The 113280-nt window shown below is 51.2% G+C and overlaps 3 protein-coding genes and 1 pseudogene across 7 annotated transcripts; all 4 read left to right on the forward strand.

The window, feature by feature from the left end:
- Window positions 1-4493: 4493 nt before the first annotated feature.
- On the forward strand, window positions 4494-17826 carry LOC141977483 (T-lymphocyte surface antigen Ly-9-like; annotated as a pseudogene).
- Window positions 17827-23399: 5573 nt separating this feature from the next.
- LOC141977601 (SLAM family member 8-like) lies at window positions 23400-41823 on the forward strand. Of its 3 annotated transcripts, none has more exons than XM_074939125.1 (7): window positions 23400-23727; window positions 32568-32909; window positions 34070-34363; window positions 35114-35176; window positions 35708-35796; window positions 37953-38077; window positions 39517-41823. In XM_074939125.1, the coding sequence occupies exons 1-6, from the start codon at window positions 23661-23663 to the stop codon at window positions 38067-38069; spliced, it is 972 nt and encodes a 323-aa protein (XP_074795226.1). In that variant the 5' UTR covers window positions 23400-23660; the 3' UTR covers window positions 38070-38077; window positions 39517-41823. The 3 variants fall into 3 exon arrangements, 2 of the variants coding, with proteins under 2 accessions (XP_074795226.1, XP_074795225.1); XR_012636242.1 differs by having other exon boundaries at window positions 23404-23727; window positions 35057-35176; window positions 35708-35785; XM_074939124.1 differs by having other exon boundaries at window positions 23579-23727; window positions 35057-35176.
- Window positions 41824-42783: 960 nt separating this feature from the next.
- Window positions 42784-61901, forward strand: LOC141977041 (CD48 antigen-like). Of its 3 annotated transcripts, none has more exons than XM_074938252.1 (8): window positions 42784-43206; window positions 46680-46760; window positions 52475-52813; window positions 55300-55596; window positions 56484-56603; window positions 58025-58116; window positions 59255-59352; window positions 61376-61901. In XM_074938252.1, exons 1-7 carry the CDS (start codon window positions 43092-43094, stop codon window positions 59345-59347), a joined length of 1137 nt encoding a protein of 378 aa, XP_074794353.1. In that variant the 5' UTR covers window positions 42784-43091; the 3' UTR covers window positions 59348-59352; window positions 61376-61901. The 3 variants fall into 3 exon arrangements, with proteins under 3 accessions (XP_074794353.1, XP_074794354.1, XP_074794355.1); XM_074938253.1 differs by having other exon boundaries at window positions 46686-46760; XM_074938254.1 differs by lacking the exon at window positions 46680-46760 and having other exon boundaries at window positions 42785-43206; window positions 61376-61899.
- Window positions 61902-75436: 13535 nt separating this feature from the next.
- On the forward strand, window positions 75437-89619 carry ETV3 (ETS variant transcription factor 3). Its single transcript, XM_074938689.1, has 5 exons — window positions 75437-75581; window positions 77889-77951; window positions 79042-79279; window positions 81795-81910; window positions 84768-89619. The coding sequence occupies exons 2-5, from the start codon at window positions 77906-77908 to the stop codon at window positions 85967-85969; spliced, it is 1602 nt and encodes a 533-aa protein (XP_074794790.1). The 5' UTR covers window positions 75437-75581; window positions 77889-77905; the 3' UTR covers window positions 85970-89619.
- The last annotated feature ends 23661 nt before the right edge of the window (window positions 89620-113280 follow it).

Consider the following 113280-nt stretch of genomic DNA (forward strand, 5'->3'; position numbering starts at 1 on the left):
TCCACTGAGTATTGATTCCTCGCTGTAGTGAAACGTTTGACAAAGCTCCCTGATCCCCAACATCCCCTTTAGGGTACAGCATTGCAGACAGTGAAAAGGCGACAGTACTAAGGAGCAATCATCATTAAAGCATGCTAAAAGCCAGCCACATGCGGTCTTGGCTGGGCCAGGGGTCACCACTAGACATAGAGAAAAGTGGTAGAAATACCATAAACTGTCCCTCATCCTTAGCTCTTGACAACAGGACACCTCAAAGCACATTGCAAAGGAAGCCCGGTATCCGTATCCCCCAGTAAAGATGGGGAAACTGAGGCACATAGAGGGAAAGTGACTTACTCAATGTCACGCAGCATGTTAATGGCAGAGCTGGGAACAGAAATCAGCAACCCTGACCCCTGCCTCTCCCCCAACACACTTAAATTCTCTATCCACTAGACCATGCTACCTCAGTGTATAGAAAATATGTTCCTAAGGCTGGGCAGTGAGCGAGGGGTTTATTGTCTAAATAACCCTATTTTTTTCCTCCTCTCTCATGGCATGGTGGGATGGTTCTTGTGATCTTATTTGAATCCAACCAAGCCCTAGGACTCAACATCATGTGGCCACGAATTTCACAAACTAATCGCGTCACATACTGTGACGAAGCGGGACTGTTCTTAATGTTTTCTCTGAATAGTGTGGGGGTGCCTCAGTTTCCCCTATGCAGTTCTTAAGTATCTAGGTGGTGGGATAAGGGTATATGATCGTTGCAGAGCCCTAGAGGGCAGGTGTGTGCAGGGGTCTGGACACAGAGGATGGCCAACACCCTGTTTCCTGGCAACTGATGGCTTGGGCCCTTCTCCCCTGCAAGGTGAGAGCTAAAGGGTTGGAGAACAAAGGAATCAGGTGACCTCCTGGCCCGGGAAAGGGACAAAGCCCAGAGGAGGAGGGGCTGGAGGGGGAGGCAGTTTGGGGCTGGCTGGGGACATGGAGTGAAGTGCAGACGTGGTTGTCAGGCTCACTGCCCCCCAAAATGGACCCAGCTGAGGGGTCCTGTTCTCTATACCTACAAGCTCTGTTTTAGACCATGTTCCTGTCGTCTAATAAACCTTCTGTTTTACTGGCTGGCTGAGAGTCACGTCTGACTGTGGAGTTGGGGTGCAGGACCCTCTGGCTTCCCCAGGACCCCACCTGGGCGACTCGCTGGGGGAAGCGCATGGAGGGGCAGAGGATGCTGAATGCTCCGAGGTCAGACCCAGGAAGGCAGAAGCTGTGTGAACTTTTTGCCCTGCAGACAGTCTGCTCCCAAGGAGGAGACTTCCCCAGAGTCCTGACTGGCTTCGTAGGGAGCAGTTCCAGAGCATTGCCCAGGGACTCCGTGACACATACATAAAAGAAACAGCCAACACAGCAGCATTGTTACACAGGAAGATTTGGTGACACAAGGGCCTGGTAACAGGCTCTGGTATCTTTCACATCGGGGATACAATCCTTGAGCCAGGATCTTTCTCTCTGCTCCACACAGAGCTGTTTACGCTGATTGTGCTATGTAATAGTGACCAAAATGTATTATCCGATGGCTGTTTGGTGGAATGCATAAAAGGAGTCAGTGTTTGTGCTTTAGGTCCTAGTGGGTCTGGTGTCCATATTCCACAGCAAGCTGTGTCTGTGGAAACCCTGTTGATAGGCCCAGGATTGAGGAGTCAGCGTCATGAACCCCCTGCTGAGAACCCATGGGTTATGCAGACTGGATTCCCTTCAGGGCAGGAGGGAGATGCACAGGTGCAGGGGTAAACAGGGGAGGTCTGCTGTGCTGAACCTGTTCAGAGCCTGTCAGATGCCTGAGTTGGTACCTTTCCCCTGCACTGATATCACCTAAAACGCTGCAGGGCAACAAGAAATTGAGCAGCACTAAAGGTGGAATGAGAGATGCGCTGATATTAGGAGACCCTTGGGACGGGGATGGGGATTCTGCCAGTTCCTACATCAATGGGCTGTGTCCTAAAGGGGCAACACAAGTGTTAGCAACATGAATGGCATTCCCCGCCCCCAGCCCAGAACAGCCTCCTGCCCTCCCACCTCATGGAAACCCCACTGACCACCCTATGTCCCTTGAGGTCCAGCCCCCGCCCCCAACACCTCATAGGGAAATCCCATCCTGTCCTTCCCACCTCATGGGGAACCCCACTCACCCTGCCTTGGGGAAATTCTCTGCTTCTCACATCATGGAGACCCCCCTTGGACTCCAGTCCCTGCCCCCTATCCCCACCCCCCCATGGGGGAATCCCAACACCCCCTGCCCTACTCAGAGCCTAGCCTAGCCCTCCCCCACTCCAACTCCCTGTGGGAGGCCCACACAGCTTCTGCCTCCCCCTATGGAACACCCCCACCCCCGTCTCCCAGCCTATTAGGACCCCCCCCTTGAAGAACAGCCCCTCCCCCAGCCTATAGGGTCCCCCCCTTGAAGAACAGCCCCTACCCCAGCCTATGCGGACTCCCCTTGGAGCACAGCCCCTCCCCACAGCCTATGCCCCCCCCCATGGAGCACAGCCCCTCCCCACAGCCTATGCGGACTCCCCTTGGAGCACAGCCCCTCCCCACAGCCTATGCCCCCCCCCCATGGAGCACAGCCCCTCCCCACAGCCTATGCAGACTCCCCTTGGAGCACAGCCCTCCCCACAGCCTATCGGGCCCCCCCATGGAGCACAGCCCCTCCCCCAGCCTATGGGCCCCCCCATGGAGCACAGCCCCTCCCCACAGTCTATGCCCCCCCCCCATGGAGCACAGCCCCTCCCCCAGCCTATGGGGCCCCCCCATGGAGCACAGCCCCTCCCTACAGACTTTCCCCCAGGAAGGTCCCAGCCCAGCTCCCCATAGGCTAGTGGCCCACGACACCCTGCCAAGAAAACAAACCACCGGCCCCCCCGCCCCACTTTGCCATCCCGCGAGATTTGGAGGCTACTTCCCAGGCAGTCCTCGCGAGATCAGCCTCGAGAGGGGCGGGGGGGCGTCTTGACTAGAGTAACAGGGCGGGGCCACGGCCAGGTCCCGCCCCTTCGTGGCCTGGGCGGGGACTCAGCCCCGCCCACAACGTCATCGGTGGGTGCCCAGGGGAGCGAAGCCCCGCGCGGGGCCTCCCCGGACGCGTCGCGCCTTGTTCTTAGGCGGCTTCACCGAGCGCCTGCGCAGCGCGTCACCGGCGGGGACCTTCGGCCTTCCCTGCAGCTCCGGGGACAGGCCCGTGGGAGCCTCCCCCCGGCTCGGGGTTCGCCCCGCTCAGTCTCGCCCCGGGGCCTCGGACCCGCCTCCACCTCCCCCCCCATGGGGCCTCCCCCCCCCCCCCCAGCTGCTCCCCCTGGGGCCTCGGACCTGCCCCCAGACTCCCACTTTCTCCCCCTGTGGGACCTGGGATCCCCCTTCCCCCTGTGGGACCTTTGGACACCTCTCCTACTCCCCTCCCCCCAATGGGGACGTGGACCCACCCCTGTCCCCACACAAGGGGCTGGATGTCTTTCCCCTGCCACCACTCAAAGGCCTCAAGGAAATCCCTTGGACCCGAATGAGGCGGAGGGCGGGCTCTGCCCAGCAGCGGGGAGGTTGGAGGCAGGCATCAGCCAGGGGCAGAGTTAAGGGTATGTGGGAGCCTTCGCTGTAGCGTTGTCAACCCCAAGTGTTCAGAACTTGGGGAAACCCACCAAAATTATGAAACGGGCTTAAACATCAGGAGATTTTAATCATAACGGATGTTGGGTTCTTTTGATTTGCCTGCTGGCTTCTCAGGCTTTAGGCTGCACTTGGGTCATGGTTTCAAGCTTTTCTGTGTAACCGTGAGGGCTAGAAACTTTAATTTAAAAAATCTAAATAAAAGCTGAGACTCTTGCGTGACTCCTGGAGTTGGGGCTGTAAGAAAAGCATGAAATATTGTGAGACAAGACTTGAGATAAAATTGCAAGTGGTTGCAACTTTTGGCTGTGTTCTGGGGCATAGCAGGAGCCAGCCTAGTTTCCTGGCTAAGGCTGCTCTGCTTCCTATGGCCCCTGTTGGGTCTGGGAAGTAGAGCCTAGCCACAGTGCATGGCACTACAGCCATACTCCTGATTTCTGCCGACATTGGGGGCTGGGAGTACACCTGTTGTGGAGTCCTTGTGGCAACTCTGTACTGGCTTGTGCGGTCCCCTGGGTAGGGCATATTCCCCAGGGTCATTTTTCTCTGCTTATTGCGTGAGCCCTGGTGTGCAGTTTTCACACTCATCTGCATTTGCGTGCACAGATGTGAGGTTTGGTGCATGTCATCCAGTGTTGTTAATTTTACAGGTGCTGTTCAGCAGACCCTTGGAAAACTGGCACCTAAGGTGCTGGGAACCTGCCTGGCACAGATCCCTCTGAGTGCCCATTGGGAGCTGAAGTCATTCAGTGTCTCACAAGATCAAGAATGATGCAGTAAAGCAGCCTAGAAGACATTGCCCTCCGTATGGGAAGAGCTGTCGTTGGACGATCCCACAGGCCACTTTGTGAAATCCATCCCGGTCAGCCAATCTAGTCTCTTTTTCTTTCTGCTGCGGTGATGGAAGCGAAGGGGTGAGAGAGATTAATTAGGGCTTGTAAAGTGCTCTGGGACCCTCCCAAGGAAGATGCTGCTTGTAAAGTGCTAAGTATTGTTTCTGTCAGCCCAGCCTCAGAAGGGAATATTTTATAAAAGTAAATCTTGATCACTATCTGTTAGTAATAAATTATAAAACACTGCGTTTCTCTCCTGCATGCATTCTCTCTCTCTCTCTCTCAGCTCCCCACAGCAGGCTGATCCTGTTGCATGCTGGTAGGAGCGGCCTATTTCTCAACATGTGCCTTTGTGAAGGGGGGGGGGAGCTTTTTTTTTTTGGTCTTTGCCAGAATGATGCACAATAACAGCTCTTTGTACTTTAACGCTGTAGCATCTTTTATCTGAGAAGCTCAAAGCGTCTTACAAACAGTAATGAATTAAGCCCCCTGTGGAGCATTTTCATCCCCTGAAAAACAGGAAATTGTAGCATTACCTGGAAATGTAATTTGAAGTGTCTAATATTTGGGAGCCTGTGCACCAGGGCTTGACTCTCCATTGCTTTGCACCTTGTGTGATCATTCACAGCCATGCAAAGTGCTTGTAGAAGGCTACCAAATCTGAGATGGGTTTTACATCTACCTTGCAATGGTGTAAACGACTACATAAGATATAGCGTACCAGGGGATCTGGCCCAGTATAGTCCCCTGGCCCCCATTGTTGTAGGATTTGAGTGCCTGACAAACACTAATGGATTAATCCTCACAGTGGTGATGTAGAGAAGTAGGGTTATTATTCCCCTTTGAACAGATGGGAAATTGAGATCCAGAGGGATTAGGGCCTTAGCCCTGGAAACACTGAAGCTCCTGGGCATAGGACCTGGTGGGGAGTGAGACAGGAAGGGGGGTGCCAGAAAGGAGGAATGTGACGCTCATTGTATTACCCCTTGCAGCCAAAAGCAACACCCTGAGGCAAAGAGGAAGCCAGAGCAGCTGTTGAAGAACTGGGGTGATTTTAACCTAATGCAGACTACTAACCAGCAGGCACTTTCTGCAGCCACTGTAGCTTTGTACAGCGCTATGCAGTGATCCACTCTGATGAGGTCTGGATCCAAAGGAAACTGTCACCAATGCTTCCTTGGATGTCATGGAAAAATCTGATGCCACCTTGGATTCTAGATTTGGGAATCCCAGGGGAAGCCCTCACATTGAGAACCAACAGACGGGCAGATTAGAACCAGAAACCAAACCCTGTACTGCCCTTAAGATCCTTCCCCCAACCCGCCAGCACCACCTTTGTCCTGTCCATGTTGAGCTTCTGCTGTTGTCTTCTTTAAGGGGGAATAAACAAAGCCTAGTGTGCCTGAACTCACTGAAACTGCAAACTGTCAACCAGGAGGAAGAGCAGTGAGTGGCCTGCAGCTCGGGGAGGGTGAATGGAGTGCACTGCTCGCAGCAGAGCAAGGGCCGGTGCCACTTCAGTGAGTATCGATTCCTCTCTGCTCTCCACCATCCATGTGAGAAATACGGCTCCGGTTAGGCTGGATGTGTACGGTAAAGATCTGATTTACAAAGCTCCGCTGGCCCTTAGCTGAGAGTCTCAGGCTGCAGGCAGTTAAAGAGCAATCCCAGTTATAAGTGCGCATCGTTAAGCATCATCAAATGCAGAAGAGGATAGGGAATTGCCACAGTGACCTAGTTCCAACTGCTTTTACGGTGTAGTGGTTACTGTGTTTGCATTATGTACAGTAGGTCCTGGGTTCAAGTCCCAGTGAATCTAGCACAGTCACCTTAGAAGGCAGTGTGGCTTAGAGTATGTGACTAACAGGAGAGCTGTGTTCTGTTCCTGGTCTTGTGACTTCGGGCTAGTCACATTTCCTCTGTTAGCTGCCTACTGAGGCAGGATAGTCTAGTGGTTAGGGTGTGCGCCTGGGCTATGGGAGACCTGGTTTAATACCCTGCTCTGCCACAAACTTCCTGTGTGACCTTGGGAAGTCACTTAGCCACCCTGTGCCTCAGTTTCCCTTCTGTACAATGAAGATAATAGCAATACCCTGCATCCAAAGGGTGTTGAGCGGCCATATATTGTGAGGTGCTCAAATGCTGCTGAGGTGGGAGTTAGATAAGTACCATAGCTAGATACTGTGGGGTTTTGTGCACCTTCTTCTGAGGCTTCTGGCCCACAATGGGGCATGGGTCTAACCTGATCCAATGTTCTCATCCCTGGGCCATTACATCAAATACAGGATTTAAAATTAATCATTTTAAAATGAGCACGGTGCCACCACCAGATTACAGTAGGTGGTACAGCTCAGAAGCTTTGGTGTTTCATACCTTAGGGCCTGGGCCTGCTGTGAGTTGGTGTCTCCCGCCATCAACTTCAAGGAGAGCTCTTAGTACCACTCAGCACTGTTCAGCAGTGTCTGAAGTCAATGGATTGGGGTAAAGCGGGAAACCCCATAATGAGCTCACATAGTGCGAGAAGGGATTCATCCTCATGCTTCAGGGCATGAAGTGATCACCCCTGGAGGGATCAGGAAGGAACAACTCCTCTGTAGGCAGCATTGTACAAGTGACCAGGTGCATTATAGGTGGAATTTCCCCCCACTCACAGGGCTATTACAAGAAGCGGGACTTAACTGATGTATGTGCCTTTGTTGTGGCCCTCTGCCCAGCAGATGAATTTCACCCCACGAGCACTATTTGCACCTTCAGAGGCATCGTTCTAGACTGTAGGCAGGGTTCCAGGCTCCAGTCAATGCAGCCGTTGCCTGAGCTAGAGTGGTAAATCTTTGCAAAGCGACTCCTTTTGTGTCACAAACAGATGATAAATGGCCACGACTCTCACTTTGATACCTTTCTGCGATGAAGGAAGCCAGTCTGTGTTTCATACAGACGAGACAGCTCTTTTCCTGGGGACACACTTCCCTCTGGTGGCTGACAATAAAGATGCAGCCGTGTTAGTCTGTATTCAACTAGAAAAAGAAAAGGAGGACTTGTGGCACCTTAGAGACTAACCAATTTATTTGAGCATAAGCTTTCGTGAGCTACAGCTCACTTCATCGGATGCATGTGAAGTGAGCTGTAGCTCACGAAAGCTTATGCTCAAATAAATTGGTTAGTCTCTAAGGTGCCACAAGTCATCCTTTTCTTTTTGCAAATAAAGATGCAGTTTCTTTGAGGCTCATTCCCTCCTGTTAGAGTCACCTAAGCGGAGGGAGTCACAGAATGGGGGTGGGGAACAGGGAGAGTATTTTTCAGTTCTCAGATTTTAACACGAGAAAGAGACGACCATGATAAAAATGTAATGAGGTGACGTGATTATGGTGCATAAATGCAGAGCAAGAACCAGTGACTTGAAGTTAAAGCCAGACAAATTCCAATTAGAAACAAGGCACACATTTTTAACAATGAGGGTGATTAACCACTGGAACAAACTGCCAAGGGAAGTGGTGGATTCTTCATCTCTGGGGTTTTTAGATCAAGACTGGAGGCCTTTCTGCAAGGTCTGTCTTAGCCCAAGCCAAGGTTTGGGGCTCAATACAGGGATAAGTGGGTGAAATTTTCTGGCCCATGTTATACGGGAAGCCAGACTAGATCTAATGATCCATCTGGCCTTTAAATCTGTTAATCATGGTGGATGTTTACTAGCTCTGGGATCACCTTCTTCTTTTATACATTTTCTTACAGTAATTTAGTGCTCAGATTCCATTCCTGTTTAACCCCAGGACAGCTTAACCCTGTCACGGGTGTCTTGGAGAAAAATGGACCAGAGTTGGAAATTCCTGCTCCAAACTGCCCCAGATTTCCTGGCATTTAGCTCCAGGGTTGTGGTTGGACCCATCTTGGAGAGCCTGTTTTCTTCTGTGGAGGGTCCTCTCCAGGCTCTGCTGGTGGCTAGAAGGGGAAAGTTGAAGCTGTCTGTGAGAGAAGATTATGGGCAGATGGATAAACAGGGAAAGGGAACTTGTAATGACCTGATCAGGAGCCGCTCTGGCAGCTGGTCCTCAAAGGGCTGTTACTCTGATGTGACAGGCTGCTCAGACACTCACTCAGATCCATCCTTGGTTGTTTTCACCACCGAGCGAGTAAAAAAGCTCCAAAATCTCCTGTTCCCCTGTCACGTTTCTCATTGTGCTACTCCCAAGGCCATGGGGCTGTGCTTCTCTCGGCTCAGCCTGCTCGCTCTCTTGTCTCTGCTTCTCTCATCTGCAGATGAGCGTGAGCAAGTTGGTTAAATCTTCACAGGGAGTTTGGGAAGGACACACTGGATCCAACGCACCAGAGAGAAGTTGCAAAGGTTGAGGGGGTATGTGGCTAATATTTGAACCTTGCCATTCATAATGGATACATTTTAACATGAGCCGAGTGACTGGCAAGAGTCCACCCCACGAGGGGTCAAAGAGAACATTAGCAGTTCCCTGGACAAGGATGGTACCACTGGGATTAGGTGCATTCTCCATGGTGACCAGTGTCTCTAGGACTGCCCTGTGGTGACATACAGCACATACGAATGCCTGGCTCAAGACTGACCTGATTGTCAAACCTGGGCTGGGGAACTTCCACCTTGGTCCAGACCTGCCCAGATCTGTTGTTCTCAGGCCACGCTGCAATGTACATCTACATTCCCAGATCCCATCACTCCTGTGCTTACTCAGTGATAGGATAGATGTACTTGTAGTTACAGGGTTCAGCCAGTAGGGGTCTCCATGTGCTGTGTAAAGTTCCAGGTAGGCTGTAATCCCTGGTAAACAAGAGAGACAAAGCTGGGATCGAGCCCTTGGCACAGCTGAAAAACTCAGCCCTGGGACAGTTCCAGCTGGCTTCTCAAAAACTGAGGCAACCAGAAATCAGTGGCCACCTTTGAAAATATGGCTGTTAGGTTTTGGGAAGCTGGAAACGCAGCAGGGCTGATACAGCAGCAAGAGGGAGGCACTGATTGTCTTGGAATCTGTTACACATGGAGGAGGAAGCCCATGTGAGAGAGGCCCGGCACAATACATTGTATCCCTGGAAGGGGCCCAGATGCCACAAGTGATGGACACAGGATAAAAACCTGTATAGAATTGAACCCAACTGGTTAATTACTTCCTGAATTTGGGCTGATGGCTCCATATAGTCACATGGCTGTATTTTTAACTGATGACAGACACATTATCGGGCCAGCTCCTCAGTGGGTGTAAATCAGTGGTGCGTCACTGATGTCAGTAGAGTGACATTGATTTACACCAGCTGAGGATCTGGTCCCCGGAGCTTTGGATAGGTGATTTTTTGCATTCATTATAAATTCAAATAAATAGCTGTATCTCCAGGCATTTTCTAAATCAATCCTCATGTAGCACATCCCTGCTCCGCTAAAAAAGGAGCTGTTTATAGTGTTTATTTTTATTTCTACTTTGCTCTAAGTCCAAGATATCACAGACCTGTCACAGATACATATTTCCCTCACTCTCTGTCCTTCTCCCCCCCCAGGTCACAGGAGCGGCTTTCGGTCCTTGTGGCTTAGAGGCGATTAGTGTGGCTGTGTCACTGGCACTCTGAATTGCTGCGATTGTCTTGGCGACGGGTTGGATAGAAAGCCCCAGAACAGCTGAACTGCTGGAGCTCTCCGAGTCACAGCAAAACCACATTGCAGATGTTGAAGGAGGTGAAAGGAAAAGGCTAGGGAAATCTGTTTTGTTCTTAGCTCTGAAAGTCTCTCCTTCCTCATCCTCCTTTGTAATCTTGCAAGCTAAATGTTGCTGGGACCATTACTGCCACAGACTCCCTGTGTGAGCTCGAAGAAGTCACTTCCCCCACCTCTGTGCCTCAGTTTCCCTGTGTGTAAAATGGGAATAAAAATGCTCACCAAAGTATTCAGGGCAGGCGGGCTGCAGCAAATTAAGTAATTCTGGCAAAAGCATTTTGGAGTCCTTCAGTCGAAGGGACTGGGACTCAGGACTCCTGGGTCCCATTCGTAGCTCTGGCACTGACTTGCTGTGTGATGTAAAGCAAATCACATCCCTACGTGCAAAATGGGAATGTTTCCTTTCCCGCCGGACTTGTGTGAAGATCGTTAATTAATATCCATAAAGAGCTTTGAAGTCCTCTGCTGGATGCAAATTATAATGATTTCAGCTGTTATTGTAGCTGAATGCAGCACAAGGACACTATTGATTGCTTCTTACTTACTTTTGACTCATGTAGGTTTCAACATAAGAGCTTCACAAGGACAGCCATTAATCATTTGTGAAATTCACAAGCCCACAAAGCTCAAACATAATGACAGTGTCCATTGCACTGAGGTGTTTTGCTCACCTGCCTTCTCTTGGTGCAGTGTCATGATGAACCCTTGAATAATAAAGACAATTAACACCAAACCTCAGTGGTTTAAATGTCCCAGCTAGTTCCTCAACTACCTACCCCTTAGCGACAGTGCCTGCTGGTGGATGGGAGATTGGAAAAGATGCTTCTAAAATTGAAGGGTTTTTTTTAATTGTAGATACTTTATATTTTAAAAAATTAACTAACTTTAGTGTAATTGTTTTAGAATACACGTAATGCAGGGGGGTTAGCTGGCCCATATTGGTAAAGGGATTTTAAGCTTTAATTGTATTGGTTACTGGTTGAAATTCAGGTTAGGCAAGTAAAGGTCAAAAGGGGTTCCCCATTTGATGGTTTTTGGGTGGCTTAGTGATAGATCTAAGCCAGCAAGAGTTGTGGAATAGATGCTCACAGGTCCCGGCTAAGTACCATTAGTGCAGAGGTTCCTGCATAAGTGAGACAAGATGTTGATATCCTCTCTGATCATTGACAGGATTCTCTATCCTGCCAAAACTTCTCATGACCAAAACATTCTTCTACCGTGGTGGCACTAGGTGGCAGAGCTAACCCTCTGATGATGGAGGACTCTGCTGCATTTAACCTAGGCCAGGAAGGCTTGCGGGTTTCAGTGCCTGCATAGTATGGTGATGGGGGCTTTAGAAAGGGCAAGAGGAGGTTGCAAAATAGCAGAGTTTAAACACTAAGGTGTACAGGTGTGTGAGAGAGAAGCGGATGGGGGTGGGAGAATAGATAGAGACCCTGGATGGATGGATGGTACATGGACGTGTTCTCTGTAAAAGGAAATGTTTCTCCTTTCAGTTTCGTTCAGTGAATTTAGAGCTGCTTTGTGTTCCTCTCCTGTCTTGCACTGATCAGTTTGCGCCATGTGGGTGGCTATTTCACATAACATGTCAGCGCCCCTCCACCTGCTGGCGTGAGGGATGCCTGTGATGATCGGGGATCACGTGGCTGCTTAGACTCAAATAGGTCCCTAGCTGGCCTTCAGGGACCTTGGACCTGGGGCTGGATCTGTGAGTGCAGAGAGATGGGAAGGAGCAGCGTGGGTGAGAAAGCCCAGCACAGTGTGATGAGTGGGAGAGGCACAGCCCTGGGATGCGACAAAGCGAAAGGAGAATTCAACAGAAGTGAGGAAGGGAGCAGGGAGGGAGAGCAGAGAGAGACCAGCTGGACACCGCCTCCTGGGAGGTGCTATGCTGGCGAGATGGAGGGGGAGGCTCTCAAGTTGTTGCTAAATAGACCATCCATTCTGAGCTACTGAAACTTACCCAGCGCAGAGGGGCCAGCACAACCCTTTGCAGTCTGCTGTGGGGCTCGAAGAGCTGTGTTGAATCAGGGTATCCATGGAGCTCAATCCGTGGGGAGGGTGGAGCAGCCTCATGCCACCTGTAGAGTCAGCAGAGCACGGGTGACATGGTCCAGGGAGGGGAGAGACAAGGAGGGTGGTGGTGAGGGAGATCCAGGAAGCTGAACACAAGGGAACAGATGGGCTTCACATGTAGGCTATTGAATGAAGTGGGCATTCTGGGCTTGAGCCCTGTTGATGCTCAGGCCCCTTGAAACAGCTGCAGCGTGGGTGTGACTGTAACTGACGCTGTCTTCAAGGCCCCTTCATGCTGCCGGAGGGGTATGAAGGGGCCTCGGTTTCCCTGGGCTGGGAATCAGGCTGATCGGACCCTGCAGGCCAGTAGTCGAGTGTCTCAGCAAGACCACAGCTCTTGGCAACAAGAGACATGTTGCTGTTGTCAGGTAGATGTGGTTTTGACCTTGGTCCGGGCCAGCCTGTTCGTGCACAGAATACCCAGAGCTGTCACACAAGCATGATTGCAATGTACAGCCAAATGGGAGTTGGCTTTGATAACAAGGAATAGCTGCCTGTCTATCCGGCTACCCCCATACACACCCGCCTATCCATCCCCATACACAGCGGCCTATCATCACCTTTCTAAAACACTCATCACTTAGGCACCGCGTTTACCAGCCCTCAGCTCCATCCATGGCTTTCAAATTTCTCTCACTTGAACCCAGATGGAGGTGGCGTTCCGGAGCCACTGATCTCCCTAAGACTCTGGAGACAGACGTGTCCATGTGGGACCGTTTTCATTTTCACCTCCTCTCTGACCAGCTCGATTGCGGCCGTCGTGCTCGTAGGTGCTGTGATCGCTTCAGCTCCCCCAAGCCCTGCCAAGTCAGGGCTGGCGAGTCCGTGGAGTTCCACCATCCCCACGGGAATCCTGGGCAGAGCTGCTCCATCCGGGCAGACCCTGCCATGGAGGGTGCCCCCTTGTCTCACGCTGCCCCGTGGGGTTGGGGAAAACGAGGGCTTCCCCGTGGAGGGAGTGCTCTGTCCGGGAGACCATCCAGGCAGAAAGGGCGCTAGGGCCTGTCGAGCACATGGATTTCTGAGCAGGGGCCCTTGTCCCTGCAGTGGGCGGCTGTCTGGGTTTGTGGTTAAGGCACATGCTGGGGAACGGTTTTGCGCTGGGCACCGCTAGGGCCAGTCACAAATCAGGCCTGTATGCTTCAGATCTGACGGCCAGGAGGGACCCGAGGCGGAGCTGCTGCCTAGCACAGTCCAGAGAATTCCACCCCGTCACCCTGCACGGAGCCCATGGCTTGTGTCTGGCTAAAGCGTCACTTCCAGAAAGGCTGGAGAGCTACTGGCCCGGGTCAGGGTGGGGGCTGCAGTTGCACTGACCCAGTGGGAATTCTGTGCAGGACCTTGAATTCCAGGTGCTCCCCGCTGCAGGGGCGGCATAACAACATGGCTAGCCCCCATTGGAGGAAGCAGCATGGTCCAGGCAGCCCTCGCCTTCCTCCTCCCCAGGGTAGCTGTTCTTGTGCTCGGGCCAGGGGAAGGGCAGCGACCGAGACCAGGGGTGAGTGGTTGAAGGGATGGGAGGCTCATTACGCTCCCCTTTCCGCTACAGTACCTGGTCAGGAGCCAGACCCCACCGGGCTCTCTGTGCCTCAGTTTCCCCACAGGTTGGCCATTTTGCAGATGGGGCTAAAGCTGCTGCTGTTTGTAAAGCGCTGCGGTGGGAGGGAGGCAAGGTAGACTGTTGCAAAGAGAGAATGACGTGTGGAGGAAGTAACACTGAGAGCTTGTGGTCCAAGGGAGCTGCAGCTATGTAGAGGTGACTGTCGTCTCAGTGCCTTCTTCAGCGGCGACGGGGGAAGCAAAGCTCCCAGGAGGCAAATCCCCCCTGCTGTGAGAGCATGGGCTGGGGCCGTGCTCAGCTCCCCCTGCTTGCTCTCCTGGCTCTAGCCCTCCAAGCCCCAGGTGAGTGATGGGGCGTTACAGCTGTGAGACGTGGCAACCTCGTGCCAAGGGGAACCTTGGAAACCACAGCCCCTGGGCCCAGACTAACGCTGGTGCAAATCCAGAACCGCTCCACTGAGCTCAGCGACTCTGGCTTTACACCAGTGTAACTGAAAGCAGAATCTGGCCAAGCGTGTGTTGGGCTCCTTCCTTGCTCTGATAGCTGGTTCCCTGCCAGGAACAATTGCTGGACCTAGCCCCCCATCCCCAAGCTCTGTGCCAGAGGTAGGTGAGATGTTTCTCTCCCCTGAGACTGGGGGTGGAGGGAGGGGTCACCAGGAGGCCGTTCTGGTCCCCAGAGCTTGATGGGAACAGAAATGGATATGTAAGTGTAACAAGGCGAGACTCACTCCTGCAGCGCCTCCCGCTGGTCATCCAGGGAATTAGCTCACCAGCCTCTGCAGCGCCCCTTGCCAGCCAGTGTCCCACCTCTTGCTGGCCCCTGTGTCCCTCCTGGACCCCAATGCCCCTTTATCTGGAGGTTTCTGCCATGGCAGTATCCCCTCAGTTTTTGGGTCTCCTCTCCCCAGGGAACCCCCTAATCCCACCTTGCCTCAGCCTATGGGCTACTGCCTTTCACTGGGGCCAACTGCAGTCTGTATAAGCCAGTCATCATAGGCAAGGCGGGGTGAGGGGTAGGACCTACTGTCTCTACCCAGCCCCGGGCTGCCCCTTTGCAGCCCCGCACAAGGCCCTGCAGCCCGGGGAGTTTCCAGGCAGGAGCTCCCCAGCACTACCCCCACCTCAAGTTCCTGTTTAGCCTTCAGGCAGCTAGGTCCTTCCCTCTCTGCAGTTAGAGAGGGACTAGCTGAGTGCCTGGCTCACAGCCTTTTATAGGGCCCAGCTGCACCCTGATTAGGGCGTGGCTCAGCTGTGGCTGCTTCCCCAATCAGCCTGGGCTTTTCTCCCCGCCCCACCCCTCTCCCAGGGCTGGCTTTAACCCTGTCAGGGCTGGAGCGGGTGACCACCCCTCTACAGTAGGGTATTGGGATTCTTGGGGGGGTGGAAAAGAGTAGCAGAAAGGGAGGATTGCCTAGTGGTTAGAGCACTAGCCTAGGAGTTGGAAGTTCTGGGTGCAATTCCCTGCTCTGCCACACACTTGGGTGAGTCACTTAGGCGCTCAGTGCCTCAGTTTCCCCAGCTGTACAATGGGCATAATGGCACTGTCCTGCCTCACGGGGGGGTTGGGAAGGTAAAAACATGAATAATTGTGAGGTGTCCAAATGCTACGGTGATGGCTGCCCTAGAAACACCGAGGGTAAGTCTCTAGTGTCAGCTCTGAGGCCAAAACCAGACCCGGCAGCTGGGGATAGGGATGGACTCCCGTCAGTTTGTTCTCTCTGGCTTGTGCTGCAGCAAGTGGGGAAATCAGTGGCCACCCCCACCCTTGCCCCCCGCAACTTTGATCTCCTAGGCTCTGTTTCTCAGATCCTGGATTAACCCAAGCACTGACTTCCCGCCGCCAGGTGAATGCGATTCTGGGAGGATCGGTCGTGCTGTCTGTGGATCTATCCCCTGGGAAAAAGGCGAAAGAAATCGAATGGAGTTTCAGTGCTGGGACAGGTGTGACGATCCAGCTGGCTGAGTTCAATGGAGGGAAGTTTGAGCGACCCGATCCCAGCGACAGATTTCAGCAGAGGCTAGAGATGTACGAGACCTCACTGAGGATCAAGGCTCTGGAGCTGGGCGATAGCGGAGTTTATGAGGCCCGGGTTAAGATCGTACCAGCAACTGTGGAAGATCAGGCCTTTCTCCTCGCGGTCTGTGGTAAGTGACTGTTTAAAACCGGGTTGAACTGAAGTTTGAACAAGTGAAATCATCTTTCAGGGCTGTTAATAAAAGCGTGTTCCTTCGCTTTTATTAACAGGGCCCCGTGGATAATAACTCCTGGCTTGTGTCCTGCGGAGGAAATACGTGCATTGGGGTTGGGTTTTCCCAGCCTGCACGAGGCAGGGAGGAGGAGGTGCGGGAGGAAGGCTGTCACCCAGCCCTCAGTTCTGCATAACTGAGAACCTCCCTCCAGCCCTTGTGTGGGGCTGCTGGGTTCGTGCTGTGATGGCCCGGTTACGTGCACAGCTGCACATTGTATGCTGGGTTCGTGCCGTGATGGCCCTGCTACCTGCATAGCGGTTCCCTGGCTCTCCTGTGCACAGTTATCCCCTCTGTTGCAGATGCCATCCAAGCTAGCACAGTGGTGCTCACTGCTTGTGAACGAGTTGCAGCAAAGCACACCTCCAGGCAGCTGTCAGAGGGAGCCCCTGCTGTGCGTTTGCTGGAGGATGGAGCTCTCCAGGGGATTCAGATCTGATTCCCGTGAGGTGTCCCTGTATCTCTTAGCTGTGCCCCAAGAGTCACATCCCCTATTCACCCAGCTCTGCCCAGCCCCCTGCAAACCATTCGTAGCCTTAGACTGTCTTGCATTGGCCCATCATTAGTGGCAGCCTCCCTGAGGCTCTGCTCATTTACATCAATACCCCTTTACCCCACCCTGGCAGTGCAAAGGGGCCTTCAAGGGGTGTAAAGTGGGCCCATTGTAAGGCCCTTTTGTGCTGCCAGAGACATGGAAAGAGCCCTTATGATACATCTACACTGCAAAAAAAGGAAAAGGCCCGGGCAGCCAGTCCCAGCGCTCGGGTCACCTGACTCAGAGCCCAGGTCATCTCACTCGGGCTCTTGAGGCTTGAGCTAGTGGCTAAAAATAGCAGTGTAGAAGTTCCTGCTCGGGCCTGGAGCCCAGGCTCTAACGTCTGGTGATGGGAGCCCGAACTCCAGCTCATGCAGGAATGTCTCCACTGCTCCTTTGAGCACTCTAGCAGGCCCCCGGGTCGGCTGACCTGGGCTCTGAGCTGCCAGGTGGTTGTTTTTTTCCCAGTGTAGACGCCTTCTGTGTCAATGAGAGTCAGGCCCCCAGAGTCTTTCATTCTCATTTTATTTCTTCTGAATGCAGAGCCCGTTCCAATGCCAAAGATATGGATTCACTCGCTCTCCAGCACGGCTGATGGGTGCAATGTCACTCTGCAGTGTCAGGCGTCTGGCAGGGAAGAGGTTAATGTCTCCTGGACGAGAGGGAACCCGCCCCGAGGCCTGGGCGATTCTGAGCGGTACCAGCTGGCCCCTGATGGCAGGACCCTCCACCTGTCTCTGCAGCCCAACCCGCCAAACTCTACCTTCACCTGCACGGCCAACAACCCTGGGGACCAGAAGAGCATCTCTCCTGACCTGCAGAGCATCTGCCAAAGCGGAGGTGAGTTATCAGCCGGGCGTGTCTGTCTGCTCATTTACACCGGCTTTATGCTAGCCTAGCTTCTCTGGTCTCAGTGCTGCCACTCCTGATTTACAGCAGTGTAACTGAGCGGAGAACCAGGTCCCCGGACAGAGGAATAAATACACTGCCCGCAGCCCTGATTTTCGTTCATGTACGCCGCCAAAGCAGTGAGCAACGCTGGAATTTGCTCCCACTTCCAGGCCCCTTTACTCTGCCAGCGCAAAGTAAAGGGGTCTTAGCGCAAATGTGGATTCAGGCTTGTCAGTCCAATCCCCCTGACTCTGTCTTTTCCCCATTGCAGGAGCGGCTCCCAGTCCTTGCCATGGGAGAGCCATTACTGTGGCTCTGTTCCTGGGATCAATGCCATTGTCCTTGTGACCCTGCTGCACAGAAAAACGCCCTAACGCTGGTGGTTGGGCTCGAACCTCGTATCGCAGACGCCTGATGAGAAGGTGTACGGGCCGACGGGGACTGACGGGCAGGCGGGGGGAGCAGGCTATCGGGTGAAATCCTGGACCTAGTGAAGTTTTGCCAATGACTTCTGTGGAGTCCGGATTTCACCCCCGGGTGTAGCTTGGTCCCCAGAATCTCCTGCTCATCGGAGAATATTCTGAGCAAGCTTTGTCTAAAGGAGATGTTTCTCCACGGTAAAGAGAAATAAAAGTACCGGATATTTGAGAGTACTTTAATACTCAAGTATTGTGCTGAGTTGGGATTAGCAATGCAGTTACTGACCCACGCGTCTAGTGATACATATTCAAAGCCCTGCTCACTGATTGGCTGAAGTGGTTGGATTTCCATAATGACTCTAAGGTTCTCTCTCTAATGCAGCAGGTTTCAACCTGTGGTCTCTGCGGAGCTGTTCCAGGCATGGTGCAGGGAAGGCAAGGCGGACTCTGCATGCAGACCACGGAAAGGGGCAGCTGACAGTCTGTCGAGCTAGGTACTTGAATGACCTCCACCGCTGAAGTACCTGCCAGGACTTGGAAACAGCCAGTACCATGGTCGGCATTACAGCGCTGCAGCAGGATGGCCTCACCACTGCAGTGTAGACATACCCTGAGGGCCTTTTGCATCATTCTGGCCGCACCTAGTGGGTAGAATGAAAAGGGGTAGAAATTACAGTTACATTCACTTTAAGGCTGCTCTAGGTTTCCAGGGCCATGGTAAGGGGCCTCATTGTCGATGTTTTTGTGTAACCAAGGAAGTCGTTTACACCAGAATACAGTAATTTCTCTTCCAGCATAGAGTCTCCGCATGGGGTGTTATAACAGCGCAGACACAGTTCTGGTGTCAATTCCCCATGTAGACAAGCCCTTATCGCACAGCCGGTAGTTCCACTCTCGTCCTATATGCCGGAGATCCGTTGACTTGCACAGAACAGTGTTGTCTCCAATACAGTCTCTCCGTTGTGTTCTCCTCGGTAGCCCTCTGCGGAAGCCAGTGACTAACGTCTGTCACATGGGAACTCATGTGCCTCCTTCCAGCCCATCAAGGGTGGAGACTGGGTCATGAGCGGCTCTCACATGGAGTGACGGGACACGGCAGCTGCCGAATTTCCCCAGCCCCGTGCTGTCTTGTGCCAGTCACACTGGCAGCCCCCGGAACGGAAACATGCTTGTTGTTTGGAACATGTTTTTCATTTCCTCTGAGCCGAATCCTGCTCCGCTGGCAGCTGATGGGATCGAGATCTGCTCCTCCACTTGCAGATGCAGAGTGGGGGGCACAGTGGCTGCCCCTCGGCCTCGAGAGGCTGGCAGAGGCAAAACCACTGAGACTGGAGCAAGGTGGGAAGAGCACATTCCCGCACAAGGGCAGGGTTCGCACTGGATCTCATTCCCCCGCCCCACCTCTCCACTGTTTGGGGCCCTCTAGGCCCTATTCACGCCTTACCCATTCGGTTTTGTTTTAACCCATTGTGTGCTGCAGCTGTGGGTGAAATCCGGGCCCCAGGCATATCAACGGTGAAACTCCCACAGGCTTGCTAGGGGTGGGATTTCACCCAGGGAGGGCTCAGGTCCTGTAGGACAAGCTGCCTTCTGCATGAGACTCACTGGTGGCTATTGCAGCCGGTGGAGGAGCTGGAGAGCTCGGGGGGCTGGCAACGGGCCGCAGAGCTTTTCACGGGTAGGTTGCTGGTTCCAGACCAGGCAGCAGAGCCTCCCAACTGTTAGCATCTGAGGCACTCATGCCCAGATTGTAAAAGGTATTTCGGTGTCTCTCATTGAAATCAATGGAAGTTAAGAACCTAAACACCCGAGACTTAACCGCTGATTCCTACTAGATACACGTCTTTACGAGGGTAACTGACCCTTGGAACAATTTACTTAGGGATGTGGTGCTGTGTTTGAAGTCATTAAATTGAGACTGGCTGCATTTGTCCAAGACCCACTCTAGCTCACTCACAAGTTGGTCTCAGTGCAGGAACTCCTGGGTGAAACCCTCTGGTTTTGCTACGCCGGAGGTCAGATTAGATGGCCACAGTCGTCCCTTTTGGCTGTACTGTCTAGGGTTCTGGATAGCTAGGCAATGATGGACACCCATATTATTGGTGCTGTGTTTGTTTGTTTGTCTGTAAATTATGTATCACTATGAACTACCCCAGCTGCCCTCCTCCTGGGTCCAGCTTACTTGTTGGCATCACTGTAGCGGCAGGTGTTAGGGAGTGACTGCGCTGACATGGGAATAGAAGCCCCGTGGACCAGGTCAGGATGGGCGGTTTGGTCCAAACATGCACACGCCGAGATCTAACGACCCCAAAGAGAATTGTACCCGCGTCAGCTGCCAGAAGGATGCCAGCCCTCCCTTGATTGGTTTCACTTCCTTCTAGAACAGTGCATTGCCTTTCTGAAGAATCAGGGGACATTTACTACATGCCATCCAGCCTCTCTATAAACTGCATTCCCCAGCTGTTTTGGAAGATGGTGGTTTCCACCCATTGGCTTCTAGTTTCATATCAGAAGCTTTCAGTTCCTCCTTCTCGCAAGTGGGTAAGGGCAAACTCTGCACAATTTAGTCCCCAGATGTTCCATCCAGGAACCAGCCCCCGACAAATCAGAGTTTCTGTGAATTTGCTCAAGGTTCACGGCGGCCTCATGCGAAGCCACTGGGTTGTCCTGGATTCTTTGCTGTGAATATTTGGGCAGCTGCACAAGTTTATTTGGTGCCTAGATTTTATGCCAGCCCTCTGCTCCTGGGTGAATTTCACCCTAGGATTTGTAAGGTGCTTTGAGATTCTCCAGTGGAAGGTGCTCCAGCTGGGGAAGGGCTTAATTAGTCTTTTGGGAACAGGTGAATCATTTTCCTTGAATTTCCAGAACCGCTGAGAGCAGAACAGGAAACACCTGACATTTCCCCTCCCCCCACTTTGTCCTTGTGAAACAAAACAGCCTATTATGTCAACGCTCTTCCTTTGTTTTTTTGCCTTGAGCGATTTTTTTAAATCAAAAAATAATCTTTCCTTCTTGTTAGCAACACTTCCCTTCTTTCAGCCAGCTCTTTGCAACCGAGGGCCAGGATTATTATTAGCTGGTTTCTCCCCTCCTGGAAAATGTCATTGGAAAGGGGGCGGGAATCCTTTTCAGCAGAAAACGGAGACATTTTTTGTTGGAGCCTGAAATACGTGTGGTCCTGGACTGGGAAAATATTTGTTCTTTGAGTTTCTCGGGGCTCTGATGAAAAACGTTTCTAGGACGGCAGATGCTTTCTGCCAAAATTTACATGGAGTCGAAAACCCAAATTCCAGCAAAAAAAGAAGAGTAGAAGGAAAACTTTCAACCAGCCCTGTTTAGTGTCCCCCTTTCATAGAGAGGGAAAATGAGGCAGAGCAACTGGCTCACAAATCATTGGCAGAATCAGGATTCGAACCCAGGAGCCCTGATTCAGGGTCAGATCCTCCAACGTACGTAGGCACCTAACTCCTGTTGATTTTAAGGATCTGGGTCTCATTGGCTACTGCCTTATCCATTGGACACCCTTCCCCCCCAACCTCTTGTTAATACTGATGGTTCTATCTAGTCCAGTGTTTGGTCGTGCTGTGACCCTCTCCTTTTCATTATTGTCCTATTTACTGGCAGTGTTGCTGGATCACATCAGACCAGTGGGCCCGTTCATCCAGTATTGTTCCATAGGTCTGAATATCATCTGGGTGATGCCCGCATGTGGCCATCCTGTTTTTGGTGCTTGCCTCCCTCCATGGCTTCAGCAGCCAGCAACCTCCTTTGGTAAAAGCTGGGCCCGATGCCTTGTCTAAGCAGGAGAGTTTGGGCAGAGTGCTCCTTGCAGATACAAATTTGCAACACTCCTAAGAGTTAATGGGAATGGCATCCTCCGTGTAGAGAAGACACAGGGCTAGTCTGTGATGAATATAAAGGAGATTCTGACCCAGACAGAACCTGTGGTTCCCTCTGGCCCCCCAGCTCACAGTGTGTCCTGCCGATTGTGGCCCCACTGAGTCTTGGCCTGGACTGCACAGGGTTGCTGGCTGGACTACATGTCTGTAGGCAGAATTTGGCTCCCTGAACAAGTCTATAATAAAAGCGCGGGTTGCAAATACTTCTCTGTTCTCAAAGTAGCTCGTCTGCCCTCTACTTCCCCACAGACGCGGTTGGAAACCTAGCGTTTCAGTTCCAGTCCGGTGCAGGCATCTCGAGCACATCCCACCGACCATAGCTTGGGAGAGGCGTTGGGCCGGATCCACAGCTCATGTAAATTGGCCTGGGTGCACGGAGGTCACTGGAGACGCTGATCGTTCACATGAGACACCCGGCTCTCAGAGACGGCAGCTCCCAAGCACATCAGGGAACGGCGGTTTGGGGCCTGGCCACAGGTGCATGCATACCGTGGGATCGCTAGGTGCTGAAAACTGGCTAAGTTAAGTGCCTCAGCCCATGGAAAGACTCCCATTGATTGAAGGGAGCCGACTCTCAGGGAAAGTCCCTCTATTGACTTCCCTGGGAGTCGAATAAGCCAGCCCAGATTGCCAGCCAGATGGCAAAGCAGCCAGATGGCTTCAGTTGAAGGGGCTGATCCAAACCCCAGTGACTCTTGCACTTGTCGTGGGGAGCATTTCCATCGGCTGCCCTGGGCCAGGCCCTACTTCAATTGTCTGTGGCTCAAGATCCCTTTTTGTTGCTGATGATGATACTTGGTAACAGGCCTCCCAGCCACCCAGCCACCTCCCTCCCGAGGATTTCGGATGTCCCCATTCTGTGCCTCAGAACAGCAAGCCAGGTACATAGACGAGCCCAACAGGGGGATATTTCCCTTCTCTGGCACGTGATTCTCTTCTCAGGACCACCCTGTTCTCTCCCGCAGCTGCCCAGAGGGCTTTTTCAGCCCCCAGTGGAATTGATTTAGTCAGTCACACTCAATCAGCGTGGAGATCTCTTGGCTCCCCTCAGGCTTGGAGGCTGCGGGGCCAAGGTGGGCCCAGTTCTCTGCCGCCCTGTGTCTTGTGCCCTTCTTTACACCTCTGTAAAGTGGGTGTAAAGCGCCACCAGCTCAGAAGGGTGGTGAGACCATTGCGCTGCGGTAAATGACTTCACAGCGACAACAGCCCTGGATCTTTGGCCTTTGTCTTCAGTCATCCCAGGATCCTGCAGGATTCTCAGTTCTTCCTACAAAGTCCTTTCGTCCAGCTCCTCCCAGGTCCCATGGGAGATCGGGGGCGAGACCCCTTTCAGGATCAGAGTCTTTCGCTCCCATTGACGTCAATGTGAGTTGAAGGTTCTCAGCACTGCCCAGGATCGAGCCCTGGGTTCCTTCATTCTTGGTGTTTCCCTGTGGATCCTTGTTTAGAGCTGATCGACACACAGACATAGTTAAACCAGTGCACAGGCCAGACCTTAGATTTGGAGACAATGTCCTAGGAATGCCCCTAGCCCAAGGGGGATTTGAATCTGGGGAGGTGACGATTTAATTGTCCTGATGTAAGATTCCGTAATGAGCCAGGACATCAATACTTGGGTATAAGCAAGCACTCAACAGCCTGGCAGAAGGGCCATGTTGCAAATCCAGCCGTCAGAGAAGCAGTTATGATTTTTTGTACACACTGACCTGTGCCCTGCATACTCTCTCGTGTACCAATGGATAATCAGTTAATTAATAATGGTGCTAAGCTCCTGGATGCACAGACCCCTAGAGGGTGTGCCATGATGCAGTGTTGCTCCTCCCCGTCTCTCAGCATCTGCTTCTGCTATCAGGATCAGCGCAGAGACACACAGAGAGCTGTGAAGACATGGAGGTGTCAAGCAAAAAACCCTCTCTCCCTTTATTGCTAGTGACGCTGATCAGCCTCTCTCCAGGTAGGTGAACCAGAACTGGTTTAAATTCTACGCACACAGGGCAGAGTCTGGCACGAGGACAAAGGAATACTATAATGTCAGAATGTATAGCAAAGAGCTGGAGACTGAAGGGAGAACCAGCTGGTATATTTTTCCCTATAGTAAATTGTTTTCAATGCATTTATGGCAGCTCTCTATGCATTTTTTCAGATTGGATAGTTATTGCATGTTAAATTAATGCGAGTGGAATATCAAAGATATATTAATAGAGGTGTAACAGTTCTCTAGACCAGTTTATTTTCACCCGCTGCAGATTTGTTGCTAGATATTTTCCAGAGTGTTATCTAATCCAGTTGATTGTGTGGTGTTGGTTTTTTTAAAGAATTTATAACTGTATCACCGAAGAAATAAAGGATGCTGACAATCGGGATTTCTTCCTTAGGTTGTTGATTTTCAGGGGTCTGAAGAAAGGAGACTAGTCTCTGCAAATTTATCATCTGATTTTTATCAACAGCTCATGAATGTTACGGGCCAGATGCCCAGCTGGTGTAAACTGCTGTAGACCCACTGAACCCAGTGCAGCTTTGCCATTTTATACCAGCTGAGAGCTTGGGCTCTTATGTAGAACAAGACAGAAGAACCTCCGTTAATTCTCACTTTGCTAATCCACAGATCTAATAATTCTCACCAAAGCTGCAGTTCTAGAGGAACCATTTAATAGCAGAGACAGAGCAGCAGAGAGATCTTGTTCCTAAAACTTGCTGTTTTTACAAAATATGCTGCTGCAAAACATAATGTCACCATTTTTTTAAAGAAAGGACGCTTGTCTCAACCCCCAGGTTCATGATTCTGCCGTGCAGATGAGAAAGATGAAAGGACATTTCTGATGATGTAGCACTTCCCGATTGCTCTCTTTGTTCTCCTCTGTCTGCACAATTGTGTAGGACATAGGTCTGGTGTAACAATGAGCCACCACCAAAAATGGGTTAGCACTGAACAAATGCAGATCCAAAAAATCTCTCAACAACTGCACGTCCCTGCTGTGATTTCATTAGACCGAAATTGGACTGATCCACGTACAAAATACACCATGATCACTTGGTTCAAATCAGTGATAATTCTTAACTACATCTGTCATAAATATAAAGGGAAGGGTAAATACCTTTAAAATCCCTCCTGGCCAGAGGAAAAACCCTTTCACCTGTAAAGGGTTAAGAAGCTAGGATAACCTCGCTGGCACCTGACCAAAATGACCAATGAGGAGACAAGATACTTTCAAAGCTGTGGGGGGGAGAAACAATGATTCTTTCTGTCTGTGTGATGTTTTGCGGGGAACAGAACAGGAATAGAGTCTTAGAATTTAGTAAGTAATCTAGCAAGATATGGGTTAGATTCTGTTTTGTTTAAATGGCTGTTTTGTTAAAATAAGCTGTGCTGAATGGAACGTAGATTCCTGTTTTTGTGTCTTTTTGTAACTTAAGGTTTTGCCTAGAGGGATTCTCTATGTTTTGAATCTAATTACCCTGTAAGGTATTTACCATCCTGATTTTACAGAGGTGATTCTTTTTACTTCTATTAAAATTCTTCTTTTAAGAAACTGAATGCTTTTTCATTGTTCTTAAGATCCAAGGGTTTGGGTCTGTGTTCACCTATGCAAATTGGTGAGGATTTTTATCAAGCCTTCCCCAGGAAAGGGGGTGTAGGGTTTGGGGAGGATTTTGTGGGGAAAGACGTCTCCAAGCGGGCTCTTTCCCGGTTATATATTTGTTAGATGCTTGGTGGTGGCAGCAATAAAGTCCAAGGGCAAAAGGTAAAATAGTTTGTACCTTGGGGAAGTTTTAACCTAAACTGGGAAAAATAAGCTTAGGGGGTTTTTCATGCAGGTCCCCACATCTAGAGTTCAGAGTGGGGAAGGAACCTTGACAACATCCTACATCTATCTCTATCTCTCATCATTACTCAATGGTCTTTCCCATCTATTTATCTATCCTGCCATCTGATCTATCTATCTATCTTAAAGTTTCCTGTGGCACCATAGCATTTATGCTTCTCCCCTTCAACTCGTAGACCTTTCTGTTATGATCCACTCTTCCCCCATGAGCAGCCAGCTTTTCCCAGTTTGAGACCAGGGATTTACCAAGATTGACCTGTTCCAAACAACTTCTGGGTAAACAGGATAAAAATCGCACCACGCTGACAAACTCAGGAAATTATTTCATTGTAGCAAAGTCACCCAGCCACGGTGGCTTTCCAACCCATCATTTCCTTAAACTACCCTGAACAATGGTGCAGAAGCAGCAAACGGAAACAGAGCAGCTGAGACCAAATATGTGGCTATGGAATGGTTGCCTTTTCTAAAGCACAAGTCAGGATCATGGCAAGCCCCACGCATCAGCCGAGCTACTGGCCTCTGGTAAACAGGCCTGACAACGGATGAGGACAATGGGAAGAATTTTGGGTGGTTCTGCACCAAGCCGCTGATGTATGTGGCTGTACTGGTTGCTAGTATGTGCAGTGTTTTGCAGAGATCTTGATGAACATCCCTAAAATTAAATACAGTTGGAAGCATTAATAAAGCCAAGTATTCCAGAGGTGAGGAAGAATGGTCCAGTGGTTTGCACCCTAGCCTGAAACTTTCATTCATATATTTTAAGGCCAAAAAGGTGCATTTTGATCATCTAGTCTGGCCTCCTGTGTAACACAAGACAGAGGATTTCACCCAATTTTCCCCAGTCAAATTGTGTTTGACCTCGGAGAGCCAATTCCTTGCTCGGCCACAACCTTCCTGTGTGAGGCTTAGTCTATCCGTGCCTCAGTTTCCCCATATGTAAAACAGGGGTACCAACCTTCCCCTACCTCAGAGGGATGTTGTGAGAATAAATAAATTAAAAATTTGAGGCACTCAGGTGCTACCGTCGCAGGGGCTGCTGCATCCAGGAATAGAGTAGTATCCTATTACATAGTTTGCAAGCCTTCGAGTAAAGCCACCAAGAAAAGCATGGTGTTTACTGAGCTCTGCGTTGTAGAAGCCAGCCAGAGAAGTAGCATGCATGTAGCTAGGCCTGGTGCGTTCATGTGTGTTGGGTAAACACGGTTAGTTGAGCCCCAGCTGGGCCTAGGTGGTTAATACATGTTTTTTTTTGTTTGTTTGTTGTGGAAACATCAAAGGAAACACACCTGGGGCCACAGAAGTACCTGATACAGGCAGGTGCAGGTCGGCTGTCAGAGCTTTCAAGTTGTGGAACTGTCCCAAGAGTCTGGAAATACTGATGAGGCAAATTAACTTGATGTAGGATTTTGGGGCCTCGTCTACCTTCCTGGGTGGGGGTTCATGGCAAATGGCCCCCAGCCAAAGCCAACTCGCTTTGTGCTGCCTGTTGACCGCTGACAAAGGCCCCCGTTCCAGGAAGTGCCGTGGGTGAAACCCCGGTCCCCGTTCAAGTCAATGGGAGCTGTGTGTGGGACTTGGATTTTATCCAGAGACCAGGATTTTCAAAAGGGCTCAGCACCCACAAATCAAGCTAGATGGTCAGTTATGTACCTTGGCTCTCCAGGGCGCGCTGTGCCCTCCGGAGAGTCCAGCCCCAGTTGTAAGTGCTGAGTGCTGGGACATCTGGCCCTGAGCTCTGGAGAAAATCTGACCCTTTAGCACGTGCTTAGCGACTTTCCTGAGTCAGGACCAGACATTACAGGTTAGCACCCTAACCACCAGGTGCTGTACAATTACTGTAAACCTGCTAGCTTGACACAGGTGACATGCAAGAGGAGCTAAATCACAGGAAAGCCACAAGAGTTTTAAAGCACAGATTTAAAAAAAAGAAAATCAAAGGACGCCTCAGACAAATAGGATCAGCATAACAAAAGCCCCACGGATGCTGAGCTCTTCTTATGCAGAGCTGTGTACAAAGCAATGCAAAGAGGCAGCTTGTAATGTGGGCTGCGGGAAGGTTTATACGAAGTAAACTCTCTGATGTTGGTATTTAATCTTCTTTAATACACAGGCACAGCTGTTTCTTCTCCACATCCACTCTGGCGACGGGAGAAGGGAAATCATGGCTTGTGGGACTAGGTTTAAATTCAATAACATGGCACCTTTCATCCCAAAGATTTAACACGTTAAAGCCAGAGAGAATTTCGCCCACCTCTGGGGTGGGGTAGGGCAGCTGTTTAACAGCACCCAGCAACATTATACAAGAGGATGTGAAACAAGACTGTAGCCAAGCTGGAATTTAGTCAGGGCACCAGGGTTAAAACTGTAAATCATAGGTACTTTCCTGGCCCCCCATCACCTTAATATCTGGGCACCTCAAAATCATTAATGGATTTATCCTCACCAAACCCCTGTGAAGCAGGGCAGTGCTACTATCCTCATTTTACAGATGGGAAAACTGAGGCACAGAGCAATGAAGGCCCATGTTGTCAAAAAGAAAAGGAGTACTTGTGGCACCTTAGAGACTAACCAATTTATTTGAGCATAAGCTTTCGTGAGCTATAGCTCACTTCATCGCATGCATACTGTGGAAACTGCAGAAGACATTATACACACAGAGACCATGAAACAATACCTCCTCCCACCCAACTCTCCTGCTGGTAATAGCTTATCTAAAGTGATCATCAAGTTGGGCCATTTCCAGAGGAGGTATTGTTTCATGGTCTCTGGGTATATAATGTCTTCTGCAGTTTCCACAGTATGCATCCGATGAAGTGAGCTGTAGCTCACGAAAGCTTATGCTCAAATAAATTGGTTAGTCTCTAAGGTGCCACAAGTCCTCCTTTTCTTTCTGCGAATACAGACTAACACGGCTGTTACTCTGAAACATGTTGTCAAAGGTATTTAGACACCTGTGATTTCAGTGAGAGTTAGGCACCTAAATACCTCTGAAGATCTGAGCCTAAATGTGAGCTGTAGCTCACGAAAGCTTATGCTCAAATAAATTGGTTAGTCTCTAAGGTGCCACAAGTCCTCCTTTTCTTTCTGCGAATACAGACTAACACGGCTGCTACTCCGAAACAGGAAGCCTGGCATCCCGTGTCATAGCTGCGTCCCTAACCACTGGGGCGACCCTTGCAATGAATGCCACATCCCATTGCACCCCCCTTCCCCTTGGTCTTCCTCCCTCCCTGTTTCCCCTTCCCCTTTTCCCTCGATTCTTGGTAACAGGCGTTGGGCCTGGGGGTCGGCATGATCGCCCCCAGCTGGGAAGGGGCCAGGTGACTACCTGATGTGCACCTGATGCCTATAAAGGCTGAAAGAGCAGAGGGCTCTGGTTCTGGTGGGAGCCTTTTCTGAGCTGGGGCGATAGGCCAACAGCCTACAGCACCTTCCCTTCCAGCCAGGACTGGATGAGAACAGACCTGGTCAGCTTTTAAAATCAGATTGGAGGTGTGGTATTAAACAGCTGCCCTCTTCTACCCCAGAGGTGGCTGCATTTTGGTGGTGGGTGAAATGATCCCTTTCTATAGATGGTTTTTGTTAACCCCATAAGGGACCATTCTGACATGGAGTCTGACCTGCAGAGCACAGCCTGGGAACCTCACCCAGTGCCTTCTGCCTCCATCTTATAACTCCTGGCTGAGCTAGAGTATAGCTTGGAGGAGCTAATCAATCCAGTTTGCAAACCCCTTTGGGATCCTAAAGGGTGAAAGGTGTCAGCTATTGTTTACCCAGGGCCAAATTCGCTGCTGTGGTAAATCAGACTATTCCCATAGCAATCAATGGAGCAATGCTGATGGATATCCGCTGGGTATTGGGGGCTCCTATTCACTTCAATAAAGTGAAGCTAATCTACACCATGTGGACATATGCCCCAGCTGAGTCCAAGGAAGGCTTTGCCTCCGCAAAGACATCTGAGCTGGCCCGCTATCATTCTTCACCCAGGGCGAAACTCCCCTGCACTGCACACACGTGCCTGCGTCAACACAGTTTGCAAATGCACCAGATGGTGTGCGGGGGGGGATCCCATGGCCTAATCCCAAAGAAATATCAGATTTCTCAGCAGGCTTTAGTTGGCTTTTAATGAGGCTGGCATTTGTTGTTATAGAAACAAAATATAGAACATTCATTTCCCCTCCCTCCAAGGTGCTTTCAGGGCTAGGCTTTCGCAGAGGATCACGCAACCAGACCAGCATGAACTAAAATGTATCTGAATGGTGCATGATGGCCGTGTAGACACACTCCCTGAGCTATTATTCAGCAGGGGGTCTCAGCTTACCAGCTGCTTCGCTGCTGTCAATCTACTGGGAAAAGGAAGAAAGCGAGGTGACGTGGCCATGTTTATGGGGAACCCTTCCCAAAATCTCAGGGGCTGTTGTTCTGATGAGATTCCTGCTTCAATTCTTCTCGACCAAAGTGGTTCCGATGAACGTGGGCTAAAGAGAAACAGCTGAGCTCAGAATCTTCGCTGGTTTCCTTGTCAACAGGAATGTCTTCCTGCAAACGGGAGGCTGGATCTGGGGAAATGCATTACCCTGACCAAATGGTCTCCACTTGCGGCTCTAGCCCTGCAAGCCCTTGACCTCAATGGGGCTGTAATTATTATCTGGCAGCTCCACTCCTGGACCAGGATTCTGCTGTGTTAGGGGCCGGACAAATGCAGAACGAAGACAGTCCGTGCCCCAAGGAGCTCACAGTCTAAGTTCTACGGTCTAGATCATGGAAGTCTAAATGCCATCAAACTTCTATAGGGCAGTCAGGAGCTTAAATATCTTTGTGGCCTATGTGACTATTCACCTGAGTAACGATTTGCAGGCTCAGGCAAAACTCGTGAAGGGTGAATGTACCCCATGCAAAGGGCCACTATAGAAGGCATAAGCGCCACTTAGCACGCTCTGAAACCCTATGCTGAGAACTCAAGTGGTGCAGCATGCCTTGTGCAAGCCCTCTGCACAGGGAGGCATTTCCCTTCCTTCTCAGCGTGTGTCTACGCTGCCCTTAGGGTGTGTGATTGTGACAGGGGTCCTGGGGGGGGCCAGCTGTGGTCCCTCAATTAGGGTGAACTGCAAAGAATGGGGCAGACAACCCCCCTAAAGCTGGTGGATAATCCAATACTTAGATTCACCAAGCCAGCATAAAACAGCTTCTTTATTACCTCACTGGTTACTCAGAAGTCCAAACAACACAGTTCCCTTCAAGTGATCCGGCCTCAGGCTGCCATCCAGGTACCCACATCAAATATGATGAAAAATTCTGTCAATCTTATTTCATCATTTAAAAGAAAAGGTTCTCCCAATCCCAAAAGATCGGACACGTCACCTCCCAGGTTAACGAATGTTCCAGATCTTACCCAAATACACACTACAGCCAGTTCTTATTAACGAGACTAAAATTTATTAAAAAAAAGAGAGAGGATATGGTTAAAAGATCAATATTTACAAAGACATGAGTTCGGTTCACTGAGGTTTAGATTCAGAGCAGAGCTGGTGAGCTTTGTAGTTGCAAAGAGTTCCTTCAGAAATAGGTCATAGGTCATAGTTCAATGTCCAAATCTCATATTCCGGGTGTACCAGCATAACTGGGACCTCACTCTTGCAACTCAGACTTTCCCTGATGAGACGCCTAAGCAGATCTGAGATGACAGAATCAGGACCCAAAGATCTTTTATACAATTTCATGTCTTTTGACAAGTTGGAATTCCTCAGGGAACAAAAGGGAATTAGGATGACTTTGAAGGAGGTCTATCACCGGTACTTAGCTATAGAATTAACATAAGGCCATTTGCTTATTCCTCCACCATTCACAGTACATTTCAAAGAGAGATGAATACTGAGATATCCCTTGTTTACAATTCATTTACATGACAGGATGATCTTTTGATCTCTGAATTATCAGAATACAGTGTAGACAGGGACTGCTGATTAAACCCCCCCCCCCTTCAGACGTTCTTGTTAAACCCTGGATTTGTGCTGGAAATGGCCCACCTTGATTATCATACACATTGTAAGGAGAGTGGTCACTTTAGATAAGCTATTACCAGCAGGAGAGTGGGTTTGTGGGGGGTGTGTGTGTGAGAAAACCTGGATTTGTGCTGGAAATGGCCCAACTTGATTATCATACACATTGTAAGGAGAGTGATCACTTTAGATAAGCTATTAGCAGCAGGAGAGTGGGGTGGGAGGAGGTATTTTTTCATGCTTTGTGTGTATATAAAAAGATCTTCTACACTTTCCACAGTATGCATCCGATGAAGTGAGCTGTAGCTCACGAAAGCTCATGCTCAAATAAATTGGTTAGTCTCTAAGGTGCCACAAGTCCTCCTTTTCTTTTTGCGAATACAGACTAACACGGCTGTTACTCTGAAACCTGATTAACATTGTCCACCCTACTCATACATATGTAAATACACAAAACCACAAACATTATCTCCCCACATATCTTATGACGGTTATTTATTTGGCCGGATGTTTAACCCTTTCTAGCCATGTGTCACAGAGGCGTTTCCCTTCCCTCTCAGCTTGTGTCTATGCTGCCCTCAGGGTGTGTGATTGTGGCAAGTGTAGACGGACTCGCTTTAATCTCGCTCGCTCACACACCAATAGCAGGGAAGCCGCAGCACCGTAGGCTGTGCAAGCCCCCCTGGGACACTGAGTACGCAGGTAGCTAGCCAGTACCTGAGCTAGCTAGATTAGAGCCAGGGTGGGCATGTCTGTCTGCTGCAAACGCGCCCCTGAGCTGCAGCCTAGACATAACCTGATGAGCTACTGAGAGCACACAGAGCGGGAGTATTTTTAAAAGAGATGCAGCCTGGAAGGGAAATTTAGCAAACTAAAAACCCTGCTTCGATTTGCCTCCTTTCTGCTGCTTTTCTGTTTATCTTGTGACACGCTAGAAGGCTGTAACGTTTCTGCCTTGCCCTCTTTCTTAGATATCCTGGTTGCCCAAGCACCGACTCCCCGCCACCTGGTGAATGGGGCTCTGGGAGGATCGGTCGTGCTGTCTGTGGATCTATCCCCTGAGAAAAAGATGAAAAAAATCGAATGGAGCTTTAAGGCTGGGACAGGTGCGACGATCCAGCTGGCTGAGTTCAATGGGGAGAAGTTTGAGCGACCGGATCCCAGCGACAGATTTCAGCAGAGGCTAGAAATGTACAACGAGACCTCGCTGAGGATCAAGGCTCTGGAGCTGGGCGATAGCGGAGTTTATGAGGCCCGGGTTAAGATCGTACCAGCAACTGTGGAGGATCAGGCCTTTCTCCTCGCGGTCTATGGTAAGTGCCGACAAATCGCTATTTAACGGCGTTTCCAGGAGTACACAGTGCCTGAAGCTCTGATAGTAACAGTAATCCCTCGCTCTTTTCATTTGTAGATCTCAAAGCAATTTACAATAGAGGTCAGTAGCATTACCCCCATTTTGCAGATGGGGAAACTGAGGCACGGGGCAGGGACACACCTTAGGTCACCCAGCAGGAGAGGGGCAGAGTCAGGAATAGACCCCAAGTCTTCTGAGCCCCAGTTCAGTGCTCAATCCACTAGGCCACACTGCCAAATGATTTTGTGTACTTCGTGTGAAATTCTCCCCTGTGCAGAGGGGCCAGCACAGGGTCTATGCACCTATTAAGGTTCAATAAAGGTTTTAAGCAGCATATAACCCCAGCCCTAGCTCCCTGCATGTGCCTTAATTTTACCCAGGATGCTCAAAGTCAAAGCTTCAGCCACACCCACCACTTCCAGCCTCTCCCCTCCCCCCGCAGCTACCATCCCCCTCCAACGACTCCCCCTCCCAACGCTAAGCACAGGAAAGCCAGTGCTGTCAAACAATGTTACCGCAATTCTCACCCTAGCTGGCATGGCTCTTAAAGCCCCAGCTGCTGGAATCAAGAGACTGCATGAGAATCTCAGCTTTCCTTTCCAAAAAATATTTCTCATCCTGGTTGCAGAGAGGAGCTAGAAATGGTTACAGGAGTGACGCCAAAGGCAAGGAAAGTGTGTGGTTTGGCTTCAAAACCCTCTGGCTTAAAAATCATCTTTCTTGATTGGGGGCTTGACTCGTGATTTTTTTTTCAAGGTTGGGGGCTGGTAATACAGAGTCCTGCAGAGAGATTCAGCTCCAAGATTATGGCGTGTGCCTGGTGGGGGTTTTGCTGTGTGGATAAAACAGGGTCAACCTCACCTTCTCCTGTAGACCAGCTCTAAGGTTGCCCGTCTCCTGGACCGTGCTGTTTAGCTACACTCAGAACTCCTGCTTTCCGAGGAATTTCTGCCTCACTAAGGGTGCGCTCAGTCACGTTCTTCCCTTCTGGAACTTCCAACCTGCCCTGGGTCGGGGTCGGGGTGAATGGGGTGTCAGGACTCCGAGCAGCAGGGATCAGCTGTCACGGTGACCGGAGCGGATCCGATTCCTCTGAGTATCGCTTGTCTTTGAACACAGAGCCAGTGCCACAGCCCCGGATCCGGAGTCAGCTGCTCGCCAGCACGCTGGAAGGGTGCAACGTCACACTGCAATGCCAGGGCTCGGGGAAGGGAAACGTGAGCATCTCCTGGGGGAAAGGGAACCCGGTCCAAGAGCTGGATCCGGCTCGGCACCAGCTCTCCCCTGATGGCAGGACACTCCAGCTGTCTGTGCTGCCCAGCTCCTGGAATGCCACCTATACCTGCACAGTCAGCAACCCCGTGGATCAGAAGATCGTCTCCTTTGACCTGCAGAGCATCTGCCGCAGTGGAGGTGAGGGGCTTGTGGCCTGTCTCTGTGTTGATGGCAACACTTGATGCTTTGGTTCAGGGAGAGAGTGCGGTCTAGTGGTTAGGTCACCAGCTTGGGACTCGAGAGACATCACTTTCATTCCCAGCTCGGCCACTAACCTGCTAGGTGGCCTTGGTCCAGCCACTCCCCCCCCCATGCCTCAGTTTCCCTGTCTGTAGAAATGAGGGACGATCCCGCCACTCTACCTCACTGCGGGGTCCCGATGCTACGTTCGCTCATGCTGCCCAGAGGCTATGGGGATGGGAGACACAGATCTAATGAGGGGCATGAGGAGTTGCCTAAGAAACACTGCCCCGTTTGCTACATAGCGTAGAAAGGGACTGCGTTCCTCAGGGGATTTGGGTATCGAACGGGTCGTTGGTTTGTATCCAGCTCGGTCATCGCTGGGTCTGGTTACTCTTCAGAGGGGCCCCATGTGACCAAATGACACCCCATGATTGGGAACAAATGGCCTTGCTGGGCGTAGAGTCTGAAGTCCCCTTCTCACCATGGGTCTGTCCCACAGCCACTGAAGGTTCCCCTTCAGCCCAGGCCCCATGAGCGGCGGCGTCTCTTTCAGCCGCGGCCTGATGGCTAGGGGACGTTAAGCCCTAGCTCTTCATTACCCACAAGCCCTGGCGGGATGCCCCTAACCTCCAGCCTCTGCCATTCCAGATGCAGACGCATCCTTCTCGAAGCCAGGGTACATTGTGCTGACTTTCTTCCTGTTAGTGCTAAGCCTTGGGACTGCGGTCTGGTGTTGGCGGATGAACAACAAGAAGTCAGCTGACCCGGGTAAGGAAAGCCCTTTCCAGCCCATCGCTTGCACCAGGGCTGGACTCTGCTGTGATGTCTGAACTAGAGCCCTGCAGCAGGACTGGGATCCCGCAGGATGCGCTGCCGTAATAGCGGGATTAAATAATAGTCCTGTGCAGGGCTCTGATCTGAACTCTCTTCTGTAAAGGAGGCTAGAATCTGGCTTTTTTTTTTGAATGAGCACAGAGACTCTCCCGTAATCACATGACTCCGGGAGCTGCGGCTTAAAGAAACATACCAACTACCACGAGGCTCATGATAAACTCATGAGAGTTGGCCACGGGGAGAATAGGCCCAATGCCCATCATATTCAAGGCCTTAACCCCTTTTTCATTATGATCCAAATGTACCCAGGATTCAGCATCTTAGCATCAAACATGCCTGATTGTGTCTTCTCTGGAGAAAGACTCACATGATTCCCTGCCCGTGATTTTGTGGGGGTGACTCTGTGGATTTGGATCTGTGCAGGGCTCAGCTCACTTCTCTCTTAACCTCATGCTCTTTCTTTAGCTGCCACCCCCACGGGCCCAGTGGAAGAAAGTCCGTCCGACCCACAGTACACTGAGATCTTGAGGAGTCCCCCAGAAGGTAATGACCAGGTGAGTGCTCTGAGTTGAGGATATCCAGCAGCCTTCCCCGCCAAGCACTGCCTTGTGCAGGGGGATGGCCGGGACTCTTTCATTAGACATTAGCAATAAGTGATGCAGCAGGCAGGGCTGTAGGAAAGAGATCCTCCCTCTAGATGTCTCGCCCTTTCTGTGTTTGGACTGTGATCTCTCTAGGGGAAGGGATTCTGACGTCCTCTTTAAACATCCTTCTTGTGGCAGCTCCAGGAAGTTACATCCTCTTGCTACGGCCACCAGGTGCTGCTGTTTTGCCCAGCAGAAATGATCACTTCTGTCAATCACGAGCTGCCTGGCCCAAGGAGGAGAGGGAGTAGCGGGTGGGCTCTTTCTCTCTTTGGCGCGTGCATTGCTCCTTTCTGTCCATTGTGTCACTCTTCTGTCTGGGTGTGGCTGCTCTTTGCTGTGTGTGTGTGTGTGTGTGCGCATCTCCTCTGGGGAACGTCAGGCTTTGCTCCGGGGGAGGCGTGCGTAAATGTCTGCATGACTTCTCTCTCGGCTGGGTTGTGTGTGTGCGTGATGCTCCTGTGTGCTGCACACCGTTCCCCTGTCTGGTTTGTGCATCTCCTCTGGGGCTGTAGCTGTCATGCGGGTGTGCGTAGAGCTTCTCTGTGTGTTGCTCCATTCTGGGGACCGGGGCTGTCTTTCTAATGGGTGCACGTGTCCTTTTTGGAAGGGGGTTGCTCTCTCTGCGGTGTGTATGTCTCTTCTCTTCCCTTTGGAAGTGTGATCTCCCCTGGGTGTGTACGTTTGCACCTTTGTACCTCCCTGGGGGTACCCTTGTATGTTTCTTGTATGGCTCTTATCTGGGCTGCCCCTGTCTCCCTCCCGTCCACACACTTTCAAACCTGCACTGCTGGCTCTGCGGGGGCTGGGTTAGAGCCAAGGTGTTGTTTTCACTCAGGCCGGTCCCCCACCCGCTTTGCGGTGTGGCTGCAGGCTACGGCCCACCTAGCCCTCCAGTGTCTTCCCACAATCCCCTACATGCCCAGCAGGACGGACAAGTTCTCTCACAAACCACTGGGAAAGAATCAGAGCGGCTGGGCGCACGGCAGTGCTAAGAGCCAGGGGATCTGCCCCCAGAAGTCCTAGCGGCATCGGTGGGGGAGTGCAAGCACCAGTGAGGACTCAGTAAGATGGGCAGGGCTTTGCGGGGTGGCTGCTCAGAGCCGGGCGAGGCTAACCCGGCTGTGCTGTGCGGTGAAGAGTGACCCTAGGAGCCTGCAGTGTGTCGTCCTACACCAGATCCGCACTGGCCTGTTTATTGCTCCTTGCTTAGGTGTAAGGAGGGGAGCAGGCCAGCCGGCCATCTGTCTGTGTTTGCACATGGAGGAGCCCTTCAGGCAGGCACTGCACATGTGGGCAATGTGAAGAGCCCCTCTCTCCCCCCATCTTTGTCTATACACTGATGGAGAGGCCGGGAGTCCCAAGGGTTCAGATGCATCCTGTCTCGCAAAGCAGGGTGAAAGCTACCCAGTGGTCTTTGCTGACAGCAGAAGTATAAGGCACTATGGGATCCGTGCCTCCAGGATCCCAGAATGCACTGGTGCAGCCCCGGGTTGGCATGCTGCACAAAGACAGTGTTGTGTGAACGGGAACCCCGCTGCTCAAGTGTGCCACGTCTCCCTCTAGTGACTGGTATGCAGAGGATAACAACCTACTACTGCTATTGGTTAACAGTGTCGCTCCTTTAGCCCAAGCTGATGTGGTTTGTGCTTCTTGAGGCTGAAGGTGCTGGGTTTATCCCTGCTGATGACCCATGGTGGGGTCTTCACAGACACATCAAACCATTGCAAGGACTGAGGACCAAACACTTCATACAAACAATGTTCCTACCAGGGTTTCCTCATTTAGCGTAGAGGTTTGGGTTTGGAGGGGTGAGATTAAGCCATGTCCACTGCTGTGAGGGTAACAGCACTGTGTGTCATGTCCCGCTCTGGTCTGCCTAGAGGATAACAACCTACAACTGTTACCAGGTAATGGAGTTGCTCTGCTAGTTCAGGTGGTAGAAGTCTGTGCTCTGGCACGTTCAACCCTTGCTGATTTTGGGGGAGAATTTTTACCAAATTCATCTGCAGAGAAAATGGCTTGCAAAGTCCTCCCCATAACAAACGTGTCTGCTTTTGTTTCAGGCCCTACGTCACCTGGAAAATAACACAGAGCGGAGCCCACAGAAAGAGCCTTTAATCACCACAATCTACGACCAGCTCCAAAGGACCCCCGAGAATACATCCGAGGAAGTCACATAGGCCCCCAGGTGAGGGGGACGCTGCTTTCTGTCCATGTGTTTAAAGACGTGGCCAAGGGACAGCGTGGGGGATGGGAGGATCTGGAAAGGTTTGGAGCGTAGGCTGGACTCCGAGAAAGCATCCAGGAGTTGAGATGCTCTCCCACAGCTGCTGCTGTTTACCCAGAACTGGACGTTTTGGGAATAATAACATAGTGCCGAGCTGTTCCAGAGCGTTTCTCGTCCAGAGGTCTCAGTGCACTTTACAAAGGAGGTCAGGATCCTTATGCCCATTTCACTGATGGGAAAACTGAGGCACAGAGCAAGGCAGTGACTTGCCAAGCAGGCCAGTGGCAGAGCCAGGGATAAAATCCAGAACTCCTGAGTCCCAGCCCAGTGCTCTATCCGCTAGGCCACACTGTCTCCTCCAAAGGGCCACATCTCAAGGGGCTGGCCTTGTCTGTAGCCAAAGTCAGAGTGGCTTAATTTAAACTGCTTGAAAAACTGATTTAGTTAAACCAATGCAAGCCCCTGAGTGGATGCTCTTAATTCATTTTAAATCCAGTTTGTCGATTTAGCTGAATGGGATGAGGAATTGACGAACGAACTCACTCACAAACCAGATTCAAATCAGATTATGAGCGTCCACACAGGGAGCTAGCACCCATTTAACTGAACTGGTTGCAAATCAGTCCTTTCCTCAAATCGCTGCAGCACTGAAGATGGACAAGGCCTTTGCTTTGACCCAAATTTCAGAAGCGGCCTCTGTCCTGGAATGGGGCAAGTGTTGGGTCCCAGCGGGAGGTGCTGGATTTTCAAGAGAGCTCAGCACTCGGCATCTCCTGTTGGGAAAATGGAGACGTCTCCTCGCTTCTTGAGAATAATGGAGACTCCCCTCCTCGCTTGCTGAGGACAATGGGTCTGGCTGAGTGTGGGGAGCTCTTGAAAACCTGGCCAGCAGAGCCTGGATTTCAGAGGTGCTGAGCCCCAGCACCTTCCACCGACTGCAGAGAGACAGATGGAGGGAGAGAAGAGTACAGACCCTCCCATCCCACCTGGCTGATCACCCCATCTCCTTCACAGGCAGGCTGGGATGGGGCCAGGGGGGCTGGAACAATTTGTATTGTTGGGGTGCTGAGAGCCATTGAACCAAACTGTAAACCATGTATATGATGGAAACCACTTCAAACCAGGGGGTGCAGCAGTGGTTCCAGCACCTCTGAGTGGGGACGAGAAAGAGAACAATAAAAGGAGCCACTTCTGGGAGCGTAGGAACGGGCGTACTGCGAGGGGCGAGGTCATCAGCTGATGTACCTCAGCGTAGCTCTGGGGAGAGGTGCTGTTTGGCACCAGCTGAGAATCTGGGCCCGTCTGATCAGTCATTTCATGCCGATGCTTTAGGACACAGAGGCGGTGGGGTGGGGGAGGCATGCTGGCCAGGTGCTGAGCCCTTCTCTCTTTCCCCCCAGGAACCAGACGTGGTGGCGTATCAGAGCTTACCAAGGGCTTTGAAGTGCACCGTGTGCCCCACTCAAACTCTGTAGCTGAACGGTCTCAGTTCCACCCACAAACCCGAATGGAAGAAGACACCTTCTCCAGCTCCGGAGCCCGCCTTGCGACGCTTCCCCACCCCCGCGTTGTTTCAGAACCTCGTGTGTGAAGCCCTCAGCAACTGTTTTGAGAAGGAGGAACCCGAGTGAAGGCGGAGGAGCAGACTCTGGGAGGGAACAGGAGCCCGTGTTTCCATGGTTGGTGCACTGGCCTCCAGCAGGGGCAGAATCCCGTCATCCACTGCGGAGCGGAGGGTGGTGAGAGGGAACGTGCCACGGTGCAGAATGGCCCGTGCTGAGAAGGAAACTGCTCACTTCTGAGCCTGGCCTGCTAGCTGCATGACTGTGGAGAAGCAACATCGGAAAATGGGCTCCCCCAGGATGGAGGCATCCTTCTGGCTGTGCGATGCTGCAGGGCTGTGGGCTGGGAGGTACTTGGATGCACCATGTATTTATTTATCTATTCCGTTTGATAATGCTAGCCCTGCAGGGTCGATGTACATGTGACTGAGACATTGGATCCGGGGGCCTGTTCTCTTTGTGATCCTTGGAGGAAGGGAAGTTTTCTAAAGTAGAAATAGGAACAGATGGTGCTGTGCCTTGCGGGGAGGGGAACTATAGGCGGGGGAGAGGAAGGTAGGAGGGTGTCTGAATTAGTGACTGACTGAGGGTACTGGGGATTGACTGAGTAAAGGGCAGTCAGATTGCAGTTTGCCGCAAAACATTCTGGATCCTGTGGGAGAAATAAAAGCAAAATCTCCCTGCGTGCCAAATACCGCAAGGCAGAAAGGTGCAGGGGCAAAGCCACACGTGGCCGGCAGAAGAGCAGCACAGAATATCAAGCTCGCAGCAGGCTCTTCCCAGGGCTATTCTGGCTGAGACCGGGGCGGGAAGGTGTTGAGGAAGATCCGGGGAGCTGAGGGTGACTTGGCAGAAGTGATATTAATGAGGGACAAACTGACCGGGTTAAAGAGTCAGGGCTAGATTCTGCCACTCTCGCCTTCACCTGCTGGGATCGCTAGGATTGCTCGGAGCAAGGTGCCACTGAAAGTGAGCCAGGGCGGTAGAACCTGGCCGTGGGGAAGGCCCTGAAGCTCAAGCTGAGGGGCACAAGCTGCAGGGCAGAGCTGAGCCCCGCCACGAGCAACCTCAAGAAAGAATCGGAGTCGGGAGTCTGGTTCCAGCCCTTCCTGCCCCCCAGAGCAATTCAATAAGTTACTGCAGTCACTGAAAGGGAGCATGTGTCCGCTTGCTTATAGGGGTAATGTCTAGGGAGGGGCGACCCGAGATCTGGAAGGACTTACTCTTCCCCCTTACACCCCTACTTGGCCAAGGAAGAGAAGGACACAGTCTAGCAGGAGGGAATTACCGGGAGGGACAATGAGCGTGTCTTGTATTGGCCTGAAGATGCTACACAGGATGGTGGTTCCCTGTAGAGGTGAATGGCAGAGGTGTGGGTGTTAATGAGGGGTAGCTAGCCCCATGGTGTTCTGTTACTGGGCGCCTGGCCTTGCTGTTACTACATCAAAGGGGTAATTGTGATTTGGCATCTGTACCACCCCCCTGCTGTTTACAGCCCTCACACCATGGAAACCCTCTCCGAGAGCTGCTAAGCAACCCTCAGACATTAAAGGACCTGGAAGACCAGCACAAAGTGGCCCTGAGTTCCAGGAAAGTTCCCCTTTAAGTTCATAGAAGCTCTTCAGAGGGGAAATCATCAAAAGCCCAAAAATCTTTCAGGGGCCGGGGGGGAGGAAAAGAAAACCTGCTGCTGGATTTGGTTGGGCAGCTGGGATCAGGATTGTTTGGCTCTCTAGTGACACATGCAAGACGGGGAGAGTTGGGCAGCCTGCGGTGATCCCGGACCCACCTCCCACGCACTAAATGGGAAAAGCTCTGGCGGGGGAAGGCAGCGTGGGTCTAGTGCTTGGAGGATCCCCGTGCTTCCTTTCTCCTGTCTGTCCTGTCTATTGACACTGGGGATTGACTGTCTAGTCGAGCAGAGCCTCGGCCCTCATCTCAGTGGGTGACTCCAGGCCTTCTTGTAATATAACTGAAAACAGAGCAGGAGCCTCTCTTGGGAAATCCGACGGTGGTTTGTGTGTGTGGAGAAGTAGCCCCCTCCGCTGAAGTGTTTCCAAGTCTGCTTTTGCCCTGGCTTCAGTCCCCGGTTAGATTAGTCTGTCCAATAAAGCATCGGATGATTTGTGCTATTTTCATGCAAATATAAGGAAATGTATGCAAATTTACAACCAACCGCTGTGGGTTTTTTCTGATGGTGGGAGCGGGCGATGGGCCTTTGCATGATGGGTGGGACCCCAGTAGGGTTTGGAGCTCTTTGGGCCTGTTCTCCTGAAGCAGCGAGCACCCGCACCTGCGGTGGATGGCGACAGATGCTGCTTTCACCCCCTTGGCTGGAGAATAGTGGGGTGTTTGGAACGGGGGGCTGATCAGGGAGTGTCTCTTGACCCTGCTATTTCCTCTGATGTGCGAACCAAAATGCTCAGGGATTCCAGCACTGAGAAAAGAGAACTTGGTCTTTCCTTGCTTCCCTCTTCTGCTTCCCTCTTTTGTGCATCCCGCGCCAACCAGGGAAAGCTGGGTCCTTACCTGCTTTCGCAGGGGGAGGGGAGAAGCAGCAATGCCCAGACACCCCAGTGACAGTCACAGCCAGCGCCATGCAGCTTCAGAGTAGGAGCCGCCCAACGCCATTCCCGTTCACCAATGGGTGACGAGTGGGGACGGGCTCTCCGGAGCTTGCCTCCTGTATTCGGTGGCTTGCCTCATTACACACAAGCCCAGCAGGGCAGAGCAGCGTCTCCCCCCAGTGATTTCCCCCTTTCAAGTCCCAAACCCAACCTCGATGGCCCCTGCTCCTGACCGTTCCCGCCCCCTTCTTCCTGTATGCTACGCTAGCCCTGCCTACGCTCACCTGCCCAACCAACCCTTTGCCAGTCCTCTCGCTCCCGGAGGAGCGGGGGGGTCATCTCTCGCTCTCCTGTTTGGTGTGGGGGTTTGTGCCTCTGAGGTGACCCTCTCTGTCTTGGAACATGGAGTACCCCCTGAAATCCTGACGGGGTGCCTGCCCCCACTCTGCTCCCCACCCTTGGGGTGCCCCAGGGACATGACCCAATGGCAGTTTTGAAATCCCCTCAGTTGGGTCCCAGCATGGTCCCCCAATGGCTACAAGGGAAGTTTACTCCTAGGCCCTTGGTCTCACCTGGCAGCACCAGGTGGCCGTGCTGTGGGGCCCCTCTGGGTCCTCTGCCGGCCACCCTGCTGTGCCGTGGGTCCCCTGTGGGCATCAGCGCGTTGAACCTTCCCTGCCCAATGTCTTGGTGACAGAGGCAGCTCCCAGGCCACTCTCCGCTCCATCCTGGCTTGGCTGGTTTCAGCACCTGCCACCCCCTGCTCTCCCCTCCTCGCCTCCCAGCACACACCCTCCCGGGGACGAGACAGTAGCCCAGCACAGGGACCGATGGGCCAGAGAGCCCATGAGGGGTCGTCTGCTGCAGCCCGGCCGAGGACACAGCCGCTGTGAGGAGACGCCAAGTGAAGCAGGCAGCTGCTACAACAAAGAAGCCGAAGACCTGAGGCCGCTACCCACAGGTGAGCAGGTCGGGTCCAACCATCGAACAGCCACAGGAAGCCAGGGCAAGTGAGAGCAGTGCACGCTGCAGGGGGCTGCAGGCTCAGGGGGGGCGGTGGAGTCGCTGCAAACAGCTGGCACGCCTGGACTGCAGGGCCACGGACAGGACCAGGACGGGGTAAAAGAGCCTCAGACAACAGCAAGTTTAGGCTTGAAATTAGGCGAAGGTTTCTAACCGTCAGAGGAGTGAGGGTCTGGAACAACCTCCCAAGGGGAGCCGGGGCGGGGGGGCAAAAAATCTAACTGGCTTCAAGACTGAGTTTGAGAAGTTTATGGAGGGGGTGGTAGGATGGGCCTGCCCACGATGGCATGTAGCCGCAAATATCTCCAATGTCCGGAGATGGGACACTAGATGGGGAGGCCCCTAAGTTACTACAGAGAATTCTTTCCCAGGTGTCCGGCTGGTGGGTCTCGCCCACATGCTCAGGGTCCAACTGATCACCAGATCTGGGGTCAGGAAGGAATTTTCCTGAGGTCAGATTGACTGAGACCCTGTGGGTATTACGCCTTCCTCTGCAGCCTGGGTCACGGGTCATTTGCAGGTTTAATCTAGTGTGGATGGCGGCCTCTCTGGAAGGTGAAGTTGTTAAGTCATGCTGTGAGGAGTTTAGTGACTCAGGCGGTGAGGGGTCTGTTACAGGAGAGGGTGGGGGAGGTTCTGTGGCCTGCGATGGGCAGGAGGTCAGACTAGGATCATAATGGTCCCTTCTGACTTTAGAGCAGGGGCACCAGAACAGGGGGGCAGGGGGCCATGCCTCCCCCCCACACTTTTAAAGGTGCAAGGGCGATACCTGCCCACTTTTTACCGGCCATAAGGGTGAGTGATGGGGGGAGGGGTGGAGAGGAGTGAGCAGGGGGCGGGGGCCACAGTTTGGGCGACTGTGGCCCCTCCCCCCCCCACACTTTTAGGGTGCTTCTGCCACTCCTGCCTTAAAGTTAGGGTGACCAGATGTCCCGATTTTATAGGGACAGTCCCGATATTTGGGGCTTTGTCTTATAGAGGTGCCTATTACGCCCCACCCCATCCCGATTTTTCACACTTGCTGTCTAGTCACCCTACTAAAAGTCTATGAGTGGGACTGATGTAGGAGGATCAACAGAACGATGGCAGCAAGAGGGGGGAAGCCAGTGCCCCACCAACCACAATAACATGGGCAAGCGGGAGAGGGGGACAAAGGCCAGCACACTTGAATGGCTAGGAGACCTAACAGATTACAGTGGCCCAGCAGTACAGACCATGTCCCTGCAGTGGGCTATGTACTAATAACCTCCAGCCCCAGCAAATCACCAAACACTGGCACAAAGGACACAACAGCAACAAAAATGGTTGCAAGGAAAGATGTAGCAACCGGCGTGGAACTTGGCTGGAGGAGCACAGGTTGCAGGGGGGAAGAGTTTGGAGGAGGCACTCGGAAGTCAGTCTGTGTGCACAGGGCTGGAATCTGGGCTGCAGCATGTCTGTAAATAGTTCTCTTGATCAAGAGCCGGTTTACCAGTAACGGCCTTTTGGAGATTAACGTTCTAATTAGGGCTGGTCAAAACTTTTTCCATGAAAAACAGTTTTTGCTGGGAAACCAGGATTTTGACTAAACCAGAATTTTTCAGGGAAAGTGGCTGCTTTGTGCAGAAGACTTTGATTTGTCATTGAAAAACCGAATGCCCCCAAACTGAATTGTTTGGATTTGGCAACGTTCCCATGGTGCTTCATGGGAACTGTAGGTCAATCACCTCCTGTCTCCATTCTGTATGGGTGAGGCTTCCTGACCTGCCCACATCTCCCATAATGCACCATGGCCAGGGACTCCTCTGATGAAGGGGGGATTTGTAGTCTGACCAGGGAGCCTGGAATTTAAGGCATCCAAACTACAACTCCCATCGGGCAAAGCCGCAGCATTTCCAAATTGCAATATTTCGGGGTTTGGCCAAAACTGTTTAGTTTCAAATTTCTATTGAAAACAGAAGTTTTGCACAGGGGGAAAAAATGATTTTTTTTTTTGATCAGCTGCCCTTCCAAATGCTATTGCCCATGTCCGTGTGCAGCTAACAAGTCATTATTGTGTGTTTGTGTTTGCATGAGACCTGCAAATTCACTGCAGCCTTCCTCAACCCCCTTGGTTTCCCCCTCTTCTAGATTTTTCACTTTGTCAACTGAAGCTGATGAGAAAGCTCCTTTAGAAGCACTAGGGGGCGCTTTCCCCATTTCAGTCCCATCTCGGCCAGACTGCAAGAGGCCGGTCCCGTGGCCAAGTCATTGGCCTGGAACGTGGGAGATCTCAGTTTTGTCACCTTGAGCACATGACTTCATCTCAACTCCCACCTGAGCTAGGTGGGTGGTAGATGAGACACTGGCAAAGTGTGTCATATTTTCCCCAGCTACAGCTGGCCCATAGAGCATAACTACCGGCTAACAGACTTAGACCATGTCTTCACTGCCCCAAAAAGGTGTAATTTGTCTCCCACACACCCACCCACACACCATGGATTTAGCTACTGTGCTATAAAACCCTAATGGAGACAACGCTCTGTAGCTCATCCTACAACATAGCTAGGTGAGATCACACAAGGACAGCAGTGTTGACCTCATCTTGCTACAGTGTGGTAAAAGTGACAGAAACTGGTCTCCATTCAAATTTTACTGTGAAATAGCTAACCCATGTTAGGTACCCAGCTGTGTGTGAGTGTATTTGACTGTGATGACTTATTAATACATAGCTCTTATCTAGCACTTCTCAGCAATAGATCTCAAAGCACTTTACCAAGGTCAGTATGAGTATCCCCAGGCCTTTAGCTCAAGAAACAGAGCCTGAAGATCTCAAGTTCAAACCTCACTAATGCCAAGGGAGTTGCATGTACAAAGGAGACAAAGCAGTCCCCGTCTGGTGGGGATAATTAATCTACGTGTGGGAAGTGCTCTAGCACTAGGGTGATAGGAGCCATGGCTATGCAATATTTTTGTTAGCTAGCAGAACTATACTGCCAATCAGTGTGTCTGCCAGCGTCCCTGGGGAAAGCAAACGCAGGCAAAGCTACTTTCGGGCCATTTTGTTTGGTCAGCCTGTTCCCCTGGCCCGAAGAGAAAAGATGAAAATAGAGTCAACTAAGGCGGCGTTTACGTGGAGTAGAAATGTCCAGATGCCGATGTTGAAATAACCCAGTGCTCATTTCGGTCCCGTCTGCGTGAGACTGGTGATCACTTTACTTAAGACAGGGTACAATAATGTGGCATGGCTCATAAGTGATGAGGTCCAATTCTGAATGGCTTGGTGGCTGGCAGTCTGATCTGCACACTTGGTTAACGACTTGCTAGCCATTTTATTTATTTATGCATATTCCAAGACCACCCCCAGTGTTTGTCTAATGGGCGAGAAGGGCAGGGTGTGTCCTATGTGCTGCACTTCCCCCTGTATTCGCAGCTCAGATTACATTGTTTCAGCTACAGGCAATGATGAGGACATGGAGGTGAGACGCCCCTCTGTCCCATTCCTGCTACTGCTACTGATCAGTTTCTTGGCAGGTAAGTGACTAATCACTGGCTTAAAATCTACCAGCAGAAGGGAAAGACCCACAGGTAGGCAGGGACGCAGGAGGTTTTCTTCAGTAGTAAAGTACTGGAGATTCAAGGTGTCATTAACCATACGGTTGCAGGGAGTAAGTAGATTCTTTAGCAAATTATCCTATGTGCATGCACTCAGAGCAGCTACTGTGTGTATATGTTTCAGAGTAGCAGCCGTGTTAGTCTGTATTCGCAAAAAGAAAAGGAGTACTTGTGGCACCTTAGAGACTAACCAATTTATTTGAGCATGAGCTTTCGTGAGCTACAGCTCACTTCATCGGAAGCTCATGCTCAAATAAATTGGTTAGTCTCTAAGGTGCCACAAGTCCTCCTTTTCTTTTTGTGTGTATATGTGCAATAGTTTAGAATCAACGGGGAGAAGTGACTGGTCAGTGACTGTTGGTGAATATTATCGGAATAATTATTTAGTAAGTAATATCTGGGGAGTCACTAAACCTATTTAAAATGCTCACTAGTTTGTAACTCTTTTGTCACCAAATGAATTTTAGTTCTAGGGATCTAGAAAGCAGGCAGGGCAAGTGGCATGAAACACTGGAGAGGGAAGTTGGAATCTTATCAATCAAAAAATCTTCTGACAAGTGTCAAACAAAAGTAACCAAAGACCTTGGAAAACCTTGATTTCTGTGCACTGTTCATTTTTTCACTGGCTGTGAGGATGAAAGGGGGTTGATCTGTGCTGCTTTTTCATGCCTGTAACCCATTTGGATTTTCCTGTGGATTTATTCAATTCACTTATTTGTTTGCATTAATGTGCTCAAAAGCTCTAGGTACTTTATGGTTTTGAAAGCTGTCGTATATACAGTAAATCTAGAGAGGTTTACAAGACCAGCCATAGTAAGCAGAGATCCAAAAATAAGCCAGAAGGTTCATATCAGTGTTGTATTTATTCTTTATTCTGTTCCACTGCTGCCCTTTAAAAAAAAATAACTTCCCGTAGAATGCCAGAAGATGGGTACGTTTGGAAAGTGCGAGAGAAACAACAAGTTTAAAGGATCTGGGAGTTACAAATGTACAGACTGCTAGAGAATGCCTGTCTGTCTCCGTCTAAGCACCTCACGTGCTATTCGTACACCTAGATTTTGATGTACTTCGTCTTAAAACTGCTCCTAGGACAATTAAACCAAGTCCTGGGGCATCCAGATGTGTATGGTACTGACTGGAAGGGAAACCTACAGAATAAATCATAAGGGCTTTAAAATAATCCTCTCACATTTTCTGAATATATTTTTGGATTAGTGTTACTCACTGGTCTTGTAATTTGGTCATAGAAACGTTTAAGAAGCAAAGAAATTTTAACCGGTGTTTTCTTCATTTGATAAAAGATATCTTACCCCTGAGATTGGCAAATGTCTAGATCACAGGTTCGAAGCTTACAGGGTTTGCTCTTTCTGCTCTTTCCATGCTGCTACATGGGAAGAGGAGGCTAAAGATGGAAAAGTTTATCTGGTCTGCTAGATTATGGAGTGATAGGACTCCGAAGGTTACAACTGAGTTTCCATTATAGAGTCTTTCTTTGTCTTTTTTTTTCTTCCATCCATCCATCCATGCATCCATCCATCCATGAGGAAATTATAGCAAGAATAAAAACTGGTCAAAAACTATATTCAGAAAACTGTGATCATATCATTTCACACCCCCTGAAATGCAGAAAAAGTCCCCTCGGTCTCAAACCGGGTGAGTTAGCTCTAGGATTAAGGTAGGATTTTTTTCTACATTGGAAGCAAATTGGACAAGTGGATCTTAAATGAGGACACCCTAATAACAGAGCTGGGAGTTAAAAAACCCAGCAGCTCCTAAATCGTATTTGACACTGTGTAGTACGAAAGGAGAAAGAGAGAGAAATCGAACGTCATTTGCTGGACTCCCCTGGCTGAGATCTGGCATCGGACACCCCGTGTTTAGCTGGCACCAGTCTAATTTACATAATTATTTCAATCGTTATCTTATAATATTGCTACTTGTGACCAGCACGAGTGAGCTTCGTATAGCAGGTGATATGATTGCTGGAGAACTGCTCTTTCATTAAAAGAAAGTAAATTTTGGTTCACACTGGGGGATTTGCACTGACTCCAGCCAGCCGACTGCCCTGAATTCCCCCCAGATCACCGGGGTGACTTGAAACTGGCAAACCCTGCCCGTAGGCTGGGCCAACCGTTATATACCATTTACGCCAATGCTGTTCACTCTAGTTCCAAGCAGGGCTAAATGATACCAGGGCAAGTAGTGGCTTTGCCTGCCTTTGCAGTGATGCATCTATGCCAGGGACTGGAGCTGGGGCAAATCCCCAGTGCAGACAAAGCATCAGCCTATATCTACACCACAGGTGGGCCCAGTTCTGCGGACACAGTTCTGTCAGTCGGGGTGGAAGGAGGGGTGATCCCTGACCTACAAAAGCCGCTGGTGTAGACACAGTTTTACCAGTATATCTGGTTTGGTTCAGGAACGGTGGAATAAGCGATACCTGCAAAAGCGCAGTTTTGCGGCTATCAGCTGTGTCCGCATTATTATGCACCAGCCAGTATTCCGTGTAGACGTGGCCTCTGGCTCCAGCTCTGTTCCTTGCAGACTTAAAGTTCATTGTGTAACCCGAGGGCAAGAGAAGCGTGTCTATAGGAAAAGGATCATGTATCCAGCCAAGGTTTGGCTGGCATGCACGCTTCTTACTCCGCTGCCTTCTTCCTCTTTAATATGCTGCCCATCACCACGGCCTCCAGCCAGGTGTAAAAACTGCCTCATTTTAGAGTTTATGTAAGATCATTGGTTATCCCTCTTATCAGCGTGCCGGAGCACACTGTTACACCACAGCCTCTCATTTGTATCTAGGTGGACCCAGTTAGACATAGCGGGACCTGGAGTTTGAATGCCCCAGAGTGCCCAGGTCAGTTGTTCCAGGCTCTGAGACTTGCTCCTGCCGGGTTTTGTTTGCTGTGTAGACATGCCCGGGAGCTGGAGGCTCGGGTGGATGTACCTACGCTAGCTGTGATCAAGCTGATGCACTAAAAACGGCCGTGAAGCTGCCTGGGCGCGGCCCTTGTGGGATCCCGTCTGAAATCCAAACTGTGAACCTGTGTGGTCAGCCACGCTGCTAGCTTGCTCTGAGCTAGTGCAGGTACGGCTGCTCGAGCTGGACTTTACATCCTCAGGTCCAGTGTAGACGCAACCTTGCCCCTTTACTCCGCTCCAGCCGCATCGAGAGACATTCAAATTAGTGTAGATTATATTTGTGCCAATTTGAAGGTCCCTTTCTACATCTAGAGCAGGGTCAAGTTGCTTCAGTGTAAGCGTATGGCTTCACTGCACAGGGCTGGCCCTAGACCAAACGGCACCCCAGGCGAGAAGCGTCTTCGGCGCCCTCCCCCCCCCACGTGTTAAACTTTTGAATGCCTTGTTTTGCATGGCGTTTCTAGCCCATTTCATGACTGCATGATTTGCATGCATGATTTATCCTTGTCCTATAGGATGATAAATTTGCACACCAGGTTCTGTAAATCTGTATTTATTCATGCCATATATAAGCAAATTAAAAAATATTCATTTCCTCTAAGTTTATAGAAACTTCTTCATTTTAAGACTAACTGAAATGGCCTAACATGACAAATGAATCCACCTACAGAACACCCGAAACATTTTACTTCAAACGTTCTATTTTCCCCTTTTGTCGCTAATAACAAAAACAGCCCCCCGAGCCCAGCGCCCCCAAGCCCGGCACCCCAGATGGTCGCCTGCCCCTAAATCCGGCCCGAAAGGTGTGTACTGAACTCAGCTGATCTAACTCTGGTTAAAATAGCAGTGAACACACGGCAACTCTGCTTTTATCTGGGGTTAACGCAGCAGGGCAGCCTGGGGCTCAACACGCTGCTAACCGGAGTGAAAAGCCTATCTATAGCTGTCTACCTATATCTGTACAGGTAGATAGCTATTTTGCAGTGAACGCCATGCCCTCTATGAGATTCACGCCCCGGCCCTTTTCCAGACAGCTAAACGAATATTTTGGAGAGGGGGAAGCAAGTTTGCACTCTCCCAAGTAGTAAATCTATGCATCTCATGCAAGGACATGCATGCTGCGTGTGCTTCTATCACGTACTGTGTGCGGGTTTTTTTGGTCGTGCATTTGGCTAGCCATTTCAGCTTGTGCTTTGCAAACCAAATCGCCCTCGGTCGGAGATCAAGATCAGTTTCCACGGGGTGGGGGTGGGGGAATTCAAATAACTGAGCTGAGGCTGAGAAGAAATTACCAGTGGCCAGTAAGGGGGAGAAAAACACAACCCAACCCCCACAAACCCCCACCTCTCCTGACTCTGAGCGCAGAAATGTCTCTGCAATACAGGAAACAAGCAGCTTATAATTTTGGCCACTGGAAGAGTTAATGCAGAATAAACGCTGTGATGTGGTCACCTGATCTTCCTTTTAATACACAATCGCATCTGTCGCTTCTCCCTCAAAGGGCAGCATGGCAAACAAAGAACGCTGGCTCAGATGAGACTGAAATTCACGAAGACCTGACTTTTCACACAGCCAGTTTCATCCCAATGCTCTTTATAAAATACGGGCCAAGTCCTGCAATTCTTACTCAGGCAAAACTCCCCTTAAGTGTCAAGTTAATGGCAGCTTTGCCTGCGTAAGGGTGAGGTGATTTGGGCCTATAGGTAGAAGTTGGTCCTTTGTGGGAGGAAGAAGAGGCATGTGGGGAAGGCTCTAGATTCAGGACCTACAGGACTGGATTTTTCACAAGAGCTCTGCTCCCAACATACAGAGCTTGTCTGAAAATCTGCCCCCCTCCCTCCCTCCCCAGTCTCCAAATTCTTTGGGGCAGGGACTGTCTGTCACTACATACAGCACTTAGCACAATAGGGCCCTGGTCTCAACTGGGGCTGCTAGGTGCTGCTGAAATAGAAATAATAATAACGAAGAACCCATCACTGTAATGCGACCACTTCTGAGGTGGAGCGGGGCAGCTGTTCAGCAGCGCACAGCAACACAGCAGTAGTTTAGGGGAGGAAGTCAGTGAAGAAGGAGCCTCCTTCCCATTGGAATCGCAGTAGTTAATTAGGGAGACGACGGAAGGACACCACCAAGAACAAATGTGTGTAGCAAGATAATATGCCCAGGGCCTTTTACACTGGTGGGGAGACGAGGTGTGTTTAACACCAGCAGAATTACCTTAGATATCAAATTATAAGGGAAACAAAAATGACACTACAGACTACAAGGGAAAAACGTGGATATTGGTTACCGACCATTCGTGGGATGGCTGCAATAGATTAAACCCTTTGTTGGCATATAAAAAGGATAGGTTCTGTTGCAGAGAACAAACTATTCCTGGTTACCAAATACCATTTAAAAACCTGAGGAGAGCCTAAGTTATATTTAAGGATGAATGTGAAATTATGTGGGTGGGTGTGAATGAAATGTTCTCACCACTCACAACCTGTCGGTGCCTTTATCCGTAAGAAATACCTGGTGAAGGGATATAATATCCTGTTAACTCCTTCGTTCTTGTCCTCCACGTGCCTGTCAGCCCTGTGTTTTATTCCAAAGCGTTATAAAAGAAAGTGACAGCTTTAGCTGTTCATCTTCAGCATCATCCTGATAAAATATCACAATCCTTTTTGGTGGGGGCTTGGTTGTTTCTGGCTGGTTTTGCATTTTTTTAGGCATCATAATTGGCCAAGAACTGACTCCCAACTGGCAGGTGAATGGGGCTCTGGGAGGATCGGTCGTGCTGTCTGTGGATCTATCCCCCGGGAAAAAAGTGAAAAAAATCGAATGGAGCTTTAGTGCTGGGACAGGTGAGACGATCCAGCTGGCTGAGTTCAATGGGGAGAAGTTTGAGCGACCAGATCCCAGCGACAGATTTCAGCAGAGGCTAGAAATGTACGAGACCTCGCTGAGGATCAAGGCTCTGGAGCTGGGCGATAGCGGAGTTTATGAGGCCCGGGTTAAGATCGTACCAGCAACTCTGGAGGAACAGGCCTTTCTCCTCACGGTCTATGGTAAGTGACGACAAATCGGTTTCTTAGCTGTAACCCAGTTTCCAGAAATACTAGGGTATGGCTGAAGCTCTGATTTTGTGCACGTCGGTGCAATTCACCCCTGTGCAGTGGGACCAGCACGAGCTCTCTGCACCGTTTACGCCTTCAAAATAGGGCTTAAGGGGAACCACAGGGTTTGTCCAGGTGCAACAGCATCTCTAAAATATCCCCTTCATACCTCTCACAACCCAGTCCTGTCTCCTCTGCACCACAAGAGGTGCCATAGATTCCAGGCCACGTCAGGATGGGCCGTTCAGCTGGGCCGTTCTCACGTTTCAGGCCAGCGTAGATGAAATCCAGTGAGATAAGACGTTCATCTTGGACCAAAATCTCACGGGACTGGCTGTTCCTGATGGATTTTGATTGTGTCTGAATCAGGATTGGGAAATAGGCCCTTTTTCCTTATAGGGTTCAACCTAGAACCAAAATCAGAGAGACGAGGATGAATCCAGCGATTCACACTGAGTCTCCGAAACTCAAAGGGGTTCAGACTCCAGGATCAGGTTTTGGCCCATCTCTGTTGAACTTCTTTGTAATCTTCCTGTATGTTTGTAATGCAAATAAGCTTATCAGTTTCCATAAAACCCACATTTAGAAACACAGAACAACGCCTGCCATCTGTGAATTGAGACAAATTATGGCTCTTGATGGGCAATAAAACTTTAGTGCAGTGAGGAAAAGGGGAAAAGAAAAGTCTATTTACCTAGGTATCATCTGTCTATTTACCCATCATTAACTCAGCCAGAGGTTAGGGGTCTGTTCCAGGAGAGGTTCTGTGGCCTGCGATGGGCAGGAGGTCCCACTAGATGATCTTGATAGACTCATAGACACCAAGGTCAGAAGGGACCATGTGCAGGGGTTTGACTATCCATCGCTCTGTCTCTGTATCTAGCATTACTCTATGATCCTCCCTATTCATCCACCCATCCTGAGCTTACGCCCAGGTCATCTGAGCCGCTGCCCTAGGTGTGGGGCAGTATCCTGTGAGCAGAGCCCTGCCTGGCCTTGGCAGCTGGGAGAGTGGCTGGGGGTACATCTGGGTTATGAATCTGACCCCAATTGTCTGCGTTAGCCGCAATCACCCTTCCCCTCCATCCTAGCCAAACGCCCAGCGCTCACGGGGTCCCAAGATGGGCTACCAACACCCCACAAGGACAATTTGGCCAGTTACTTTGGGACACACGTATGTGGCTTCTGGGACGAGTCAGCTCCCCTCCCCTCTCCACTGACCCTCGGCCAAGTGATACCCCGGGGACTCCATCGCTTTGGGGCTGGTCAGACTCTGCCTTCCCTGGGCCCACTGGGAGCTCGCTGGGCTCCTGCCCGTGGAACGACAGGGAGCTAGAGCTGTTGTTGATTCCATTCCCCCCAGTGGAGGGTACGTTAACCAAGCTGGCACAGAGCGGGTGCCAGGGCCCCAGAGAGAGAAATTTTACCAGGGGGAAGGTTGCAGCAATGGGAAGGTGCAATAGGCTGTTACCCACTCCAAGGTGCGGATCGTAGGTGGCCAGTAGCACCCAGTACGGGGCAACATGCTAGGGAGAGCCAGGGAAGCATGTATGTAGCCTCTCCCTGAGGGGGTCTCAGTGGAGCCACTGGTGGGGCTTACAGCTCCCTCTACTTGGGGGGAGTCCCTGGGGGCAGAGGACGATGGAAGCTCTGCCTGCCCTCCTGCAGGGGTTAATCCTGCTCGGGAAGTATCCGGCTCTGATAAGCACAGCTCGGCCCAGCTGGTGTGAATCGAGCCCTGCCGGTTCATCCTGCCATTGCTTGGACATGGAGGGTGACTTGCCCGCTGGCACTCGGGCAGCTCTGTCACCTGCAGGGCCTGCCTTCACGTAGGAAGGGAAAAGCCGTTGCAGAACGGGGACTCACTGGCTGGGTGGCAGAACTGCTGAGCTGGGCTTAGAGTGGATCACAAACTGAATATGGGTCAGTGGTGTAATGCAGTTGTGAAAAGGGCTGACATCCCTCTGGGGTGTATGAACAGGAGCGTCGTAGGTCAGACCCGGGACGTCACTGTCCTGCTCTACCGAGCACTGGCAAAGCCTCAGCTGGAGTCCCGTGTCCAGGTCTGGGCGCCGCACTTTAGGAAAGACACGGACCAACTGGAGAGAGTCCAGAGGAGAATATCTAAAATGACAAAAGGTTCAGAAAGGTTCAGAAAAGGTTCAGAAAGTGAGGAAAGGTTAAAAACACTGGGCATGTCTAGTCCTGGGAAAGGAAGACGGAGGTTTGGGGGAACCTGATAGTCTTCAAACATGTGAAGGGCTGTGATAAAGAGGCAGGGATCAATTGTTCTTGTGTCCACTGGAGGTAGGAGACGAATAATGGGCTCAATCTGGCCTGGTCTAGGCTGACGTGGCCCTGCCATAGCGCCGGGGTTGGACTAGACGACCTCTCGAGCATTGCTGGGATTCTGTTTTTTTTTTGTGATTTAAACACAGAGCCAGTGCCAGAGCCGGAGATAAAGAGTCACTCAGTCTCCAGCACGGCCGATGGGTGCAATGTCACTCTGCAGTGTCAGGTGTCTGGCAGGGAAGAGGTTAACCTCTCCTGGACGAGAGGGAACCCACCCCGAGGCCTGGGCGATTCTGAGCGGTACCAGCTCTCCCCTGATGGCAGGACCCTCCGCCTGTCTCTGCAGCCCAACCCCCCGAACTCTACCTTCACCTGCACGGCCAGCAACCCTGTCGACCAGAAGAGCATCTCACTTGACCTGCAGAGCATCTGCCAAAGCGGAGGTGAGGGATTTACAGCCTGTCCCAACCTTGCCTTTTATTACTTACTATAGCGTCGCCCCTCTGCCGAGCAGCAGCAGAATTCGGGGTCTGGCAGGACAGCTTCTTGTGAGAAATCAGTGAGGCGGAGCCTGGGTATTTTCCAGGGTCATTTCTTTATTTAAAGACTGCACACGAATCCTGTTTCCTCCAGCAGAGGAGGTCACAACAATGCACGCAGCCAATCCCCCTCTGCAGAAACCTCAGCTAAGGCGCGGCTGCCCGGGTACTTTGGGTATGTCTACACTGCAGCTAGAAACCCAAGCTGGCCCGGGCCAGCTGACTCGGACTCCCGGGCTCGGGCTCGGGGCCTGTTTTATTGCAGAGGAGACTTTCTGTCTTAGGCTGTGGGACTCTCCCACCTCGCAGGGTCCCAGAGCCCGGACTCTACCCCAAGCCCGGATGTCTATGCTGCAGTTAAACAGTCCCACAGCCCGAGCCCTGCGAGCTGAGTCAGCTGGCACGGGCCAGCCGCAGGTTTTGAATTGCGGTGTAGACATACGCTAAGAAGCCTGAGTTTTAGGTCACGGGTCAGGAAGTCGGCCTATGTGATCCTATTGGTCCGTTCTGGCCTTAAAACGTACCGCTCTGGCATGTATTCAGATTGCCAGCGCTCTAGGGCAAGGACCTTGGTGTCTTATTTATAAAGCACCTGGCCAGATGGTCTGGATCCCAAGTCCGCTGGAGCCAATAGAATGGGTACCACAGGCGTGGGATCAAGCGCTAGACAAAGAGCCGTCGACCCTTCTTCCCACACGCAGCCATGTTCTGAGAATGCTGCCTTGTCCTGTATTTTCCTGGTCGGCATCGAGCTGGGCACCACATCATGTGTTTCTGATCTGTCGTCGCAGACACAGGCACAGACACAGACATGTGGATGGGGCCTCTTTGCGTTGGGCTGATCGTCGTCACAGCAGCCTGTGTCGGGATGTGGCTGTGGAAGAAAAGGAGGAAAAAGCCAGTCGGCCGAGGTAGGTAACTTCCTTCTTACAGAAACACTAATGGCCCCAGTCAGCTGATGGGTCACAAATAAATAATTGCTGATTATTAACTTATTCATGAGTAATTCTGCCAGCCACTTTCCCCTCCCACACTTTCCTGTATTTTATGGTTACACTGTTGGTTCTCTTTTCTTGAATGTTATATAGTCAAGGTCCAATCTGGCACATGTAACATACATGTAAAGTGTGTGTTGCCTCCTTCTCTAATGGATGGTTGATTAAAAACCTTCTACTGCTATCAGCTACTGGAGAAACTCCTTTAGCTCAAGTGGGAAACTATTGTGTTTTGGAGGTGAAAATCGTAGGTTCTAAACTGCTGGACAATCCATGATGGGGGGTCAATCTACGAATGCTTATTACTCGGTGTAATGCTGACTGGTGAGAGGAGTTATACCATAGCCAATGGGGCTACTAAAGGGTTACAGCTGGTAGTCACAGCAGGCATTGTGTTAACATTTCCATTCAAGATTTGTTTAAATTAATAACACTTTGTATCATGTGTTTCACGGAGCGTTTTGCATGTGTAACCCACAGGGGGGAGTGCGGGGCCGGGCCCTCTCTGTGCATCTACAGACTCTGTTACGGCTCCTCCTGGAGAACTTTAGCTCAAGCTAATGCCAGAAGCGGGGACTGGACGACAGGGGCTGGGTCACTCCACAGTTCTCCCGTTCTGTTCATTCCCTCTCAAGCGTCTGGCACCGGCCACTGTCAGAGACAGGATGCTGGGCTAGCTGGGCCATTGGTCTGACCCAGTACGGCCGCTCTGATGAACCTGTAACAACGCTGGCTTTTAGCTCTGTAGGTCCTCGGTTTGGTGTGACAGCCAAGTTGGCAGCTGCCACACAACCATCCATGGCATACATTGCTACAGCAGTCCCTGTGAGACGGGCCAGTATCAGTATCGTCCTTGCTCAGAAGGGAAAACTCCCCCATGCAGCTGGCCTGGGTCTAGCATGCCCAAGACTGGGCAGGATCCCAGGGGAGACGGACACAAAGAGGCAAGCTCTGATCTCAGCTACGCTGGGGCAAATCTGCAGTAGTTGCATGGCTGCCCTTGAAAGGGTCAATTCATCAGAGTCGCTGGACTGACTTCAGAGTTAGGCCAGGGTAAGTGAGAGCAGAATCCGGGAGGCAGTGTGGCCTTATGGATAGTGCACTCGACTGAGATTCAGGAGACCTGTGCTTCTATTCCCTGACCTGCTGGGTGACCTCGTGCAAGTCACTGCCCTCCTCTGTGCCTCAGTTTCCCCATCTGTAAAAGAGGATAATTATTACCTGGCCCTCAGTGGGGATTATTAGTGCTGGGACGTGGTCACCGCATCCCCAGACCCAGCAGGGTCCCCACAGCCTCTCAGTGTAGGATAATGATCTGTCCCACGTTCTCCCCTAAGCTGCTGTCCCCACGGTCCCAGATGAGGAATGTCCTTCAGAGCCCCACTATGCCGAGATCAAGAGGAGGAGCCCTCCGGAGGGGAACGACCAGGTGAGTTCCCTTCGGGGGGGAGTTCTCCTGCAGCCTTCAGTTCTCCCTTAGGGCCCCGGCACCTCTAGTGGAAAGCACAGCCAGGGCTGGGCTTAATGAGTGAACAGCTTGTGGACTTGCATCACACCGGCCCCATGGCACCCCACAGCAGCACATGGTCTCCTGGTCTTGGGCTGACCCGGCCAGCCCACCCGGGCAATCTGCAGCACCTCTGACTCTGAGCACCTCCGCTCTGGCCTTCAGGCCTTTCTACTTTGCTTGCAATTTTTGTTTCAAATTACCTGACACCTTGGTAACCGCAGGAAATTGCACCGACAGGGCTGTGACCCTGCACGATATTACTCAGCCTTGTTTGCTGGAGAGTGAAGTAGCATCCTGAGCTGCAGCAAGATGATATCGAAGTTGCCAGCTGTTGTTTCCCTACAGAGATAGCGGCTTCTGGTAAATGACGCACACCAGGAAGGGTGTCAGTCTCGCTCCTATCTCCAGTCTGTTATTTATGTATCTGTGTATTTGAGTAACTCCCTTCTGCCTCCGAAACTCTCCCTGCTGTTTCAGAGATAGGGGTGTCTTCTTCACTTCCCGTCCTAAACTACTGAGCAGTTTTGCTGTGTGGTTGTTAAACAGCTGCCACGCCCCACCCCAGAGGTGGCTGCATTTCAGAGCTGAGCAAGCGATCCCTGTACTGTGTTGCTGTGTGATACGAAACAGCTGCCACACCCCACTGCAGAGGTGGCTGCATTTCAGTAGTGGGCAAAACTGGAATTTCTACATAAGCTACAATTTTTACTTAGGGAAAACTCCCACTGACAGCAAAAGGAGTTGCAGTGAGTGAGGACAGAGCAAACTCTGAGTAAAAACCTAGCCCAGTATGACTGAGGGTATTTCCCATTGCCCACGATTCCCCTTAGACACAAGATCATTCATTGTTCCTCGAAGACAAAAGTGGTCTTATTTATTGTGTGTCTGGCAAGGGGATAAATGACTGTGACTCATTGTGGAATTCCCTCTTCATTGATCTATGCAGCTACTGAACTCAGGGACACACACCCAGCTCCTAAGGGCCATTTCCAGTTCAGGATAACTAACCAACAAAGACAGGACGACAAATTAGTTTTTTTTTTTCTTGTTCTCTTAGGACCCTGGCTGCCCGAGCGAGAGACCACTGGTCACCACCATCTATGATCAGATCCGAGTGGTCCCAGCTGGCCCCTCTGAGCAGCTCACCTAGGCCAGGTGAGTGTTGTGGTTAGGTTGGATCTCAGGCTGCGTCTACACCGCAGAACTGGTCCTAATGGAGCTAGTTGAGTGGAACTGGTTTCCGAGCAAAGAGCTTCAGAAATGTGTTCAGACTGCTGTCCTGGCCAGCGGTGGGTTTGTCCACACTAGCGCTGGTCCAGCTGCGATGCCCTCTGGATATCTATCCCACAGGGCATTCTGGGAGACTAAAGGCATCTCCGTGCATTGCGGGATGGCTGTGGGCTGGGGCGGACCTGGGGCAGTCTGTAATGGCGCTTAGACCTGCGAGCAGCCAGGCTAAATGAAAGGGGATTTGGCCTCTGTCTGGACCCTCAGGAGAGCTTCTGGGTGTGGGGGAAAGGTATGCTACACATCGGGCTGGCTGAAAAATTTCCAAACAACCTTGTTTTTGGACAGAAATGAATGTAGGGCAGGCGGGGGCGTTGATAGTAGGTTTCGTGTGGAAATTTTCAACTTTTTGGTCAAAAAACCCTAACACCCGAAAATAAAAATATGTCCGCCGCAAACTGGAAAAAAAATTGAATGGGAAATGCTACCGCGTTGCCTCATGGGGTTTACAGTTTGGCTGCCTCATGGCCCCAATCTGCTGTATGGGCTGGACTCCCCAGCCAGACTACGTTTCCCATGATGCACCGGGGCCATGGGACAGGTACAGCCGGCGATCAGCCAGTGAGGTGACCGTGGTGCATTGTGGGAGATGTTGTCCCACCAGGGCGGCTGATCCACACAGGAGAATGAGGGCACAAGGCCCCCCACACTACGACTCCCATGAGGCACGGCGGTGGCATTTCTAAATCAAAGCGCCCTGTGGGGAATATACCATGATCCCGACAGACTTTGGGGAATATACAGTTCTCAGCATAATGGGTCTGTTTCTCATGGACACTACGCCCCCTTTGCACCACCGTGGCTGCATAAAGAGTCCTTAAAGTGGGCATAAATTGTAGTTAAAACCATTTTAAGACTCCGGAACACTGCCAGGGCCTTAGTGTAGAAATTAGGACTTCTCCACATGGGGAAATTAACTGGAATAGCTACTGCAGAATAGTTCCCCATATGGACTTTCCAGTTCCAGAGTAAGAGTGCTCTGGAAGTGGATTAAGCTCATTTTGGATAAGACTCTCTCATGTCCATACAGGGAGATACATAGGAATATCTATAGTGCTTCCCTGCTTTAATCTGGAATAACTTCCCCTTGTGTAGACAAGCCCTTAGGTCATGTGGCAGGGACGCTCAGGAGAAACAGGGAAATAGCACCCCCCAAAATGTAGGAGCTTCCCTGAATTCTCTGGCTCTCTCGCACTGGAAACACTGTGAGAACAGAGCTCGGTGTATTGCCACAAACATCCCTTGTTTACTTCCCTCTCCATAAATCACATGGGGTGCTAAATTCATCCATCAGGCTGATGGCCTGGGAACAGTGCAGCAACGTCTGCCTTGTGACTGGGAGTGGAACTTTTGACGATGGTACCGGTCAGCAGAAACAACTAGTGATCTGGGGTCAAGGCCATCTGGCAGGGCGATAACAAATGGATGACACGCACACTTTCAGAGAACCACAAATCTGCTCCTTGACAGGAGGTGGGAGGAAGTGAGGCAGAGTTTTGTCTTGGAATTAGAGCAGGAGGCTGGGAGTCAGGACTCCTGGGTTCTGTCCCCAACTCTGGGAAAGGAATGTGGTCTACTGGTGGGAGGACAAAGAGTCAGGGCTCCTGGGTTGTCTGCCCAGTTAAGGGAGAGGAGTGTTGTCTAATGGTTAGAGCAGGAGGAGTGCGGAAACCAGGACTCCCTATTCCCCCTGACTCACTCCTCATCTGTGCTTCCTGTTAATGAGATTTCCCTGCCTCCAGGAGAGGGGTTTTGTGTAAAACTCAGCTGAAGTGCTTGGAGATTCCTGAGCAAAAGACATACACGCTCCCCCTCCCCCAGCCCCACCCCGCGCACACACAGAGCGACCTTGCAAAATATGATTGTGTCTCTCTGCTTTGTTTCAAAATAGGAGCACCAAGAAAAGTGCGTCGCTGGGACGGCAAACTCCTGCAACATCCTGGGAGGAGGTAGAGAGTGGGTGTGTTATTGTGGGTCGGGATCGTATGTCACCTCTCGAGGCAACTGTGAGACCTTGGAGTTCACAAGACTCTGCTGAAAATGTGCCAGACACGCAGGGCCTTTTGGGACGAGAAGTGGGATGTGGATTTCCCTGGGGGAATCCCAAGGGAGAGGTTCGTGCAAGTTCCCCCGACTCTGGTCCTGCAAAGCCCCCAGCCTTTCGAAGCTGCGCCCTGCGGAGCGGCTCATTGCCTGCTGCAAACATGTGATGTGAGGCCAAGAAAGAAAAAGCTGATCCGCCCAATCTCTGCTCTCGTTCCGGATCTAAGACAGACGAACTTGCAACCGTGGGGGGAAACCCGGTCGTGGGCTTTCAAGGACTGAACCTACCAGAGCCCGATCTTGGGCCTGGGGCTGAGCTCTGGGAAGCTTTTGAGCTTGTGTCTAGGTTATTCTGTTGACTTCATCTGTTTGCTCTGTAATGCTTTTACCTGAAGAATAAAGGTGCTTGCCCAGCAGCAGCGGTGTGGTGACTTGTATCTGCAGGCGACACACTGGTCATAGTCCTTGGAGAGCAAGCAGAGCGCGACCGTGATCCAGGGAGCTCTGCAGCCTGAAAACCCCCGGGCAGGAGGGAGCGAGATGTGGGTCTCCGCTCAGGAGAGGTGACAACCGGGAGTTGGAAACCTTGAAGTGGGTGCCCTCAAGGGAACACAGGTGCAGTTACCCCGAAACTGGGAAACACAGCATCCTCTGGCTGGGACTGGCTGTGCCTGGTTCTGCTGCAGTGACCTTGCAAGGGCTGGACACAGGCAGGCAGTAGCAGCTGGCTGGAATTTGCTCTGGGGTTGGCTTGGCCTTAGACTGATGGATGTTTATTTTGTCCCTTTGCTCCTGTCGCCCTTGGGGGTACTGGGGGGTGTTGGCTGCTGCTTTCAGGTTGCTGCCTCGAAAAGCAGAACTGCTGCAGCCCTGGCCTGGGCCAGAAAGGGAGGCAGGGACCTGATCCTTTCTGCTGGCGAGATGGATCCACCTTCCTCTCCCCACTCAGGGTGGCATGCAGCATGCCAGCAGCCCCATGCCCTCTCTCTGAGCAGGGACTTTGGCCCCCATCAGGGCTGGCTTTGTGTCTGGTGAGCAGTCAGGTTGCAGAACAGGAGCCGGACGGTGTTACCGGAGGTGGGGTGAGGGGTTCATGTGTTGGGCATGTGGTTGGGGGAACAAGGGGTATGGCAGGTGGTGGGGACAGTGTTGTCCTCGTGGGCGATCTATGGCTGGATGGTTGGCTAGGGATCTGCAGGGCTGCAGCCTGGGGGCTTTGGGGGAGGCATGGCTGGGGGTGGAGGGGTAGCTGGGGTGGGGAGCAGAGTGGGATGTATAAGGAGCTCGCTAGGAAGTTCACCAGCTGTGCAGGGGAGCTGGCAACCCCCGCTGCACTGGGAGAGGGCATCACAGGCGAATCCGTATGGGCACAGGGTACGGCCAAACCCGACCTGGCCAGACCCCTGGCACAGACGCATTGAATCCTCTGGTGCAAAGCAACGGGTCGATTTACACCCTAAGACCAGAGACAGGAGAAACACAGGCCCTTAACCCGCAGCAGCCTCTCATTTACCTCGGTGCTGTCCGGCTCCGCTCGGGCTCATCCCAGAGCCACACCGAGCTGGGGGAGCAGCCTGTACATTTTCTCTGGAGCAGCTTCCCAAGCTGATGCTACCCGGGTACCTGCCTAGTGCTTGGCTGCTAGGCCAGGGATTGAACCAGGGACCCCCGCAGCTAAAAGCATGAGCGGCTACATCTTGAGCTAAGGAATCACATCTCTATAGCTGGGCATTGAAACAGACCCATAGCCTCTGTGGATCAGCCCAAAAGGGGCATTCCTAATTCACCCTCCCCAGTGGGTTACATACGGTTACACGGGTCCCTTTTCACCCGCAGAGCGGGAATGTGACCAGCCTCAAGCCACATGGTGAGGGAGTGACTGAGCCAGGAATAGAACCCAGGAGTCCGGCGCTCTAACCGCTAGGCCCTGCTGTCTCTGCCCGCCCGCTGCGAGAGTCTGTTTTGTGCAGTCTGTGCCTGTGAGCCGCAGTGCGTTCGTGGTTTGGCGGAGCGAGCGAGCAATGCTGCGAAACGTTCCCTGCGGGGAGATTGCACTCAGCCACCTGGGGAAGAAAGTTAATCGTGGAGGAGCGAAAAAAGAAATGAAGCCGAGTTCCTGGTTTTGCTGCCCCGGTCCAGTTCTGCGGCTGCACCAGCCCGGCCCTTGCCCTTCCCAGCCAACGCCTGGTGGAATAAAGTCCTAGATAATACGGTCTCTTCCATGACTGCTGAACTCCAGGGCAGGATTTAGGCAGCCCAGGCCAGAGAGAACCACAGTCGGTCTGTCTCCAGCATCCTCAGCACCGAATGGCCGGGGAAAGGCGGCACGGCCGGGGCCGGCATGCATTAGAGGCAGTTCTAGGCATGTCAGCAGGAGACTCTAGACTTGGTAACAAGCAACCTGGTGACCTGCTGGACTCTGTTCCAGTTGATTAGCACCTTTATTAACGTACCAAGTGTGAGCAAATCCCCATTAGGAGCCGGATTTGCAGACAGAAAACCTGGATCCTGTTATCAAAACAGCCCAGTCCTGGGTCTCCTTGGATGACGGGCTATTGGCCTGTTCTGGATTGTTCTGTCCAGGAGGCCAGGCACCAGTCTGACCTAAGGAAAGAATTAAATCCCCCATGCATGGGTCTGTCTAGCTACGGCACCTCTGTGGTCCCCAGCCCATCTGAGCACCTCCAAATCTTTAACATATTTATCCCCACAACACCCCTGGGAGGTTGGGTGGGGCTCTTAATCCTCATTTCATAGATGGGGAAACTGAGGCACAGAACCCATTGGTGTCAAGGGGAGTTAGGCGCCTAAATACCTTTGCAGAGCTGGGCCTTGATGAGTTTGCCCAAGGTCACACAGCGTCCACAGCAGTGATCCCGGGTCTGTCAAGTCCCAGGCTAGCCCCAACCACTGGGCTGTCCTTCCTCGCTAGCAGGGCTGCTGCATAGCAGCTGTTACACCAGGAACCAGGAGTTCGCTGGTGCTGGGCTGCCTCCTGAGCCCGACTTCTGCATTTTTCAAAGGAGGATTAACTGAGTGATGTGAAAAGCCCCAGCGCTGGGATCTGAGCAGCAGCCCCCAGCCCCCTGGGGCCAGGGGATCCCACGCAAGCAGCACGAAACCCCAGGGCTTCTGCTGCAGCAAGAGTATCTGGGGGGGACAGAGAGAGAGTGTAGCCTGTGGGGCAGGCAAGGAGAGGGGGTGATGGGAGAGGATTCAGAGGAACCTCTGCCTGCGGCTTCCCACCTCCCCTCTGGTTAGAGGAGGATGCTGCTAAGGTGGGGTGAGCGGGGAGGGGGGCGAGGCCGACCCTAATAGTGACTGCAAAGGCTGGATTCTGCGCGGGATGGGGATGACGGATGATGGGGATGACGGCAGGCGGGGGAAGCGGGGTGGGGAGGGGGCTGGAGGCCGCGGGGCTGGTGCATGAGCATGTGCGGCCAGGCCAATATGTGTGTGAGTGTGCAAGAGAGAGAGAGAGAGAGCGCTGCCATGATCCAGCAGGAAGGTGTGAGCTACTGAGGTCCAGGTGGGAGGGAAGCTCATGACCAGCTCCTGCCCACTGCACTGCTGCCAGGGGGCAATTAATTGAGCTGGGTAACTTTGGGGGCTGAGGGCCCAATCTTTGAAGGGAGCAAGAGTACCAGAATTTGGGACAGCTCCCTTCTTTCCATCCCAACCTTCCCCACCACCCCTTATTCTGCAGGGATTGTGGAGTCCTCAAGGGAATCTCCGCACGCTGGTTGCAGTATAGTGCCTATGACACACAGGTGAGCAATCCTGGTTCCAGCCAGCAGAGGGCAGCGGTGCACACAGCCCTGTTCAGTACAGCCTGGTGATGGGTGTGGTGACAGAGTTTGCTTTGGGGTTCCCGGTCACCCTGACTCTCTCATTGCTAGGGTCACCACGTATCAGGCAGCAACCCGGGCATGGGTCTGCCCCGGGGACTGGAGTTACTCTGGGCACCTCTGTCCTTGAGTCGTTGCATGAGCACAGGGTGATTCTGCTAAGGCCCTGGCCTGATTCTCAGTTACACTCCCGCTCCTTCAGGCTGCTCTGACCCCTGAGAACTCCCCCTGCCCAAGGGGTCCTCCTAGCCAGCGTGAAGCGGGCGTCAGGGCACCACACCCACCCTGCTTCCAGCCCCGGGGTAAGGGGGCAGATCGCAGGTGGGGCCAGGGCACAGTGTGTTGTGGCTACTCTCGGCTCCCCTGGACCACTATGGGGTGAGCAGGGACGTGGCCGGAGGGCGCTTGCTCTCTGGCTATTCTCTGCCCTCGTGGGGACCCTGGGGGGGCACAGTATAATGGCCTCCACACCCCGAGAGGAAGCATGGAAGTGACTCAGAGACACTTTAACTGCCCTCCCTCCTGCTTCACCCCTGCCCGGAGCACAGAACTGAAGCCCCCGGCTTGTGCCCATGCCGATTGCTCCTGCAGAGCGGTTCCGTGGGTCTCTATTCACCGGGATGATACTGAGCAGAGGACCAGCTGTCGCTCTGCCCGCCGGCTGCACCTCCTCCGTATGAGCATCTCTCCAGGCCCCTGCCATCTGGAATCTGCAGCTTCCAGCGAGACGACCCCAGCAAAAAGCATCCCCGCAGTGCATGTCGGAACCAGATAAATTGGGCAGGACTGGTACGGCATTAGGGGGCAGGATGGAGGGGCACCAGCGTCTAAGCTCCGCGGTTGGGGGGTGAATCCTGCCGTCCGGGCAAAATCCCAGCTCGGGCCCTTATGTTCTGCCTCCCCATGTCCGGCCTGCGCTTGCAGCTGGGATGCCTCTTCGCTGCTAACTGCACCCCAGAGGTAGCTGCATTTTAGTGGGCGAGGGAAGCCACCGCTCTGGGCCCAGCACTGTGCTAGGGCACTGGGGTCAGCCCTGCCTCAGAGGGGAGAGCGCCCCCTACGGAGCCACCCGCCCCACTCCCTGCAGCACAGCGCCCCGCTGGGCTCCTCGCTGAGTCAGAAGGGAACGCACCCCCCCCCCGCGCCCCCCGGACCAGGCTCACCCCTAGCACTCCGTGCAGAGAGGCCTCCCATCCAGGTACCAACCCAGCGCAGCCCTGCGGAGAGGCCTGTGGGTGCAGCGTGATGCCACAAGGCTGCAGGGGGGAGCGGAGCCGTTTGCCTGGGGGTGGGGGGACTGGGTTGCACCTGGCGTTCACGCAGGCAGCTCCCAGCTGAGCATTAATTAGCAAAGCGAGAGGCCAAGCTTGCCTGAGCTCCGAGCAGCGCAAACCACAGCCAGCTGGCCTAGAATAGTTCCGCGAAGCTGGCCCACCCCGAGGTATGTATGTCATGGTGCCCCGGGGACGGCCCACCTTGCACTTCCCGCCTGGTGCTGCAGGGCGGAGGTTGCCTCGTACCTGCTCCGCCGGCTGGGGCTCGCACACGTGGGCGGGAGGCTGCGTGTGGTTGCTTGCACCTGAACAAATACAGCTCTGCACACGCTGCCTGCCCCCAGCTCTGCTGCAGACCTGCACGGGGGAGGGACGCCAGGCTGGACAGATGTGGCAGGGACCCAGGGCAGGTGGGGTTCAGGGGTTGGAGCACGCGGGGGGCGTGGGGGGGTAACACATCATGCATCGTGCACAAATTCCGCTGGTTGCGGGGGCCCCGGAGACAGGCGTCCGCGGCTGGGCCACATAGCAGCCCCCTGCCCCAAAAGGAGCCACCCCCTAGGAGCTCAGTCTTGTGGCCTGTCTGTTGGGGGGCAGGGAAGGGCTGTGGTCAGCCAGCAGGAGGCGCCCCAAAAAGGTGCGAGGCTCCCATTTCAACCAGGCTGCGTCTCCCAACGCCCATCAGAGCTGCCGCCTGGCCCAGGGTCCTGTCTCCGGCAGTGGCCCTACCAGGGCTGTTATGGAGCGAGCCGCCCCCATCTTCCACTCCTGCCTTCGGGCAGACAGAGCTTTTGGGTCCAGGGGAGGCTGGGGCCCCTCCAGACCTCAGGCCAGAGCTTGGGAGCAGTCGGAGCAGAGACCATATCCGGATGGAGCCGTGCCGGGTTTCAGGCTGAGCCCAGCTCGTGGTGAGTTTAGCTGGTGCTGGGGGGGGTGGGTGGGGGGAATATTACTCGAGGCCGGCAGGGATGGTAGAGGGTCACAGCGGGGACGGGCGACCTGCCCTGGACTCACTAGTGCTGGGAGACGCTCATGAGGTGGAGAGGAGAGATCAGTATGGGATAGGGGGGTGGCTAGGAAGAAAAGGAGCCCATGCAGCTCCCCCAGCCCCAGCTAGGGGTGAGAGGCTGGGCTGTGTTCGTCTCCCCCCGCCCCCAAGTGGGGCTGCACAGCGGTCACCAAGGGCACACTTTGACTCTGCGGCGGGTGGGGGACTTAGTTAATAATCCTTAGGAGGAGCAGTGAGCCAGAACAGAGCCTGACTCCCTCGCCCAGAGCTGGGCTGGCCCTGCTGGGCTCACAGCGATAGATTCCAGCTCCCAGGCCTGTAGCCGGGTTGGTCTTTGCAGTTAGCTGCAGGATGTGGCCACTTGGGAATTTGTAATGATAGGGAGCACAGAATTCAGATCCTGCTGCTCCCAAAATTGCAGGAGTGAGGGGAGAATCCCCAGTAGCTGATAGCAGTACAGGGCATATGACACACGGAGGAGCAGTTCTGATTCCATTCAGCAGAGGGCAGCAATCTCTCTCTCTCTCTCTCTCTCTCTCTCTCTCTCTCTCATTGTATTTCACTGGAGGCACAGTTGAATTCAGGGGAATCCCAGTCATCCTTCCCCAACCTCCCTTAACATGCCATACAAATCCAGAGAGGTTTTTCGGAGACAGATGGCGAGGCCGAGGCTGCAATTCATCTCAAGGCCCGGAGTGCAGCAGAGGGACTGGCAGGGTTAAGTGGGGGTGGGAAGATTTGTCTAACAGTAACAAGTGGAGGCGTTTACACTCATATAGACCCTCGGGGATGGGAGCTGGGAGGCCAGTGCAAAGATAAAAGCCAGATACGAGCAGAAGGAGAGACAACAAGCTGGGGAGTGGAACGTCGAATCCCAGCTCCTTGAGGCTTTGGGGTGTGGGGGTGTCACTGCAGCAGAGACAGCACTTAGAGTCACCCTCAGGGATCCCGCATCCCGCACCAGGGGCTGCCTTGACCCTCAGCACCTCGGAACAGGGCTGGCGAGGTCCTTGCGCCAGCACAGGGCTGGACCTGGCGCTCGGTGCCTGGATTCCCACTGTTCCTTGCGGGAGTGGCCGCCCGCCATGGCTGGTGTTAGCCATGCTGAGACCCGGCCGCTCATTTCACACCCCACCTCCATATGAGCCTCCCACTTTTAATGGCAGGCGGGGCAAAGGGGGTGGCTGGGCCGTGGCGGGGCCGTGAGAGCCCTTGGGAGTATTGTTTTAAAGACTTCTGTCCGTGAGTGGAATACTTCCAGGAACCTGAAGGGAAACCGAGGCAGGGCCTGCAGTGGCATGCCACGCTCATAGACTGCCCCCCCCCCCAATCTAAATAGTTATATATCGAGACTAATGATCTCATAATCCTTGCGGCTGAATAAACGTTTCAGATCCGAAGCCCTGGGTGTTTGCCAAGAAAAGGCCATTCCTAGCCTGTAATTTTGCAGTGTTACGTATTCGTATTCCTGTAAGGCTTGGGAGCCTCAGCCACGGATCAGGGCCCTGTGGCGCTAGGTGCAGTACAAACACAGAATGAAAAGACAGTCCCTGCTCCAAGGCGCTTGCCATCCGAGAGACGACAGATGGACATGTTGGCAGTGGTACCAGGTCACCAGCAGCCTAACTCTTGTTGAGATTTTTGTGGGCACCTCCCCAAAGCGTGGGCAGAGGGAAGCCCGCGGTGGACAGGGCCTACGCTGCCAAGTCACGCTTCCTTTTTCGGTGAGCGTGGTTGGCTGTGTTTAGGCTCATGAGTCACTTCACCAGCTCTTGCGGGGGTCAGGTCAGCTGTGTCATCGAAGGAACTGGCAGACGCGCTCCTTTGTAGGGGAAGTTTTGACTTCAGGGATGGGTCCGCTGTTGCTTTTATTATTATTTACTCCCTGTGTTGCGGTAGCGCTCCACAGCCCCCATCCTGGCCTAGGGCCCATGGTGCTAGGCGCTGTACAAACCCAGGACAAAGAGACCATCCCTGCCCCACAGACCTTACAGCTGCACTTTCTTTTTTGTTGTTTCAGGCCGAGATTGTCCAACATGACTCGTGAGCTGAGATGCCTTCATGGGGCCTGGTTTTCAGTGAGTACCAAATCCCCTGCCCGCTGACAATCAATCAATCCCCTGGAAAAGGGTTGTAAGTTGGGTGCCCAAAATCAGAGGCCCTCCCACAAATCACTAGCAGTTTCGCCAACTCCAGGCATTGCAAAATCAGGATTCCTGAATCCATCCGGCTCCTGAGGTTTTTGCTCATGGGAGCTGGCAATGCCGGAAAGCGCCTTTCATGGCTGCCGGGCAAAGACAGATTCCCGGCTGGTGGGAATGGTGAGACTTTGGGGATGGCCCTGGGGAACAAGGGGGTGTTGGTTATTATGGCCCGGCGCTGCCGCCTGGCACTCTCCTGACTGAGCTATGCAGGATGCAGATGTGGTTCGTGTTAGCAGCCTGGAGTTCATCAATAAGCAACGCTCCGCTGAGGGGGCCTTGTGTCCGGAGGGGGCTGAGAGTATCGAGGGTTGGTGAGACTAAAGGGAAGGGAATCGTGGTTCAGGAGAATGGTAGGGGGGAGTGTGGGGGTGGGGGTGAAATTGTGGGATTGCATACTCAGGGAAGCCATGTCTCTGCCGCTTCACATGTCACTCACATCTCGGGCAGAGCCGTCAGCCGGCCCGTGTCTCCGCCGGAGTCCCACGCCCGGGGCTGAGCTGGGCGGGAGGGAGCAGTTCTGGATCTGAGCAGGGAAAGGGTAACCTGTGTCTAGGGAGAAGCAGCAGCAGTGAGGGGGCCTGAGTATTAATACCAGTTTCCCCCAGAGTGACCCTACTAAACCCCTTGCCCCCCCCAGAGACCCCTGCCCCCAAAGTGACTCATGCCAGCCTCCAGAAAAGCCTCAGCCAGGCCCCCAAAAGACCTCTGCTCCAGAAAGACCCCAGACAGACCACAGGCCTCTGTCCCCCCAAAAAACCACAGCCAGTTCCCCCTGAGAGACCCCTGTCCCCACAGATCTCCTCCCAGACAACCACCAACCCCAGCATCCCCCCACCCCAGTAACCACCCCCTGGCCCCTCCCCAGTTACTTGACACCTCAGCATCCACGACACCCTCCAGCATCCGCCCCAGCACCCACCAAGCCATCCCCCATTTACCCCCCCTTCACCTTGCCCTGCCCCATAGCTGCCAAGTTTTGGGCACCTCCATGCCCCTTGCATAGCAACCAAGGCCAGCAGGGACCAGCGTAATGATCTAATCTGACCCCTGCCCCACCCCGCTCCCCATATAGCACCGCCCAGAGACCGGCCCCAGAGCAATTCCTAGAGCAGAGCTTTGGAAAAACCCCATCTGGATGTTAAAATGGTCCGTGGTGGAGAATCCCCTATGCCCCCAGATCAGTTGTCCCAGTGGTTAATTGCTCTTCCTGTTTAAAATGTCTGCCTTCTTTGCAGGCGGAATTTGTGTGGGTGATCTGCAAATTAATCTGAATATATGCAAATGACTCCATTAAATAATTTGCATAGAACGTCACAGGTGGAGCTCCAGAAATCTAGGGGAGTGAGGCCTAGCCCCTGGGGGGCTCTTTCGTGGTACAGCCACGCCACCGTGTGGTCTGAGTGATAACTACAGGAACACAGTGGGCCCCTAGCACAATGCCATGCCTACCCGCCAACTGTTCCCCACCTGTATGATGGGGAGAATAACCCTTCCTTCATATCAGAGAGGCAGCCGTGTTAGTCTGTATTCACAAAAACAATGAGGAGTCTGGTGGCACCTTAAAGACTAACAGATTTATTTGGGCATAAGCTTTCGTGCATAAAAAACCCCCTTCGCCATGTGCCTTGTCTATTCAAGCCGTGAGCTCTGCGGGGCAGGGACTGCCTCTCGGGGCTTGTCCACACATGGAGTTATTCCCTGAGTAGCTGCCTGCGTGGATGAGCCTGGAACCGGATGTTTGTGTGGCCCCTAGCACCTAGGGACCCTGATCTCAGGTGGGGCCTGCAGGCACTGCACTAAATACACCTTGTGACAATCAGAGCCAGTGTTGTAATAAGGCTCTCGATGCAGAGAAGGAAGACGGTGTCATTTCTCCCCTCCCTGGAGCTTGCAGGATGCCCTGAGAGCTGGGGAGGGAGTGCTCTGGGTGAGCAGGTTTAAATCAACAAACCCAATTTCTCACACACACACACCCCACACACACACACTGGGGCCGCTCTCCTGGCTGGCAGAGGCTTTGTCCTTTTGCTGCTGTGGTGCCCATTTACACCAGCTGGGGATCTGGCCCATCGACTCCAGTGGGGGGGTGATGAGGATTTGTGCCACCTGCGGATCTGACCCATATCTTATAAATTAAGTTAGCTTTGCTCACAGTCTGGGAGGCACAGCGCCGGCGGTAAAGCAAGCGACGCTGTTGCACTGCCCTCCTGCCCTGGAGAGTTGTCATCCAGAGAGGAGCTCCACCTCCATGGCCCGGTCAGTCCTTGGCCTCGAACGAGGCTGCCAGCAAGGGACAACTGTGGTGCTGATACTTGTCCCACAGCCACAGAGAACACGACGCAGACGTCACCAGCAAGGGCGGGACTGAGCGACAGCTGCCGTGGTGGGTGGTTACTTCTCTGTGCAGAAGCAGCCTGAGACCCAGCAGCTCATGTCACCCAACGCCCCCCACATGCAGGTGGCTTTCCCTTTGCTAGTGCCCCAGGCTTGGCTTTAAGCTGGTGACCTAGAGGTGAAAATCCCACATCCCATCCCCCTGGCCAAGAGCTGGGCTTGCGTGTGTACCGGTGTCGCTTCGCAGCTACGGCTTAACTCGGTGTGAGCTGTAGGATGCTAGGGCATGGCGGGGGCTCTATGTAATGCAGCCGTTCATACCCCTAGGTGCAGACTGGATGGGTGAGGAACCTGTCCCTGACAGGACCTTTGATCTTCATCACTGCAGGTCATAGCACTCAGGCCCCACAGGGATGGGCGTATAATTGACAGGCTGGTGCCTAAACAGAGAAAGTTCCTGTCGGCTGAGAAGTGAGTCAATACACACTCCCCGGACCGCTCATCTCAAGGCAGCTGAAGGCAGCTAGGGCAGACCTGTCCACTTTGTACCTCCAGTTTGAACTGGTCGATTGTGCATGCAGCACAGGCCTGGAAAGCGGGGCGGGAAAGAGAAACCTATTCAGGCTGTCAGTCAATACTCAGGATTTCCCCATGCCCATGACCTAGTGACTCGTGCAAACTAAGCAGGGTTGAGTTGGGTCAATGTTTGGATGGGAGACTTTCAGAGAAAGGCCTATGTGGTGGTCATTGTTCTCCGTAGCGCAGTGGCACCTCCGAACCCCATTGCACAAAGAGCAAAGAGCCAGCCCCGGCTCCAGAGAATTCACAAAGCAGCAGGACATTGCAACAGGTGACTAAACGGGAGAGGAGAGGGTAGTAGGACCAGATTATAGTAGCAACAGGGAGCACGTATCAGTTACACCACTCCATTATTAAGACCTGTCAGGCCATGAAAGCAGTGGTCTGGCTCAACGTGCTAAGTTTCTTAAAGGGCTCATTAAAAACGAATTAACTCATAAACGAATGAGCGGATTTACGTGCCAGTTCTCAGCGGATTTACGTGCCAGTTCTACACTCAGAGAGGAAGGGCTGGAATTTGGGGGCCACGCTACAGTCTTCAAACATGGAACCATGCCTGGGGCTTCGATACCAAAGGTATTTTCCCCGGTGCGCTCCTTCCTGGCCCGTCTATTTCAGCCTGGCACGAGCACTGCCCGAGCAAGGTGCAGGCGCAGCCTGACTCAGTGGCTTGGCATTGGTTCGCTGGGGTGCTGGATGCCAGCCCAGCTGCAAACAGCCCAGGGTGCACTACTGCCGCTTACCCGAGCGTGGGAGACACGCACGCAGCTTGTTCCCTGGCATGCATGCCCTGGGACTATCCCAGGCGCCCTGGAGTAGCGGAAGTCGTGGTGCCTCGTACCTGCCCTGGCTCTGGGTGCATTTCATCCGCCCTCTGGACAGCGAAAGGCCTCCTGGGGATTGTGGAAAGGACGTGCGCTTGGATCCTTTAAGGGAAAGGCTCCCTGAGCCCAGTGAATGAGGGTCCCCCACGCTGGGTCCCTGCTGCCCCCCAAGACCCTCGTGTGCAGTGCATGGACAGAGCCCCCTGAAAGCGTCGGACAGATGCCTCCCCCATAAAAAATAGCATAGTTCATGGAGGGTGACTTAGCAGGCTCTCATCCCTGTTCCCCCCCCCCGCCCCCGACCAGGGAATGCTGGGGAAGGAGACCCCAGCCTCCCCCTAGCATTGCCCCCCATAACCTTGTTGCTAACATGAGGCTCTTGCCCTGTGCAACATCTTCCTAACGTTCTCTCCAGCTGGGCCTTCACCTGAGCCCTCCATTGCTGTTATTTGTGTGGCAGTAGCACTGAGAGGGTCCAGCTGAGATCTGCAGACACAGAGCGAGGGCTCCAAAGTGCCCCAGTCAGATAAAAGCTAGGAGGGAAGACAGAGGGGAAGGGTCTTCTCCAAGGTCACACAGCAGGGCTGGGAATAGCACCTAGGTCACCTGGGTCCCAGGGTGGTTCCCTAGCTACTAGACCCTGCTGCCCCTCCAGGAGTCATAGTCCCAGTGCATTGCTGGGATTAGAGCCCGCAGAACAGACATGAGGTTCTGTTACATGCCGGGATTACTTTCAGGGCCAGCACAACATCCCTTTGGCTCAACGCCGGCCTCTGTGCTGCGACGGGAAACTGGTGCCGACTTTGGCCCAGAGGGGAGAGTTTGAAAAGTGGGCATTGGAATAATGTAAGTGGAAAGGTCTCTCTGCATTTTCCACTGCTGGGCAAATCAGTTTGGAGAAAAACAGCTCCGAACCTTCTTCTGTCAGAGTGACGCGGCCAGGCTGGGACTGGGGGCGCCAGCACAGGGGGAATTCATGAAAAAAAAACCCCAAAACGTATACTAAATTAAAGCTCTTCTGCAGAGAGTGTTATTGGAGTATTCAGTACCCCTCCTTCCCCCCAATGCCCCCACCCCACAACTTCTCCTCCCTTCCCCCACCCAACTCACCCCTTCCTCCTCCCTCCCCATCCCAACCCCCAAACCTCCCTCCTTTATCTCCGCCCCTCCCAACCCCATCCCTCCCACGCCCCAAATTCCCCTGCCCTACCCCCTTCCTCCCATCCCTTCTCTCTCCCCATTACCCATCTCGATTCCCCTCCCCCATCTTCCCCTCCCCCTCCAACCCTGCTCCATTCCCCCCTTCCCTTGTCACCACCATCCCCTCTCTATATTCCCCCTCTCCTCCCCCCTTTATTCTCCCTCCCTATCCCTTATGTCCCCCTCCCCCTGTAACCCTCCTCCATTCCCCCCTCCTCTTATCACCCCATCCCCTCTCTATAGTCCCCTCCCCTCCCCCTTTATTCTCCTTCGCCCTCCCTTATGTCCCCCTCCCCCTCTAACCCTCCTCCATTCCCCCCTCCTCTTATCACCCCATCCCCTCTCTATATTCCCCCACCCTTCCCCCCTTTAGTCTCCCTCCCCTTTCCATCCCCCCTCCCTTATCTCCCCCTCCCCTCTCACCCTCCTCCATTCCTCTCCCCTTCTCTCCTCCCCCTCCCCTTCTGGTCCCACTTCGCTCTCTGGGGTAGTTTGCCCCCTCCGGGCACTCGTCGGAGAGGTAGGCGGATGGGGGTTGGGTGTGCGTGCGTGCGTGCGTGCACGGCGGGGCAGGTGGCGCCCGGTGCGTGCGCGGTGACGCCACTGCGGGGCGGAAGCGCGTGGGGGCGCCCAGTCCCGGAAGCGTGTGGGTGGCGCTGGTTCCGGTTCCGGTGGCTGCTGGGCTGGGTGGCGAGGGGGAGGCAGCAGGCGAAGGAGCGAGCGAGCCAGACACTCGGACGGGCGCAGACTCCGCCGCCCAGAGCCGCCGCCCGGGCACTGAGGTGAGGCCGGGGCGGGCGGGGCGCGCTTCCCCCGACGCCCGGGCGGCCGCGGAGCCGCCTCCCGGCCCCAGCCTGGGCCGCCGCCTCAGCCGCTCCTCGGGCCTAGGCGGCGGCGGGGGGGTCTGGGACCGGGGGGGGGGGGGAATACCGTATTTACGGGGGGCAGGGGGGAGGGGAATACCGTATTTATGGGGGGCGGGAGGCGGGGTCTCAGGGGCTGCGGGTCAGTGGGGGAGGGGGCTTGGGGTTGACGGGGGTGGGAAATATACCTGGGCCTTAGCGGAGGGGGTCCCTGGGGCTAATGGGAGGGGGGGTGAGGGGCGTATTTAAGGGGCAGGGGATGGGGGGGTCTCTGGAGGTACGAGGGGGCTGAGGCTCCGCGGGGAAGGATTTCTGGGGAGTGGGGATATATATATATTATATAAGGAAGGACGGGGGTGCTCTCTGGGGATAGAGAGGGGGGGTGGGAGGCTGGGGAAGGGCGCAGTGGGGGCGGTGAAGGTCTGTGGTGCCCACGGGGGGGGGGGGTTGTGTTTCTGGGCGGGGATGGGCTCGTGGGGTTATTTGGGGGGCTGTGGGGCAAGGTCAGTTTTGAAGGGGGCCCCTAAGGAGCTGGCTGGGGGTATTTTGGGGTGGCTTGCTATGGTGGGGTTTGGCAAGCCACCAAAGAGAAGGGTGCTGGAAATTTCTAGGGGCATGAGGGAGAAGGAAGGTGTGGGCCCATCAAAGGCGCTTGCCTGGGGAGAGGGGTGTGGTGAGCTTGAGGAGAAGGGTGCTGGGGTCTGGGGGGGGAGTATTGTTAGTGCTGGGCTGGTTAATCCATTTATTGGCCCTTATCAGCTCCTGCTCTGTTAGGAGAAATTGCCTGCTCTAATCCTGGTTTGTTAGGGCTCTTGGTTTTGTCTCATTAATGACTGACTCCCTATAACTTGAGTGTTTAAACACTGGGGTGGGGGGGAAGAAGGAAACCTACTTTAAATTGTCCTGCCCCACCCACGGTGGTGGTGGGGAGGCTTGGGTGCATTAATATAAATGTTTTGAGGTCCCCAAAGGAAGGTTCCAAAGAAATTAAACGTTGTTGTTCAACTGTTAGGATATAGGATTCCTCCCCCCCAAATGGTGTTGCACCCATAATAACCCCCAGCAAACAGGGTTATGCTCATAAATTAAATACTGATGAATTCTGTAACCCTGCCAATTCCAATCATTATTTACCCTGCTGGAAATTTAAACTATAGGGAACAATGTTTTAAAAAACCAACGTATTGTAGAAAAAAGAAACCTACTGATTATTCATTTTTTAGAGGGCAACACACTATTCTCACCTACCTCCATTCCCCTACTTTCCTTAGCTTTACCATTTGTAAACATAGACCTTAACAGGAAACTTCATTGAGGAAGTATAAATCTTTAACCAAATGTTCAGTCATCCCTAAGAAGGGCTGATCATAAGCACCTGCTGACAGACCCATTTCCGAGCTGAAACAAGGTTTAAACTGGATTTAGTTTCCACAGTCTTGGTGATGGATACTGTTCACAAGGGACTGTGTAGACAGATCTAGGGCTAGTTCTGGCCCCCACTTATCTTTCAACTTGCATAGAGGTGCACATTCTCTCTCTCTGTCTCTCTCCCCCCTTCCCCCTCTTCACCCCCCCGCCCCTCCACCCCCACGACTGGACAACTGCAGTGCTTTTTGATGTCTCTGCTTGAATAACGCCATGGGTAGAAGGATCTTATGTGTTTACTTCCTGTAACTCAGAATATTCTTGGGAACATGCTTATATCTTGGCTTCGCTTTGTGTGATCAGGCAAAGCACATGCAGGTAGTTCTTAACACAGGGTTAATTGACCTAAAAAAATCAAAATCAGATGTCCGTTCTTGAGTGGCATTCAGATGTTTGGATATTTTTCCCCTCTCGCTGGTACATCTGGGTGAGCTCAGGAGCTTGTGTATTTTGGCACTCAGGCCTGTCTAGTAACAGAAGACAAACTGTTTGGCTTGTTTTGTCTGTCTCATGGTCCCGTCTTGCTGAAGTGTTTCTTTTTTACATTTCAATGGCAGGTCAGGAGGGAAGCAGATATTAAATTCTGTGTTTACATGTTGTGGTTTTAAGTCAGGTACTAGTAATTACGGCTGCTAATAGCAGTGAAATCCTGAGTACCATCTCTTGGAGTTGGGAGTATTATCGGTTGGGGGTGGCTACTTTGTCTAAAGGAGCTTTATACAGGAAGGAAAAAGATTCAAAGTCCTGTGGGTAATAATTGCATATTGATAAAGTTGTTGCTTATTTCCTTTTATTTCACAGTCAGCAGGAGGGAGAAAATGAAAGCAGGCTGCAGCATTGTGGATAAGCCAGAAGGAGCAGGAGGTAAGGAAGTGTATATAATGTGAGATGCTGCACAATGAGAACTCTTAAAAGCCTGATTCTTATTTACACTGAGAACCCTGTACGTGGTTCTGACATTGTAAAGACCCCTTTGTCAGAGCTGTATGTGCATGGGGATCAGGCCATCAACGTTAACCTAATTACAGGTTTCAGAGTAGCAGCCGTGTTAGTCTGTATTTGCAACAAGAAAAGGAGTACTTGTGGCACCTTAGAGACTAACAAATTTATTTGAGAATAAGCTTTCGTGAGCTACAGCTCACTTCATCAGATGCATCTTATGCTCAAATAAATTTGTTAGTCTCTAAGATGCCACAAGTACTCCTTTTCTTTTTGCGAACCTAATTACAGAGTTGTTTGATATTATAGGTGAAGTCTGATGTCCTGTGAGTTTTGGATTTGGAATCACGCAGAGCAGTAACTGGGTTAAGACTTGAATACATTTTCCTCTAGATGTTTTGCATCAGGGTTTGTGACAACAATAGTTATGCTGGAAAACTGTTCTGGCACAGCTAAACTTGACAGTCATTCATAAGCATCTGTCAGCATGGCTGAAAGTGGTGTAAACTAAGATTTTCTCTTAGAGGCTGGGGAGCTGACTGGATTTGATGAAAATTGTGGGTGCTCAGAACCTCTTAAAAATCAGGCCTCTCGTTTAGATGCCTAAATATGGATTTAGGTGCCTGATTTTAGACACCTACGTTTAAAAATGTGGCCAAGATGTCTGGTGTGTAAAGATCCCTTTTCATTCTTTCTGGTTCTTATAATGTCTTTTTTATCTTTAGGTCTTCTGTTTGGTTTCACAATGTTGATTTTTCACATTTTCCACTCTAGGGAGGCAGTATAGTTACAGCAAGGGAACTGGTGGACAGGACCCTTGAGTTCGAGTCCTATTATTTATACTAGAGACAGTAACCAAAATCACAGCACCATTCTGCTAGATGCAGTGAAAGGCAGCCACTGCTTCAAAGACCTTACACTTGCTGAGCTCTGTTCCTAGCTCCAGTTTGCTATGTGTTTTTTTGTTTTAATGGCTTTTAATTATTTCACTCTGTTGCTTTGGGTTCTCTTCCAGGCTATCACTTCCCAGAGTGGGCATACAAAACTGAATCGAGCCCTGGCTCCCGTCAGATCCAGCTCTGGCACTTTATCCTGGAGCTGCTGCAGAAGGAGGAATTCCGCCATGTCATTGCTTGGCAGCAGGGCGAGTATGGGGAGTTTGTGATCAAGGATCCAGATGAAGTGGCACGTCTGTGGGGCAGGAGGAAATGCAAACCACAAATGAACTACGACAAGCTGAGCCGGGCCCTCAGGTGAATGGAAGGATCCTTGAAAACAATTGTTGATGAGGGTGAAATATTCAGAATGGGGTTGACAGGGAAGGATAGCTAGAAGATGTGGCTGATTCATGTACAAAGTTGATCATGGAAATTGAGTCAATTGCCCCTAAACTTTGGAGAATTATGGGACCATCTGGGTGGTTGATACAGTTGTATTTGGAAAAGGTTAGACAGACATGGGGAGGAAATGACCACAAGGTTGCCAGAGGGTTGTGACATAACAGCAGATTTGTCCTCTACCTGACTGTGGGGTGTAATGACATAAATTTGCATTTATAACTTGAAGATCATTGTAATCAGGAATTTACTACTTGGGAGCTTTCCTGTCTCTTCTCTTCCTCCGGTTCTGATGCCTGCTTGAGTAATATATGTGTTGCAGGAAAGCAGTATTCCATCAGTGATAAAATTTCCAAGAAAGCAACTCCCTTGTTTAAGACCAGTTCCTACTTGTACAGAATTAGAGGGTGAAGACATGGGATTAAGGTTCCTTCTTGATCCCGCAATGAGTTGTTTTACAACAGTTGTATTTCCCTTATCTTTATCCTGGTGGTTGTATCTATAAACAAGAGTCACAATGCAGGGGGATCCTGGTCTATGACTCGGACCCCTAGGTGCTACAATAATACAAATAATAATTCTTGGCCTCCATCAGTAGTGTTCTGCACCTGCTGCAGCAGTACATTCAGCTGCGCTGCATTAGAGTTCAGCCCTAACCTGCTAAGAGCTGCTGACATCACAGGAGTGTGCATCAGACAGAGGGTAGTATATGGCCAATACTGTCGTGTGGTGGTGGTGGTGGGCAGGGTGACGGGGGTTGATCAGTTTTTACTATGCGCTTCTGGATCTATTCGTAAAGTTCTGTTACCTTTTCTCCTTGCCAACGTCCATCCTAGTTCTTGAAATCTTTCCCGCTGTGTAACCTTCACCAGAACACATACCAGTTTTATTTACCCCCTTCAAGAGCTTTTCAATCTCTGCTGTGTTGTTTGAAGGGGGAGGCACCTCGAAATGGGCCCAGGCCTGTTGGCTGGGGAGATGTAGCCTGGGCAGAGCTGTCATTATAAAAATGACACTGGGCTCCATTCTGAGAAGTTGCAGTGTTACCAACCTTGCTAATAATATGGGCCTCGCTGTCATGTGCCCTCTGATCCCTCCTGGGCAGGGCAGGCAAAGATAAACAAGGCAGCAAACAAAACAGACACATAATGGAACAGGAAGGAAACAATAAATTGAATAACACCAACGCTGCAATTGATGTATGGGAGTGGAAAAAACTCCACCTGCCTGATCCAGCCATGCCTTGGTTCCTCGATCACACTCAGAACTTCACTGAAGTGAGATTAATCAGCAGTGCTGGCACAAGCAGCCACCTAAAGTAGGAAACCTTTGTCTTCCCACTCCCTCCCTGTACTCCAGCCGCTTGATTTCTTGCCGTCTGTGCAAACATGAAGTGCCAACAACCAAGATTTTAAATAGCAAGGGGTGTGGGGGTGAATCGTGTGTAGTATTTTGGTGTACTGGTTAAGTCTATGCTATGAGCTAGGATTTTGATGCCCAGTTTGCGTTGCCATGCACTAGCTCTCCTCGAGCTAGCATGCTAAAAACAGTCATGTAGCCATGGTAGCCCAGACAGCAGTTCTGAGTGCAAACCCACTTAACCCCGTAGGGGCGAGCTTGGCTTGGCTTGGCTAACCCACAGTCGATCGCCGCTACCGTGGCTATGCTACAAGCTTTAGCGTGCTACCTTGAGGTGAGCTAGCGCATGGCTATGCCACCTGCGAATCACACTCCCAGATGCTTTCAGAATGTGAGCTTTACTGGAATGCAGACTCTCTTACGGACACGTTCCTTCCCATTCTCAGTCCTTTAACATCCCTGTGGCAACTCCAACTACTGCTACTGCTTACGTGGAGTAGTAGCCACAGAAAAGTAACATACTTAGCTATCTTTAATGGAATTTAGCTGTTGGAAATGACAGCCAATACCATGTGCCCGGCCAGCTCTCTGGGCTGCCAGCAAGTCCTCTGGAAACCACAGTCTAGGAAGCCCTATGTTGGGAGGCAGCGTCACTGATCTCACTGTTTGGGAGGCCTAGTAGAGAGAGCACTGCAGTGGGATCTATGGTTTTATTCCCAGCTCTGCCACTAGCCTGCTGGGTGACCTTGGGCAAGTCACTTTGTCTGTTTCCTCATCTGTAAAAAGCGGATAATGATACTAACCTTCACAAAGTGCTTTGAGACCAATGGCTGAAAAGAGCTATAGACGAGCTAGGAATTATTCTTTGGAAACTTTTCCTGACAACAGCCTCAATTTTCATGTGCTTAATTTTACTCTTCTTCTCTGAGTAGCTTTATTTCTTTGTAGACAGTTGAAACTTGGACATAGTAGAAGGAAGGCAGGCCTTAGAGTGGCTTAAGCAATAGACATTAAGCTGTATTGCATCTGACTGGCAGAGCTCTTGATAATTTTTTAATTTTTTCTTTGACAGATATTATTATAACAAGAGGATTCTTCACAAGACAAAAGGCAAAAGGTTTACCTACAAGTTCAACTTCAACAAGCTGGTGATGCCTAACTATCCATTTATTAACATACGGCCCAATGGTAAGCTGGAAATGGGGTTCCTATCAAATCCTAATCAATGTGCGTTGATTGGCAGCATATGGAATGCTGAGCTTATGCTGTGACATGCCTGTAGTGCAGGGAGGCAGGTAAAATCACACCCAGCGATCTGCAGAGATTCCTTCCACAATCTCTAATTTGTCCAGGCTGGCGTCTCCCAAGCAATCAGAGCTAATATGGTGGGAATGTCAGTACTATGATGATACTTAAACTGGAGTGCACTTCCCCTCTGTTTGCCCTTTCATGGCAGCCTTCAAGGCAAGCCTGAGGCATACAGGCTTTCTATGTAAGCTTGCTTGTTTGGTTGTCTTTATTGGTTGTTGGGGGTTTGCAGTTCGCTTGCAGTTTTATTTGAGTGTCTTGTCCTTCTGATAGTAGAGGGTTTCGGTTCTATCGCAGGGACCTTGTCCTACGTGCTTGCAAAGCACCCTGTATGTTTATGGTGCCGTATAAATGTGACCTTTCCTGTTACGATGTCCAGAGGTCTCCGGGACTGGGTACATGTAAATGTTATCAAAATGTTCACAGCCTAAAGACAGCGATAAAAAGCTCCCTGCTCTACTGAAGAGCAGTTAAACCAGCTCTTATGCTGACAGCAGCCTTTGATTGCTGTGTTCCTGCCCCTTTTATGTCAAGCAGAACAATTCTTGGCTAAATTGCTCTGGCTTTCAGGGGAATTTACCAGCAAGTGCAGATCAGAGCAGCTTTCAGTGGTGAGTTTTGACTGGCTTGTGAGTCATGGGAACTCCTGAACTCTTGTGGTGACCCAAATCCACAATGGTTTAACAGGGTAGCCACAAGGTGCTTAGACAGGAAGCATCGGTGTTGGCCATTAGGATGTTCGGGGCATTGAGTCTCTTGTCGTTGAGTCAGTCATTCCTGAGTATAAGTTCCACACCAGTAATGCTGCAGTTATGCTGTCAGAGGGTCCATCCATCTTGAGTTCCACTCTGGTGGGTTGTGCGGTGGAATCTAAGATCCCATGACCTGCTTCATATGATTGAGGGCTAACCCTGGAATCATAGGGAGCACACAACCCCAGGAAAGAATACATTCTAATGTTGAAGGATGTGTGCACCATTGGTGGGTGTAGAATGGCATCTGCATATCTAAACAGCCCCCACTCTCACCAGGGCGGATCATGTTGAACATGATCAGTGGGACGCTTCTGGGAGCCATTATGTTTGGGGCCTAAACTGCAGAACTCAATGCTGCAAGGAGGTGGATCAGAAAGGACCCTCGCCTGGCCATGTTCAGAGCGCCATGCAGGGCTCACCTCATCAAGAGGGCCTGGTGAACGGCTGAAGATCAACCTAACAAAGGAAAGGGGAATAGTGTTTGTGGAGACTGAGTGATGGCAGCTATTCAAGCCCGGGGATGATAGTCTGAGAGGGATGTTTGTTAACCTTACTGTTGTACTTTGTGCTTAGCTACCGTGATGACTGGGACACTTCATAAATACCTAGATAGATCCTGGCAGTGCAACTACTGTGCATCTAACTCATCATTTGACTCTAAAATCGCACTGGGCAGCCTCCACCGTGAAAGTCCAGAACTGTGGTTTCAAAGAGCCTGTCCGTTCAGAAAGCATCCCCCCTAGGGGTAGGAGGCAATGGAGTAGAGTTGCTTCCCCCATGTGAGAAGAGTTGTATGTAGGGGAGAAATGTATTTTCCAGGTGCTCTGAACCCAAGCATGAGGGATATAAAATGTAGTGTGAAGCTGCACTGCAGATCTATAATTACTACAGCAACAAGTCTGAGCAGTTCCACCGCAACATTGCTCACTACTGCTCCTGTTTGCCGACACTCCCTCCTGTCCCTGGGGCATGCATTTAAAAAAAAAAAAAAAAAAAAAATTTGAAGAATTGGAATGCATCTGTCTAATTACAACCTGTTTTCTTTCCTCCTGGCTGGGGGTGGGGGTTGGGATATTAAACCTGTTTGGGGCACTGGAATCTGATTTCTCCTCTTTCCTCTCTGTTGTGTGCACTTCATTGGGTAGAGGTGCTTGGGTCTCTGTGTCTAAGGTGAGAGCAGGCACAAAACTGCATTAATCAGGCTTCTGTTAGCAATAGTAAATATTAAGCACAAGGGTCTTCTCAAGCCTTCAGATGGGAGTGTCTGAAACAGTGCGCACAAGGGACCTGTTTGAGTAGCAATATTACTGGGGAAGTTGTCTGAGATCAAATCTCTTCCATTCTGGAAAAGCACAAATGGGTGGGTTTTGAAGTTCCATGGTGAGAATTGGAGCTTTATCAGCAGTGTGTGTAGTGGCTTCAATAAAGCTGTATTGCATAACGTCTGTCATGCACACTGCCTCCTCAAAAAGCCTCTCAATTAAACAGGAGAGAGAAGGAGACCTCGAGAGAGACAGAAGGGGCAGGGGAAACATGTTTGGATCTGAAAATCACCGATTAGTTGGCAGTGCTGAGAACCCGAAGAAGAGCTCTGTGTAAGCTGCAAAACTTGTGTCTCACCGGCAGAAGTTGGTCCAATAAACGATATTACCTCACCCACCTTGTCTCTCTCTCAAGCTGAGAGGGGCAGGAAGGATGCTTCAGGCACCAAAGGAGACGATTCACCTCCAAGGGTGGCAAGATTTTGAGGTGGGCAGAGGTGATTGAGGTATTTGGCAGGGAGATGAGGGGAATAGAGAGCAGGTTTCTAAGGCTGCTTCTAGCCAATCACCTATTACACTGCAGAGAATATGTGGTACTTTTGTGTTACTTTTTAAGCATCTCCAGGTACAGCCCCAGGCATGAAGCTCTTACTCGTGACACTTTCCTCCCTGGCCACGTGGGTTCCTAACATTCCTTTCTCATTCTCTCCCTTGCACCAGGTGTCGTCCCACAGAGTGCCCCACCCGTCCCCACCGCTTCGTCCCGCTTCCATTTCCCACCCTTGGACAGCCACTCTCCCACCGAGGACGCCCAGCCCAGCCGGTTCTCCAGTGGATCCCTGGGACCATCCAGCCAGGAGCCTCTGAACGACAGCGGTGACAGGAAGCCTGATGTGCCGGAGTTGGAGGATGTCTCCTCAGACTGGCGGCGTGGCGTGGATCTCATGGCTTCTCGGAATGCAGTGGGTGCTGGGAGCATCAATAATCAGAAGCGCAAGCCGGAGATCATGCTGCCTCTCTTCACGAGGCCTGGGATCTACCCGGATCCTCACAGTCCTTTTGCCGTGTCCCCTCTTCCAGGGCGAGGTGGGGTCTTAAATGTCCCAATCTCGCCTGCGTTGTCTCTGACTCCGACCCTCTTCTCCTACAGCCCCTCGCCAGGTCTCAGCCCCTTCACAGGTAGCAGCTGCTTCTCTTTCAACCCTGAGGAAATGAAACACTACCTGCATTCACAAGCCTGCTCGGTCTTCAACTACCACCTGAGCCCGCGGACTTTCCCCCGCTATCCGGGGCTCATGGTCCCACCACTACAGTGCCAGATGCATCCCGAAGAGCAGCCCCAGTTCCCGATCAAGCTTCAGCCTCCACCTGTGGGGCGTAAGAACAGAGAGAGACTGGAAAGCTCTGAAGAGGTGACTGCCTCCCAGCTAGCTCCGGCTTCACCCAGGGTTAAGGTTGAGCCCATAGTGGACAAGGAGCTTGAGAGTGAAGAGCCACCAGCCAAAGGGAAGGACAAAAGTGAGGAGGAGGAGGAGGAAGGGCCTGGCATGGTAATGCCAAACACCAGCCTGGAAGGAGAGAGAGGTGCTGTATTTGCCAGGCCAGCTGCCCCGTCCTGGCCCTCAGTGCCACCAGCACCTACCCGAATAAACTTCCCCACTGAAGAATCCCAGGGGCAAGGGGAAGGAGGTGGAGAGAAGCCATCCAGAGAGCCAGTGGGAGACACCGGGGTGCAGGAAAAGAGAGAGGATGCCCTGATGCCACCAAAACTGCGTCTAAAACGTCGTTGGAACGGTGACCGGCAGGCTGAAGCCCCAGAGGAGCACCAGAACGGGAAGCTGCACTGGAACGGTGTGTTGGGTGCCTCACATCTTGTCCCGCCACCCAAGGCAGTGACAGCCACAGCTGCATCGGACACCTAGGAGCTAACTGGAAAGCGCTACAGTCCATTTGTACTAGAATCCATGTATTTATGTAGCAACATTGCAGAGGGGGCGGGGGACTAGAATGGTTTGATAATTCTAGGGACTAGGACTTTGGTTTTTTGTTTTGTTTTAATTTGTTGAATCGCAGGTGAGACTCTGCTTGTCCTGGTTAGGAGAGGGAGGCGCTAACCTCTTCTGTGCGTGAGGTTGAGACCTTGGCGCAAACTCCAGAAAGACCAAGCCACAGTCTCCAGCGAGGCTTATGAACTCCAGACATAATCTACTTTATATTCTCTAGTATTTATAGAAGCAGGAATCTGAATATAGTTTCTTTTTATGGCGTCGGGTGCGGCAGTGGAAAAAGATTTCCGAAACAGTTCAATCGGCGATGCTATTCTTTATTTTTATTTTATTTTTTTTTTTGGTCGGCGTCACGAGCTGTTGCTCTTTTCAGCGGGTTTGGCGGACGGGAGTGTTGCACTGTCTTTAAATTGAAACAGAGATTGCAGGAAGACAAACACAAAAAACCAAACCAGCTTGGCATCAGTAGGAGGAAGCTGCTGAAAACGCAGTAGTCAGTGCTTTTTGAGTCAAGCTGTATGTCTGACAAACAACTCTCATTAGGACTTGAAGACGCGATGGTCGTTCTTTCAGCCTTCTTGAAATATTGAAAAAGCCATGAGCAATTGTAAAATCTTTCAGGGAAGGGAGTAGTGGAGTGGGAAAAATAACCTAATGCCTTTAATAGAATGCATTAAAATGTACCTAGGTTTTTTCTTCTTCTTTCTAATAGAATGGGTGGGGTGGGGAAGTGCTTGGAAGATTAACCCTCTAATTTGATTGTGATGAGTTCATGGAAAAGGAATGAGAGCTTTGTTAAATCTACTCCCTTTATTGTTTGGTTCCCCTATCACTTTGAGTCATGCCTTAAGTACATAGATACACTTTATGTGATCAGGGTCTGTTGACAGAAGAAGCTTGTATTACAGCTGACCGAGGTTGGGTTTCCATTTGGTATTGGGGTCTGTCTCACCTTTAATACCATTGGGAGGAAAACGTTGTTTAGATTGACTGCGATGGGTGTGGATATAAAGGATTGCGCGGAGGGACAGGGAGAGGAACAGGGCAGGGCGGCATTGAAGACAATGTTCCGGTGGGGGCAAGAAAAGTTCAGAGGTGAATTTTAGAGGGCAAGCTGGTGCTATAGAGCATGACAGCAGTTTGGTGAGTGGTGGTGGTGGCTACTCAGACCTTGCTTTGTAAATCTTGCCACATTATTTGCGATAAAACTGCTGGTTCCCTGGATAGCTATGTTTCTCATTAGACTAATTGGCCTGGGCTTCAGATTACACCGAGGAATGTGATTCTTTCCTGTTGCATTGGGACTAATTTCTAATGATTCCTTGAAAGGAACTTGAACGATTGATCTCGGCAGGGATAAAGTCGTATCTACAGTGTTGTCGTTTTTTCATGCAAGTCTAGGAAAACAGTTTTGAGCAGGCAAGCTACTTTAATAGAGAGCTTAGCAACTTTTGTGAGGGGCAGGGCCAGTATGTGTGAGCAGAGTATTACTTGCATACGCTATTAGACAAATATAAACCTGGTCTACATGGTTAAGAGGGCAGTTTGCCTGCTCAGCTTGGAGCCAGTGAGTTGAAAACCTGGCCAGAAGGCCCTGCCTAAGCGAAGTAGTGTACATAGTACAAGGAGCATTCTTAGACGAACTGCTCTGCTTGGTAACTGCTGCCTGAGAGGCACTGGCAGAAATGTGTGTAAATCAGGGGGCGGGGAAGGGGTTGTGATCTCTTTACTGGGGCAGCTCCGCTTCGTTGCAGCATCTGTGCCGTGGTGCAGTTCCCGCTTCGCTCCCAGCTGCCCGATCTGTGCGGGGTGGCTGGTTCAGCTGTGGTTTAGAATCCACGGACTTCCTAGCTCCCAGTTCTTGGCAGTAACCATTACCCCACAGGGTTGCCTTTCTAGCATCTAGGTTTACCTCCAAATTTGGAACTGAGCACGGGGGGAAAGGGAAAGGCATCCCCGGCTTTCGGAACATCCCTTTCCCGAAGAGTGGGCCAGCAGATGTCAGTATGAACTCAGGAATAAAAACGCGAGGCCTTTCGAATCAGTAATGCATATCTTCAGCCCCGTCATACCCAAGTGCCAGAATCAATGGATGCTGCTCCCATTTGAGGGGGGAATAAAATCACCTGTTTCGCGCTTCTTTTTCCAAATGAAAGTTAAAACTACATTTAAAATGTCATTTGGCTTTAAAAGTTTGCAATCGGTTTGGGTTGGGGGTGGGAGGGTCGATTGTCATTGCACTGCAAACTGGGATCTCCAAGTTCAGGGATAAAGGACTCAGGTTCTCAGGACAATGGACCAGTGAACGCTGGGTACATCAGCGTTGGCGTGATGTATTCAGCTTTGGAGAAGGGGGCGGCAAAGCCCATTAGGCAGCGTTACCCTGTTCCCCAGCTGGCTCAGGAAGGCACCTTTTTGCAGAGGTGTTCCTCCTGACCAGACTTAACATTGCCTAGCAGCAGCTTAAAGGAGGAAGCTTATAAATACATTTTAAATAAAATATATATATATTCCAGTGTGCCAAATATTTAAACTTTTAAAGTTTAAATGGTTGAAATCTCAGCGTCCACCTGTATTAACTAATCAAGAGCATGTTAATGTTTTAAACCATTTTTGCTTTGTTTAGCCATAGAGAATCTGTAGGAAAGGAACTTTAATGAGACAACCAGCAGTAATCTGAGGCTTGTGGGAGAGAATTGTCAGGGCAAAGCGTGGGGTTGGGAATGTTAGCCAAGCATCTCCCCATAGTGTTGCAAAATTGTCAAGCCCTGGGGTCAGTCTGCTCAATAATGAAAATTATTCCTCACATCCCCCAGGGAAGGGTGAGTTGGATTTTGCAAAGCTATACTAGCTGGGGGTGGTATTTGGCTAATACTGCCCCACTCCACATAGGGAATTTAACCTCTCTACAGTAGTGTGTGGGTGAAGAGAAAGGAACAGCCTCCTCTAGAAGCATTAAAACCCTAGTGACAAACTGTCACTGTCTTCATCTACAAGACAGGTTAAACCCATTGCTTGGTTGTCTTGTTTTTTTTATTTATTCTATAATTATGTGTTTATTTTTTAAAGTAACTTTGTTCTTTTTTTTTCCTCTTATGGTTCCTGGTGGGTTTTAAAAAGGATTTCTTCTCTTGGTTTGAAATATTTTTAATCAGATTGTTTGTTTAAAAAAAAACCTGTTAAATTTTAGAGTGTTTTTAAGGAGAAAAAGTATTTACTGATAGAAAGTTGTTTTTTTTAAAAAAATTCACTTTTCGCGAGGCATGTTCTTTGACTTTATTAGAGTTGATTCAGCAGGGATTAGTATGGATGCATACACATCTGACTCTGTTAGCTTGAGCTATCTGTCCACTGAAAGCAGAATTAAGTGTGTGTATATGTACATAAAAATGTAAAGTAGTCTTTAAATACTCCATTGTGCAGTGCCTTTAGCTGTCCCACTTTCTATAAAGTCTTCAAAAAAGTTTGCATATATATATTATATATATATATGATGTAATGTTATAGAAATATATGTGTAATATACATATTTTTTTCCAGGGGTATCTGATAGCTCTGTATTTTGTTATGGAAGTTGAAAGAAAAAAAGTATTTTACCTCAAATTAAAAAGTTAAATAAACCTTTTAAATAAGTCAACAAGGTTTTTTTAGTTTATTTGTGCTTTGCCAGATTGTCTGTCTATATGGTACCCATTAGCGGAGTATCCTCATGCCTCCGACACGCTAATGCATGGGTGCTCACATACATGGTGAGAGATGGGGAAGAATCATCCACCTTTTACAAGTTGGGAAACAAATAGATTAAGTGATTCAACTGTTGTCTTGCAAGAAGTCCTCAGCAGAACTGAAAACTGAATCCAGATCTTCCAAGTCGATTGCTTTAACCACAAGACCGAACTCTGCATTCTGAGGCCTAGCTGTTCTATAGCACTTCGAGATCTGCAGAGGAAAAGATCTCTTACAGAAGGTCAGTGTGACTCTCTGCATTTTAGGACTGATGAAACTGAGACACAAACAGGGGAGTGACTTGACCATGGTTGTGTGGCAGAGTCAGGAGTAATACCCAGGTGTCCTGGTTACCAGTCCTGTGCCTTAGTCAAGGACCATTTTCACAGGTTTCCTTAAATGCCACTTGCATTCAGAGTCTTGTCTCATGCATTTCTCTAACCACCCTCCCCTCCTGCTAATGGAGATCATTATTTTCTTCTCCACAGTGCACTGTCAGTAACCACGTCCTTGGTCCCTTAAACCCTTGAGTATGCCTCCTCTTCTGTCTGTCACCGTGACTACTCTCTCCTTCGTACGTGCGCAGGTTCGTAATCCGACAGCTTCATGTTCTGCTTCATTTTCTTCCTCTGGTTTGCCCTGAATTGCGTCCTGGTCCTCACAGTCGACACCAGCACGTTGTATGTTTTTTCCAGGTCGTTCTGAACATTCCTTTGTGTTGGTTGTTTCCGTGGAGATGCACAGTGCATTCTGGCTGTTCCAATCGATGCTGCTCCTCATGTCCTCCAGCAGGAGGTGCTCACAGAATGAGTTTGCCCTGTATCTGCTTTCCCCCTCTCCAGAGAACGCAAACGTGTGACCTCAGTGGCGTGTTTCGGCTCCCCCATCTCTAATGGGCGAGCAAATGCAAACCTGAATTTCCAGTGACTGGCTACTGTCCAGACCTTACAGGTGAAGGCTCCTCTCAGAATGCGTGTAGTGAGTTAAGTTTTGGCGCCATTCATCTCCTGGAACTCCTCTGACTTTGGAATTGTGCAGTTCGTTGCCAGTGTCCTATTGTAACCTGCTCGCTCTCTGAGCAAGGCTGAAGAGGTGCCAAAGGCAGCTGCCTGCATCGCAGGAATTCATCTTGAGTGCAGTCTTCCCATCGTGTTGTCGTAATTATCCTCGAGTTTAAGCGCATTGTGTTCTTATGCCCATCTTTAGCACCTTTGTCCAACCCTTCCAATATACAGGGTATTTTTTGTTCGCCATTTTAACCCTGCCCTTTGAATAACACTGACCGACATAGCGTTGGGATAGATCAGCAGCTGTTAAAGACCTACTGAAGAAGTAGACATGCAGCCCATGTAATGGAAGACAACCACTCAATGTGCAGCGGCAGTCAAAAAGGAAAACAATGTTGGGAGTCATTAAGAAGGGGAGCGAGAATAAGACAGAAAATATCATATTGCCTCTATATAAATCCATGGTACACCCACATCTTGAATACTGCATGCAGATGTGGTCGCCCCATCTCAAAAAAGAATTGGAAAAGGTTCAGAAAAGGGCAACAAAAATGATTAGGGGTATGGAACAGCTTCCATATGAGGAGAGATTAATAAGACTGGGACTTTTCAGCTTGGAAAAGAGACGGGCGGGATATGACAGAGGTCTATAAAATCATGACTGGTGTGGAGAAAGTAAATAAGGAAGTGTTATTTACCACTCATAACACAAGAGCTAGGGGCACCCAATGAAATGAATAGGCAGCAGGTTTAAAACAAAAGGAAGTATTTCTTCACCCAACAGACAGTCAACCCGTGGAACTCCTTGCCAGAGGATGTTGTGAAGGCCAAGACTACAACAGGGTTCAAAAAAGAACTAGATAAGTTCATGGAGGATAGGTCCAACAATGGCTATTAGCCAGGATGGGCAGGGATGGTGTCTCTAGCTTCTGTTTGCCAGAAGCTGGGAGTGGGTGACGGGGTGGATCACCTTATGATTCCCTGTTCTGTTCATTCCTTCTGGGGCACGTGGCATTGGCCACCGTCAGAAGAAAGGATACTGGGCTAGATGGACCTTTGGTTTGACCCAGTATGGCCATTAGGCTGCTCTTTTGTTAAGAGGTGGGGTATCCTTCAGACTACGCTGGGCCCTAACTAGCTGTATCACTGAGGTGGTAGTAATATGGTCAAGCATTTTCCCTTCATTCCTGTAACTGTGCTGTGGACTCTATCTTAGCTGTTTCATTTGACTATCTGAAATTTTGCCTGGTGAGATTTCCTGACATGAATACGAGTGATGTGCTGCGGTGGAGCTTGATAACTGCAATGTTGGCAGGTAAAAGGATGAAACGTGTCTTTTAAGCCTAGGACTGTGCCAGCGGCAAGCAATGATCCCAGCAGCAAGAATCCATGGAAAGCTCTCCTTGGTTACAGGAGGAGGCCTTAATTGCTCAGTGATGATACTGATGTGAGATTCTCCTGGTGAAATAGGCTCCAGCCCACCACCATGGGGAACCTGATGTTGTATGGTCAATAGCAGAAGCCTTTTCACCCCCCAGATAAGACTAGTGCGAATGTTGGACGTCGGTACAGACAGCTGTGGAGTGCAGGCTTTCTCCAACAGGTGTGATGCGGTCAAGGAATGGCTGGTGCAGACACAGTACGATAGGGCCAAGATTTAACCCACTCATAGTTTTAATATCTCCAGCACACACTTTCTGTTCCATCCAATGCCTGTCATTTGAAGGCTTATTTTGATTTAGCTTAAAGAAGCTCCTAATAGACTTTAAACACAAATAAATCCAGTTTCAACCTAAATAAGTGTCCACAAAGGAACTTGCAGCAAGCTTTTGGCATTGCAGTGGTGCCTAGCAACCTCCATTGTGCACCAGAACCCCATTGTGCTAGGCTCTGTACATACACGAACAGAAGGATCATCTGCGCCCCCTAAGGACTTGTAATCTATATATGAGAGACAACAAATCAATACAGGCGGAGCACAAGGAAACAATGAGACAATACAGGTTGGTGCAATGGGCAGTGGTCTCAGCTCAAGCTTGTTTAAAGTAAACTTAAACTGGCTTAAAAATTGCATCTTTAAAGCGTTAGCCATGGAAAGTGGCCTTGAACTAGAGAGGGGGGTGATGCACCGCCAGTGTAATGTCAAGGAGCCTGGTAGTGTGACTGAATCAAGCCCAGTGACTTGTTCATGGTCATAGAGGATATCTGTGTCAGAAGGGGATTAGACATTGGGAGTTCTGGCCCTGTGCATACACCACAGAACTGTGCTTTTCTGTGATCACATTTCAATGCCCCTTTTATAATTCTCTTGTAAATTGCTTCAGTACAAATAGAACGGTAATGCTGCATTTCAGGTCATTAAAATCCAACCTTTACCAGTTGCCCCCATGCAAAATTTTCTCTTAAGAAGCAAAGAAATTCCCGGCAGTGTCAGTTGGCCTGTCCTTCTGTTGCTTGCACGTGGTTTGGCAAAGGCCTTACATTCAGTTTTTTTAAATGCATGTTAATAGGAATTGCATGTTAAATACCCATTAATTACCAGGACATATGTATTAGGGTTTGATAGTGCTGTGAGCAGCCCCTATCTGTTTTCTGGCTAATCCTCAAAGGTTTATACTAATCAGTTAGTTTTTGTAACCTTAATAGCATTTGCTGTCTGTCAGATATAAACAGAATGCATATTTGAAACACGTTAAAGTGTTTTCAGTAATAGCACTGAGTTGTGTATGAACCCCTGTTCTTTAGGACTAAAACGCAATGAAATAGACAAAGATTGCAGTGGTACACAGTGAGACAAAGGGCCTGATCTTTCTTTGAACTAAGACCGCTCTAGTGGTGCAAAGGGGCCGTAATGTTAGTGTAACTGATTTGCACGCACTTCAGGCCTCCTTTCCACGGGCAGCCTGCTGAAAAGAGCATCAATGTAAGAACTTGTCTACATGGGGAAATCGGCCAGCAGAGCTGTAGCAGAATAATTAGCTTGACTGGTCAATTTCCTAATGTAGACACACTTGGCTCCAATTGTCATTTAGGGTTTAAGGGCAACCCTTGTAAGTTTGTGTTACGTGCATGTGTGAAATTAGATCAACATGGTGAGTGTTGCTCATGAAAGCTGTGAAATGGTACTTTCTGTTTAAAATGTGTGGGGTTGAATTGGTCCCTTACATAACTCTGATTTCCTGCCATTTATCTTAAACTGGTGTGCAAAGGGAGCTAAAGCTCTGCATCCAAACTGCCCTGGGTGTTTAAAATCTGAATCTAGGTCTAAATGTTTGTAGTTTAAATCTATCTCTGCCTTGCATATGGGACCTAAAGTGGCCTCCGTGGCCTCCATTATTATAGTGTCTGGGCACCTCACAATCTTCACAACCCCTCTCTCCCTAGCCCCACCCAGTGAGGCAGGGCGGTGTGGTGTTATCCTAATTTTTTTCAAAATCTTTTACGACATTCTTTCCAACAGAAAAGTCCGCTGGGAGGTGGAGAACTGCATTCTCTCCAGGAGCTTTCTTTGTGCATGAAGACTTGTGATGTAGATTTCTATTATGGTGATGGGCGCTTTAGCAACGCATGTAGTGACCCGTAATGTGGAGAGCATTGGGTGCTTAGAACCTCTCTGAATCAGGCCCCCCCGGAAGTTAATTTTCCCCTCTCTAATTCCTCGATTGCAGTATGAGGTTCTTGGGCTCAGCCTGCTCCCCCAGAGATCTGGTTGGCAGTTAGAGCTGGCTAAAAGTTTTCCATCTTCGTTGCGTTTTGACAGAAAACTTTCACTTTTTTAACCAAATTTCCCACCTTTTCAATGAAAAAACATTTTAAAAAATCAATCTGAAATGTTTACACCAAAAACTGTTTTCTAACATCGTTTGGTTCCCTTTTTCCATTGAAAAGGGGATAGTTTGACAAAATAAACTGTCTTCATTTTTAAAAATTTTCGGGGAGGGGGGAATGATTGTCCTTTTCTAGCCAGCTCTCCCAGCTGTTCTCATGAGCCTCAAGGTGACCACACTGCTGATTTAAGAGCCTCTTTCCCTTCACTGAGCTCAGCCGAGGAATTTTAAACCAACAGAGATTTTTCCAGCCTGGTGCTCATCCCTCCTTTCCAAATATTAGCACAGCCAAAAGCCAGGAATTCAACCTTAGTGCATTAAGTAGCTTGCTTACTCAAGCAGTTGCTCCAGGGGTTTAGGAGAAAGATGCACCTTCTTTGGCTTAGCATGGTGGTCTAAAAGTTGACTGGGTGGGGTGGGGCAAAGGAAGTCAGGGTGAGGTTGGAACAGGGTGAGAGTCAGGGCTCCCTGGTTCTTGTCTCAGCTCTAAGAGAGGAGTGTTGTCTAGTAGTGACTTCAGGGGAATCTGGGGTGAAATCCTGGTCCTGTTTGTGGTTCAGAGAGCATGGTCTATGGGTGAGCACAGGGGTCTGGGAATCTGGATCCCTGAGTTCTATTCCCTGCTATGGGGACGGACGGACTGGGGATTGGGATTGCTGGGGTCTGTTCCTGATTCTGGGGGAGTGATATCTAATGGTGAGAGCAGAGGACTGTGGGAGAAAGGACACCTGGGTTCCACACCTGCCTCTGCACCTCATCTTCCCCCTTTGCAAAATCGGGATAACGATACGGAAACCACGTAAAGGGTTTTTTCCCCATACATGTTATGGGTAGTGATTTGGGTTCACCAAATAAACCCCCCTTCCACCTGCTCCTCCGCCTCACTCTGTCAAAGCCGGAGTGTTATTGCAAAGCAGCCCAAAAGCCGTTAGCCCCCCCGCTTGGCAATGGAGGGCATGGGGGAGAGCAGATGGCGGTATTGATCTGTTAGATTACTCAATTTCACCCGTATTGATCAGGTAATTGCTTTATCTCAGTTCTCATTTGAACACTGCATTGCCTTCTCTCTCCCCCCTCCCCACGATGCGCTCGCTCTGTTTAACTCTCATCTGTCATAGACCTCCTGGATGCCTCAGATTAAAGAGAGAGATGGGGTGAGAGGATGATGAAGCTTTGATAGCCTTAACCAGCATTCATTTCATTGGGCCAAAAGATGACACCTGGCGTGCCAAGACAGACCCTTCCAAAATACACTGAGAGTTTCACGTAGGGCTGTACGCGTTGCTGCTCTCGCGACTGAATATGAGAGCTAATGATCATTCCACTGTGATAGTGCCCTAGGAAATAAAGGTATCATGGTGGTCTCCGGACATCCTCTTCTGCAGCCTTGGTTATCTCTTACAACACATCTGGAGGCAGAGTCTGATCGTCCTGGTGTAAATCTGAAGTAAGTCCTTGGAAATCCTGTCTGGCCCTTTAAAGGGAAGCTGCTGAGATAAAAATCTGCCTAAATGATTCTAACAGAACTGTACTAATCAGAGTCCCGATCCTGCAATTGGACCCACTAGCTCAGCCCCCAGTGCCTATACAGAGCCCCAGTGGAAATCCCAGGCCCCATTGGGCTGAGTGCTGCACAGACCGAGTGAGGGACAAGAGACATCCCCTTCCCCCAAAGAATTCTCACTGTAAATAGCCAAGGTAGCTAAGGAAGGGTGGTTATCATTGTATAGATGGGGAATTGAGGAACAGAGAGGAGAAGTGACTTGCCCCAAGGTTATACAGCAGAGCCAAGAAAGGAACCCAGGTATCCTGAGTCCCAGGCCAGGACCTGGAAGACTTTTGTTTTCTTGTTAGAAATAACAGGAATATCAATCTCCCCTCCTTTACTTCCCTTGAGGTCTCCTCAGAGGACTAGAGAGCTGGTGTTGGACTTGCAGCACTGCCCTGCGGCAAAGTGCTGTGGATCTCTAACAGATCTTTCCTGCCAACTAGTTGTCAGGCTCCTGATTTCTGTAGGTGCTCACAAAAACTGCATATAGGGCGTGATTCTTCATTACCTGGTGCAATCACAGCAGGGTAGCGTTGCATACCCGCTCTGCACTGGGGTAGAGGACTGCAAAGGACACAAGGCGATGGAGAAGTGGGGCCAGAATTTCTACACCTGGATGGAATATTTTTTTTTTTCTCCCCTCTCAGTCGCTCCTCGTACTACGCTGGTAGTTGTGATGGCCTGATCTTAGCATGGGCTTGTTTAGACAAGGGAGGTTTGCTCCAGGGTAATTCTATTGATGGAGTTAGACAAGTGCTGTGGTGGCACGAAATGGGGCTGACAGGGTCTTACTGTAGGGCAGTGTATCAGCACTGGGGATGGCAGCGTTTTAAGGACTATTTGGAATTGTGGCGGGGGGGGAGGGTGTTCCCTGGATATGCTTTCAGGATAGGGGGTGTTGTAGTCAAGCATGCCATTAGAGTCCATCTGCAGAGAACTAGTCTTGCACCAGGTGAGGTGAATTGTACCTATTTGCCCTCGGTGCAGCCTGTTTTCCCCCTCTCTGTTTTCGGGTTCTTGCGTGTAGCCATTCTAAATTCAAAGAAGTAAAGTTGTGTTACGTTGCAAACTTCCAGCAAGAGTATTTAGGTTGTTCTCTAGCTTCTCTGTCAACTTAACAGGGATTCATATTGGGGTAGCTACTGGTACATATAGATGCAGTAACTTAGTAAAGACAGGGTATATTTATTTCTCCAGTCACTCAGAGTCTTTCAGGAAAATTGAGAAGTCAAGACCTGAATTTCTAACGTTAAAACCCTCTATTCTATTTCACTTTATTGAAAACCTCTTTGGTCTTTATAAACCAGCAGCATAAACAGACCAAAAAAAAGAAGGAAAAAAAAGCACAAATCCAAGCCAATCGCCTTTAAACAAGTGCAGCAATGTTATGCCACAATGGGGGACCGGAAGTGTAGGAATTGGGGTTGCATCTCACCAGCTTTCCAGACCTGACCTAAAGCCCATGGAAGTTAATGGGAGTCTTTCTATTAGCTTCAGCGGGCGTTGGATCAACTCTGTTGCGCTCAGACCAAGACCTTTGTGCCTTCTTCAAACAGAAGAGCTCCAAGATGTTCCTTAGCCTGTAGATTACTTCCACCTCAAACGATGGTTGAAGTTCAACCCCATGGAAGAAAGAGCTGGGAGAGTGGTCCCTTAATCCTGGATTTAAGGGCCTAGAAAATGCCCGCTCTAGAAACACCAGGAGAGATTTTCCATGTCCAAACTGGAAGTTGGCCAAGACAAACCCCGTTCTCTTCCATTGTTCAGAAAGGCGCAGGCAGCCAAACGTAATTCATGCAAATGTTTTGTTGGCCAGGGCAGCTGGATTGTTCGTAATAGTCGTCTCAAACTCAAGAAGCTGGTTTGCAAGGAGTATGTAAGCCAGGCAAGTGGATTTGTGGGCAACAAACAAGAAAGAAGTTGGAAATTTGTGGCCTGATCATGCATCCTTCGTGCACTGAGCCCTTTCTAACTTCAAGGAGAACTTTGGAGGCAGGAACGAAGTACAGGTCCTTGGTCTGACTAAAGGAGGCCAAATGTTTGAGGGGCCTGATCCTACAAGACTTCAGCACCTGTAACACCTGGCAACTTCAGACAGAATTCTGCACAATGGGGCCCTGTTCCTGTTTGCAACCTCTAGGTCCTACCGTAATACAGATGTAGTCCACTAGAGACAAGTGACCTGCTATGTAAGCACTGATCACTGTGGTGTATTGAAAACTGCTAAAATTGTACGCCCTCATTTTTAAATGCTCTGGAGTTTTTCCTGGTCCTGCTTGCAAGCTCTGGGGCTCTGTAGGGAGCCATGCAATCTGGGTCTAGCAGCAGTCAGTCTACGGAGACTAGGGTGAGTTGTGCACCTCTGTCTTGTCTCTGTTTTATGGTTCCTGTGTGTTTAAAGCAGTGTTACGTTGCAACCTTCCCGAAAGAGTATTTTGTGTTTTTAATCTAACTTCTGTTTGTATGCCATGAACAGAACAATCGCTAATCTAGCAGGTGGAGTTAAACGGGGGAGGTATGTACTCGGGAGGAGTTGTTAAAAGCCCAGCTGCAAAATGCACCCAGGCTGACGGTTCCCCTAAGGAACGTTGCCCTGCGAGATAAGCATTGGTGCTGCCCGGTGCATGTATCTGTCTGCTGGTGCCCCTGCATGGCACCCATCTCACTCAGTGCAGTGAGCCGCCATGGCCAGGCTGGTTTCTCTCTGAAGTCAAAAGGATTATGCTGCCTCCCTTTCACTCATTTCTTATGTCATCCAGGGGTTATTGTTGCCATCAGCGTTCGTGTTTACTGGGGAATTGTCTTTCCCAGGCTGCCTCATTAATCTCATGTTAAAAGAGGAACGGCACCAGGGGCTGGGTGACTCAGGGGACTCGTGATGGGGCATGGAGATTTTCAGCTGTAGGACTACAGCTGGGTTTTTTGTGCCTTCCCTTGGAGTAGCTGGTGCTGGCGCAAGCAAGATACTGGGCTTGGTGGAGCTAAAATGGGTATTTAGCCCATGCCCCAAAGAGCTTGCAATCTTTGTTTTCTTTTTGTACTCCACCTACCCCTGTGGGGTCCTGGTCCATGACCGGCTGCCAGGTGCGCCTGCGATGTAGATAATTGTAATGCAGCATTGCAATTCCTAATGTTTACACTGTCTCTTTGGAGCTGCTAATTATCTGCGGCATCTTTGCCGGCAGCTGGAGTTCTGCAGACACAAGGGGGTTGGGTCAGAGCAGGTCCTATTCGGTGAAGAATTTATTGGATTAACTTTGCAATGTTTTGAAAATAAATGATTGGGTGGCGCTATGCTTTCCCTATTGACTTGGTCTGCAGAGGTGGGGGAATTATTCCCAAATATATAACAAGGCTGCAGGGCCTCTGAGTGATGAGTCAAGGGATCTTCTTCCCCCTCCCAAATCCCACAGGGATGGGGAAGCAGGTTGGGACTTGACAGTGAGAGTTGTTTGGGATTCCTGCCCCACCCCCATATCCCAGGACCCATACAAATGTGGTGAACTCACAGTGACTTTCATGCTTGTTAATATTTTTCTTTGGATATTTTTAGCTTTCGTTGAAAACTAAAAAATGTTGCTTTTTGGAGGCACTATGGCAGAAAAATGTTGCAAGTTTCGGGGTTTTTTCCCCGACAGAAACGTAACCAACGTAATCGGAAATAGACAGTTTACATGGAAACTTGATCCATCAAAAGAACAGTTTTCCTTAGGGAAAAGGTGGGGATGGAAAACTTTTGACTAGATCTACCTGTAATCCCTCTCTGGCGCTGCTTGGCTGGGGTGATTATCAGTCTGTCCACGGTCCTTATCTGCCCCCATTAGCATAGTCTCTAGGCACCTCCTGATCTCTGATATATTTATCATCGTAGTCCCGAGGCGAGGCAGGGCAGTACTATCCTCCCCATCTTACAGGTGGGGAAACGGAGTCACAGAGCACCTAAGTCACTCCCCCAGTGTCATGCAGGAAGTCTGGGGCGGAGCAAGGAAGTGAGCCCACATCCCCCATCTCATAAGCTAGTGCCCCAGCCACTGAGCCATACTCCCTCAGACAGGCACTTGGAATTGCCCCGGCGTCTGTGGGCAGGTGGTGGGCTGGCACTTTTGAATGGCCTCTACAGCTGCCCAGCTGCAGGGGTAATTCAGGCAGTAACCTTCCCCCTCTAACTGTCCCACACCTATTGGCATGAGTTTGAGATCAAGGCCTGTGAATTGTCTGCCTGCTAAACATGGGGCTGACGCATGAGCCAGCAAAGAGCCACCTGGCCCCTGCACGTGTCCTGTTTAAAGAGGGCTGGGAGCGGGAGGAAGCAGCTTCCGGAGTGGAGGATGGCAGGGCTCGAGAGTGTGAGTGTCTAACCACAGATCGATCCTGCCCGGCGAGGGCGAAGAGCCAGCATCCCTGCTATTAATTTAGAGATCTCCCCCGAGAGGGGAAACTTTACCCGCCTTTCATTAGCCTGCCCAAACACACCGGGCTCCCCATCGCCCCCTCCCCATGCAGCAGACAGGGGAAGACAGGCAAGGGTGAGGGAGGTAGCAGGAAAGCTGCCCTGTGATAGAAAAGTCCTGCCTGTCTCTCTCGGGGGAACAATCACTGTTACCTCTGTAGCAGGTAGGATGGTGCAGCAGGGTGCCAGCATGGGGCTCAGAGAAGTAGGGTTCGGTTCCCTGCTTCACCAAAGGTGATCTTGGGCAAATCTCTTAGCATCTCTGTGCCTCAGATCCCGCTCTGTGAAAGGGGGTGGGGAGGACCTCACCGAGGGGTCGGTGCCTTTAGAGCAGGATAACTTTGTACCAGGATAAATGTCTGACAATGACACCCCTCCCCAGTGTCGTTATTCCAGCACCAATGTCTGTTGGGAGACCAAGTCTAACAAAATTCGGACACCAGACGTCCCTGGTCAGTGACACAATCATGGATGCACGCTGCTCTGTGAGTGAAAAATTACAGGCGCACCCGCTTTAAGGCTCCTTTCTGATGCTGCAGGTGGGTACGACAGCTTTCGTGTAAATGAGAATCAAGCCCAACGTTTAGTTCAGATTTCCCTGGATGAGATAAAGCCACAGGGACGTGACCAGCTTTTATCCTTCTGGCTGGATCTCTCTCTCATCCACATTTTCAATCTCTTGTTCTAGCTACCGAATCTATCCGTCCATCCTACCAGGGGCAGCTTTAGCTGCTGTCCATGGATGCACTGGCACCCACAAAAAGCAGATCCAGATTAACCAGTGTGAACTGGCCCCATATTAGAATTGATCTGGACACCCTTCCGTTGTGACCGGGCCAAACAAAAGTGGAGTGGGGAAGCTGGGCCCGGCCCCACGGTACAGGAGTCGCCACTGTGGGGTGAGTGTGGGGGGAGGGGGGTCGCTCTCCAGTGCACACTTGCTCCCGGAGGGCCTCCCCTCCATGCTGGGCTGTGATCAGGGTTGTGGTGCCAGACAGAGCGTGCTGGTGTTTGGTGCCCCCTAGGCAGTTTAGTATAGTGCACCCGTTGAATCAGGATGCAACCTCCGCCCCTGCCTCCTGTAGGATCTATCTTGCTAGTTACCGTCCCATCCACAGAGTGTCTTTATCTATCCTTCCGACAACAGACTCTTATCTCTCCTTCCATCTGCAGTATCTACCTACCGGCCTAATTGACTATCTGCCTTTCCAAAGAGCTACCACCATCACCCCTGGGGCTGGACCCAGATAAGTAATAACAAGATCTGTCCAGCTGGGTCAGGGGCTGGTCAGGGTTCGGTCTTACATTTGGGTTTAGGTGTCACTCCTGATTGGGCTAGAAGGCTCAAAGCTCTGGGACAGTGTGAACACAATCACACTGACATTCAAGCAGCCCTATTTTACAGGTACCAAAAAAAACCCCTCCACCCCAAACCCCTTTCATCCAATCAAAACCTCTTATATAAGCCAGTCTTACGCAAGGTCATTAAAAACCCCTCCAGCCCAATTCCTAGCTCAGGTACCATAATCCTTAAATGCACCCGCAGTCCAAGGTGCAGACAATTCAGCAGATTCCTGTAGCTCGGTGGGGGCAGGGACTAGCTGCTCTGGCTATTTTCTTTTCACAGCTCAAGCTTTGGAGCCAGGGTGGCCCTTACTCTCGGGTTGGGGTGGGCTATTCGCACTGCCCGGCAGCTTGAAGGTGCCCTAGGTGAGTGTCGTCGTAAATTACTGCCAGAGCAGTGTCCAGGAATGGGTAAAAACGAGAGCGAAGAGTTGGATTCCCAGGGCCTGGCTCTCATCGACACCGAGGGGCCTGCTGTGGCGTTTACACCTATTTCAGTTGTCCCCAGGTCACAGATGGGGAAACCGAGGCACAGAACTAAGCGACGGGTCCCAGGTCACCTGTGGACCTGTGGCAAAGTAGGGAATTGCACTCTAATCTCCCCAGCCTTAGGCGAGGGCCTAACCGCTGCGCCACCCTTCCTCGCAGCCGTAACAGCCTGCACCGAACCCAGCCGAACAAAATGGCTGCCTGTCTCCACAGACAGCAGCGTCCGTAGGGCTGAAAGCGGGCAGAGCGCCAACAACAAAGCCCCCGGCAACGTGAAATGTGCAAAGCTCAGGCCCGGATGGGATTTTTACCAGCCTCGAGCCCCTGTGGGTGCAAAGCAGCAGCCGTATAGGAGAGAGGGCTGGGAGTACCTGCTCTGGGACACCTGCCCTGGGTGAGAGGGGAGAAGGAAGGAGTGTTGCCCAGGTTGGCGAGGAGGCCAGCATGCCCGGGAGAGGAAGGGAAGGAAAGTGTGTGTAGAGGGGAGGTTGGGACGCCCATGGCAGGGCTGGGGCTGACTCGGAGGGTCCGGAACAGAGGGACCTGAGAACAGTGGCACAGGGGGCGGGGTGGAGAGGTGATGGGGCGGGGATGTGGGGGTGAGGGCTGGAGCTGACCCCGAGGGACCGTGTGGGGAGCGGGGCTGTGACATGGAGCCCAGTGGGATGGGGTCAGGGTACCAACGGGAGGGCTGGAGCCAACTCCGAGGGGCTGTGGGAGTTAGGGGAGGTGACTATGAAGGCCAGTGTGTTCAGGGTTGGGGGGGCGTGAGGGGGAGCTGACTCGGGGGGCCAGCAGGGGAGAGGAGAGCTGGCTTGGGCCCCTGGGCACTGGGGGCCAGGGTGTCGGTGGGAGGCTCTGTGGGGGCTGGGAGGCGGTGGGCACCTCGCTGGGGGGCCGGGCGCACTGTGTCTGGCATAGGTGGCGGTGCTGGGCCTGGGGTCAGACGCAGCGGCCACAGGGAGATGGGGTAGAGATGTGAGCGAAATGGGTTTATTACTTGGAGTCTGTTTGCCACGATTGGTATCGACCCACAGCTGTCGCCTCTCATTGCCGCTAATGGGACATGAGGAGGCTTCTGTAACCAGAGCGAGCGGCGCTGCCCTTCCCTCCTGCTCTCTCCTTTCTGGCTCCTTCCCAGCCCTTCCTCTCAGGCCCAGTTTCATTCCTTCCTTTATCTCTCCCTCCCCGCCTGGGATGTTTGCTTCCTTTTTCCGTCCTTTTCCCCTTCCTCCTTTCATTTCTTCACCCCTTTCTCTTTCCCACTCCCTCTTTCTTTAGTTCACCTTTCCTTCCTCCTTCCCTTTCTTTATTTCAGCATTTTCATTCCGCCCCCATCTTTTAACCTGTTGTCGTCTTGTCTTTTTTCTTCATTCCCTCCTTTCTTTTCCTGCTTTACGTTTATTCCCCCTTCCTTTTCTTTCTTCCCGTTGCCTTCTTTTCTTCTATTTTTCATGTCCATCTTTTTTCGTTCTGCTTGTTCATTTTTCTAATTTTTTCCTTTTTTCATTTCTTCTTTCTCCCATCACGCTTCCTTCTTTTCATCAGTTTATTTCCTCCTCTCTTCTCAACCCCTTCCGTTCCCCCCTCCCCATTCCTCTGAACCTCCCCAGCCCTGGCTACATACCACAATAGTCAGGTCTTTTCTATGCTCTCATGAGGATGAGCTTTGAATTGGGCAGGTGATTTTCTTACTAGTCCTCTGTTAGCGCTGTTCTTCCCACACAACCCACCTGCTGCAGTTGTGGCTGCACTGCAGCCTCTTGTTTCTTCTGCTTTCCTCCCCGACCATATCTTCAGGGGGCGGGGAGAGCTCAGTGGTTTGAGCATTGGCCAGGGTTGTGAGTTCAATCCTTGAGGAGGCCATTTGGGGTCTGGGGCAAAAATTGGGGATTGGTCCTGCTTTGAGCAGGGGGTTGGACTAGATGACCTCCTGAGGTCCCTTCCAACCCTGATGTTCTATGATTCTACGATTCTTCTTGTTTTAATTTGTGATCTTGCCCATCAGGGGAAACTTAACTGATGAGAAATGACATATTGATCCCCAGAGCCGCAGCGGGGATGGTGTCGTCTCCCGAGCCACCCGGGCTCACTGAAAGAGGCGAGGAGCCACTTATCGGCACCCTTCACGTCCTCCCCACTGGGCCAGGCTGGGGAGTGGTGATATCTTAGTATGCGCCAGCCACTTCTGCCTTGCAAGGCTCTGATTCCTGTCTGGTTAGTTGCAATTAGTCCATGAGGAACTGGGTAGGGAACGTCCTTGTTTGTCTGCTACTCAGTGTCAAAGCATTGGCTGCTCCCCTGGCTGCCCTAGACTGGGCGCAAGCTCCTGCGCAGTTCAAAGGCCAAGTACAGTCACGCTGCAGGGCGAGGAGACCAAACCAATCGACTGGCAGTTCAATGGGCACTGGGGCAACATAGACCAGTGCCTGGGGTATCAGGCTGGGACCCGGGCTTTCTGGGTTCTGTTCTGTGCTCTGAAGGGTCTAATGGTTAAAGCAGTGGGGTCTGGGAGTCCGGACGCCTGGGTTTTATTCCCAGCTGTAGGAGGGGCGTGGGATCTATTGTGAACTCCACCCATGGTACTCAGAGAGGGCAGACAATTGCTCCCCCAATACATTGTGAAAATATTCACTGAGCGGCTCAGCTTAGTGCGGGGCTAAGAACCAGGGGATGCACCTGTCACGCTTCCAGGATAACTGCTTCTGTATTTTTCCCCCTTCATGGTCCACTCCAGGAGGGCTCAGTCAGCTCTCCTGGCCTGAGCAGGGACCCTTGTCCCTCGCTCTGGTGACCGGGGTTCTAAGGCTGCACAGTTCCCTGCCTTACCCTGTGATATTCCCAGCAGGCTAGTCTTCCTACAAGCCAGCGTCTGCACTTTGCTTTCTCCCTGAAGGCTGTGAACAGCGTAACTGCCAGCGGTCGCAAGTTACCACCCAGCTCTTCCTAAGCAAGCGCCTTTCTTCTGAAGGCAAAAGCATCCCAGAGAACACACATCAAAACAATAAAAGTTCCTGTACCAGAGGTCACTGCTCAGTCTCATGGGGCCCTCGTAGGACACAGTCTTTCCAGCCCATTCGCAAAGGAAAAAGGACCTGTCCATTTGTTGGACTGGAAAGCAGGCCCCAGATCGGTTCAAACCTGTCCCAGCCGCCTTCTATTAATAAAGCCTCTTCCTTGTCTCAGGGTCTCTGAAAAACTCAGTTTGAACCAGTCTATGCCAGCCTCCCCAGTGGGTGGTACCTCTCTGGAGGTGTTTACAACCCGATGTGATTCATTTGAATCACTGCCCCACCTCTTTTTGGTTCCTGGGATAGCTGGAGTAACCCTGCCCGCTGGAGTGGCATACAATCACTGGCCACAGTGATCCGTCATCTTAATACAATATGGTCCCCAAAGATATTGCATGAGGTTGAATCAGTGCCCAGCGAAATCTTCGAGCCGCCCATGAGTGAGAATAGTGCCCGTGTGGAGGCAGGGCGTTACATCCTCTTGAGTCCAGTCCTAGGTTCCTTTCCCTGCTCTGCCATTGACTTGCTCTGTGATGTTGGCTAAGGCCCTTTCCCTTTCTGTTCTCCCGCGGGAGGATAACACTCCTGAGTTTGTAAAGCACTTGGAGATCTCTTGATGAGAATCAGGAGCTCAGCATTGTTGTTAGACTAGGTGGTTGCATCCAGGTTCCCATTGGTGAGCTCAGCAAACAACTCCCTTCTGTCAATCTCTCCAGGGAGATTCGAGTCTGGACAAATACCCAGATGGCTGGTGTATTATTTTCAGTTTTTTGTGTAACTGGCAAAACCAGCGCAGCCCTGGGGCTCCTGGCAAGGCACCAGCATGGCTCAGGGTGTTGCAATGGGTGGGCACCGCTGGATCGGAGATGCACCCTGTCGGCCACCCAGACAGGCTCCAGGATGGTAAATAAATGATTCCAGACTCCACCCAATGCTCTACACTGTAGGGGCATGTGTGTGTGTCACCTGAGTGTGGGTTTGGCTTCATTTCTTAATGGATTTGTGTTTGTGTGTGCATGTGATTGTAAATGTGGCCCTGCGTCTGTGTGGTTGTGTCTATGAATTTGTCGCTGTGTGTGGGGTTCTGCATCTGTGTGTGGTTGTGAGTGTGTCCTTGTGGTTGTGTTTCTCTGAATTTGTAGCTGTGAATGTGGCTCTGCATTTGTGTGTGGTTGTGAGTGTGTCCATGTGGTGGTGTGTTTATGAATTTGTAGCTGGGGGGGTTCTGCGTTTGTTTGGGGCTGTGTGTATACCTCTGTGTGTTAGTGTGGGGAAATGATCAGTCCAGATTACAAATATAATTTGCCCTGATGAATTCCAACACCCCTCACACTCAGTTGATCCCATTTGGAGTCTCACCTCAGCCCCACCCGGGTGATATTTTGGACCAGGTAAGGAAAAAAAAGTCCAGCAACTTTGGCATGTAGGCAGAAGGGATCATGCATCCCTTTACCTAATTAACCTTCAGGGTCCATGATGTCTGGGCCTGACGAACGGCAGAAAGAACAAGGTGGATACAGCTTAGCATCTGAACATTAACACAAGGGTGTGTGCGTATGAGAGGACGAGTGAGAGAGACACTCAACCTTTCTGGAAATTGCAAGTTTTTGAGACAAATTTGTGTTGAAAATTGAATTCTCAATCAAAACACCCAAACCTTTTGACACCGAATTTAGTTGAAAAATATCAGATTTTCAGACCGGTAATACAGCTGGGCTAAATGTTCTGCCGGTCAAAAAGTCTAAAATTTCAAAATTTTGACTTTTTTTTTTTAAATCCTGAAAAACGGGGGGAGCGGGGGTTGAAAAATTCCCACAAAATATGGTTATGGTTTTGTGAGCCGCGCTGGTATCTCTCCCTCTCTCTGTACCCCCTGACCCTTCCAACTGATCCCGCTCTTTCATCCTGCCTGCTTGCCTGAGAGGGAGCTAGAGAAGAATTAGGGCTCTGTGCTATTGGCCACTTCTTTGGTTCACTCCTGTGCATGTCTCCTGCTTTCACCAGGCATGCAGTCTCACTTTTGTTCATGTGTTACACTTTTTCTCAAATGAAACAGTCACAACTGCATAGCTTGTGCTCATGCACACCACAGTGACTCTCACTCACTCAACACACAATTTATCTTTTGGTCTTGTCTAGACTAGGTGCGTGGCTACTCATCGGGTTATTCTGGAATAGCAATTCTGAAGTAACTCCATGTGTGGAAACGCGTATTCTGAAGTAAGAGTGCTGGATTAAGCTAAAGAGGAACAAGGCACTCTGACTCCAGTAAGAATAACACGTAGAGTTGTTCCGGAATAGCTAGTGCATTTTAAATTCATCTTCTACCTCTAATCTGAATTAATTTTTTAAATGTAGACAAACCCTTGGATTTAAAGGTGTTTGGCATTAGACTGAGTGACCGAGGCTTTAACTCATGTTCTAAAGTGTAATTGCTTGGTCTCCAGTAGAGATTTAGAGTGGTAGCCGTGTTAGTCTGTATCAGCAAAAAACGAGGAGGACTTGTGGCACCTTAGAGACTAACATTTATTTGAGCATAAGCTTTCATGGGCTACAGCTCACGTCATCAGATGCATGCAGTGGAAAATACAGTAGGAAGATATAATATAATATACAGAGAACATGAAAAAATGGGGGTTGCCAACCCAACTCTAACGAGACTAATCACTTAAGGTGAGCTATTATCAGCAGGAGAAAAAAAGCTTTTGTAGTGCTAATCAGGCTGGCCCATTTCAAATAGTTGACAAGACGGTGTGAGTAACAGTAGGAGGGAAATTAGCATGGGGAAATAGTTTTTAGTTTGTGTAATGGCTCATCCACTCCCAGTCTTTATTCAAGCCTAATTTAATGGTGTCCAGTTTGCAAATTAATTCCAGTTCTGCAGTTTCTCTTTGGAGTCTGTTTATGAAGTTTTTTTGGTTGAATAATTGCGACTTTTAGGTCTGTAATTGATCGTCCAGGGAGGTTGAAGTGTTCCCCAACTGGTTTTTGAAGGTTATAATTCTTGACGTCTGATTTATGTCCATTTATTCTTTTGCAAGGAGACTGTCCAGTTTGGCCAATGTACATGGCAGAGGGGCATTGCTGGCACATGATGGCATCTATCACATTGGTAGATGTGCAGGTGAACAAGCCTCTGATAGTGGGGCTGATGTGATTAGGTCCTATGATGGTGTCCCTTGAATAGATATGTGGACAGAGTTGGGAACAAGCTTTGTTGCAGGATTTAGAAGGGGTTAATTTGATCAAGCTAGGTAACTTGATCTAGCTTCCTACTTTTAGATCTTAGTTTAGACAAGAACTATAACATACACCCTCTCTCCTCCACAAACACACCCATACCACTGGGTCTCAGTCAGACGCCCTCTCTCACGCATACTGCTCCTGTCTCTCTCTCTGACACACGCTTCTCTTACACAACTTGCTCACTCAAACACAGTCACACACCGCATCCCCAGCACACACATTCCACATCCATCAGCCCAGTGCATTTATCCCATTTCCATCACGTGAGCGGTGGTGGATTTAACCAGCAAATAGCCCCCGCTTTTAATTCCCCAGCCCTCTCTTCCAATCTTCATCAACTCCCAGGTCTGTGGGGCAGGAGGTAGTGAATTAAAAGGCCTCATCGCTTCTCATTGCCTGTCTGGAGTTAAAGCAAAGAACGAGGCAAAGCAGTGCATTGATTTGCAGAGGGGACATCTATTGATCTCTTTTCTCTATGTAAGTGAACAAAGAATGGGACATATGTGGAATATCCCTGGCGATATGTGGAATGTGAAGAGGATGGCTGGGCTGAGTTCAGGAGGTCTGGTCAATAGCATGAGCCCTACCAGAGAGAGATCCCCACCCTAATAGGGTCCTAGAGCCTGGGCTCCAGCCCGAGCCTGAACGTCTCCTCCACAGTTAAACAGCCCCAGAGCCCAAGCCCTGCATACCTGAATCAGCTGACGCAGGCCAGCCGCAGATGCCTAATGGCAGTGTAGACATACCCAGAGGTTCCACTTCTCCTTTGCCCTGCACCTGGTGCAGTCATTTACACTAGTGCAAAGTGGGCGCAAAATGCTGCCCTTCTGATTTTACACCCACTTTGCACTGGTGTAAATGACTGCACCAAAGAACAGCCATGCTGGGTCAGATCAGTGTCCTGGGTCACATCATCTAGCCCAGTGTCCTGTCTTCCCACAGTAGCCAGTGCCAGGTGCTTCAGAGGGAAAGAACGGAGCATTTAGTGAGTGATCCATCCACTGTCGTCCAATCCTGGCTTCTGGCAGTCGGAGGTTTAGGGACACCAGAGGTTTCCTCTCTGACCAACTTGGCTAATCGCCATTGACGGACCTATCCTCCATGAACTTCTCCTTTTGAACCCGGTTACACTGCTGACAGGCTCAGGGCAAGGGAGTTTCAGACCCAGCAATCTGTCCCATCCTGGCTTCTTCCTTAGAGTCACGGGCCTGGCTGTGCTTCCGCCAACAGCGTCACTTCAGCCTCATGCAACTGGTGTTTTAGCCTCTGGTGCAGTCACCTTGGTGCAAAGGCCGAGTGCTGACACAGTGTGCACCAGCACAGCATGACTGAAACCGACACAGAACTGCACCCGTGTCAGTCACACAGCACGGGTGCAAGTCACGGCTGTGCCAGGGATTGTGCAAGTGGCTAAAATCCCAGTGGAGCCAGGGCCCTGTGCTAGGCAGCCCTGAAGTGCTGAGCAGAGATTGCCATGCCAAATGCTGCAGAGAGACCAAGGGATCCCTTGTGGGCCAACCTTCCCTTTGGGCAAACCCAGCGTTCCCCTGAGCGTCAGGTTGCAGAGATGCGGAGAGCCAAGCAAGCCACTAGCTGCTCTTCCTCAAACTCTCTGTTGGGGATTGTTTCTTTTTTAAAAAGTTCTTGACTGGAGCTAGGAGAGCTAACGCTGTGCAGAGCAGGGATAGCAGAAGGCCAAACTTCCTTCATGCATTTCCTTCCTCCCTGGGGCAGTGCTTAGGATGTGCTTCAAAGGGGTGAGTTCAAGTCCCCGTTCAGCCGCAGATTCCTTATCTGACCTTGGGCAACTCACTTAGCCTCTTTGTGGCAGTTTCCCGTTGGTCAAATAGGAATAACAGCCCTGCCCAACCGGACGGGGTGTCGGGAGGGTGAATGCATTAAAGGTTGTGATGTACACAGGCACTGCAGTACCTGCGGGTTGTATCAGTACCTGAGAGAGACTGCAACTTGAGGGTGTCCAGTCCTCCGGCTGTCAACAGGGTGAGCGAATAAGGCCCTGAGTAATGATGATTTCCTGTAGCGTAGACACCTCTCCCCTTAGAAGTGGACTGAGCCCCACTGACTCATTTCACACAGGTGCCATTGAGTCTTGATTTTTCAATCCTGGGCTGGATCTGAGCTAGTGATTTTGGAGGAGAACGGCTTGGCTGCATCTCTGAGACATCCTTCCCTGTTTCAGAACAGGCTGGGATGAAAAACCCTAGTTCCAGCAACTCACTGGGTCTTTCCCACCATTGGAGACCTCCCCAGGGCTCTCATGATTCTGAGTCCTGAGGACTCAGTCCATATCAGGCCCATGGTCCCGGCCTGGAAGAGCTCACTGTTTAATTAGGCAAGTTAGAAGGATTATTGTCCCCGTCCTACAGGTGGGGAGATGAAGGTCACACACAGAGTCTGTGGCAGAGGCAGGAATTGAACCCAGGTCGCTAGCTCAATGCCTTAGCCCCAAGACTGCCCATTACGTGAGTGGAGAAGCAAGACGTGCGGCACCCCAGGCATCCTCTAGAGAGCCGTCCTCGTCGCAGGCGCCGGAAGGTGGCAGCAGCCCGGCACCAACCACACGAGCTGGAAGCAGGAGGCACAGCCGAACTGGGCCCAGGACGAGAACATCTGGAGGTGAGAAGCGGGAGTTGTTAGCAGCACAGGGCTGCCGGGCTGTGCCCGCATTACCTAGAGGAGCTAAGTAACACATGCCAACGCACCCTGTGTTGCAATGGCCAAAGGCGGCTGCGGCTGCCCCACTCCTGCTTGCCCAATGGCCAATACCAATCTCTACTCCCCCAGCAGTGGGGCAATAAGGTGTCTCTGAATGCTCCCTCTAGAGAACGCATGGAACAGAAGCTTCAGCTGGTGGGATGTGCCACCGGGCACCTTCAGTGCGTCCTGTCTCAACTGCCAGCCCTCCGGCCACGTGACCCCATGGTCCGGGTGCAAGACCAGTTGCCCAGAGATCGGGTCCTGTGCCTGGCTCTGCTTAAGTTGCTTTCTGCTTCCCCTCCTGCTGCTTGTCTGTCTTGGCTGTTTAGACTGTAAGCTCTTCGCTGCGGGGCCTGTCCTCCGTTTTCTGCGCCATGCCCAGCACAACAGGCCCTGATCTCCGTGGAGACCTCCAGATATTGGCGCCCTCATCTAGCGGCTCCACGGTAGGCAGGTAACAGGGTGTCGTGCCTTTTTGGAGCACTCAGGTTCCATATTCCATCTTGTTGGGCTTCCCCACCCCTAGCTGGGCCCTGGAAAGCTCCAGCCAAGGTCTCTAGTAGGTGTCCTTCAGCAGCTAAGCGAGATCCAATCCCAGCCCCTTCCGGTTAGTTACGCCCCCTCCGAAGAGTGAGGGAACTCTTTCCCCCTTTTCTTGCTGGGTCCTTTGCTCCCTTCCCAGAGTCTGCCACCTCTTCTTAGCATGGGCATTTGCTCTGCTCATTGCCTATGGCAGGAGAGACCACAGCCTGGTGTGTCTGCCACCCATCGCTCCCAGCAGGGGTCGCTGCGGAGAACAGCTCCCAGCACCTGCTGCGGATGCTCTGCTTCCCGCTCTGCAGATAATGGCCGTGGAATTTCTGCCTGGGAATGGGGTAGGGGGTGGGGAGAAACGAACCACGTTCACCGAGCTTCCTCTCCCAACCGGGGAGCCCGCGCAAGGAGGAGACGAGACCTGGGGCTGCCATCTCCTGGAGCGTGCAGCGGTCGGCAGCTGGAGACCTGCGAGGGTTAACGCGATTGTCTTTGCAACCGCGGACGCCCTCCTGGGAGTGTGGAGTGCTGGGTTTTCATTTTAAGTAACCCTAACGCGGCATGTGATGAAATGCACAAGTCGTGTGCGACAGACACAGCGAGCGGGGGAGAGAGACCAAGAGGGATCCAGGTGGCTCGGAAAGGTAAGAGAGCAGCAATCCATTCGGGGGGGAGGTCTTTAATAAAGAGAATTTTCTCCCTTGTAGGTATCTCCAGATCTTTGTCATCACTTCGGATTTCCAGTCACCCAGTTCTTAGATCCTTGTTGTCCTCTGAAATCTGCTGCCACTCCGACCCTCTCCCATCCTTCCGTATAGCCCAGCAGAACTTCCCCTGGGAGCAGGTGGCTCTGTGCTGTTGGATGCACGTGGGCCGTTGCTTCCCATCGCACCTTTTATTCTCGCCTGAGGGTTTCCACCTTTGATGGCGTTCGCAGACGGGACAGAACTTTAACTCCGCCAGGAATGAAACCCGCTCCTTCGGTGCACAGGGGCTGATGGGCTGTCAATATTGTGTTCCCGCCAACCCTGGGCTTGTCATCACCCCCAGGACTGCTTGTGTTCATTTCTTTCCCCCATTTAAAACCATTTTCGTGTAACCAGAGACCAAGGCGACAGCCCTGCTTGGCGAACTAACTTCTTCGGCATGCTCCTTGTTGCGATGGGACCGGCACAGTGCAGGACTTGTACCATTTGAGAAGGGAGGGAGCATGGCCTGTCCTTGAGACCCCTCCGACCCCCACACCTCCTCCCCAGGGAAAGGTTGTGAAATCACCTTCCGGGTGGTGTGTCCCACAGGCAGCAATAACCTGCTCTTCAGATCAGA

The sequence above is a fragment of the Natator depressus genome, chromosome 24, assembly GCF_965152275.1.
Source record: "Natator depressus isolate rNatDep1 chromosome 24, rNatDep2.hap1, whole genome shotgun sequence".
Lineage (NCBI taxonomy): Eukaryota > Metazoa > Chordata > Testudines > Cheloniidae > Natator > Natator depressus.

Coding starts and splice junctions, on each gene's coding strand:
- ETV3 (XM_074938689.1), top strand. CDS start 77,906: ATGAAAGCAGGCTGCAGCATTGTGGATAAGCCAGAAGGAGCAGGAG. Junction 77,952..79,041: donor TAAGCCAGAAGGAGCAGGAG/GTAAGGAAGTGT, acceptor GTTCTCTTCCAG/GCTATCACTTCCCAGAGTGG. Junction 79,280..81,794: donor AAGCTGAGCCGGGCCCTCAG/GTGAATGGAAGG, acceptor TTTCTTTGACAG/ATATTATTATAACAAGAGGA.
- LOC141977601 (XM_074939124.1), top strand. CDS start 23,661: ATGGAGGTGTCAAGCAAAAAACCCTCTCTCCCTTTATTGCTAGTGACG. Junction 34,364..35,056: donor GAGCATCTGCCGCAGTGGAG/GTGAGGGGCTTG, acceptor CTGCCATTCCAG/ATGCAGACGCATCCTTCTCG. Junction 35,797..37,952: donor CCCCAGAAGGTAATGACCAG/GTGAGTGCTCTG, acceptor CTTTTGTTTCAG/GCCCTACGTCACCTGGAAAA.
- LOC141977041 (XM_074938252.1), top strand. CDS start 43,092: ATGAGGGGTCGTCTGCTGCAGCCCGGCCGAGGACACAGCCGCTGTGAG. Junction 52,814..55,299: donor CTTTCTCCTCACGGTCTATG/GTAAGTGACGAC, acceptor ATTTAAACACAG/AGCCAGTGCCAGAGCCGGAG. Junction 58,117..59,254: donor CTCCGGAGGGGAACGACCAG/GTGAGTTCCCTT, acceptor TTGTTCTCTTAG/GACCCTGGCTGCCCGAGCGA.